At 45.0% G+C, this 107,759-nt stretch overlaps 5 protein-coding genes and 1 long non-coding RNA gene across 12 annotated transcripts in view; 4 read left to right on the top strand and 2 right to left on the bottom strand.

Moving 5' to 3' along the window:
• Positions 1–2,076: 2,076 nt before the first annotated feature.
• Positions 2,077–10,396, bottom strand: ZC2HC1C (zinc finger C2HC-type containing 1C). 2 transcript variants are annotated; one of them, XM_043556651.1, is made up of 3 exons: positions 10,288–10,396; positions 8,078–9,422; positions 2,077–2,646 (listed from the first exon to the last, which is right to left on the bottom strand). In XM_043556651.1, exons 2-3 carry the CDS (start codon positions 9,401–9,403, stop codon positions 2,383–2,385), a joined length of 1,590 nt encoding a protein of 529 aa, XP_043412586.1. In that variant the 5' UTR covers positions 9,404–9,422; positions 10,288–10,396; the 3' UTR covers positions 2,077–2,382. The 2 variants fall into 2 exon arrangements, with proteins under 2 accessions (XP_043412586.1, XP_043412587.1); XM_043556652.1 differs by lacking the exon at positions 10,288–10,396 and having other exon boundaries at positions 2,077–2,457; positions 2,563–2,646; positions 8,078–9,624.
• Positions 10,397–10,583: 187 nt separating this feature from the next.
• ACYP1 (acylphosphatase 1) lies at positions 10,584–23,485 on the top strand. Of its 3 annotated transcripts, none has more exons than XM_043556653.1 (3): positions 10,584–10,834; positions 16,224–16,321; positions 23,071–23,485. In XM_043556653.1, exons 1-3 carry the CDS (start codon positions 10,672–10,674, stop codon positions 23,284–23,286), a joined length of 477 nt encoding a protein of 158 aa, XP_043412588.1. In that variant the 5' UTR covers positions 10,584–10,671; the 3' UTR covers positions 23,287–23,485. The 3 variants fall into 3 exon arrangements, with proteins under 3 accessions (XP_043412588.1, XP_043412590.1, XP_043412589.1); XM_043556655.1 differs by lacking the exon at positions 10,584–10,834 and adding an exon at positions 12,620–12,715; XM_043556654.1 differs by lacking the exon at positions 10,584–10,834 and adding an exon at positions 15,677–15,803.
• Positions 23,486–24,487: 1,002 nt separating this feature from the next.
• On the top strand, positions 24,488–52,633 carry MLH3 (mutL homolog 3). 2 transcript variants are annotated; one of them, XM_043556648.1, is made up of 13 exons: positions 24,488–25,208; positions 26,490–29,845; positions 33,061–33,159; positions 33,849–33,934; positions 34,689–34,793; positions 36,171–36,243; positions 41,609–41,680; positions 42,991–43,102; positions 44,102–44,261; positions 49,703–49,726; positions 49,837–49,915; positions 51,135–51,286; positions 52,263–52,633. In XM_043556648.1, exons 2-13 carry the CDS (start codon positions 26,554–26,556, stop codon positions 52,383–52,385), a joined length of 4,377 nt encoding a protein of 1,458 aa, XP_043412583.1. In that variant the 5' UTR covers positions 24,488–25,208; positions 26,490–26,553; the 3' UTR covers positions 52,386–52,633. The 2 variants fall into 2 exon arrangements, with proteins under 2 accessions (XP_043412583.1, XP_043412585.1); XM_043556650.1 differs by lacking the exon at positions 33,061–33,159 and having other exon boundaries at positions 24,502–25,208.
• Positions 52,634–60,293: 7,660 nt separating this feature from the next.
• Positions 60,294–67,234, bottom strand: EIF2B2 (eukaryotic translation initiation factor 2B subunit beta). The gene is made up of 8 exons (XM_043556647.1): positions 66,942–67,234; positions 66,703–66,823; positions 66,427–66,575; positions 65,395–65,558; positions 64,647–64,742; positions 63,510–63,647; positions 62,214–62,280; positions 60,294–60,959 (listed from the first exon to the last, which is right to left on the bottom strand). The coding sequence occupies exons 1-8, from the start codon at positions 67,102–67,104 to the stop codon at positions 60,802–60,804; spliced, it is 1,056 nt and encodes a 351-aa protein (XP_043412582.1). The 5' UTR covers positions 67,105–67,234; the 3' UTR covers positions 60,294–60,801.
• A 66-nt stretch (positions 67,235–67,300) lies between these two features.
• LOC122469339 lies at positions 67,301–96,518 on the top strand. The gene is made up of 4 exons (XR_006293438.1): positions 67,301–67,380; positions 69,777–69,852; positions 94,244–94,409; positions 96,412–96,518. It is a non-coding gene; the product is annotated as an uncharacterized LOC122469339 (long non-coding RNA).
• Positions 96,519–107,137: 10,619 nt separating this feature from the next.
• The window catches only part of PGF (placental growth factor), a 12,647-nt gene continuing 12,025 nt past the window's right edge, over positions 107,138–107,759 (top strand). Inside the window, exon 1 of one of the 3 annotated variants that reach the window (XM_043556644.1) lies at positions 107,138–107,580. In XM_043556644.1, coding sequence (XP_043412579.1) covers positions 107,506–107,580 — 75 coding nt within the window. In that variant the 5' untranslated portion in view covers positions 107,138–107,505. The remainder of the gene's footprint in view (positions 107,581–107,759) is intronic. The other 2 variants (XM_043556645.1, XM_043556646.1) reach the window with 2 other exon arrangements.

Genomic DNA, 107,759 nt, shown 5'->3' with positions numbered 1-107,759 from the left:
AACTTCTGGCTTTTCAAGAGATTCTCCATATCCCAATTTTTATTTTTATTTATTTTTAATTTTTTTTTTTTTAACATTTATTTTTGAGAGAGAGAGAGCCAGAGCACGAACAGGGGAGGAGCAGAGAGAGGGAGACACAGAATCTGAAGCTGGCTGTAGGCTCTGAGTTGTCAGCACAGAGCCCGACATGGGGCTTGAACCCACAAACCATGAGATCATGACCTAAGTCGTAGTTGGACACAGAACCGACTGAGTCACCCAGGTGCCCCTCCATATCCCAATTTTGAAATGTCAATCCAGTTTTAGTTCCGTACCAGCCAAATAAAACACATCTGTAGGACAAAGCAGTCCATAAGCTACCACTTTGCGGCCTTGGCCACAGCTCATTCTTGCCATCTATTGCTTTTACCATCAAGTGTGAAACTTACAATTTGTACCTCACTAGGCCTGCCTGGGGAATGAATGTATATATCGGTTTAAATATCCACTGTGTGAGGGTTCTTCAAGTGGCCAACCTAAAGCTCCATTATGTGATCCCTCTTTGCAACAATTAGGAAGAACATAAAGCAATTTAATATGTACTGTTTTTTAAGTATATAAATTTTTTTCAGCTTCACAGCTAAAATTTTAAGTTCATATTTCATGTTGGTCTGATCTGTTAGCCCAATCAGCAGAAGCTACAGAGGAAATGGAACAAGAGTGAGTGGCCATTTATTGTTTAGTAAAATATAGCTTTATTGTCTGCCCAGTCACATTGGCCCAGGTCAGGTTGGGTGTTTTTTTTTTTCCAGTATTTTTTTTAATGTTTATTTATTTTTGAGAGAGAGAGAGAGAGTGAGGCGGGGGGGGGGGGGGGCAGAGAGAGAGGGAGACAGAGAATCCAAAGCAGGCTCCAGGCTCTGAGCTGTCAGCACAGAGCCCGACACGGGGCTCGAACTCATGGACTGTGAGATCATGACCCGAGCTGAAGTCGGACGCTTAACCGACTGAGCCACCCAGGCACCCCATTCTTTTTCTTTTCTTTTAAGTTTATTTATTTTTGAGAAAGTATGAACGGAGAAGGGGCAGAGGGAGAGGCGGACAGAGGATCCGAAGCAGGCTCCAGGCTCTGAGCTGTCATCACAGAGCCCGATGTCGGTCTTGAACCCGCAAACCGTGAGATCGTGACCTGAGCCGAAGTGGGATGCTCAACTGACTGTGCCACTGAGGCACCCCTCTAATATTTGAAACTAACAACTTGAGTGATGGTCTCAGGACCATAATCAGATCAGTTATTTCAGATCTGTCGTGCAATCTTCATCCTATCTGAACTGATACTACCCCTGACAGGCATTACCTTATCACTTCTCCCATTTGACCAATCTAGGACTTCCTCTTTTTATTATTTAATTTTAATCTCCAAACCCCATTTATTGAAGGTCTAATTATGAAGGTTACTTGCAGTATGCACAGTTCTGCACAGGGAAAATTAAAAAGATCTGGTGTCTTTTTCATCTGTTTACTTGCTAAGATAGCTGTTTACTGTGGTGTAATGGAGAGGGACGTGTGCCACGGGAATGTCTCAGCTTGCTTTGATGGTAGATTTTGTTCTCATTTTAAAAAGCCATACAAGCAAACTGATTTCAAAGCAGAATGCTAGCAGTGGCTGAAACTGAAGTTTCTTCATTTTTTTTTTTTTGACATGAAATCCATTAGAAAAGAACAACTACTGAGACATACAGGGTGCTCCCCCCCGCCCCCTTACCCTGTAAAGCACATAAAGATGAGTTTCCCTTTATTACACAGTAACCACAGGAGGATTTAGGATATACTGGCACCCTAACCTTACCGACTTGTATTAGCTTTTGGCAGGACCATGCATCAGGGAGGTCAAGGATAAATTTCCATTTGCCTTACGGCAAAATCGTATTATCTTTCATAAGATACCACCTGGGTGATCATGATCCTCTGACCCAACTCAATGTAATGAACCAACTTCCTGCAAGAGAAGAGTTAACTGGAACCACAGACATACATGCAGAGGCAGTGGCAAGAAGGCAGAGCGAATGCAGGCACTTAACCAGCACACATCACGAGTCGGGCTTGCAAGAACAGAGCTTTAATGTAGCCCGCTCGCCTCTCGAGTGTCTTCAGCCCTCCTCCGTTCTTAGGGCAATAACAAGGCACTCCAGCCTGAGCTGGTAATTTAGTGGGAAGCTGAGGCTTCCTTTTGCCTCCTGCTGCTTAGCAAAGGGTCTCTCCTCACTGATTGAAGCTCTGCAGGCAGATGGGGGAGGTATAAAACTTTTAGTTCTGTTTTCCATCAAATTATTCTACTCCCATTGACTGCTGAAGAGAAGCAGAGCCTTCTGAATTATCAAGGAGGCTTCCACTGTTGTCCGCTCAACTGGGATGCTTCCTTGGAGGTGGAGGCCGGTTCTTGATGGTCTTACACTTGGGAATGTGCCGCTCAGCCACCTTGGGGGCAAAGTGGCGACTACAGTGAGGACACTGAATATGATCTGGATTTTCTGCAGGCAGGATAGGAGGCAAGTCTGAGGGGTTTCCACCTTTGGCAATTACCTGCTGGACTTCTCGAGCCTGACGGAGGGTACAGATGAAAGACTCATGCTTCTGTCTCCAGTTGCTCTTCCGAGGAGGTTCAGCCTGTAAGTAGGAGGAAGGCTGATCATTCAACTTGGAGTTTACCTCATCTCCTGAGTCGTCATCAGAAAGACAGCAAGGAAATGTAAAGGGTGTTCACCCATAAGGTCAAAGAGAACAGGAAAGGGCAGCAGAGCTGACTTGCCAGAGTGGAGGCACTTAAGCTAAGGGCCTGCCAAGGAGGATAGTACTGGGAGGCTCGGTGCTCACGAGAATGTGCATGGCAAGAATAAACTGGGTCCCGGGGCCCCTCTGCCATCTTGCACAACCAAGTTTCCATCACTTCCAGCACCCTCACAGGAGAACAGGGCTTTATTCTCTGGAGAAACTGAACCAGACAGGTTTCGGACTCAGGAAGTCCAGGCACAGTAGCGAACAGGGTTAATATTGAGACTGAGAATTGGGATTAAGTGCAAGTATACATGACAAATGATGGAACTGTCGGTCTGTTTCCCCCACTCTGCTCCCAGGATATCAAACACATTGGCACCCTTGTAGGAGACAAGAGTTCTCTGGATGCACCAAGCAGTTGAGAGAAAAGCCATTAGATGCTGACCCTGAGTGACCCCAATGCAAAGGTTCACTATTTGATAACCCTAATATGAACAAGCCTCACTTATATATGAATGGACAGCCTAGGATCACCAGATATTTGAGTAAAGCTCTAACAGGAGAGAAACAAAAACAAGTACATGAACTCGTTCCTCCTCCCTCAGGAAATAGCAACAAAGCAGGTAAAAGAAAACTTAACAACCAGAGAACCAGAAGGAGCTATTATAAATTAAAACTATGATATGGGAATGCAAGCTGTTGCAGCCACTCTGGAAAAGAGTATGGAGGTTCCTCAAAAAACTAAAAACAGAACTACCCTACGACCCAGCAATTGCACTGCTAGGCATTTATCCAGGGGATACAGGTGTGCTGTTTCGAAGGGACACATGCACCCCCATGTTTATAGCAGCACTATCAACAATAGCCAAAGTATGGAAAGAGCCCAAATGTCCATCGATGGATGAATGGATAAAGAAGATGTGGTATATATATACAATGGAGTATCACTTGGCAATCAAAAAGAATGAAATCTTGCCATTTGCAACTACGTGGATGGAACTGGAGGGTATTATGCTAAGTGAAGTTAGTCAGAGAAAGACAAAAATCATATGACTTCACTCATATGAGGACTTTAAGAAACAAAACAGATGAACATAAGGGAAGGGAAACAAAAATAATATAAAAACAGGGAGGGAGACAAAACAGAAGAGACTCATACATATGGAGAATAAACTGAGGGTTACTGGAAGGGTTGGGGGGGGGGGGGCTAAATGGGTAAGGGGCATTAAGGAATCTACTCCAGAAATCATTGTTTCACTATATGCTAACTAATTTGGATGTAAATTTTAAAAAATCAAAAAATAAAAAAAAAACTGTGATAGCTAAAAATAAAAACAGAAATGTAAAATACTGTCATGAAAATTACTCCAAATGAGAAAAAAGATCAAGATAGAAAGTAGATAAGATTACAAAATTAAAAAGCCAATCCAAGAAATCCAACACCTGACCAATAGGAGTTTCAAAAAGAACAGAAAAAGCACAAGGAGGAAATTATTAAAGAAATAATAACAATAAACATTCCTAGAATTAAGGTGACTGCTCACGAAATTGAAATGGCCTACCAAGTATCCAACACAATCATGGTGAAATTTCAGAATTTCAGAATAGAGAATCCTGTAAGCTTTTGGAAAAAGAGAAACACCAAAAGAGGTTTCATATTGGGCAGCGGAAGCAAAACAGCATCAGATTTCTCAAAAGTAACATCGGAGGCTAAAAGCTAGTGGAAAAAAATGCCTTAGAAGTTCAAATAGAAATTCATTTTCTACCTAGAATTCTATACCTGGCCAAGTCATCCATCAAATATAATGCTATCATATAGATATTTTCATTAATTCCGAGACAAAAAAAACATGCCTCCCAAGCACATTTCTTGAAAGCTTCAGCAACGCAAAAAGTAAGGCAAGAGAAGGAAGACATAAGAAGCTGGAAATGGGACCCAACACATAAAAGGAACAAATAGAAATCCTAAAACAATAGGTCTGCATCAGGTCTAGAGAATAACCAGTCCAGACTGGTACAGGAGGAAAAAGAGTGGTGGGAGGGAGGTTTCCAAAATTAAAAAAAAAAAAAAAATCAAATTGATGGATTATAAGAGGTGTTTGAACATTTACAAAAACATTAACAGGTGTCTGACATCAGATGGATCATTTAGGGGAAAAAACTAGAGACCGGTATGCAAGAAAGCAAGCAAATGAAAACATGAGTCAACTACTAATTCCAGGTGCGTGTGGGCAGAGGCAGAATTTGTTCACTGTTGAGTGAACAACATTTATGTGGTTATTATAATGGAAAAGCTGATCACTGGTTTAATGCAAAATTGTGATTCCACTACAATGGAAGGAGAAGGGAAAGAGAAAAGTAAGAAGAGAGGAGATGTGAGAGAAAGCTTTACCCACAGCACTCATAAGAGGAAGTCAACAGATGATGTGTAAAATGGGTTAATCAAGAAAATAAGCATATTGAGAAATATGGAAATACATATCGAAGAAGTCATCTTTCAGAACTGAAGGCTGCTGCTGGGGGCCAGGTTAGGATGGAGGGGTGAAGCAGGATTCTGCTTATCTACCTTATACGTCACTCAGTACATGATTTTTAAAATGTATTCAAGTATGATTTAGATTAATGTAAAATTAATTCTTCAGGGGCGCCTGGGTGGCGCAGTCGGTTAAGCGTCCGACTTCAGCCAGGTCACGATCTCGCGGTCCGGGAGTTCGAGCCCCGCGTCAGGCTCTGGGCTGATGGCTCGGAGCCTGGAGCCTGTTTCCGATTCTGTGTCTCCCTCTCTCTCTGCCCCTCCCCCGTTCATGCTCTGTCTCTCTCTGTCCCAAAAATAAATAAACGTTGAAAAAAAAATTTTTTTTTTATTTTTATTTTTTTTTATTTTTTTTTTTTAAATTTTTTTTTTTCAAAAATAAATAAACGTTGAAAAAAAATTTTTTTTTATTTTTATTTTTTTTTATTTTTTTTTAAATTTTTTTTTTTTCAAAAATAAATAAACGTTGAAAAAAAAATTTTTTTTTTATTTTTATTTTTTTTATTTTTTTTTTTTTTAAATTTTTTTTTTTTTCAACGTTTATTTATTTTTGGGACAGAGAGAGACAGAGCATGAGCGGGGGAGGGGCAGAGAGAGAGGGAGACACAGAATCGGAAACAGGCTCCAGGCTCCGAGCCATCAGCCCAGAGCCTGACGCGGGGCTCGAACTCCCGGACCGCGAGATCGTGACCTGGCTGAAGTCGGACGCTTAACCGACTGCGCCACCCAGGCGCCCCAAAAATTTTTTTTTTAAATTAATTCTTCAGAAGAAAGAAGGCAAGTAGCCGCTTGGTGATCTGACATCATTAATGATGAATAACAGGAAGAGAGATTATCAAAGGAAAAGGATCCTTCAGGAGAGAGTCTTACTGAATGAAACAGACAAGAAGACAAGAGAATCTGAGTGTTAGAGATGGAATCCAGGAACTTTAAAGAGAATTGAATTAGGGAGAAGTTCCTCAACCATATGATAGTTACACTGAATTCATCATATTGAAATTTTATTCAGTTAACACTCATCAATCACAAAGCACAAAGATGTTGGCCTTGTGCTCAAATGCTTAAGGTCCAGTGGAGAGACTGGAGAGTCTCCAGACTGGAGACTGGAAGTTATGGGAACATTAAAGGACACAAGGAAAATCACCTACTCTCACGAGTACACTAGACGAGTAAGAGGGAGGCACAAACCACTCAGCTTCCAAAGGCATAAAGCTTTCGAATAAGACTTGGGACATTCCAAGGAGCGGAGCGCATCTCAATCTAGACCCTTTCTGCTTTGGTGTCCTCAGTGCAACATACTGCCCCAAATGAGTTTCCACAAAGCTAGGGGGTCTGATCTCAGAAACTCAATTCTTTTGCTTCACTCCTAATGTATTTAGGAATTTAAGAAACACAAGATTCTTTTAGGTGCTGGCCAGAAATAACCGCTCTAGTGGGACAGAGAAGACCCCAGTGGGTTATTGGGTTGACCAGAAAGAAAACAGGAAAGAGCAGGAAAACTGGTGATCATATCATTATCTGCAAGAGCAAAATTTTGGAAACTGGACCTCAGGCAGATTATCTCTGAACCCAGAAGGGCCTTTCTTGTGGTGATCTTCCAAATAGTACTGAAAGAAATAACTACAAATGACTTCTCCTAACAGCCACCACGTAAGTTTGAGTTGTCAAAGGCCCCAGCAATATGCATGGAAACTGTAAAGGGCTTACGGACAAGACGTGCTAGTGCAGCAAAGGGAGTGTTGAAAAGAAATGAAAACAGAATATGCTCTCATATTTTTTTTAGAAAAGTAGAGTTGGATGGAGCTTTGAGGTCATGTGGTCTAGGCTTTCCCAAACTTTGATCATTTGCCTACCACTTTCATTTTATTCCCCTTACTATAGATTACTTCATATTTTTCTTTTAAGTTCATGATTCCTAGATACCACGGGCTTCATATGATGTTATATTTTTCTAACGCACACTAAAATTACTAAAATAAAAAGCGTTTGCCAGCACGCCACACTTTGGCAAACACTCATTGAAAAACCAAGGGGCATAACCTTGGTGGCGTAGTGGACTGATCCATGAGACAGACAATCTTCTCCAGATCTGACTGTCCAGATGTGCCTGTGAGGTACCCCTAACCTTACCACGGAAGCGTCTCATGGTTTTTTTACAACCTAGTTTTTCTGTAGTTGGAATGTTAACCAAAAGTGCAAACTTAATTGTGTTTTATATACTTACTAAGAAGGTATATCAAAATTGAGCTAATCTTGAAAAAGTAGATATGGTTATAGGAGTTAGTAACAAATCCTAATCTTGGGAGGTGGCAGAACATACATTGCAAGGAGCAAGGAATTCTCTCGGGGCGGGGGGCGGGGGGTTGAACAGCTGCATGGTTTTTCTTTATATTTTTCCCATCTTTTACATTTTCTGTAGTAAACATTTATTACTTTTATAATCAATAGGACATAATATTTTTTAAGTCTAGATTTTGAAGTCATTCCAACCCAGATTTATAGGCTGACTCAGCCATTTAAAGCCTTTTGTGATCTCAAGTAAGTAAAATTCTCTGAGACTTGATTCTTGAATTGATAAAATAAGAGACAGTGAAACCCCCAAAGGGTTGTGGTGGGGGTCTTATGAAAAGCTCCCATCACAGTGCCTGGCACGCAGTTGTAATCAATAAATGTTCATTCTCACTCTCTCCCTATATGACACATGAACTTTTTCTAAAGAAAACTGATATAACAGTCCCTTTACAATGATCCCCACTCAAAGTCAAATCCATAAGGCCCTGCCCTTGTTACCTGGACTGAGGCTGATCCCTTCCAGTTCAAGAACTGCTCTAGTTCTGTGCCCTTGGCCCGGGCCTTGGAGGAGTCAAACACTTTCCTCTTGGAACTCTGCATCCTGCTGCAGGCGTTGGAGTGTCTCTCCAGTCTGAGCAACAGGAACTTGCGTCCACAATGGCTACATTCGCCAAGTTCTGGCTCCTCGGTAGAACAGCTGGAAACTGAGGAGTCTGGTGCCCTAGACAGACTAGAATTGCTGTTGGATCCCCGTGAAGCACGGCCTGGCACTCCTGAAGACTGAGAGAACTCTTTTGGTGGCCCTGAGACTAAGTCTCGGATTTTGTTATTGCTTGCCACCAGTCTTTCCCTTTTGAGCTTCTGTATTCCATAATCAGAGAACTGGAGTGGACTAGAATTTTCTTGAGGCCATCCTCTAGTTTCATCCTCTCCCCTGTGTCTGCTGAAGACCTCCTCAGCCCCCAGTTCTGGGGAGAAGGTAGATTTGTATGTGGTGTTGCTATTACCTTTAACTCTCCTCCTGGGGAGTGTCATTCTCTGTAGCTCTCTTTTTTCATTTTCCTTAGCCTGTTCCTTTTCTTTCTGGATCCTTCTGAGTTCCTCCTCTGTCTTCTTCAGCTTTTCCCTTAGGAGGGTCTCTTTTCTTCGGATTTCCTCCCGTAAGCTCTCCCCTGCAGCTTCTAGTCTTTGGATCTGCAGCCATTCAGTCCTGTTGGGATATGCCACGGCCCTCTCCTCCTGTGTGGCAGCAACAGCACAAACCCCAGATGAATTCTCCCAGTTCCTTGAACCAACGCTGCTGTATGGAAACCCTCTTGGTTCAGGGGGTCTTGGAGAGACATTCTGGTCCCCATCAATGGCAGCCTCACTCGTACTATGAGACTTCCTGTGGAACACAGGTTTCAGTGGGTATGCCCGGTCCACCCCAACTCGCTTCTTTGTAAAGGGGATGAATTCCTGGTTATCTGCTTTGGGATACCAGGACTGAGGATCTGATGAGTAAAACAAACCCTTTCCTTGGCCCTGGGGACTGCTTCTGGAATCCTGCTGGCTGATTCCAACACACTGGGGATAGGAGTAGCTCCAAGCTTTGCTGTACGTGTTCCATTTGGAGGGAGTGTAGAGATTCTCCGGCATCAGCTCTTTGCTGCTCAAAAGCTTCTGCTGGAAATTGTTCCTCGGGTGCCCCATTGAGGACCGCTGAGGAGAGTCACCTTTTTCACAGGGCTCTTGCTTAGCTGAGAGGAGCCCTGGAGCTTCCGCTTTATTATATGGGAGCATAACGCCCACAGGCAGATGTGGCGCCAACTGGAGACCAGCCATTCAGGGACTGGACTGAAGCCTAGGAGAGATTTAAACCAGATATCTGTAAGGAGTTTGTCTGAGGTTCACCCCAGCTGCTAAAGTAAACTTTCCACATTTGTCCTACCTACATATTCTCTTGAACTTCTTAGGAACAGTGGTGTTGGGTATGCCAGAGCTTTCCTCCAATAAGCATTTGGTGAATGCTTATTATTTCCTGTGGGTACTTAACTAGGTCCTGAGAATAGAAAAACGAACGTGACACGGGTGTTCCTGCCACCTAGCTTTATTCCAGTACCAGCCTCTGCCATACACAGTGATGCTCCTGCCATACGCAGTATGGATGGGCGGAAAGATTTAATGGCAAGAGCTATCGAATTGAAAGTCAAGGTTTAGGCCTGTGACACAGCACAAGCAGCTTCCCCTTGCCGGCTCGGTTCTTCACCCATAAACTGAACGTTTCGCTCAGTTACATGACTGGCATTTAGGGACCTTAGGACTCTGAATCCAGCCCTATCATTTCACAGGTGAGTAAACTAAGGCCCAGAGGTAAGTGACTGGCACAAGAGAGCTCTCAGGGCTTGGCTCTTGCTGGCACCGTGCTTGACTCCAAACACAGAGGCCGCTCAGGGCCTGCAGCAGGTGCCTGGCTGCCAAACTCTCACCCAAGAAGTCCCGGCGGTACGGACGGCGGAAGGTCTGTAACCTGAGAGCTGGGGGCCACCTGACCTGGCCGCTGCAGCTTTTAGATCCGGAATGCCGAAGTCACGCTCTGTGTTACGAGGTCAGCCGGGGCGCCCCCACCGGGGATTCCGCTGTGGGAACAAGCCCTCGCTCTTCTGTCCATGGAGCCCTTGGGGGGGGTCGAGGCGCTGACCCCATGTCTGTCCCCCCCTTCCGCGTACCTGAGTCACTGGCGACCGTTCCTGCTCAGGGGAAGCTGGCACCAGGACTTAGTTTTCCAGACCAGACCCCCCACCTCAACCGACCGCCGCGCAGGCGCTCTCAGGTGGCCTCTGTTATTCCCGTTGCCTGGAGACGGGAGCGCGTGCGCGCCCCGCCCCCTTCTCTAGCCGCGAACGCAGCCCGGCCAGCGCGCGCAGGCGCAGTCCGCATGCGGTCGGGAGCCGCCCGCGGGGGGAGGGGGGGTGTGGTCAGTTTGAGTGTCACTTGACCCGGTGTCCCGCCAACTCTGCAGCTCTGTCCCGCCCTGCCCTTGGGGAACGGGAGAGGGGGCGGGAGAGGCTCTTCTGGGGCTCCATCAAAGAACTTGTATTTTTCTGAGAACGATGCTCCCAGACCCTGGGGTGTGCCCTTCTCTGGCAAAAGACAGAGCCCCTAGATGGGCCTTGGAGTCGTTCTGCCGCAGGATTCCGGTGTCCGCCCACTTAGCGGGAGTGGGCCTGCTGATAGCCTTTCTTAGCACGCTCGGCTGCTTTGTACGGGCCCCAGGTATGGCTGTCCATCTGTGCTTTTCTTCCCCACTAGTGTGGAACTTGCGGTCAAATTTTAGCAACTTGGCTAGGTTTTGCTACCCAGTATCTCTCCGAGGTAGTTTTTGTAGCCAAGCTAATTATTTTGATATAATGTTTTACTCTCACGTGGTAACTCTGGCCGTCTCTTTGTGGGGCCCAACAGTGACTCAGCCAAGTGTAATGATAATAAAGTGAACTACCAGATCGAAAATAATCTGTATAACTTGGTTTCAACACTAAATGGCATTCTATAACTTGTTAACATTAGAAGAGCGTTTATTTGTCTTCATGCTTCAGTTCATTTGTGTAAGCTGTTTGAAACAGGCAGTTTACTTTTTTCCTGTAACTACTCAAAAGATTAATGCACATGGGAAATAAAATGGACAGCAGTAGTCGGTGTTAATGCTTCAACATGTCATATTACAGCTTTATATGTTTCAGAGAAATTCCTTGGTGGGCCCTCCAGGGCAGTCCTTTCTGATTCCTTCTTTTCTTTTCTAGCTGATTCTACTGCTTTCTCTACATACGCAGTTTCAGACGTTTCCCGCTACTCCGACGGTCCCAATTATCTCAGCATCTGGCCTGCCTGTCATCAACTCCTACAGCTCCCCTCCAATCTGCCAGAATTTCCCAGGGTGCCCCCCTCCATCTTGCATTCCTTCCCTCTTGTTTCTGAGGGAAAAGAATCTTGCTCTTCGCATGAGTTCTGTTGAATTTGTCCCTTCCGGTGCCCTCCAGGAATTGCCTCCATCACTTTATCCCTCCATCTTGTTTACCTCAAGTTGTATCTACCCCCACACTCCTTCTCTTTGGTTTTAACATATGTTTAACTTTCCCCTGCAAAACGAACCTCACTTCCCGTGACCTGCTGCTTCTCATCTTAGGTTCCCCTTCATTTCTCCTCTTCTCCACAAGACTTCTTAATAGATAGCTGTGCATTTGCGGTCCCCACTCTCTCATCTGCCCTCACTGTCCAGCCCGTTGTGGTCTGGCTTCCACCATTTCCATTTTCTTCAACTGCCAGGCTGCCAGTGACTTCCCGATAGCCAAAGACAAAAGCTATTTCTTCAGCCTATTCATCTGCCATCATTGATTTTTCCCTCGCTTGGAACTCTCTTCTCACTTGCTCTGGTGTCTTCTTGGTTTCTTCTTTCATGCGTTTCCTCCATCTTCTTCCAGGTCTCTGACATTTATGTCGTTTCCTCGCCTGCCTCCCAAATTTGGTGTTCTCCAAAGCCCTCTGGTTTCTCATATATATGCAGTTCCAGAAATTCTCTTCCTTAATGATTTCAACCAAATGCTGACATTTCTGGTCTCACCTATGTTTAAATGATATCCACCTTAACACTCTCTCCTTAGTTACAGACTCAAATTTCCAACAGCCCGTGTATCACCTTCGCATGAGCGTTCCTCAGGAACCTCAAACTCGGTATGACAGAAAACAAACTCATGACCATCTCCCCATTTCCCCATCTACTTCTTGTCCGGGGTTCTCCTTCATGCTGATAGCGTGTCGTCTTCCACTCCTTCCCTTTGGTCACCCCGTCTGTTGAACTAGTCAGCAGGTTCTGTTGAATTTATTCTGCAATGTCTCATAACATGACTGTTTCTTTCTTGTTTGGTTGGTTGTTTTGTACATTTATTTATTTATTTTGAGAGAGAGTGTGTGCGCGCGCAGCAGAGAAAGGGGGGGAGCGAAAGAATGCCAAACAGGCTCAAACAGCGCAGAACCCAATGCAGGGCTCAAACTCACGAACCATGAGATCGCGACCTGAGCCGAAACCTAGAGTCGGTTGCTAAACCAAACGAGCCGTCCTGGCGCCCCTGTGACTGTTCCTTTGTATTTCTACTGCCCTTGGTGAGTTCTTCCTCAGTTTTCATTCAGACAGCATCACTCTCCTAACTGCTATTCTTGCTTGCAACATCTGTTCCCAAAGCTCATTTTTTATGCTGCTGCCAGAGCAGTTAACCCTACTACCTCCAACCCCCATCATTCTCCTACCTAGTGGCTTCTTCTTTACCTATATCTTTACTTATACCTTTTTTTTATCTTTCCCCTTCAAGTTGGAACACATAATTTAACGTGGTTTTTGGATCTGCCAGATGAGGTCCAGTCTACCTTTCCAGCCCTGCCTCTCCAGAGTCTAGCCCAGTGGATAGCACCCCTGGCTGAGCTTTAGGACTCCCTGGAAAGCGATTTCTGGGGTGAGACCTGGGTATTGGTATTTTGAAAAGCTTCCCCCAATGTCGTATTGTTCAGCCAGGGTTGAGAACCCCTGGTCCAGCCACACCTGACTACTTGCACTCCCCGCCCCCCCCCCCACTTTCTTATCTCAGCAGTACTAACTTGCCTCAAGTTCCAGGCACTGGAAGGTGGGAGAGCGTAACATTTCTGGGAGTGGGCTCTGTACTCAGACTGCTGGAAGTAAATCCCAGCTCTGTCACTTACTGGTCGTGGTTGTGTAACCTTGGATGATGTGCTGCTTCCTCCAAGAACACTTTCCCAATCTTCCCAGTCAAAATGAATCTTTTTGCTCTTTTGAACTTTCAGATATCTTCTGTCCTTATGGCAGGACAGGGCTGACTCATGATGAGCTCTCAGTGGATGGTCGTGGAATTGATGAGCATGTTGTACACTTTATTTGCATGCATATTCATCCCTTATACTAAATAAACCCTTAAAAATTTTTTTAAGTGTTTTATTTATTATTTTTGAGAGTGAGAGTGCGAGAGGGGGAGGGACAGAGAGAGAGGGGAATAGAAGATCTGAAGTGGGCTCTGTGCTGACAGCAGCAAGCCCAATGCGGGGCCCAAACTCACAGACTGTGAGATCATGACCTGAACTGATGTCAGACATTCAACCAACTGAGCCACTCAGGCACCCCCTAAATAAATTCTTTGAGGAAAAAATTATATATCATTCATTTTTGCATATTTCTTTGTATATTCTACGTATGTCCCATATGTAGTAGACAATAGTTGTTTTTTTTGTTTTTTTGTTTTTTTTAATTCTATAGAGAAACTAGTTTTTTGTTTTGTTTTGCTTTGGGATTTTTTTGTCTTTTTTTTTTTTTAATGAATTTTTCAGGGGCGCCTGGGTGGCTCCGTCAGTTAAGCGTCCAACTTCAGCTCAGGTCATGACCTCGCAGCTTATGAGTTCGAGCCTCACATTGGGCTCTGTGCTGACAGCTCAGAGCCTGGAGCCTGCTTCAGATTTTGTGTCTCCCTCTCTCTCTCTGCCCCTCTCCTGCTTGTTCTCTCTCTCTCTCTCTCTCTCTCAAAAATAAACATTAAAAATGAATTTTAGAGAAAGAAATAACATCAGTCAGGCACTCTGTTTAGCATTATTTTCAAATATTTCCAAGTATAACATTCAATCCTGCTTCCCACCCCACCTTCACCCCCACTAAGGTTATATGATTCCTCAGGATCTGGATCCTCACTTTTCAGTGGGGGAACAAGCAAAATGGTTAATCTTTATGACTTCTGTTGCAAATCCACCTCACCTCGCCAAGTCTGCCTTCCTGGAATAATCACATATGGAGTCTTATATTATGAAAGGATGTAATGTATACAAGCAATCCAAAGAGGAACAATAAACACCACAGTTTTCCTTCACACGCATTCTTAATCATAAGGATAGCTGTATTCAAATGCCTGCAAGATGACTGTACTTTTAACAATCATCAGCCACGACCCCCTTGACAATTCCCTTTTCTGGAAAGAAATTCATGCATTGTGGTCATTTGGCTTAGATTGATTGATTCAATTGTGATTCCAGGGCCATGGGTTATTTTGCTTGTGTTTGTGATTGGTTGATTTAGATAAGCATTATTTGGAGTTTTCATAGTAAGATAGAATTTCATGGGCAGCTTCCAGAAGCACAGAAGGAAAAATAACTGCCATTGGGACCTCTCTATTCACTTATCTCCCTTGCTACCAATTCCAGACTTGGGCATGGCCCAAAATTTGAAGAGAACTGAAAGAAAAAGGGCAGAAAGGTACCAGGCGTACCTCAGAGACATCATGGGCTCTGTTCCAGATCACTGCAATAAAGTGAAGCTTGCGATAAAGTGAATCAAAGAGAAATATAACTTTTATATGCATTGCTTTCCCAGTGTATTATATTGTAGTCTATTAAGTATGCAACTGCATTATGTCTTTAAAAAGTGCCCATACCTTAATTTGAAAGATACTTTGCTAAAAAATGCTAACCATTATCTGAGCTTTCAGTGAGTCATAATCACTGATCATAGATCACCATAACAAATATGATAATGATTAAAAAGTTTGATGTATCGTGAGAATTACCAAAGGGTAACTCAGAGACACAAAGTGAGCAAATGCTGCTGGAAAAAAAAAAAAAAAAAATGATGCTGTTAGACTTAATCAATGCAGGATTGCCAATGTGTCCTATTCAATTTATTTGTTTATGGTATTTAATGTCTATCATCTATCTCTCACTTCCAAAATTTAAGTTCCTCCCGACCAGTGATCCTTTTTGTCCGCTAATGTAGGTCAACCACTTAGAAATGTGCCTGGGACACAGAACGCTTTCAGTAAATATTCACTGAGTGAGTAAATTTATCTCAAGTGCTTCTTCACGTGTGTCTTTCTCCCCACGAGAAAAATGAGAAAAGGGGTGCGCTTAGACACCGAGGTGGGGGGAGGCCTGCGTCTGTAGAATGAGAGCTAAGACTCTGGACAGATCCCGGACCCAAGGTTTACCGGCGCTCCCAGACTAGCCCGATGGAAATCCCGCCTTCTGGGCGGGCCCTGGACCGAGGGCGCCGTTTCTGATTGGTCACACGAGGTGATGGGCATGGGAGACAGCGAAGGAGGAGCCGTTCTCTAGGCTTCCGGGCGCCGAGGTTACTGGACTGTGGGAACCGTTGGGGTGCGGGTCGCCGGTGTAGTCCCTTGCGCCTGACAAGAGGACGTGGAGGGTGAGCCTGGGACAGGGCCCCGTGGCGTGCTCATAGTTTGATTACCCCTAAAATGTTGGTAGGAGGTGATTCTGGTGGCCGAGGGGACCAGGTCCGTGGGAAGAGGAAGGGATGGAGAGGGAGCCAGGTGAGAGATGGGTTTAGGAAGGTAGTTGGATAAGCAGGTAATTGCCCCAACAGGGGCCTCTGTGGCATTTGTGACCCGAAGCTCTTTGGCCTGGGTGATTTCATGTCACTTACGATATCCGCGCTTGCACGTATTCGCTTCTGTGCTCTGAAGTTCGAGGATCATTATGTCAGGGAGAGGTCGCAGGGGTTACAGATGGAGACGTGTGGGTATGGCCCTTTCTTCTTCAGGATTTGGGGTCCTGGAATAAGATACCGAGCCCTTTACTTTTCTGCTTTTCTGGTCCCTGACAGGTATGAGCATGAACATGGCAGAAGGGGACACCCTGATATCAGTGGATTATGAGATTTTTGGGAAGGTCCAAGGGGTGTTTTTCCGCAAATACACTCAGGTATGTGGCCTACAAGCTTTGGGGACATAGCTAGGCTATGTGTATGGGAACAAGAGACAGTGTTCCTAACAAATGTGTTTTGGGAGACACTGGCTGTCTGGTAGCCGCATGGTATGTCGTAGAGCAATGGGTATGAAAATGCTTTGTAGTGAGTGAAATACAATGTAAATGGCAGAATCATCTGCTGTTACTATCGGTCTTTCCTGACAATGGTACCAGAGTACCTAAACACTTATTAATGAGCGTCTCTCTTCCCCAGGGGAATCGCGGGCTTTCCCAGTTCTCCCTGTTGTGGCCTCATCAAACGAGATCACAATTCTTGTAGGAAAGCTAACATTGGTCAGATGGCATTTAGATGAAACTGTTGATAAATTATGCAATTTATGTAATTGTTTCCTCTGCAGCTGCTGCATTTTCTTCAGACCTCTTTTATTTCTTCCATCTACCCCATTCCCCCACTTGATTCCTTCCTACTCATTATGGCTTTGAAAGAAGAGTTACCTTTTCAAGCTAAAGCTTTTCTAATAAAAATACCTTATGTATCCCGGGGTAAGTAATGGTAACATTGAACGTGGAGTCTAGTATTCCTACGAGAGTAATAGAGAGTAATTGTGGACACGAACAAACCATTGACAGCCAGACTCTACCTCTGCCTTAATGTCACTCACCTACCCTCAACTTGCACACACCGCTGCAATCTCAGTTTGCTTTCTGTCTCTGTAAGAGGATATCAGGCCTTCCCACTGTATTGCCAACCCCAAAGATAATGAGTTAAGACTGAAGAACAAGAAGTGTCACAGTCCTGGTACTGTGGGACAGAAAATTCAATCCTGCATCTTCGAAATATGAATGGTATATGTCATATCTCCTTTTCCCATCACTTGCAAATCAGTTCCCCCTGTTTCATACTCATACATGAAGTGCTTGTTGAAAAAGAGAACTGCTGAAAAGTTAAAGCAAGAGCTATGTTCCAATTAGCTTTGGTACCAAGTATGCAGTGTAAATTCCTGTGTCTTAGTAAATTGAGGTGATAGCGTCAAAGATTAAAGTTGTCGAGGGAAAGGACCCGGCAGTATTATAGCCCATCTTTCTCTACTGTCCCCTCACCCCTTATGTCAGTGCCATGCTGTCTTGATTATTGTAGCTTTGAAGTAAATTTTGAAATTGGGATGTGTGAGTCCTTCAGATTTATTCTTCCTTTTCAGGATTATTTTTGTCTATTCTGGGTCCTTTATGTTTCCATGTGAATCTTACAATTAATTTGTCAATTTCTACAAGAAGGCAGCTGGGATTTTAATAGAGACTGCTTAAAATCTGTAGATCATGGGGCGCCTGGGTGGCTCAGTTGATTAAGTGTCTGACTTCGGCTCAGGTCATGATCTCTCAGTTCGTGGGTTCAAGCCCTGCATTGGGCTCTGTGCTGACAGCTCAGAACCTGCTTCAGATTCTGTGTTTCCCTCTCTCTGTGCCCCTACCCTGCTTGCACTCTATCTCTCATTCTCTCAAAAATAAATAAGCATTTAAAAAAATTTCTAAAAATCTGTAGATCAATTTAGGAAGTATTGTCATCTTAACAATATTGCCTTCCATTTTTGAGCATGGGATGTCTTTCCATTTATTTACATCTTCTTTAATTTCTTTCAACAATATTTTATAGTTGTCCATAAGTAAATCTGGTACTTCTTTTGTTAAATTTAGTCCTAAGAAATGTATTATATTCGGGGCCCCTGGGTGGCTCGGTCGGTTGAGCGGCCGACTTCGGCTCAGGTCATGATCTCACGGTCCGTGAGTTCGAGCCCCGCGTCGGGCTCTGTGCCGACAGCTCAGAGCCTGGAGCCTGTTTCGGATTCTGTGTCTCCCTCTCTCTGACCCTTTCCCGTTCATGCTCTGTCTCTCTCTGTCTCAAAAATAAATAAACGTTAAAAAAAATTTTTTTAATAAAAAAAAAAGAAATGTATTATATTCAATGCTATTATAAATGGAACTGTTCCCTTAGTTTCATTTTTCATTGTTCGTTGACAGTGTATAGAAATACAATTGATTTTTGCATATTCATCTTATATCCTGCAATCTTGTGAACCTGTTTACTAGTTCTAATTTGTGTGTGTGAGTTTATCCCCTAAGATTTTTCTGTATATGAGATATGTCATCTGTGAGTAAAGGTAGTTTCACATCTTCCTTTCCACTTTGAATGCCTTTTATTTCTTCTTCCCTGCCCTGGCTAGAACCTCCAGTATAATATTAAGTAGATGTGGCAAGGGCCACTTGTCTTGTTCCTGATCACAGGAGAAAGTGTTGAACCTCCCACTATTAGTTATGATGTTAGCTGTGGGTTTTTCACAGATGCCTTTTTATTAGGTTGAGGATGTTCCCTTCTATTCCGAGTTTGAGTGTTCAATTTTGTCAAATGCTTTTCCTTCATCTATGACATGATCATCTGGTTTCATCCGGTTTCTGTTTTATTTGCTAATATGGTATGTTACATTGTTTTATTAATATCATGCTTATAATTAATATGATTTTTTAAGCTATAGTGTATTGATTTTTCTATGTTGAACCAACCTTGCATTGCTAGGATAAACCCCAATTTTTCTTTGGTGTGCCATCCTTTTTATATGTTGCTGTATTTGGTTTGTTCATGTTTTGTTGAGTTTTGCATCCATATTCACAAGTAATATTAGCTTAGAGTTTTGGGTTTTGTTTTTTTTTTTCTTGTGATGTCTTTGCCCAGTTTTGATGCGAGGGTAATACTGGCTTAATAGAATGATTTGGGAAGAGTTTTTTTTTCTTTTGTTTTGTGGAAGAATTTGTGAAGGGTTGGTGAAAGAGTCTTCTTTAAACATTTGCTATAATTCACCTCTGAAGCCATTTAGTCCTGGGCTTTTCTTTGTGGGAAGTTTTAAATTACTAAGTCAGTCTCTTTATTTAGTACAGGTCTATTCAGATTGTCTATTTCTTCTTGAGCCAGTTTCAGTAGTTTGAGTCTTTCTAAGAATCTTCCCTTTTCATCTAAGTTATGTAATTTGTTGCTACCCAATTGTTTATGGTATTCCCTTATAGTCCTTTTTATTTTGGTAAGCTTGATGGTGATGTCCCCTCTTTAATTACTGATTTTAGTAATTTGAGCCTTCTCTCTCTTTTTCTTTATCAGTCTAGCTAAAGGTTTGGCAATTTTTGTTGATCTTTCTAAAGAACCAACTTTTTGTTTCAGTGATTTTTCTCTTTTTTTCCATTCTCTATTTTATTAGCCCCTACTCTAATCTTTATTATTTTTATCTTTCTGCTTGTTTTGAATTTTGGCTTGATCTTCGTTTTCTAGTTTCCTAAGATGGCAGTCTAGGTTATTGATCTGAAAGGACTTTCTGTTTATTTATTTATTTACATTTATTTATTTTTGAGAGACAGAGCATGAGCAGGGGAGGGGCAGAGAGAGAGGGAGACACAGAATCGGAAGCAGGCTCCAGGTTCCGAGCTGTCAGCACAGAGCCCGGCGCGGGGCTCAAACCCACAAACCGCTAGATCATGACCTGAGCCGAAGTCGGACGCTCAACTGACCGAGCCACCCAGGTGCCCCTGCAAGGACTTTCTTTTTAGATGGAGACTGGAGTTGGTGATTATATTCCTTAAAATAACGTTTTCAGAATATGGTTATGAGGAAGAATTAGCTTCCTGTAATTTTCTTAGGAACAAATACTGTTCATTTATTTAGATAGATATTCAAAACTGAACATGATTCAGCAACATTATGCTATCACTTAAAAATATACTATCATTTAAAAATAAGAACAGAATAGGGGAACCTAGGTAGCTCAGTCGGTTAAGCGTCCAACTCTTGATAGAAGCTCAGGTTGTGATCTTACTTCTGTGAGATCAAGCCCTATGTTGGGCTCTGTGGTAAGCAGAGCCTGCTTGGGATTCTCTCCCCCCGCCCTTTCTTTTTTATTTTTATTTATTTATTTTTTTAAAACGTTTATTTTATTTTTTTGAGACAGAGAGAGACAGAGCATGAATGGGGGAGGGTCAGAGAGAGGGAGACACAGAATCTGAAACAGGATCCAGGCTCTGAGCTGTCAGCACAGAGCCCGGTGTGGGGCTCGAACTCACGGACCGTGAGATCATGACCTGAGCTGAAGTCGGCCGCTTAACTGACTGAGCCACCCAGGTGCCCCATCTCTCTTTCTTTTTTAAAAAAGGTTTTTAAGTATGTATGTATTTATAGTGTATTTATTTTGAGAGAGAGAGAGAAAGCGCACACACAAAAGCCAGGGAGAGAGAAAGAGAAAATCCCAGGCAGGCTCTGAGCTGTCAGTACAGAGCCCAACACAGGGCTTGATCCCACAAACGGTGAGATCATAACTTGAGTGGAAATCAAGAGTCAGATGCTCAACCAACTGAGCCACCCAGGTGCCCCTCCCTCTCTCTCTCTGACTCTCCCTTGTTTTCTCTCTCAAAATAAATAAATAGACTTTAAAAATAAAAATAAGAACAGGGGCACATGGGTGGCTCAGTTGGTTAAGCATCCAACTCTTGGTTTTGGCTCAGGTCATGATCTCAGGCTTTTGTGGGTTCAAGCCCTGTGTTGGGCTCTGCACTGACAGCCTGCTTGGGATTCTCTCTCTCTTCCTCCCTCTCTGTCCCTCCCCCACTTGTGCTGTCTCTGCCTCTCTCAAAACAAATAAATACATTTTTGAAAAAATAAAAATAGGGGCGCCTGGGTGGCTTGGTCGGTTAAGCGTCCGACTTCGGCTCAGGTCATGATCTCACGGTCCGTGAGTTCGAGCCCCGCGTCGGGCTCTGTGCTGACAGCTCAGAGCCCGGAGCCTGTTTCAGATTCTGTGTCTCCCTCTCTCTCTGCCCCTCCCCTGTTCATGCTCTGTCTCTCTCTGTCTCAAAAATAAATAAACGTCAAAAAAAAAATTGAAAAAATAAAAATTAAAAAAAAATAAGAACAGAATCAAATGCACAAATAAAACCTACACGAAACTCCTATAGGAAATTCCCATTCTCAACACCAATCAAAGTTGGGAGTGTTTTTTTCCGCTCTCAGGAGTTCAGATAAATCACATTGCAATTTAAAGGTTATTGTGACTTTATAAACTCCTGCTCAAAACTTAATATAATCATTATTATATCTAGTTACCATATAAGGTAACTTCTAAGATCTAAGGATATCGGACCCTCCTAGGTTAATTTGAAGCAGAAGAGTGCAATTGTTATACAAAGTCAATTGGATGTAGTCCTTCCTTGAAATCCATTCTCTGTGTTTTTGTTCTTTTTTTTTTTTTTTTTAATGCCACCATTTTGGCACTTAATGCGTGCTGTAGGTATCTTCTATTTTTCTTCATTCCTTAATTTTCTCTGTATCCCTTAAATTGGTTACTTATTTGACGGCAGCCTCTTTGTTCATCATACAAACATGTCTTTGCTTTGAACATAACTGATATGATAGATACTTAAGTTTCTCATCAAACATGGTTTTGCCGTGCATAATATTTTCTTTGGCCTACTGCAGCAATTTCCCATATTTATTAGGTCACTACTCTGGGCATTTGGGCACGCAGTCATGTTAACTCCCATTTTCTTTTGTAACCCAATTCCTTCCATTTACATAGGTTACTTTAACAATAAATTTTATAATATCTCTGCTTGCAAATTTATCAAAAAAAAAAATTACCTGTAAACATTGCTACCTTTCCCAGTTTTTCAGTCATTCCACAGTTTAATGACTTAAAGGAAAGAACACTGGAAAGGCTAAGAGAAAAGCAACTACAATGATTAGATGGTATTCATAAACTTATTCAATTTAAAGGTGCTGTGATTATTTAGACAGAAGAAAAGAAAATCAAATAAAAACCTAATAGTTATATAGTCTCATGAAACTTTGATGTTCAGAGGCTAATCACTATATGATTTTTCCTGCCCTAGGAGGAGGATAGAAAGTGGGCTTTGGATGTAACATAAAGACTTTGGGTTAGACAGTTTTTCTATAGTGAGAACACAGGAATGAGTTGCCCAGGAAATAATGATTTAAGCAAAAATTTTTTTTTTTTAATGTTTATTTATTTTTGAGACAGAGAGAGACAGAGCATGAACAGGGGAGGGGCAGAGAGAGAGGGAGACACAGAATCTGAAACAGGCTCCGGGCTCTGAGCTGTCAGCACAGAGCCCGACGCGGGGCTCGAACTCACGGACCGTGAGATCATGACCTGAGCCGAAGTCGGACGCTTAACCGACCGAGCCACCCAGGCGCCCCGATTTTTAAAGATATAATGGACACTCGTTCATCTGGATTTGTTTAGGTGTGGTCCTGGCTAAAGACAAAGAGAAGGATCAGATAACTTCATGCTTTTTCTGTTTAATATACCCACCAGATTCTTGATTAGGAGAAAGGAAAATGAGCAAGCTACAGCCCAGTATCCTAACAACAATCAGCCTTAGGGAATCATTTTGAAAGCATCTGACTTGCTTTAGTACTTAAGTCTTTAGTACGTAACCAAACTGATTACATAATGAAAATTTCTAGTGCCTGGGTTTTATAGGGTAGAAGAAGGAAATGGCGTCAAGTGGCCAACTCCTCATGTTAAGGTCAATGAGATTCTCCTTGCTGTAGTTCTGTTTTGACTGTTCTGGACAATATCAAATTAGTTTCAGTGGCTTGATTCTAGGCCAAGATTCTGGCAACAGATTGTAGTCGCACTGTTTTCAATCTCACTGGATTTTTCTCTCTCTCATATTTTTCTTTCCCTTAGGCTGAGGGTAAAAAGCTGGGATTGGTTGGCTGGGTCCAGAACACTGACCAGGGCACAGTGCAAGGACAATTGCAAGGTCCCATCTCTAAAGTGCGTCATATGCAGGAATGGCTTGAGACAAGAGGAAGTCCCAAATCACATATCGATAGAGCAAACTTCAGGAATGAGAAAGTCATCGTAAAGTTGGATTACTCAGATTTCCAGATTGTGAAATAATGGCCCGAATTTAAATTTTCTAAGATAAACTCACTGGTTTTGTTTTTATTGTTAATATAGAACTATTCTGTGTTCAGTATTAGAATTTGTCAGTAAGTTATGTTAGTATCAGATATTTGGATATCACTGTATATGTATGATAGAAGGATGACAACTACCTATTCACAATTCTAATAAATAAAAACACATTAGAACCTTCTGTGTAGGGTACTTTCTTTGGTGAACTTCATTTTGGGCAAAATAAGAGGTATTTACTCAGCAAACATCTATGGGAAGAGAGTTTTGATGTAATTTAAAGAGAGCTGAAAGAAAAAGAAATTACTTTGAATCATTTTAAAAAATTGTTTTCATGAAGTTTTCTTCAGGAAATTGTACACCTGTTAAGGCTAGCTGTTTAAATGGCATTTTGGACTAATTACTTTTACTTTTCTGGAGTTCCCGCTGTCATTCCTCTCCTCTGGGCAAGGATTTCATATAAAGCAATGTTATGGGATAAATTATGTCACCCTATCCCAAATTCATATGTTTAAGTCCTAACCTCAAAATGTGACTATCTGGAGATAGAGTCTTTCAAGAGGTACTCAAGGTTAAATGAGGACATTAGAGTAAGCCCCAATCCAATATGCCCCAGTGTCCTTAAAAAAAAAAGGAAATTGGACACAGACATGTACGTGCACTGAGGAAAGAACATGTGACGACAGAGGGAGAAGACTGCCACCTACAAGCCAAGAAGAGAGGTCTCAGAAGAAATCAACCTGTCAACACCTTGATCTCAGCCTTCTGGCCTCCAGAACTGAGACAAAATAAACTTCTATTGTTTAAGCCCCTCGATCTGTGGCATTTTGTTATGGCAGCCCTACAAGCAATACTCAGGATTTTGCCTCATCATCCAGCCCTTCACATGTGTCGATTAGTCTCGGTCAGTCATTTAACAGGTGGATCGCAAATGCCTACTGAGTTTAACATGTTCATCATAAATTACAATTTTTGGAAATACTAGATTGCTCTGAAAACGAGACAGCAAAAACTGAGGATTGGTTAGTCATTCCCCAAATATCGGGATCCCTGGGTGGCTCAGTAGGTTGAGTGTCAGACTTAGGCTCAAGGTCATGATCTTGCAGTTCACAGGTTCGAGCCTGCCATCGGGCTTGCTGCTGTTGGCCCATAGCCTGCTTTGGATCTTCTGTCCCCCTCTCTCTGCCCCTGCCCCGCTTGTGCTGGCTCGCTCTCTCTCAAAACTAAATCACCATTAAAAAAAAGAATTCCCCAAACATCTATTCTCACAGGGTTCTTAACGTTCTTATTCAGTTTGAAAATAAGCTGCAGTGGCATTAGGAACACAAAGAAAAAGTCAATGAAAGGAGTCTCGGGGTCCTCATCCGTACATTAAGAGGGTGGAGCTAGTTTCTCAGTGTTTTCCAGCTCTGAAATGCTGTAATTCTGTAAGATGGAAGGGTGTGGATTTATTCACCCATCGAGTGCCTCACCGTCCAGGCACTGTTTTTGGCCAGCGGGATACAGCAGTAAAGAGAATAGATAAAATCCCTGCCTTCAAATAGTTTGCATTACAGTGAGGGAAGACATAAACACAAATAAAATATAATTGAATTAAATGGTAGTAGGTGCAAAGGAGGAAAGGGGGGAAGGAAAACGACAGAAACAGAGAAAACTGCCTGAAACGGCTTTTCACACCATGCGAAAGGGGGATAAGGATTGAGAACTAGGGGTACCAGTGTGAAGAGACCCCGCCTAGTCTCCCAGTCAGACAACAGCTGGTACGCACGCGCATTTGGGTGTCACCGACGAAAGCGCGTTCCCAGAAGCGCATGCTCGTGGCGCGTGCGCGAGCCTCGCGAGCGAACGTGCGCGTGCCCGGCGTCCGAGGCGGTGGGTAACTGGAAGTTGGTGAAGCGCGGTTCGAGGTGACTTGGGGGAAAAGCACGCGTCGAAAGGATGATTCCGGGAGCCCTTCTAATAGCGGAAAGGCCGTGGCGACCGCCGCGAGCGTTTCTCGGACCCGGCTGTGCAGGGGCTCCGGGAGGCCTCTTGCGTCGGGCGGCAGGGGTTCGGCCTGCGAGTTGGGGGAGGGGACGGGGTGGAGCCTGAGCCTGGGGGGCCCGCGGCGGCTGTCCTGTCCCCCCCGCCCCCGACCCGGAGCTCTCGCAGCTCGAAACCCGGGACGAATCATCCCCTTTGACTGTGGCCCTGAAAAGACTGGGTTGTAAAAGGAAATCGTGAAGTTGAGTAGTCTCAGAATACCTCTCATTTGCTGCCGGCTGCAAAGTTCCTTATATAAAAAACATCAGCTCTGCGATTATAACTGTGATGTCCGGGCTTGAAGAACTAGCCCTACCACCTTCGAGAGGTCCAGCCCGTGCTGCTCTCTCCCCTATGAAGGGAGACCTTTAATGGCACTATAATCTTCATATTTTTTACCTGAAGGGAAAACTTAAAATCAAGTTCAGATAGCCCCTGACCATCACTATTATTGTGAAGGTAGTTTGTAGCCGCCATCTGTAAATACCCAAAGAGTGGTAATACAGGGACCTTCTGAAAACTTTTTGTGAAAGTAATATGTGGACAAGATCTAAAAATCAAATGATACAGAAGAGTTCATAATGAAAATTCCTGCCTTATCGTTTTGCATTCCCGGTCTTTTTCCCCGGAGACAACATTTAACCAAGAATAATAATCTCTTGACCCCCATCTCTTCTTGATACAAAGATTTGATTTTTAAAATTTCTTCTGTCTTAACCGTTCATTACAAGTTTTTACTAAAAGTCATGGTTATTGTGTAATGTATAAATATTATGAAACTAGCTTGGACATTTTTTTTCATGAATTTCTAGCTGAATTTAATTTAGACATCTGTTTTTGGTGAAGTGATTAGAATTGTGAACACTGTCTTATGGGTCAACTTCAAGCGTGATTATGATTTCACTTTAGGGCATGTGGGATTTAGAAAGGAGCAGTGAAAATTATGAAATTGCGAATGCTGCTTTGGATATTAAATCCATTGCACTAAACATGAGCTGTGTGATCTGTGTAGAGATCAAAGCTATAATTTGTTTTGTTTTTTACAGTGTGGTTTAATAAGAGATTTAATTTACCTCAAATGGCATTTCTCCATTATGCTTGAGAGCAATGGATAATGCTCCGTAGCTCTGAGGGTTTGATTGTGTGTGTGTGTTTTCCTCCCATAGGCGATTATTTCCGGTCAGCGAAGGAAGCCAGTGCCTGGCCTTCTTAACCAGCTTTCTACCTGCCATGATCAAGTGCTTGTCAGTTGAAGTACAAGCCAGATTGCGTTCTGGTTTGGCTATATGCTCCTTAGGCCAGTGTGTTGAGGAACTTGCCCTCAATAGCATTGATGCTGAAGCAAAATGTGTGGCTGTCAGGGTGAATATGGAGACTTTCCAAGTTCAAGTGATAGACAATGGATTTGGGATGGGGAGGGATGATATAGACAAGGTGGGAAATCGTTATTTCACTAGTAAATGCAACTCGCTACAGGACTTGGAGAATCCCAGGTTTTATGGTTTCCGAGGGGAGGCCTTGGCAAGTATAGCTGACATGGCCAGTGCTGTGGAAATTTCATCCAAGAAAAACAAGACAATGAAAACTTTTGTGAAACTGTTTCAGAATGGAAAAGCCCTGAAAACTTGTGAAGCTGACCTGACTAGACCAAGTGCCGGGACAACAGTAACAGTATATAATCTATTTTACCAGTTACCTGTAAGGAGGAAATGCATGGATCCTAGACTGGAGTTTGAGAAGGTCAGGCAGAGGATAGAAGCTCTTTCGCTCATGCACCCTTCCATTTCTTTCTCTTTGAGGAATGATGTTTCTGGTTCCATGGTTCTTCAACTTCCTAAAACCAAAGACATATGTTCCCGATTTTGTCAAATTTATGGACTGGGTAAGTCCCAAAAATTAAGAGAAATAAAATTTAAATACAAGGAGTTTGAGCTCAGCGGCTATATCAGCTCTGAAGCACATTACAATAAGAATATGCAATTTTTGTTTGTGAACAAAAGACTGGTTTTAAGGACAAAGTTGCATAAATTCATTGACTTTTTATTGAGGAAAGAAAGTATTATATGCAAGCCAAAGAATGGTTCTGCCACTAGACAAATGAATTCAAGTCCTCGGCATCGGTCTAACCCAGAACTCCATGGGATATATGTAATCAATGTGCAGTGTCAGTTCTGTGAATATGATGTGTGCCTGGAGCCAGCAAAAACGCTGATTGAATTTCAGAACTGGGATACTATTTTGGTTTGCATTCAGGAAGGAGTGAAAATGTTTTTAAAGAAAGAAAAACTATTTGTGGAATTATCAGGTGAGGACATTAAAGAATTTAGTGAAGATAACGATTTTAGTTTATTTAGTGCTACTCTTCAGAAGCACGTGTCTTCTGATGAGAAGGGTGACCAGGTCAGTTTCCAAGAAGCATGTAATAGTATTTTGGATTCCTATGAAATGTTTAATTTTCAATCAAAAGCTGTGAAAAGAAAAGCTACTGTAGAAAACAGAAGAAACACACAGAATTCTAGAGATTCTGAAGCTACCAGAAAAAACACAAATGATTCATTCTTGTACATTTGTGAATCAGATGGCCCAGGCCATGGTAAAGTGACAGAGTCATCTTTACAAAACAAAGATAGCTCTTGCTCAGAATCAAGGATCTTACAACAACAGACAGCTGAAGCATCAGAATGGGGAGAAAATGGGAAACATAAAAAACTTTGCTTAGAACGTAACTCTTCAGAAAGTCCATGTGGAACCAGTTCAGAAATGTTTGTAAACCCTTTTCAGACATCATACTGCTTTGAGAAGAATAGAGAAGATCTAGAAATACAGAAAGCAAGTGCTATTGTTAATGGCATGGCTGCCAGTATCCTGAAAAATAATGGAGTTCAGAATCAATTAGAGAGATTTAAGGACGCTACCAAAATGGGATCCCAACCTCTGCCTTTTGAGACAACGTTATTGAGAGTACGTGGTGCTCAGAGAGAGGAAGAGAAAGAAAAACAACCTAGTAATTGTGGAAGAGTAAACATTTTTAGTTATGGACAAGTTAAATTATGCTCCACTGGCTTTATAACTCATGTGGTACAAAATGAGCAAACTAAATCAACTGAAAGAGAACATTTACTTAAAAACTGTATTCAACCTGGTCCCGTGAGTGCCAGAGAAACATTTGTAAACAGAGCATGCCATTCAGTTGAGACTCCAAACATCGAAGATCCAACCAGCACTTTAAGTAGAGACTTTGCTCAACTGTCTGACAAGAAATTGCGCAGAACAAATACAAGTTATGGGCTAGAGAACAAACCTATAGCAACTTGTGAAAACATTGCTGTTTCTCAGGAAGGTACTAAAGAATCACACATGGATTGCTTATTACTTGACACATCCTCTTCCCCTTGGTGTAGATATGTTTCAAATGGCAGTAAGAAAATAGATAAATTGATTGGTTTCTCCAAACCCATAGCCCGTAAGAAGCTAAGCTTAAGGTCACAACTGGGATCTTTAGAGAAGTTTAAGAGGCAATATGGGAAGGTTAAAAGTCCTCTGAATACAGAGGTGGAAGAAAATAATAATTCTGAAATCTCTACCAATCTCGGTCCTCAAGTTGAATCTGACATTCCATGGAAAGAGAAGAATCACTTAGACAACTCAGGCATTTGTAAAATCACTGCTATGAAACATAATGATTCAAATAATAATTGTCTGCCAGTAAGTCACATCTTTTACTCAAAGAAGTTTCCATTCTCTAGTGAAGAAGATTGTTTGGAACAACAGACTCCTTGCTTAAGAGAAAGTCCTGTAACTCTAAAGGAATTATCTGATTTTAACAGAAAACCTTTGGATGCCAAGCAGTCTCCCAAATCTTTAGCCTCTAAATTATCCAGAATGAAAGGTTCCGAAAGAGAGACTCAAGCATTGGAAATGATGAGTCATTTTAATGAACTTCCACAATCAGATTCTAGTAGGAAAGACCATGACTTGTGCAGTGGGTTAATCCTGGATTCTTGCAAGTTATTTAAAAATGAGTATAAAAAAACAGACAGTGGCATCATTCCAGAGTTGGACTCTGTCACACAGGATAATCCCTTCAATAAAGATAGTAAAACATATTCTAACAACAACACAACAGGGAACTCCGTGATACCAGAAACTCCTTTGGTATTACCCCATAGTCATTCTAAAGTCATCAGTGAAGATACGGATGTTCTTATAGCTTCAGACCCACAGACAGGAAGTCCTGACTCTCCCAGTAAAATGTTAATGAGTCACATAGAAGATGGCACAGCTGACAGAAAAGGAACTGGTTTTCAGAGTGAAGAATCTATAGCAAGAACTTGTTCTGAAAATGAAGAGTCAAACACATGTTCTTTGGATTGGCAGCAGCATTTTGATGTAGCCCTGGGAAGAATGGTTTACATCAACAAAATAACTGGACTGAGTACATTCATTGCTCCTACTGAGGATGTTCAGACTGCTTGTACTAAAGACCTGACAACTGTAGCTGTGGATGTCCTCCTTGAGAATGGTAAGTATATATATATATATAGTGCTCAATACTATACTATAGTATAGTATACTATACTCTATATATATATATATATATATATATATATATATATATATATATATAGTGCTCACTGGCATGGAATGCTTTTGAAAGTGGTAATAATGGCCAAAGAGTAAGATAATCATTGTCCAAAGAGATTATCTCAGCTGATAGATCATATTCAAGTTTAATTATAAAACATGTGTTTTATGGTATATAAAGATTCTCTAGGTCCAATACTATTTACATCTAGAAATACAATGAAAGACATAATAGAATGGAAGTGTTTGTATATGGATGTGTGGATGTGTGGATGTGTAGGAGGGTGAGACCATTTTTCATGAAAATGGCACTATTAATAGTTGAGAAGATCCACAGTGCTTCCCTAGCCTCCTTTCTTCTCTCTCCCAAACATAAAACTCTCCTAGAAATTTGTCTTTAAAGATACCTGCAATGCCAGTGTGATATTTTTCTGGAAGTTGCTCTCTGCAGCTCTCAGGTGAAAAACCAGAATGATCCTGTAATCATCCTGGGTTTCCCCAGAAGTCTGTGGCTCAGTACAGTACTATATTTTTGAACTGTTTTTGTGCTTTTAGAAAAAAGGACTTGACCATAAATTTTTTGGAATGTAGGTTAAGTGTGTATTTTCCCAACTATACTTTTCAGACATGGTTTATTATAATACATATGCTAATCCATTTGATCTGTTTATGCTATAAGTAGCCGTTATTCAGGAAGACAGTAATGTGGCTTTGAAATCATACCACAAGGCTACATCAGAGCCTAGATTGGGACTCTTGAGTTCTCATGTCTCAGTCAACATTAAAAGTGACATTGTTTTGGCAGTGTGTTGAGAGCCAGATGTTGGGAGATGGTAAAACTGATTTCCATCTGGCTATAATCTTGGTTTCGCATCAGGAGGATAAACATTAAATGTGCATCCATATTAAAAGTCTTGAATGTTGCAAAAGAATGTAAACTGTATGAATGTAATTGTAAATTGACTTGTAATGCTCCTTAGCATGAATATCTCTAGTAGGAGGCTCTGATTTATCTAAGGTTAAATAAGGCCTTTATTTTTCAGTGGTTTCCAGTTTTTTCCTCATGAAAAAATAATCACTGTAGTAACTTTCAAAGTTTTAAGTAGGAGAACTGTCTTTCAGCACTGCTCCCGAGACTCTCAGGTGGCTCTTAAAGACATACGTGATTTTCAGTTGACGTAGTTTTATGTCCTGTTTTATACTGACTGCTTATCGGAAGTAAACCGAAAGCACTGGCACCTCATCTTCCTGAAATGCAACTGCTTTTAAATGGAAACAAAAAAGGCCGAGATTACATTAACCTGAGATGGTTGCTGCTGAACCAAAGCGGGAACGTCAGCTGCCGCACACAACATGAACATCTGCTTCCGTTGAGCCGATCTAGATATTTAAAACACTTCAACCTATTTAACTTTCTGCATTAGCAAGTCTTGTAGCAAGTCTCTGAAGTGTCCTGTTAACTCAATTCCATAAGAAAAATGAAAATAAAAAAGTATGTTGGGTATAGAAACGAGTTTCACGGAAAGATGGCTCCCCCATTCACACTGCATGTCACACCTTCTGTAAAGGGCTAACGTGCGGTAGGGCGTTGGGACACTGCTGAACCATACAGAAAAACGTTACTTAGGATGAATTGTTAAGAGGCAAATTAAATTGTACACAAGAGAGTATCTATACAGGTAATTTTAAGGAGTGGTGTAAGTCTCCAAGCCTTGGCAGTTTTTTTCTTTAAAATGCCTTTAATTCTGGGGTGCCTGGGTGGCTCAGTCAGTTAAGCATCTCACCTGGGCTCAGGTCATGATCTCACTGTTCTTGAGTTCCAGCCCCCGGTGGGGCTCTGTGCTGACAGCTCAGAGCCTGGAGCCTGCTTCCGATTCAGTGTTTCTATCTCTGCCCCTCCCCGGCTCGTGCTCTGTCTCTCTCTGCCTCTCAAAAATAATATATAAAAACATTAAAAAAAATTTTTTTTGAAGGAAGAAACATTAATTAAAAAAAATTAAAATGCCTCTAATTCTGTCCTTTCTATTACCAATAACACAACCTAATTTCACCTTACCCTTTCATTTTATTCTGAATTCATCTCTCCAGTTCTTGTCCAATGGATTTATTGTTTTGAAATAATAGTTCCATCATGTTTTGGCCCCTATTCAAAAACTGTCAAATGCAGGCGGTGTTTCTAAAACTCAATCATCCTTCAGAGAGGACGGCAGAATTTAGGCCAGATATTACTGGACTTTGGAGTTTATTTTTTAAATGTATGTTTTTTTTATTTTTGAGAGAGAGAGAGAGAGAGAGAGCAGAGAGGGATAGAGAGAGAGAAGAGGAGAGAATCCCAGGCAGGCTCCATGCTATCAGCACCGAGCCCGATGTGGGGCTTGAACTCACAAACCGTGAGATCACAACCTGAGCTGAAATCAAAAGTCTGATGCCTTACTGACTGAGCCACCCAGGCACCCCTGGACTTTGAAGTTTAAATTGAGAACTTTTCATTCATTTATCTGTTCATGTATTCATTCATTTATTGTTCACACTGCTAGGTTGCAGGTTCACTGGCTTGGCTTTCAGGAGTTCACAATCAATTAGGGAAGACAGCTATGTAAATGTAATATCAGATAAATGTTATAATAGCAACACATTTTGAGTATAAGAGACATAAACCTGGGGACTCGTGAAGGTTGAACCAAGTAGTGAAGGCTAACAATTAAGTACCAGTATATGTCAAATACCAGCTATGTCAACCGCGACACTTGACATTTTGGACTCATAACTCTTTGTCGTAGGGTTCGTCCTATACATGTAGAATATTTGGCAGTCCCTAGCCTCTATCTCTGCTAGATACCAGTAGCACCCTTTACCCAGGTTGTGACAACCACATGTTGCCAAATGTCTCTCATACAAAACTGTGCCCATTGAGAATCAGTCATCTGTTTTAGTGCTCATTCTGTCTGGTATATATGGATAACGGGACTAAGCATTAATGTAGGTTCCTAAATTAGCAGCATAACTCATTAAAGAACTCTGACTCTCAATCTCGTGTTTAGTAGTCTGCCTCAGGTCTCAACTCCATTTGTGCAGAAAGATTTTAATGTAATTTGATTTTTTAATAATTTATATTTTCAGTTCAAATGTCTAGGTTTTCTTTTTTACATTTAGGATCTCAGTACAAGTGTCATCCTTTTAGAAGCGACCTTGTTCTTCCCTTCCTTCCTAGAGCTCGGGAAGAGAGGACTGTGATGAGACAGAATAACAGAGGTAGGGGCAAAAACAGAGGTTGCCGGGACATCTAGTACATACTGTACCACCTAACTAAAAAAATTTTTTTAAAAAGCAGGGTTGTGTTATTAAGCTTGATCAGGGCCAGCTGTGCCTTCCTGGAACCAGTAATTCCCCACGGTCCTATTTAACAGCAGAACTAAGTAATTCAGTGCATGCATTTAGATCAGAAATTACTTTTCCAGACTTGAAGTCAATACTGGGTGATTATGCACAGTCTGTGGTGTCTTGTGATTGAGAGAATATCTCTTATTTTTAAAGATTGGAGTTGCACTCCGTATTGTAGTAGTTTTATGTAAGCAAAATCCTTATTTTCAAAAAAAAGCTACAGATTCTTTGTTTCTAAAAATAGGTAAGGTATATTTTTATCTAAAGGAAGTGAGACTACTAATTTGAACCAGTTTCTTCTGGATTTGTATTCTGAAATATCTCTTGAAAATAGTTTGGAGAAAAAGCTATAATGCCAAAAGATACAGTCATCAACTCTAACTTAAAAAGTAACAGATCAGAACAATTTAGAGATCCAGCAAACACTAAACTTTTGTAGAATATTGGGACAATATGTCTGATCTTTGATCTTGCCGCTGCACCACAGCAAACGGGAGTGCCACTCACCTTTTTTTTCTGCGGCTCTCGATGCCAACTCGATCTGTTTCCTTTTGCCTTAGATGCTGTGGATGATACTGTTGGTAGAGAATCACTTCAGTCTTTGTTCTCAGAGTGGGAAAATCCAGTATTTGCCCGTTATCCAGAGGTGGGTCTGTAGCAAATTTTCTTTGCTTGTTATTTTAAAATTTGTACTTCATTTAAGCTGGATATGAGCATGAATGGCTATATTAATTTTTAATTACAAGCGGAAAGTGGGCATGTTTCCAAATAATTTATTTGGAAATACTATTTAATATAGAGAGGAGAAATCAGAATCCATAGAATTTGGGAGCTCAGACATTCTGGATTAAACATGTGTAGTCAGTGTGTGATGAGTTGAATGTGTTTACCACTCTTAGAAACCCTATCTTGCAGCTTTGGCAGGGTATTTAGGGTGGTGATAATTAAAACAAAACAAAACAAAACAAAAAGCACTGTTACATCATCAGATAAAACAGCGAGTCTTCTACTGGAGGAACAATTCATCATTGGACGTGAGTGTATGTGTTCTCAGTGGGTTATCACAGAAGGTACTTTGTGTGTTGTGATAAAGGTGTAGAATAAATGAGCACTTGATTACTGATTTTTCAGTTAAGATGTGTTTAAGGACTTGATCATGGAACATAAACGAATTGTTATTCTGAAACAACATTGGTTTTTGTTAGTAATTTGTTTATACCCCAAAATTATTATTTAAGACTAATAATTCACAGAGCTTTTTGAATTTCTCTAAGGTCCCTGAATTCAACCCACTTCTAATAGGTTCTGTGGAAATGATAAAGCAGTTTGGGATCTTTGGTAAAACAGTTCTGCACATATAAAGAATTAAAAATTTAAATGATGTTTGTGCTGCTTTCTAGGTTGCTGTTGATGTAAGCAGTGGCCAGGCCAAAAGCCTTGCGGTTAAAATTCACAATGTCTTATATCCTTATCGTTTCACCAAAGAAATGATTCATTCAATGCAGGTAAGAGATTGACTTTGAAATCTCATAAAAATGTATATAAGACCTAAGCTGGACTAACTCTTGTGAAATTGGATTTATTTAATGATCTAGACCCCCTTGGTCAAGGCACGTGTGTTTTTTTAAATCTTACTAGAACTTTTATTATCAGAAGAAAAAGCAGGGACCAATTTTAATTACAAAGGAAAAAATGTCCTCAGTAGTGTGAGCAGGTTGGAGGGATGAATTAAGGATTGAGGCTCACAGTTTCAAGGATTATATATTGACTTTGTATTTTGACAATAATTTATAAATCAACTAAATCCTGTACAGACATTGTCCTTAAATGTACAACAGTGCCCCTTTGTAAATGACCCTCTATTGTGTGAGGCGACAAATGACATGGCTTAGGAGACTCCAGATTGAGGAGCAGTCTTAACAAAAGGGACCCCTTGTCTCATCTGCTTTGCTAGTTTGCCCTCTCCCTACACCACTCAGGCTGTCTTCATCTCCTTATTTTCAGTATGGAAACAAATTAGGAGGTTAGATAGATCTAGGCAAACCCCTCACATGGCACTGACCTGGTACCAGAGCAAAGCAAGCTCTTGATCACCCGAAGTGGGGCATGAGCTCACCTGATGTGGGACTCGAAGTCACGAACCGTGAGATCATGACCTGAGCTGAAGTCAGATGCTTAATGACTGAGCTGCTTAGGCGCTGAAACAACAGTTTTAGTTAAACAATAGGGACCGAGGCAGGGAAGTGCAATGAGAACCTTGTCTGTACCTGGACAGAGAGGAGTCCCCAAGGGTTAAAGCTCCTGGTGGCTATTAACTTACTACTTTTAAGGGATTAGACCCTCTGAAATGGTTTTCCTTACCTTTGCAAAATGCAAAATTTATTTCAGCCCCATTTGTTAGCAGTCTCTGGTCATGAGTAGGGGAGGAGCAGAGAGAGAGGGAAACACAGAATCTGAAGCAGGCCCCAGGCTCTGGGCTGACAGCACAGAGCCCCACGCAGGGCTCGACCTCACGAGTCATGAGATCATGACCTGAGCCGAAGTCGGATACTTAACCGACCAAGCCACTCGGGCACCCCAAGCCACTCAGGCGCCTCTGGTCATAGTTACCTATGAGTAAGAGTCCTGTCGGGAGAATCTCAGGTGTGCTCTGTAGAGTTTTGTTGCTTGCGTGTCCTTTTTAGAATCCTTAGCCTGTAGTCTCCTTCCTTTTATGCCTTCCGATAGCTCTGCTTATTTTTTTAATCCTTCCTTACCATAGTCTTAGATATGAAGATTGTAATGCAAATAACTTAATTAAGTGCAGTTTTATCTCTTTGTATACAGATGAGGCTTTGTTAACTTTTATTTAGTGTTGTACCACTTATTTGAATATATGGCAGGTTCTGCAGCAAGTGGATAACAAGTTTATTGCCTGTTTAATGAGCACCAAGACTGAAGAGAATGGTGAGGCAGGTAAGAATGGAGTTTAGCCTTGATTAATAACCAGCTGGTCTCCTAATAGCCTCCTTTTAAGTTTTTTTTTTAGTGTTTATTTATTTTGAGAGAGAGCATGTGTGTGTGCAAGCGTAAGCAGGGGAGGGGCAGAGAGGGAAAGAATCCCAAGCTAACAGCACAGAGCCCAGTGTGGGGCTGGAACTCACAACCATGAGATCATGACCTGAGCCGAAATCAAGAGTGGGACGCTTAACCGACTGAAACACGCAAGCACTTCTTAAGATATTTTTAATATATAATATAGTTGCAATGATTTGGACAGATTAAAGCCAATTGGGAAAACCAATCTAAATTTATATGAAAGAACATTGTTTTTTTGTTTTGTTTTTTGTTTTTGAGGGGGGGGGTCACAAGTGAGTGATGGCCAGACGGAGAGGGGGCGGAGAGAGAGAGAGACTATCCCATGAGGGGCAGAGAGAGAAAGAGAAAAGCTGGGCTCACCCAGAGTGGGGCTCATGCTCACCTGAAGCGGGGCTCAAGCTCACCCGAATAAGCGGGGCTCGTGCTCACCCAAAGTGGGGCTTGTGCTCACCCAAAGCAGAGCTCACCTGAAGTAGGGCATGAACTCACCTGATGTGAGACTAGAACTCAGGAACCGTGAAGTTACGACCTGAGCCGAAGTCAGATGCTTAAGGACTGAGCTACCCAGGCATTGAAACAACAGTTTTAATGTGCATTAGTTTTGTATACATATACAGAGACATATGTATGTAAGATACATTTCAAACTATTAATAGTTGCCTTTGGAGTGACAATGAGAGTGGGCAAAGGGGAAATTTCATCTTTTATTCTTTAAAATATGTTATATTGTTTGACTTTTTGATGTTTCACATATTCCCTTTGTAATAATAGAAAGTTCATATAATGAACCCTGCTTAAGTTTATCAAGAATTCCATACAATATCTCGGTGACCTACTTTAATAAAGCAATAATAGTTTGTAAACAATAACATTAACTCATCCAACAAGCATTGATTGACTGCCTGTTGCATGCCAGAGACTGTACTAGGCCCTAGCCCGTAATGGTGGCAAAAAATTCACATGTAAGAGAAAGAGATAAGGACATAAACGTTAAAGTTTTAATTCTAGCTAACATTACGGGAGAAACAAGATGCTGTAAGAAACTGTACAGAGAGATTTGAATTAGGGAGGTCTGGAAAGGTTTTTTTTTTGGTAAAGTGAGGATGAGTATGAGCATTTAACTAAGTAAAGAAGGGAGGGAGGAGTATTCTGGGCTGAGGGAATGACATACACAATTTGTGTTTCCTCTCCTTGAGTGAGGCCAAGTACAGCTGGAGTGAGAGTGCAGAGATGAGGCCAGAGAAGTAGGTCAAAGCCAGATCTTAAGTGCCAGTTACAAGCTTTGTATTTGTCCCGACACCAATTGGAAACAACGGGAAGCTTTCTGTTTTCTTTTTTTATTGTTTTTACAGTGGCACATGTCACATTCCATTTGTACTTTGAAAATATTGCTCTGGTTGCAGTGTGGAGAATGGATTGGGGGTGGGGTGGAGTCCCAGTACCTGCAAAAAGATTGGTAGGAAGGATATTTCAGTATCTAAAAATGATAGTTGGTGAAGCCTAGCGAGTGCATTGGGAGGATATGTAGGAGAGAAAGTCAGCAGGGTTTAGTGATGCATTGGCGATGGGAAGGGAGATCAAAGATGACTCCTGATTTTCTGACCTCTGTAACTGAGTGGATGATGTCCCCGGACCAGGTGACAGAGATCACAAGGAGAGCCTTAGAAATCTGTGACATGGAAGAGAAGGACTGAAGGAGGGTGAGGGTGAAAGAAGACTTGTTTTTGTTTTTGTTTTTTTTCCAATCGGAAGACTATTGAGCACATTTATGAGGCATGCGTGATAGTGCAGGTGGCTGAGAGCCCTGAGCACCAGTGGAGGGTTTGGGCCCAGACCAGTAGACCTGCAGGCGAATGCTTCTAAAGTTTGAAAGCAGCTTATTCTCTTTGTATTTCAAAATATTCCCTTTTACCTTGCTTACATTGTAGATTTATTTAGTAAATGTCATAATAGGTCAGAATTGTCATAAATATGGATTCAGTGAAAGTCAAATTCTAGTAGTTTGTTTTGGAAAAATGAATAGATTTTTTTTCTAAGGTTTTGATGACCTAGAATTCTTTGTTGTTTAATACCAAAATCTCTACTAATGGCACCTAGGATGGGGTTACTAAGAAAATCTAAAGAAGAGAAAATACATTACAGTATTGTACTGGTCTTTTTTAATGTTTTATTTATTTTTGAGACAGAGACAGAGCATGAGTGGGGAGGGGCAGAGAGAGAGGGAGACACAGAATCTGAAGCAAGTGCCAAGCTCCGAGCTGTCAGCACAGAGCCCGACGTGGGGCTCGAACTCACGAACTGTGAGATCATGACCTGAGGTGAAGTTGGACTCTTAACCAACAGAGTCACCCAAGCATCCCAGTACTGTACTGTATTTATCGAAAAAAATGTACATATAAGTGGACCTGTGCCATTCACACCCATGTCGTTCAATAGTCAACTTTAGTCAGATGCCACCAGAGAGTACTCTTAGATAAATACATTTTTTAAATAAAAATGTAAGTGCTTTTACTGTCACTCATTAGTACTAAAAGCAACCTGTTCCTATAATCGACTTATTTTAATATGTGCACATAATTTTGTAATTGACAAATATATTACTGTTTTAAAACATTTTTTTTTTTTTTTTAAGTAGGCTTCACACTGAGCACAGCACCCAACACAGGGCTTGAACTCATGACCCTGAAATCAAAGCCTGAGCTGAGATCAGCCGGACACTTAGAGAACTGAGCCCCCCAGGAGCCCCTATTTACTGTTTTTAAATTAAGGTGAAATTAATGCCATATATTGGCATTTTGTATTGCATGTTTCCACCTATGATAAAATACAGTTGTTCAGTTATGATACCCCAAAGAAAAGGATTCGTTCATTTATTCTGTAAATATTTGAGTACCTATTATGTGCCTGGTACCATTATATATGCTGGGAGTACAACAGATAAAATTCCTTGACCTTGACACCTGGGTGGCTCAGTCGGTTGAACGTCCAACTCTTGATTTCAGCTTAGGTCATGATTCCAGGGTTGTGGGCTTGAGCCCTGCATTGGGCTCCACACTGAGCATGGCACCTGCTTAAGATTCTCCCTCTCTCTCTCTGTCTCTCTCTTTGTCTCTCTGTCTTCTGCCCCTCTCCCCTGCTCATACTCTCTCTCTAAAATAAAGAAATAAATGAAAATAAATAAAGGGAAAAAAGAATCCCTTGCCCTTATGGAACTTCTATTGTGTTAGAATATCAAAAATACAGCTTCTGATGTGATTAAATTACTTTCATATATTCTGCTTCATTCAAGGAATAGAAAATGTTGTGAGCCCTATGTAGACTATGAATCATTCTGCCACCATCACATACAGGATTGATTTCTTAGGGTTCCTGACTCTTGGTATTCACAATGACTCCAATTTCAAGTTTGAGGTTACTCCCTCACAATTTATTATTTATTCCATTGTTTTGCCCAATACAGGATGTTCAGTATTCATCACAACCAGCTGCAACTCCTCCTATCCTCAAAGGAATTTAAAATTCAATATTTTGGGGCCTATTCCTGTGGTTGAACATACTGTCAGAAAAATTAGTTCCTTTTTTTTCCTGAAGTCTTAAGCTCTCATGCCATGAATTTGATGGTGTCATAAAAACATTATATCCTTTAGTAGAAATGGAAAAAACAGGTATTATCTATTTTGATCAAATTCAGGAGGAGAGCTTTTATTTCAAAACAACTGATAGCAATAGACCTCAACGTTTGGACTAAATTAATAAAATGACAAGATAAAAAGATGTACTAATGTAATTGAGAATCAGTCCTCCTGTCAACGAGAAAGGGATTTCCCTGTAGGTTTGGTTTTTTGGGTCAGGACATTCTGCCTTCTTTCTTGTACTTGAGAGTCCAAAGCCTTTCTACTCAAATGCGTGGTCTGTAAATAGCATCAGTTGGGAGTTTGTTAAAATTGCAGAATCTCGTGTGTCATCTGTAACCTACTGAATCAGAATCTGCACTTTAATAAGATCCACAGGCGACCTGTATGCCCATCAAAGTTTGAGAAACCTGGGTCTAAAACAAGGCAAGCTGTGGCTGTGGGTCAAATCCAACCATCACCTGCTTTTGTGCACCCAGGGAGATAAGAATGGTTTTTATAGTTCTAAATGATTGAAAAAGCAAAAGAAGAATATTATTTCTTGACACATTAAAATTATATGAAATTAATATTTCAGTATCCATAAATAAAGTTTTATTGGAACACAGCTACAATGTTCACGTACTGTCTATGGCTGCTTTGGTTCAAAAGGAACAGTGAGTAGTTGTGACAAACTATATGTCCTAAAAAGCCTAAAATATTTACTCTCTGGCCCTTCACAGAAAAATTTGCTGACCTCTGATCTAAAGTAGACTAGATCTGGGGTACCTGGGTGGCTCAGTTGGTTAAGCACCCGACCTCGGCTGAGGCCATGATCTCTCCATTCCCGAGTTGAGCCCTGCGTTGGGCTCTGTGCTGACAGTTGGGAGCCTGGACTCTGTTTCAGATTCTGTGTCTCTCTCTCTCTCTCTCTGCCCCTACCCCACTTGTACTTTGTCTCTCTCTCTCTCAAAAATAAATACATATTAAAAAAAGAAAAACTTATTTTAAATGGACTGCATCTGGCCCGCACCTTTTTAATATGTAAATGGTTGGTGAGAAAAGTTTAAATTGGCCAGGAGCAGCCTGTCTTTAAAAAAAATTCTAATTACACTTAAATTTAAAATACATAATTATTATATAATGTAAATCAACAAATTGAATTTATATGTTTGGTTATAATGTTTCTTAAAGTGAATCACATCTGTCATTTGTTAAAAGTGTACTCTCTGGAAATAAAAAGTGTACTAGAATTACATTCTCTGTGGGCTCCAGAGTAGCTTGCAAATCAAAGTCAGCTGATTTTGATAATGTGTTTAAGGCCCTTCATTGTATCAACCTGAATTAATAAAGCAAAATCAGTATTTAAACATTAGGAATATAGGGCTTTAACCTTGTTTTGTAAATGAAATACCAATGTATTCAAAAGTTTCTCATTAGGGATAAATTTATAGTTTTCCCCATAATTTCAATTTTTTAAGAAATGAAAGATACATACTAAGTATGTATGTCTTTCTTATGCTTATGTCATTAGCTAGTTTGAATTAACCTTTTTTTCCCTCCACACAACATGATTATTTTAATCTTGATCTGAGAATTTGATACTCCAGTAATCCTTGCTCGTGTTCTAGGTGGAAACCTGCTAGTCTTAGTGGATCAGCATGCCGCCCATGAGCGTGTCCGTTTAGAGCAGCTGATTGTTGGTAAGGATCTGTTTGGAACTAGAAAATATGTGAAACTGCCCTGCACAATTAGTATACTGAAAGAGTTTTTCTAACTGTGGCTGTCATGAGGAAAGATGAATTGTATGTTTAAAAAAAGTAATCTGAAGCCTTCTGGTTTGGCTTCTTGTTTAACTGAAAGAATATAGTGATTCACTTTACGGATTCAAATTTGGTGGTCTTACATGGCCAAAGACATATTTGCCATACATTTGTCATCAACCCTAAGGGTTGGGTACCTAAGGATTAGGCTACTTTATCGTGACATCCATCACAAAGATACGCCCCTCTGTGTGCCCATATGATCTTGGTATACCTTCTTCACAGTTTGTCAGGCAGAGACCACCACCAACTCAGAAGGCCCAATATATTGTTTGTACTTTAAAATTTGTTTGGGAATAGGTGGTATGAGTTCAAGTCTGAAAGGTACAAAATGGAATATGATCAAGTCTCCTTTTTACCCTTGTTCCCCATCCCACCTAGTTTCTCTCCCCAGAGACAACCAGTATCACTAATTTGTTATATGTTTTTCCAAAGCCAATATGTGTTTTTTGCTGTGCAGCGTTGGTGGTATAGTGGTGAGCATAGCTGCCTTCCAAAGCCAATATGTGCTTTTTAATCTTTGCTACGCTCTTTTCTTATCATGAGGCAGTGTTCTCCAAGTGGTAAAATCCCAGGAAAATCTTTACCCCTGTGGTCAAATAGTGGAAAACTATGTCAGAGAGGTAGGTGAGGACCTAAGGAGATAGTTCATGGGCTAGAATGGCAATGATATTACTTCCATGTTCACTTTTCCGTATGAAATGAAGACCTAATTGTTGAGAAAGATATGGTAAAAGCAGTGTTAGAAAAACTGGCTATAGGCTTGAGACCATTCATTTGAGAACAGTACTGACAAATTCTCTTCAGAGACTGGGAAACCTTTCTGAAGGAATGGGAAACTTTCTTGAACCACAGGATTGTATAGTAAACCAATTTTATTTCTTAAGTAATCAACATTATTCACCCCATTATTAAAATCACATTTATTGACTATCTACAGGAACATTGCATTGTTCATTTGAATGTAAGACTGAAGTCTTTTACCTCTTACTTTGGAAATACCGCTGAAATGAATAAATGGTCTGGATACTTACTCGTTTGACTGTAATAATGGAAACTCAAAGCCTAAACCGGTTTGAACACACTGCTGAGCACAATAATAGTTAACATGGCTGTGCCTTCTCATGCTCTTTTTGAAGTCTAGAAGACTTCATTTCCTACTCTGAACCCGTTCGTTTCTTTTCCAATAGATTCCTATGAGAAGCAACAGCCCCAAGGCTCTGGTCGGAAAAAATTACTGTCTTCCATTGTAAGCCCTCCACTAGAGATAACAGTGACAGAAGAACAAAGCAGACTCTTACGGTTAGTACTACCATGAGGACGTGATATCTAGAGTATAAACTCTCACAGTAATTCTGCGCAGTACAGGCATACCCGTTGTTCCTTTTTTCAGATGAGACCCTGAGGCCAAGAGAGGTTACATGACTTGTTCAAGGTCATAACAACTCTTGAATGGTGTAGCAGGCTTTCAGATGCGGGTCTTCTGACTTCAAATGCTGTTCTTTCCACTATATCACAGCTGTTGAGTATAGGATAGAGTTTCCTTGATAATTTTTTCCAGCAGTTGGCTTAGAATCCTCTTACCATTTCTTGGAAAAGTCCGTGTTTATGCTGTGCTGTTTCTGAAAGCAAAGTTACTGCAGTAATTGCTTCCATTCTGCTTTGCCTCGGTGCATTCTAGATTCTTAGTTTTCATTACCATAATCATACTGGGAAGAAAGTAAAACACTGGGCCGCAGGGAAGGGGCAAATCATATGGTGAGTCATAAGATAGGACGTTTTCCCACTTTTGGGTGGCACAAATTATTGGAAATAAAGAATTGTCTCTGAATTCATGTCAGGTTTGGGAATATGCTACTGCCAATAAATCTTTTTCCCTGGGGCATGATGTGTAGTAGAGGCAGATCCATTTATTTACATCCAGTTAATCAGGACTTCTCAGTTCCTAGGGCTGTAAATTACCTCCCTGCTTTAATGCTGATTCAAAACATTCTCAGCCCTTCTATTTGTGCCAAACTCCTTGAAGTGCCAGCAGTGAGAAGTTAGCAGTTCCTCGGTGAAGAATAAAAACTTAGGAACAAGACTTAGAAACAAATTGATTCTCTTAATGGAAAAGAGAAAAAAAATGAAAGTTACTGTAATTCAAACAGGAAATTTGATAATAAAATCCTAAACAAATGTATGAGAAAAGCAGTACAATTTTTAAAATTTGTGGCATCTTGTGAGAAACCCTCCAGTGCTTGGGACTGGTGCTGAAATGCGAATGAAGTAATAGTTTTGTAATTGAGGCTCTCTCTTTAGGTGCTACCACAAAAATCTGGAAGATCTGGGCCTTGAAATTATATTTCCAGACAATAGTGATTCTCTGGTCCTTGTAGGAAAAGTACCACTCTGTTTTGTACAAAGAGAAGCCAATGAACTTCGAAGAGGAAGATCTCCTGTGACCAAGAGTATTGTGGAGGTAAGACTGCTTCAGATGTTGAGGAAATTGCTAACTGAGGGTAACCTCCTGTTTTCTTTAGAAATTCTGTGTTCATCTTTCATCCAGCAAGTATCAATACCTGCTGTGTACCAGGTGCTAGAAATTAAAAGATGAATTAGCTCAAGGTGAAGAAGGACATCTAAATAATTACAAATACAATGAAATTTGGCCAGTTAGAGGGATGTTCAAAGTGCTATGGAAATACAAAATGATTACTATGCCCAGGGGGATGGAGTTCAAGGAAACTGTCACAGAAAAGCTAATTTTTGCCTTAGGAAAAATCTGGTAGAACAGTAGGAGCCTGCCGAGTGCAGAAGAGAGAAGAAGGGCGTTCTAGACAGAACAACAGCTATCAGAGACTTGGAGCAGATCCTGTGTTTAGGGAACTACCAGTATATATGGCTCGAATTAAGATATATACGTAGTGGTGAGCTCGATGAGGCTAGATAGGTCATCAATACAAAGTCATAAAGGAATTTAGCATATTCTGCTGAGTAGTTTTCATTTCACCCTCTACATTTGTGTTTTGGTAAACGTCTGGAAAACTGCTTTTGGGATATGACATTGGAGGTGTTGAAGAGAACTAGAACTTCTTTACTTATGTGTTTTGCTTTTTTTTTTTTTTAACGACAGTTTATTTTGTCTTTGTTGCCTTTTCTTTGCTCCTTTCTGTTTTTCTATTAGAGTTTTCTTTATTTCTCCTTGTTGTCCTCTGCTAGTGTAGAAGTTACATATTCCATGGTCACCTGGATGGCTCAGCCGGTTAAGCATCCAACTTTGGCTTAGGTCATGACCTCATGGCTTTGTGAGTTCGAGCCCCGCATCGGGCTCTGTGCTGACAGCTCAGAGCCTGGAGCCTGCTTTGGATTCTGTGTGTCTCTCTCTCACTGCCCCTTCCCCACTCGTGCTCTGTCTCTGTCTCTCAAAAATGAATAAATGTTAAAAAAAATTTTCTTTAAGTTGTTACGTATTCCATTTGTATTACTTCAGATTAGCCTTGAATTTTAGCCTTAACAAAGTTTAAGGTAATTTGCTTCTCTATTCTCTTCCTAAACTGTACAAAAGCCTTACAACCCTTTATCTTCCAGCATTCCCCTCCCATCTTCCATGTTGTTGCTCAGTATTTTAACTTGACCTTTTTTTTTTTAATTTTTTGTTTTAATGTTTATTTTTAAGAGAGAGAGAGACAGAGTGTGGGCAGGGGAGGGGCAGAGAGAGAGGGAGACACAGAATCCAAAGCAGGCTCCAGGCTCTGAGCTTCAGCACAGAGCCTAACGTGGGGCTCGAACTCACGGACCACAAGATCATGACCTGAACCTAAGTTGGACTGAGCCACCCAGGCACTCCAACTCGACCTGTTTTAATCTCCCTGGTAGTCATTAATTTTATAGAGTCAATGTTTATTTAGATTAATGAAAATATTTACCAGTCTTTGTTCAGTGTTGCTCCTTTCATCCGATTATTCATTCTGTGTTCAGCTTTCTTTTTGCTGAAAGCTTTTAAATATTCTTTTATTAAGAGCCCGTAAATGATAAACCATCTTTGAAAATGTCTTTATTTTGCCTTCACAATTGCATGATTGTCGAGCTAAGCAGGGAATTCCCACATTGTCAGTCATCCCTCAGTGTTTTGAGAACTTTGACGTTCTCTATGCCATTGAAGTCCATTGTCAATGTAGTTATCATTACTTTGTAGGTAATCTGATTTTCTCTCTGGTGGCTTTTAAGATTTTCTCTGTCTTTGGTGTTCTGCAGTTTCCCTATGATGTATCTTTGTTTTCATTTCCTTCTTCAGATTCATCATGCTTCTTCCACTTGGAAAATGTACAGTTATTGTCACTTCAAGCACTGCTCTTCTGCCATTCGCTCTCGTTTCCTAGAAGTCCTGTCAGATGTCTACCGGACCTACCTTTTTAACTTCTCTGTCGTATTTCCCATTGTTTTACCCCTTTGTGATACATTATCTTCCAGTGAGTTGAATTCTCTCTTCACCTGCTGTTTAACCAGATGTTAACCTGATCCACTGAGCTTTTTATTTCCATGACTACATGTTTTACATCCAGAATATCGGTTAGGTTTTTTCTCATATCTGTCTGTTCTTTTTTTCATGGTGTCCTATTTAATTCATTGTGGTTTCTACTCCTTATTCATCTCTAACTCTTTCTGTTTGGAGCACAGGTAAATCCACATGAAGTAAGTCTACAATTTTCCCAGAAGTCTGAGTTACTTTAGTCATATCTAAAAACAAAAATTAGGGGCGCCTGGGTGGCGCAGTCGGTTAAGCATCCGACTTCAGCCAGGTCATGATCTCGCGGTCCGTGAGTTCGAACCTCGTGTCGGGCTCTGGGCTGATGGCTCAGAGCCTGGAGCCTGTTTCCGATTCTGTGTCTCCCTCTCTCTCTGCCCCTCCCCCATTCATGCTCTGTCTCTCTCTGTCCCAAAAATAAATAAACGTTGAAAAAAAAAATAAAATAAAAAAATAAAAATAAAAATTAGAAGATAGATTTAGTAGATAAATTGTATGCTACATTGATATGGGAAATGTTTGAGGCAGGGAGCACAGTTGAGAAGCTATTGATTGCACTGGTTCAAATAGGAAAGGATGAGGACCTAAGTCAACAGCATTGGGAATTGAAAGGAGAGACATATTTGAAACATAAGTTGGAAAGTAGAACTAAGAGGACTTGGTGAACAATAATAGAAAGTATAAAAGGGATTAAAGGAGAAAAGATAAGATAGGATTCTGAAGGTTCTAGCGTGGATGACTGGAAGGATGGTAATGCCATCAACAGAAAAAGGAAGTAGAGGAGGAGGGGTATACCTGCCTGGGGAGTTAGATTATGAGCCTGGGTTTAGATGCATTGAATGTGCCATCACATGGGGATGTCTAGTGGATAGGCAGGCTTACACATCTGTGCTTGGGAGAGAAACCTGGGCTGTATGTATGTTTGAGGTAGTTAATAGTATATATATTTTTATAACACCAGAAGCTGGAGAAGAGCCTAGAGGAAGTGTGACTGCCTAGGAAGAATATGAAGAATAAAAAGAGAGGAGAGCAAAGGGTGGAGTTGGTGGCACACCAGCATTCAGGGTGCATATATTTTGGCAGCGGTCTGGAAAGCTGCTGCTGAAAAGAAGAAATTGTAAAGGATGATTGAAAATATTTAGTCAGAGAGAGGAAGAAAATCAGGAAAAAGTAATATTACTAAAACCAATGAAAGTTTTAAGCAAGAAGGGAATGGTCAGCAATAGCCATCAAGCCTGAAAAGTTGGATCTGGCTATCATGAGGACGGTGTTCCATGGTGGCGTCTGCTCCTAGGGGTGGGGGCGGGGGCGCCCAACGCAGGTTGCTATGGGTCAGGGAGGGAGTGGAGGGAGAAGAGGTAGAGCTAGGTAGCCTGCTCTTTCAAGAGTCTTCAGAAGAAGAGAGAGAGGGTGAGAGCTAAAGGTGGTCTGCAGTGTGGGGCAGGACACGGGGTAGAAGAAAGATTTTGGTGTGTTTTCAGATGGGAGAGACTTAAGCATGTCTGTAGGCTAAGAGTGAGAAGACATTTGAGAGGGAAAGGCAGTTAATAGTGCCAGTGCTTGGACCATCATGAGTTTGGCCCTTCCAGAATTGCTCTCTGATCAGACAGCCTTTGCTTTGCTTTCAGCAGTGCTCTTTTTCCCAACACAGCCTTTTTTTCTCCAGGGCTCCTCCTCCAAACTGTCTTAAATCCAAAAGATAAAATCTGTTAGAATCTTTTATTGTAATTCAATCCCTAAGTATTTAAGCAGAAAATTATAATAACAACTTTTCCCAAAGAGACTTCAAAGACTGCTGGTAAGGAGTTTACTTCAAATTGAAATACAGCTTATGGCTTCAGAAAATCTTGACTATGTTAAGTCACACTGCTCAGAAGAGATTTGTTAATTCTGGAAGAAGCTGGAACAGTTTTGGTATCTTGAAAAGGAGTAGCTACTTGGATCCTGACAGTTGAAAGATCACAAATATTTTCTATAAAGTTCTGTCCTTTAGCCTGATGAGTGCGCCTTTTTAATATTAAGTTATCTGGTATTAATTGAACCATTGAAATGTGACATGAACAGAGATACGATCTTTCTCCCCTTCACCAGGGTTAAAAAATGATGTGTCACAAGTCCCAGATGACCAAGCACAACAGAGAATGGCAAAGAGGTTAGGTTTGATCTCTGTCCACACTAAGCTTTTTAATGGGTCAGGTATTATGAAACATCTTTCTGTGTAGGTTTGTTTGGGAATGTATGCAGCTTTTTAAAAATATATGGTATCTACCACCCAGTGCTTGGTAACTGTGCTCATTTGTAAGCATGGTGGACTAGGGTGTCTTTGAGGAAAGGGGAGAATTTTCTGAGTCTGGTTTAACAAGAAGATCTACCATTCTGTAATCCTAGGAAGGTGATTTATACATAGCCAATTCTAGGAGTAAAAAAATCTTGGGTTTTCTTATAAAGAAATTATTAAATGTGCTGTATCTCAAAACAGTTTTTTTTTTTAGCTCCAGAGGTTAAACAAATTGGTAGCATGAAAAATAGCGTCTGCTTTAAATTTCTCCGAAGTCCTTTTGTAAATATTAACATCTGCAGGGATAACTATTGAAAAGGCTACTTGAGGGACAGAAATATACTAGTGAGGAGAAACTCAACAAAATGCCCCCCAAAATAAGCTTTTCGAGCCCGAATGGAATTGTCAAAAAAAAAAAAAAAAAATGCTGTGGGAACTAAAGTGACTACTTATGTTTACTATATCTCTAAGCGAATGTCCCACTCAGTGCTCCATTGTGTTGATGATTGTTGTGTATTTATTCCGTTTGTGTGTAGCATTACACTTGCTCTGGCTAAGATCATAAATACACGCAGCCTCTTAGTGAAAAGCCTCCCTGAGAGTTAGACTCTGGAATCATCAAAGCTGCTCTCAGCAGTTACATAACTTCATGAGTTATGAGCTGTCTCTGGAGGAAGCTTCAGTAGCTAAATATATTCTCTCTTCAGTAGGAGTTCTATTAAATTGTCTTGGTATTTCATATTCAGAGTGCCTCACAACAAATAAATTATTTGCACCTAAGTGCTATATTGCTGGAACTCTCTCCTTTATGAGGTGTATTTTTTTTTAAATATTCCTTTATTTATTTTGAGAGAAAGAGAGAGAAGAGAGAGAGAGAAGGAGGAGGAGGGGCTGAGAGAGAGGGGGAGAGAGAGAATCCCAAGCAGGCTTCATGCTGTCAGCGCTGAACCGGACACAGGGCTCAATCCCACCACCACAAGATCATGACCTGAGCCAAAATCAAGAGTCAGACACTCAACTGACTGAGCCACCCAGGCACCCCAGGAAGTGTATTTTTAAACTATAAAAGAAGAGTTACAACAGTGGATTAATGCCTGTTTTCCTTTCTGTTTTGTAGGAATTTATTCGAGAACAAGTGGAGGTAAGCCTCTTATTTTGGGGTTTCACACAGAGGCACCACTCACAAAAGGCTCTATTGTCGCATTTCCTTTTCCCTTCATTTTCTTAATGAAGAATGTGTTTATGCATTAGCTACTCCAGACCACAGGAGGCATCCAAGGGACTTTGCCACTGACTGTCCAGAAGGTGTTGGCATCCCAAGCTTGCCACGGTAAGACTCAGCACACCAGATAATGAGTGCTTCTGTATGCTAAGCCCCGGCAGGAGTACAGAAGTTATGAAAGAGATAGAAGGCACATTTACTACTCACTTCTTGGAGGGTACAGTTTATTATTTATTTTTTAAAGTTTATTTATTTTGAGAGAGAGAGCGCGAGCTGTCAGTGTGGAGCCCGACATGGGGCTCAGTTTCACAAACCGTGAGATCATGACCTGATCCAAAATCAAGAGTCAGACGCTTGACTGACTCAGCCACCCAGGCGCCCCATGGAGGGTACAGTTTAGATCAAGAAACTGAATACACTAAGAGTGAACACTAAAAAATTGCTTTTACAAAGCAAAACACCAACACATACATTTGACCATAATTCAGACTGACACGGATGAGTGGAGCGGTAACTCATAGAGGAGATGCATTGTAAGTCAAGCCTTGAACAAACTGAGGGACATGGATTCATAGGATGGAAGAGAAGGTTTGCCACAAGGGGTAGAAATAGCCTATGCACAGATCGGAAGGCAGAAAGAAATTAGTTATATGAGGAGCAGCAAAGGATACCAAGAAATTAGGCTGGTAAAAAAGAATAGAAGCCTACAACAAAAATTTATAATTATTGTATAATTATTTGTTTCATGTTTGTCTCGCCTGTTGGACCCACTGGATCATAAGCCCCCTAAAGGCAGAGACCATCTGTCTCATTCACTGCCTGACATAGCTCCTGCTGCACAAAGTACATACTTACAAATATTTGTTGACCGAGTGAATTAATGTATCGATGTCTGCATAAAGGCAAGAAGATTATTATGGAAATAGAAAAAAGCAAATAAAATGGACATTGTGGGAAAAACAACAAGTAGAGATCTTTGTGATAGACTGGCTAAAAGATGATCTCGATTTTACAATCTGTAAGAAGTAAGCAAAATGTTGCCCTTGTCTCTTTGAGAAAAACTCTGAAAGCAGAATCCCAACAAGTGAAGGAATGCCTCCCCTAGGGATTAGAAAGACCATGAGTCCATAAGGAAGAGCTGAGACACAGGTGCATCATGAACCCTTAGATTCATCCACGTGTCGATAAGTGCCAATTTCAAGTAGTAGTGGTCACATGAAAGAAGCCTAAGACACATTTTACTTTTCCCAGATATCTGGCACTGGCCCAGGGTCGGCACTGTTTTCCTACTATACACACCATAACCTTGTTTCTGTCTTTCGTGTAGGGGCCATCAAGTTTAATGATGGCCTGAGCCCGGAGGAGAGCTATCGCCTTATTGAAGCCCTGTCGTGGTGCCAGCTGCCATTCCAGTGTGCTCACGGGAGACCTTCTATGCTGCCGCTGGCTGACATAGACCACTTGGAGCAGGAAAAGCAGGTACAGTAATGACTAACAGGAGAAGAGGAGCAAGGTTTATCTTCTCTTTCTTCTCCCGCTCCTATCAGCCAAATGTAACCTGTCTTAATCCTTTCCAAAATACCCGAGTTTTGAAAAGTATGCATTGAAAGTTTATTTATATAAAATCTCACCACTTCATCTTCTAGCTCAAATTCATCATGGAGCTCAGGCTGCACTGTCAGATTACACACGTGATGCCTTTGTATTTTTTAAGCTTAACACATGTACGGACTGATGTATCCTGGACATCTGTTGCCTACTAGCTCTAGGTTTGATAGGATGTAGAAGGTCTCTCTGGGGCTACAGAAAGTTGGTAGAAACACAGCAAATTTACTGCTAACAAATACAACCTGAACAGCCAGTTTCTTGATGGTGACTTTGCTGGAAATGGTAGCCATTTCTAAGGATCTCTAGAGTTATGATTTGGGGATCATCCGGCAGGAAACCAAGCTTAGGAGATTTTCACATTATGGTTTGGCCTTGATTACTCAGCAGTCCAGGAACAATGATGTGGATAATGCAATAAAGACACAGAGTGGTTTAAATTAAAGACATTTTCTGTTCTTGTTATAATCTTAAATGAAACAGAACACAAAAGCATAATAGGAATGTCCGTGTTGCTGCTTTCCAAAATCTTTTCTTTTGCTTGCCTTTCCTTGTAAGGGCTATAAAGTCTTTACTTGCATGGAGTTTTCTGATGCATCCAATAGGCTTTACTCCGTTAAAATCTTACTGTTTCATAGGACAATGAAAACAAACTTATGTCCTCATTCCTGAAGAGATGGGAGTCTAGACTTAAAGTTGGCAGTCCCGCTTATCCTAAGGAAATCTCTAATCTTTTCTGAATCCAGAAATTAGAAATCAGAACAGATTGGAATAGCCGTAATTAGGAAATTATTATTTGGTACTTGGCTTTTCAAGCTGCATATGGGAGTTATTCTCTTTCTTCCCACAGATTAAACCCAATCTTGCTAAACTTCGCAAAATGGCCCAGGCCTGGCATCTCTTTGGAAAAGCGGAAAGATGTGAAACAGGGCAAAGCCAGAGGGCATCCATGCCTCCTTGTGAGCCACCGTGAGAACAGAATTATTGATCTGTAAGGAGCCAAAGGGATGCTAACTGCCTCTGAGCAGATAGCATGGGCTGTAGGTACCAGCAGAGTCTGAGGCCACCAGTGTCTCCAAGCAACGTGATCAATCAGTCTTGAGCAGATGATCCCTCCAAACTAAAGACAGTTCATTCATCTGCAGCTGTGGACTCAGGAGGTTGCCCTATGATATCTACTTTTTATAACTTATATAAAGATAAAATTTAATGACTAATTGATTCATTTGTGGGTTTGGTTTTGTTTTGTTTTGGTGGCGGGAGGTGGGAGGAGGGGTTGCTTGGTTTTGGCTTTGCAATTTTTTCCAGCCTCATAGTTTGCATTGATGTAATTTACCTATGCTGAACTCCCTGGGATCCATTCTGCCTTCCTAGACAGCCCATAGCCCCGCTCCATTGGTCCCCTCCCACTCCCGTCTTCTTGATCTCTCACTGCTGCTGCTGTAATTTACATGCTAAATCTCAGACTTAAAGAGTTCTCTACACTCAATAAAAAATGTCCCCTGTAGTCTTCCATCAGGCCTATAGTTAGATTATTTTAGGGATTAAAAAACTATTGATAAAAGAGAAACAAGGACAGGGGCACCTGGTGGCTCAGCCGGTTAAGCGTCCAACTTCGGGTCAGGTCATGATCTCTCAGTTCGTGAGTTCGAGCCCCGAGTCGGGCTCTGCTGACAGCTCAGAGCCTGGAGCCTGCTTCGGATTCTGTGTCTCCCTCTCTCTCTGCCCCTCGCCTGCTCACACTCTGTCTCTGTCTTGCAAAAATAAATAAAACATTAAAAAAAAAGAGAGAGGGAGAGAAACAAGGACAAGGATAGAATAGAGACAATTAAACTCCTGTCCTGGTTGGTTGTCTTCTTTCCCCTGCAAGATCTCATTCAGCATCTGATATTGTTCATACTCCAACTGGGAAAATGGTGAAAGTACTAGGACTTGTAAAACTATGATTTTTTTTTGGTACTTTAAAAGTGTCTCTTTATGTGAGAGCAAGTTTCATATCAAAATGCAGAATTTATTCTTTCAACCTAACCAGACCTGTTCTCTACAGTTTTTCAGGAGACAACAGTTCTTTTGATCCCTTTCAAATTATATCTTAGTTTTATTACAGTATGCCTATCTAATGGCCTCATAATTTCATTTGGGACCAGGACTGATCTTTGTGGTAAATGCTTATTATGCCATCCTTAATCTGTATTTCCTCTACCTTTTTAGAATGTTTGATTTCTGGTTAATAAGACTCAATAGACTAAAGGTTTATAGAAAGACAAAAAGAAAAGCAAAAAACCCCAGCTGGTAATGTTTGTTGCAACTGGGATCCCATACAATGAGAAAGACGTTACAGTGAGAATTTCCACTTTTGTATTTTGCAGCCTGCTGAAACTGGCCTTTGTATCAATGGAATGATTTTTCTCATTTTTTAATACAGGAAACACATTTGTACTCATGGAAGAAAACTTTGTTTGCCAGCAGCCCTGCAGTGAATCTTACAGGAGCAATGAAGTATTGCATTCATTAGTGTGTGTCTCAGAGAAGGTTCAGGAAAAGCCTTCACTGGTTTTCAAGGGGATCCTTGTAGAATTACGTAATTGGAACTCTGAAGAATAGGCACCACTGTCTAAAAATGGCCTTTATTCTTCTTAATACATATAAGCGGTTTCATAGACTGGGAGACATGACCTTCAAAAGGAGGGTGTTTTCAGGGGATTTGCAAGGCTGTCAGGGTCTCTGCCTCCAGGCCCAGTGGGGTGTTGTGGCCTCTGGACCTCTGCCTCCACTCTCCAGAGCTATACGGAGGCCAGCTGTCCTGGGAGTTTAAAATATTTTTCAGGTTAGACCAATTTGTGGGATTAAAAAAAGTGTTAATGATACTTCTTATATTAGGATGAGGTGCAGTTTCAAAATGTTTTGCTACAATCTCAGACCACCATTTTTTTGAGAATAGCAGAGATTAGAAAAAGTTCTCCATAAATAATGTAATAATCTTCCTGGCTAGCCTGACTCAAGCAATGGAAGAGATAATTATCCTTTTTCATAATTTATAAACTCAGTTGCATGCATCAACATAAAACCAACCTATTAGCCAAAAATACCTAACATTACATTTGTTGCCTGTTTGGATTTTGTTTTGTTCTGTTTGTTTTTAACTTTACTTGCCATAGAGTAAAAACAGACTTAATTTTCTAACACATGAGAGTAGTCATTAACACCTTTGTGGTGCTTTAAGGTTTACAACATGATTTTTGCATGTCTTACTTGAATTTTCTTGGCAACCCACCAGATAAGATGGTGTTATGCTCCCCAGTTTACAAAGGCTGAAATATATTAAGTGATTTGTCTAAGATCACACAGGTACTAAGTGGCAGACTAATGGTAAACAAGTTTTCTGGCTCCAGTCACGAGAATGAATGTTACCATTTACTAAGGGCCTACTATATATACCCAATGTTTTGTGTACCTTATTACTAGCCTTACGACAGTTCTGTTAGCAAGGTAATGTCTCTTTTTTTTTTTTAAGTTTTATTTATTTATTTGAGAGAGAGAGCCAGCGAGAGCGTCAGTAGGGGAGGGACAGAGAGAGAGGGAAAAAGAGAATCCCAAGCAGGCTGTGTCCAGTCAGCAGAGTGGGGCATGAACTCACGAACCAAACTGTGAGATCATGACCTGAGCCCAAACCAAGAGTCAGACGCTTAACTGACTGAGCCGCCCAGGCGCCCCGCCGATGTCTCTTTAACAGTGAGACTGCTAAGCCTCAGAGATGTTACCCCATTTGCTAAAAGAGCCAGAATTCAGACCCAGATCTGGGTGGCTTCACGTTGCACACTCCTTCCCATTGTTACCCTGTGCTTGCCATATATTTTTAATTTATTAGGGACTTACCAGTTTGTAAACTTAGTGGTTCAACTTTATTAGATTCCGGTTAGTGGAGACTTCACTAACTTCAGAGTAAAAAAAAAAGATACGATGTGCGATGAAGCCATTCTAGAGAGTGCCTTTTTGGGGAACGTTCATCACAATTATATTTGAAATAAGGGTGCATGTCTTTAAGAAGCTTAGCTTTAGTCAGGACAAGGAAACTGATGATGGAATGTGGTAACTTCCTCTAGTTTAGAGGTCACTGAGTTATAGCTATGTCGTCTTTACTGGGATACGAGGAGATGACAGTTCTGTCAGAAATAAAATCTATAGATGATAATAGGGGCTAGACTCAGAAAAGCTTAAAGCAAAGCTTAGAGTGTAGGCTAGAAGGGAGGGAAGAGACAGGGGAGAGGGCTAGGGAAAGGTCCAGAACCTAGCTGGTGATCTGGAACCCATGAGCAGCTGAGAATGGAGAGGTTCAAGCAATCACACATCAGAGTGAGGCAAAGAAAAGGTCAGACACAAATGAACAGATGGGATCTGAACCTAACAGTGGAAAAAAACAAGGCGGCCAACACAGGGGCAGAGCAGGAGGGGGCCCAAGACCAAGTTCTAGAGACGTGTAGGGGCCTGAGGAGCCATGCCAAGCGAGAATAGATGCAGTGGTCAGCTCCTAGAGAGCGCGGACAACTGTGCCTGGATGAAGCTTTAAGTGGGAGCCAGTGGTAGCAAGTCCAGATGAAGGGAAGAGCAGTTTCTGGCACAAAGAGTCAGACTCGTTCTACCTGTTTTCCATCTGAAGTGCCACCCGGTTCCATCAGAACCTTTACGAAAGCAGGCTACCAAGGAGAACTGACTGCTGCGTTTGCTGTTACCTGTCCTGCCTTTTCACACTTTCTCAACTGAAGTTGCTTATCAGCACTGAGATAGCAACAAGGTGGACTCAGAAAAGAAGGACGTCTGGGAAACCAAAAATCTAGATTATCTCACCAAACAAACCCTTGCTTCTCTTTCTCCATTTATTCATCACTCAGTAACTCAGGCATATAAAGAAAAAAAGAGGCTATCCTATGGCTTAGGATCTTTCAGACCCTTGGGTCATTGTCATCCCGTGCCCATTTGTCAGAGAGCACCCTGTGCTTTGAAACATAAAGTTCAGGCAACCTGATCAAAGTCTGGAGGATCCAAGCGTCTTACGTACCTGAATCTATGGAGCTTACTGGAGCCCGTAAGCTAGCATCCCCCAGGTAGCAATCTGAAGAAGCTAATTTGGCCTGACTTCACCCTCACAACTTGCCTGACTAAACAACTTGTTCTTATTTACCACAAAAGTAAGGCATATGCAGTGGTGGTTGCCACCCACCCCTACCCTGGCCAAAAAAAAAAAAAAAAAAGATGGTTTGGAGTTGGAGTTAGCTACTGCTATATTAGTGTATCGTTATTATTCAAGGTATTTTATCACCTCTCTTTTATAGTAAACTGCAGAGTTTTGCATAGAAGTTACGAATTTTAGGAATCTTGTCAAGCTTTTAAGCAGCTTCCTTCTTCTCTAGGCAGGTCTTAATTCTAAATGTAACATGTCTGAAAAAACACTACTGAAAGTCTCCTCTTCAGCTTGGTATTTAATATAAACATCAAGCAGTCACTGTTGCCAGTGTGGTTAGGCTCAAAGGCTGCCCTCCATTGTGTGAGTATTGTGCAGAAGACTGAAAGCTTAGACTATAAGCTCTTTATTAATAATAATTGCTTAGCCATTGCACAATAACCTGGAACAGCTGTTGGGTGAATGAAAGAATAATTCAAAGCAAAGTAGGCCAGATAGAAAACACTTCCAAACCACATTTCAGAATAGGTCCTTTGTGTCAACTAGGTGCATGTCTGCAGAGGGAGTTTTTGCGAGGACAGGTGGATAGTATGGGGCCTTTACGATAATTACGTCACCATCTGGTACCGTATAGCAAAAACAGTTCTGATGTCCTGAGTTCTACATATGTTATAGAATCACGTAGCCCGATGATGGAGCCACAGGACTGGCAGCCTTCGTTAACCCAGAGACTGAGCCAACAGATTGCCTTGAGAAATGGTTGTGAAGCACATCTGTGAAACGTATGATCCTACCCATACCCGCATCTATTTCTTTGAGGTATCACTTTACACTTAAGTTTTCCTTGGTAGAGTGTTTTTCAGAGACTTCTGAGGCTAAATTAGGAATTTCTGTTCCTGATTTGAGTTCCAAGAATTGTGCCTCTCCTGCCCTCCGCCTAAATTGGAAGATATAAACCGTGGGAAAAGTGTCTTTACAAACTGTATTAAGTTATCTAACTTGATTTATTTGGCGTATTCAGGAGGACTTTCACATCCATGGAATCCTCTTTCTATTAATTCTTTTCAAGCTACAGCTACGAGTTTTTGTCCTTAGCTTCCGGGTCCTGCTGGCAAAGGCAGACAGACACAAAGGCCGAGAGGTAGGAAGTTGACATGGGGCTTGTCTCTCCCTGTTCAGATAGGGTTCTCCCCTTTCCAATATTTACTCCTCCTCCAGTCAAAGAGAGGAGAGAGAGAAATAGAAAAATGAGGCATATAAATAGCTTTGTGGGAGTTGCTTAATTGAGGTCCTAAAGAGCCCAAAGAGCATGCATTGGTGCAGTTCTTCTGTCCCAGGCACTTTAAAAGTTGACCAAAACTACCCTTGGAACCTTCATCCATCTCACTTATGCCTGGGAAGAATGTGGGTGCTAATTTTAGAGCCAGAGACTAGGACGCACAAAGGACAAGTATCATAAAGCATTTTTAGACCAGAAACAGATTTAAGTTCCTTGACTCACTCCTTTTACTCCAGACCACACAGTTGTATGTACCCAAGTGGATTGCTGTTAGAATTGGTGCCTTCAGAGGAGACAATTGCTCGTAATTGGTAGCTATAAGCCACTTCACTGAGAAAGCACGGGGTCTTAGATGCTTTAAGGAAAAGAATTGACAGACTGAGGCCTGAGTGAGTCAGCCTCTTCTGAGTCAGAGCTTTTAGGCCGGTCTTTCAGACTAAACTCTTCAATCTTGTTTTCTCCCTCTTTCAGGGAAGAGCCCTAAGGCAAAGATCTATCTCAAGTTGATGCAGAGGCCTTCCCCTCATAACCTACCTCTGGCCAGTGTTTACCAAAGTGTGGTTATCAAATCACCTGTTCAGATCCCTTAGGGTGCTTGTTAAACATGCAGACTCCTGGTGCTCCCTCCCTCCACCCCACAGACAGTGCCGCAGGAGACAGGAAGCTGGCCTGGGACCAACATCTCAGGGGGTTCCGCGGTATGCTCAAGTCTGCCCGGGACCTCTGCTCTGGGCCAGTGGTTCCCAAACATGGCGGATCATCTGGATTACCTGGAGAGACTTTCTGAAAAGGTAAGTACTAAAGTAGGGCACACAAAAAATGGAAATAATGTATGAACCTACTAAAAATTAGAAGATATCCTCCAGCTTGCCACTGTTTGGTAGTATTCCTCCAGACTTTTATCCTATTGCATGTACATGTTGTTTTGTTTTTTTTTTTAATTTTTTTTTAACGTTTATTTTTGAGACAGAGAGAGACAGAGCATGAACGGGGGACGGGCAGAGAGAGAGGGAGACACAATCGGAAGCAGGCTCCAGGCTCTGAGCCATCAGCCCAGAACCTGACGCGGGGCTCGAACTCACGGACCATGAGATCGTGACCTGAGCTGAAGTCGGCCGCTTAACCGACTGAGCCACCCAGGCGCCCCCATATTGTTTTGTTTTAATGAAGTAAAAGGTCATATTATGCATACTGCTCGGCAGCTTGACTTTTCCCCAGCTTGTCTTTAATTAACATTAAATGGACTTCCTTCCGTATCTGTCCCATTCTTTTAACACAAGGCTCACGGATCAAATGCCTCTAGGGGTCAGGCAGATAACATGAGTTACACGGACCGGGGAGGAACTGCAGAAAAGGAGGTTTTCCATTTAATGGGAGTCAGAAGCTGCTCAAGTGTAGCCAACTGCTGCCATTTGGGAACATGGGCGCAAAATTGCCAAAGCTGCGGAGTTTCCAAGAGAAGCAAGAACTCCGAATTTTAGTATGTGATCTTCACATTTTTATTATTCTATTTTATTTTCACGTTTTTATTTATTTTTTAAAAATTTTTTAACATTTATTTATTGTTGAGAGACAGAGACAGAGTATGAGCAGGGGAGGGGCAGAGAGAGGGGGAAACACAAAATCTGAAGCAGGTTCCAGGCTCTGAGCTGTCAGCACAGAGCCTGATGTGGGGCTCGAAGTCACCAACGGCGAGATCGTGCCCTGAGCCTAAGTTGGCCGCTTAACCGACTGAGCCACCCAGGAGCCCCTATTTTCACATTTTTAATTATTGGTAACTAATTCAAATTAAATACAGGGCGAGCCAGCCAAAATGTCCTTAACCCAAACACTGCCCTTAAGCCACTCTTTTGAAACTTCTTCTGCAGTGTATACATAATGTTCCACAGTATGTCATGTTTAAAAACCTTCCTTGTTTTTAATTAACAGAATACAAAATGCTATTGCTGGACACTTAGGCTGTGACATTACAGCTGCTACAGTGATAGGTATTCTTCTCTATATCTCCATGTGCTTGTACAAATAATTTGAGAAATGCACGTTCAGAATTGCTCTCGAAAGGTACCAGCTTACAATCCTATTAACAGTACATGAGAGGGTCCTTTTCTGGGAAGCTTTAAGCGGATTCCCAGGTGCCATCCCGGAGATCAGATGTAGTAGGTCCGGGATAGAACCCAAGATAGTACATTTTCTTAAGCTCCCCGATGATTCGGAGAGGTTTTGGAGCCACTCTCTTAGATTACTAACAAGTTGTTTGGGACCACTGCCAGTGAATTAGTAAGGAAACTGTAAATACTTTCATTTGCATTTCTGTCTTAGCCGGTTCCCTCTAATTACAGCCCTCTATCAAAGCACAAAAAGGGCTCTGCTGCTGCTGCTGTTTCAGGCAGTTCAGAGCAGAACAATAAATAAACCAACTCAGGAATCTTCAAGCAGCTTTTATTGGCACAGCCCAGGAAAAGGTGTGGTAGCCATTTCTGGGCAAAAACCTATATCCCATTAAGGTCTTCAGTGTTATGTTTAACGCCCCACTGAACCAGAAAGTTTAAGTTCCTAAAACAGACTCCCCAGGTCTCTAAGAGGTTCCAAAGAACAAATTTTTACAGTAAACTCTGTGCCCAGCGTGGGAACAGAGCTCATAACCCCAGCATCAAGAGTCGCACGCTCTACCGACGGCCAGCCAGGCGCCCCAAGAGGCTACAAAATTAATAGGTCAAGGCCCGCTGCTGCTGTTAAGATCAGAAAGGCAAGAGACAGACCTGAATGTGTGTCCTTGTTATGGGATGCCTAAAAAGGCAGGAAACGGTATTAAGTTTTTTAGGTTGGCTCCAGTTCACTCCCCATTACAAGGACTTGATTTTCAGCAGTCGCACTGAAGTCCCTCTCCATTCCATATCTGGCTAAGCCGCTTCTGCTTAGAATGAATGGTGGTCATAGGACATGATCATCAGGATGGTAGAGTTCACTCATCAAGCGGTAGATGTAGGAAGGCGCGTTCCCACCAATGTTGGAGATGAAGAGGGTAATGAGCTCTGGGGGGACGTAGTCAAACACGGGGCAGTGAATGCCGACCTTCTCCAGAATGTCCCCTGAAAGGCAATCAATCACACATGCTAAAGATAAAACTGAGGATCCTGCTCTAATAACCAGGTAGCATATAGATTCTAGGCTCAATAATGCAGGCATACTCGCTACCCCTCGGGAAGCTGCAGCAGAGTGCAAACCAGAAGAGAGGACTTCAGACCATACCACTCCCTGCTTAAAACTCTCCAATGCCTTTGCATAGCCCTTAGAACAGAATTCCAGCTTGGGATAGCAGCCCTCAAGATCTAGCCCCTCCCCACTGCACTACACTAATTGTAATTCATCCCACTCTCCCTCGTGCTAGTTCCTCTCCAGCCATAATGGCCATCTGGTTCCAACTGGCTAAGCAGGGACCTAACTCAGGCCCTTTGCACCAATGCCTGGAAGACTCTTTCCTTGATCTTCACACGGTGGGATCTATTCATTCTGGACTCAGCTGAAATGTCCCCTCGTTAAGACCCTCCCCAAACTAACATAGTCTCCAACCACCTTCCAATCACATCATCCTTCTTTGTTCTCTTCCCAAAACATCTCATGACCTGACATTTTGTTGTCTATCTTCTGCAACAGAACGTAAGGTCTGTGGGAGCAGGACCTATTTGTTGTTCATTTTTACATCCCTAGTTGCTAGCTTAGTGCTGGATACATAGTGGATACATACATAAAATAATTCTTGAAAGAACAAATGTGTGAATGAATGAAGTTATTCAACTTCTAAGAAGAACTGTAGCCCAAGCACTTGCTTTGCTCTCAGATGGTGTTTAAGGCCATGTGATGTTGATAAGGTGGCAGGCTCACTGACCACAGCTGCTACATTCAGAAGTCACAGAAAAGGACCCCAACGCACAAAGATTACAGGCAAGTTTTATAGTAGGAACATTTTGGAGCCTACTTCCTTTGCCATTCACGTCACCAAAATAACTCCCTACAGCAACTGAAAAACAAGTCTATTTTCCCATTCGGTTGTTGCCTCTGTCAAGCAATGTGCAAAGCCAAACTCAAGTCAATGCTGGGTGATCCAACCCACCAGGACCCCAATACTCCGTTGAATATATTAGTCCCAGAACAAAATGATCGGGTCCCCATGCACTCTAAGACACTAAAGAGAAGTCTCCACAAGAAGTATGATAAAAAACACAACCTGGCAGCATTCACCCCTGACTGACTACCAAAACAAAAGCAAAAGGACCCAAACACACATGTGCATGTACACACACACACACACACACACACACACACACACACACACCCTTCTGTACCTTCTGTGAAAGGCAGAACTTCTTCAGGGGCCACAAACTTGTGAAATGAATCTTCTTCATTGGGGAACTAGATAAGGAAAAAAAAAAAAAAAGAGTGAGACAGACCTAGCAAATTCTACTTCTAGGTACATACCCAAGGGAAATAAAAATCTTATGTCCACAAAGAAGCTTGCACACAAATGCTTCCAGGACCATTATTCACTAAAACCAAAGGCTGAACAACCCAACTACCCAAGGGGTGAATGGATAAATAAACTGTGGTATATCCATGCAAGAGAGTATCATTCAGCCACAGAAAGAAACAAAGAGCTGTGCTATAGCTAGGAACCTTGAAAACATCATGCGAAGTGAAAGATGTCAAGAACAAAAGGCACACATTGTATGATTTCTTTTATATGAAATATCCAAAACAGGCAAAGCCACAGAGACAGAAAACAGATTAGTGATTCCTAGGAGATGGGGAGAGGAGGCAACAGGGAGTGATTATGTAACGGGTACAGAGTGTTTTGCCGGGATGATGAAGGTCTGAAACCAGAGAGTGGTAGTTGCACAATGTTGTGAATGTAGTAAGTGCCCCTGAACTGTACATTTAAAACTGGCTAATTGTATGTTATGTGAAATTCACCTCAATTTAAAAAAGAGACCTACAAATAGCTTCTATTGCTAATGAAATAACTCTTCATTTTGTAATACTGTTTGTATTCAAGCTACAGAGGAACGTCCCTCCAACTATGACAAATAAAACCGATTCTATCTTCCTAGTTTCAACTTGTTTGGCATTTTCAGAAATGGTCAGGGTGATGGGGAATGGTGGCAGTGGAAACAAAGGGCCTTCTCCAACTATGTACTACCCTGACCTTACAATTTTGACTTTTCAAAGCTGACAAGTTATACTATCAATTTTTGGGGGGGCGCCTGGGGGACTCAGTTGAGTGTCCGATTCTTGATTTCAGCTCAGGTCACGATCTCACAGTTGGTGAGTTTGAGCCCCACATCTGGCTCTGCACTTTCAGCCTGGGATTCTCTCCCTCTCTCTCTGCCCCTCCCCTGCTCGCACACGTGCTCTCTCTCTCTCAAAATAAATGAACATTAAAAAAAAAGGAATTAAAAAAAAAAAAAACTATCAATTTTTTTCCTGGTTCAAGGCTTTTGTGGCTTTTTCCAGCCTCTACTGGGTCTAATCCACTTAGTAAACACAGATAAAGAGAAGCCCCAGAGTGAGCAGGTTGAAGGCCTGGAGATCAAGCCTACACTTTGGCTTCCTTCTTTCTGTTGGCTACAGACAGACAGACGTACCTGTGGGGAAAGCTTGAACATGGGAGCACAAACGATGAGCGGGGTGGAATGGTGTTTTGCTGCCAGTGCTAGAGTGTGAGTTCCTGTCACGGCTCTCAGGGCACCATTGGCCAGGATGGTCTTTGTGCCAATGATCACCTTTGGAACAGGAAGCAAAATGTGAGTCATCCTAGAGATACAACCTTAAATAGCCCATTGGGCACAATAGGCTGAATGCCCAGGCCTCCCTCTTGACATCGTGAGGGTCACACAGCCGTAAAGGAAAAGGACTTTACGTAAAGGAAAAGGATTCTAGACTAAGGACCATGAGTTCTAGCTCAAAAGTGGCTTCCCAAAGAATGAATATAGTCTGTGACCGGAAGCTGTACCACCTCCTGCTCGTAGCCCTGTCTTCTAGGATCTCTATGTCACAGCTCCTGAGAAGCCAGAAGCCTTTCTATTCATCACCCCACTGCCAAGCTCTCTGCTCAGAAAGCAGGGACCCTCTACCCAATCCCTAGCTGCTGCCACGCTTAGCTTAGCCCTATTTCATTCTCTTCAATGCTTTCACCAAAAAGAAACTACTCTGAGGTGCCCGGCTGGCTCAGTTGTAGAGCATGTAGATCATGACTCTTGATCTTGGGGTTGTTAGTTCGAGCCCCACACTGGGTGCAGAGATTGTTTTAAAAAATAAAATCTTTTGGGACGCCTGGGTGGCTCAGTTGGTTGAGCGTCTGACTTCAGCTCAGGTCATAATCTCACAGTCCATGAGTTCAAGCCCTGTGTCGGGCTCTGTGCTGACAGCTCAGAGCCTGGAGCCTGCTTTAGATTCTGTGTCTCCCTCTCTCTCTCTGCCCCACCCCTGCTCATGCTCTGTCTCTGTCTCAAAAATAAATAAAAACATTAAAAAAAAATTAAAATAAATAAAATCTTTAAAACAAACAAACACAACAAAAAGAAGCTACTCTAAGTGAGGAACAATGATACAGACAGAAGAAAAAGAAATTCAGTTAATATATTAAAAAGGCCCAAATATGTACTTTCAAAAGGTGTTAGAAACTTTCTTTCCTCATAGATATTATAGGAGATAGGGAGGAAAAAATCAGTATTTTAGAAGTACAGTCTTCATGAATTTAATATAAGTCCAAATATACCCACCTTGTTGACTCTTGACATAACAGCAAAAATGGCGGCATCAGTCATGACAGTTGTCTCAATACCTGCTTTGGACAAATTGACTGCCATCTCGTGACCCTGCAATAGGACAGAAAGGCTGACATTATGAGAGAGAGTGAGAGAGAGTGGAAGGCATCTCCAATGGAACTGGATCTGGAGAATTCTGTGATACTGAGCACAGCCGACACACAACTGCCTCCAGATAACTCCTTTTTCTGCCCGTGGTCGGTATTCTCTGGTACACTGCAGGGAAGCCCAGGAGAAGCTAATAAATGTTGAGTTCTCCACAGGAGCATTAGAGCAGCCACAAAACTGGAAATACTGCTCTCGTGTATAATTGGGCAGAGCTGACAGGATAGGTCCTGGCTCGTTCCTTTACAACATCCTGCATCCTTACCTAGTTCCTTCTGAAAGACCTATTATTTACGTAGGGATGGAGTGCGGTCAGGCCAAGCATCAGTCATCCCCAAGGTAATTTACCCTATTTTGATTCCCAAAAGAACCAATATATTTCTTTTCTTGAACCCAGCATTTCACCGAAGCCTCCCAAACCAATGTTGAAGAGTGTCGACAGGATGAACAACTTGAAAATTCCCTTAATGTTTTATTTTACTTTATCTTCTCAACGTCTTGCTTATCAATTCAAAGATAGCACGGAGCCCATCTATCACTTCTTGATTCCCTCCTCAGTTTTCATTTTTCTTAGCAACTCCAGAAGCCCCCCCCCTACCTGACAGAAAGGAGCACATTCTGCCACAATGACATGGAACTTCCTCTTTCGGGCCGCCTCTTTGAGGAAGGCTTCTACTGTTCGGGAGAAGCCAATGGTCATGATCACCTCATTGGAGTGGATGTGCTCCAGAGCCTGGGCTGCAATGTTCTCTGTTGTCCCTTCTGCAAGAACAGTCAGTTTTGCAAGGAAAACATGAAACCACCGTGCTACAACGTGAAAGAGACAGGTGCCCACCTAGTGGACCCTGGTAACACAAGGTAAATGGACTTAATATGAAGGTCACTTCTTCTTAAAAGCCCCATTCCTCTGGGATCTTCTACCTCCTAAGTTCTCAGTCTACCCTCTTTCCCGGTAGAACCCCCAACTCATCCACTTAACCCCCCAACCCTGCCCGGCCACAACACCAGCTCCTTAAAATTGATTTTGAAGACACTGAATTCAGGCAAAAAAAAAAAAAAAAAAAAAAAAAAAGGTCCAATTGGGGAAATCATAAAATGCTGAGCGTGGGGTAAACAGTTTTCCCCCTAAAGGGACTCCTCCTCCAAAAGGTGGCCACAACACCTCCACCTGAGGAGGCCACAGAAGAAAAAAGGGGAGCAATTTGGAAGCAGCAGCTCCAGATACACAGACCCAGCTTCTTCCTTCCTTGGGGAATTCTGATTGTAATGAATATCTGCAGATCTCCCAGGTCACAAAGACAAGGGGAATGGAGGTGGTGCGTGTGTGCATAAAAATTCAAGAAGTTTAGTGAAGTCTACCACCTGTGGTTTTAGGGAGTTCATCTTTAAAATGAAAATAAAGCTCTGTCCTAACAGCTTCTGCAGCAATCTATAAAGGGCTGGTCTGTAAAGAAATGTAGGGAGGGTTATCTTAGTCCTGCTCCAAACCTTCCTCTTAGTCAGGATGGAGGACAAAGCTGAGAACAGCATAACTGGCGATCTCCCATCTCTGCTGATGAACAACTTTCAGGGTCTTCTCTTCCTTCATCTGCCTGTAACCTGTCCTGACACCCGGGATCAGGACTCTTACCCAGTTCCACAAGCAGCTCATTAATTGCCTCGATGATGTTGGACTGGAGTTGGGCGTAATGGAAGCTGAAATCCTCGCTCAGGCCTTCGGATGTCAAGAGTTTGTGCAAAGACTCCTGCTGATCGCTCTCATCGCTGCGTCCATGGAGTCTACGGAGGCAACAAGACGCAAAGAGTGAGGTGGGCTGAGGTGTACTCTTTGAAGCAACAGGGCCTGCTCACCACTAAAGGCTCCAAGCAAAGGGCGGAGCTCGTGCAAAAAGGCCCACGTCCTGACCTGCCATACTCCTCCCGGATGATCCTGAGCACTCTCCGCACCATGTTGCCCACCGTGGTCTCTGAGGGCTGCGCGGCTGTCATCCTCTGGCCCTCTCGGCGAATCAGTTCCATCAGCTCTCCTGCAGTCCGAGGAACAGAGCGTGAGAGGGCACGAGCACGATGAGGCCTGGGCGACTTTCCACCTGGGGATCGGGAACGGATAGTGACGAGGGACGCGACAGAATAGACCTGCCTCACCTGCATTGCTCCAGCGGTGGTCCGTAATGATCCGGCGCAGCAGCCCCAGGGTCTCCCGAGCCATGTCCTCGGAGCTGCGCCGCCCGCCGCCCCGCTTCAGGGCCTCCACGAAACTCTCGATGCTCTCGTACAACTCCGAGCCATTGGCTGCGGCTCCCGGCATCTCGAAAAGAGCCGCCTCGCCGGCGAAATCCGCACCTGTACAACCTCGATCGTTGCACTTCCGGGGCGGGTGAAGTCGGCTTCCGCTCCGCGAGGAAAACTCGGGCTTCACGGTCCGCAGGCCACGCCCCTCCGTGCCACAGCCCACCCCTTCCATCTGCCTGAGCCAATCAGAGACTAGGAACTCGAGTGGCTCATTTACGGCGGAGCGTCCGCGAGCCTCCGAGGCTGGAGGAACGGAAGTGGCCGTTCGCAGCTCCTACGAAGTTGGACAGAGGTGAGCTGGGAGGCCCCGCGAGGGTGGCTAGTTCTGTTGCTATGGAAACAGCTGGTCTCGGCGCTCCCACTCCCCCCAACGACCCGAGGCTGTGCTGTGAAAGTTGCCATCCGCCCTCCCTCCTGATCCCTAAGCTCCAGTGACCACCAGCTGTTCTGACTCGCGCTGAGAGTGCGCGTCCGGGACCCGCTACACCTAGGGCAGACGCTCTATTATAATGCTGTTACACTGCATAAAACTGGTTCGTTTGCACCTGTGTCTAATAGATTCAGCTCCCTGAGAGCAGGGACCGTACCTTTTTTACCTTTGCATTCCCATCGCCTCACACACTTATTGTGAGGCAGGGGTCAGGGATGAAGAGACCGAATACTCACCAACAAGGAGGTTCAAAGTGGGAGCTTTATATGGGAGCAAAGATGATGTCCTTCCAGATAGGCTAGAGAGTATAACATAATACCAAGAGCTATTATTGACTTCAAGTTTACTATGTGTTGGGCACTGTGTGTGAATTATCTACTGCAGTCTGTGAGGTAGGTCCTCTTATACGCATTTTACAGGATAGAAAACGGCCACAAAATTCAAGCAGTTGGTAAGGGGACGCATTCATGTTCAAATCTACCGACTATCTGAATCTAAAGTCTGTGTGTCATGAGAATCTCTGTTTCCTTAAGATAAGTTCTTAGGATCTCTGGGCAAACTCATTTTCTTAAGACATTTGTTACATTTGACATATTGCCATCCAAAAAGATACATCAATACCAAAATCAGACAAAGAGAGTACAAGAAAACTACAGACCAGTATCCCTCACAAACACCGATGCAAAATCTGTAACAAAATATTAACAAATCAAATCCAGCAATGAATAACAAGATTAATAATTACCAAATAGAATTTAAACCCGGGATGCAAAGCTCTTTTAATGTTTGAAAATTAATCATTATTTAACAACCATATTAACATATAAAAAGTGAAACCACCTGATCAGATCTTTTGATGCAAGAAGCATTTGACAAAATCCGACAGCTATTGAATTAAAAAAAAAAAAAAACCTCAGAGAACTAGGAATAGAAGGGAACTTCTTCAACTTGCTAAAGAATATCCACAAGAGCCTACACTTAACATCACACTTTAAGGTGAAAGACTGCTTTCTTTCTAAGATCAGAAACAAGGCAAGGATGTCCACTCTCACAACTCCTATTTAATATTATAGTCAAAGTTCTAGGCAGTGCAGTAAGGTAAGAGAAAGAAAGTTTAAAAACATACAGACTAGAGAGAAAACTGCCCCTATTCACAGAAGACATCATTGTCCACACAGAAAATCCAAATAATCAACAATGACCAAAAAAAACCCAAGAGTGAATAAGTGAATTTAGCAAGGATGTAAGGTCAACACACAAAAATGAATCTTGTTTCTATATACTAGCAATGAATAATTAGAAACCAAAATTGAAACACCATAACTCCCAAAAGCCATAATATATTTGTCAATTTTATTTGTGTTAAGTTTAAAATTTTTTTCTTAACGTTTATTTATTTTTGAGACAGAAAGAGACGGAGCATGAACAGGGGAGGGGCAGAGAGAGAGGGAGACACAGAATCTGAAACGGGCTCCAGGCTCTGAGCTGTCAGCACAGAGCCCGACGCGGGGCTCGAACTCACGGACCGTGAGATCGTGACCTGAGCTGAAGTCGGACGCTTAACTGACTCAGCCACCCAGGCACCCCTATTTGTGTTAAGTTTAAACTGTCCTAAAAATTGTACCAATTTACATGCTTGTTATCACTTATCATGATATCACTTATCATGATCTGGCCAATTTTGGATATTGTCGTTCTTTATTTTTCCAGGCATCAAGCCATTAAAAAATAAGGCATATACTATTGTATACATACAAAAGAATATATGTTGTGTGTTATATATGTGTGTGTGTGTATATGTATGTATATATGAAACTACCATGCTACAACACAGACATGATAAAGCATGTCTAAATATATATATATATATGCAAGTTATGAAGCATGACAAAATGAACATGCATGAACTCATGTCCCAAATTAAAAACTAAAATTCTTTTTTTTAATTTTTTAAATGTTTTACTTATTTTGAGACAGAGAGAGACAGAGCATGAGCAGGGGAGGGGCAAAGAGAGGGGGAGACACAGAATCCAAAGCAGGCTCCAGGCTCCGAGCTGTCAGCACAGAGCCGGACGTCGGGCTCAAACTCACGGAGTGTGAGATCATGACCTGAGCTGAAGTCAGACGCTTAACCAACTGAGCCACCCAAGTGCCCCCAAAACTAAAATTCTTAAATATAAGTAGAATGGTGGTTTTCAGGGGTGGGATGGGGGCATAAGTTATTATTTAATGGGTACAGAATTTTGGTTTTACAACAGGAAAACAGTTCTAGAGATGGATGGTGGAGGATGGATGTACATTAATGCCACTGAGATGCACACTTAAAGGACTTAGGTAAATTTTATGTTTCCTGTATTTTAACCACAATTTTAAAAAGTATGTGACATATATTTTTTAAAAATCCTCAAACACTGCCTATGCCATGTCGACGATGTGTGTACTCTTACCCCGTTTCTCTGTCTTCTCCCATACCCAAGGATAACCACTGAATTTTGACTGGTATTGCTTTGTTTTATTTAAAAAATGTATTGCGGGGCGCCTGGGTGGCGCAGTCGGTTGAGCGTCCGACTTCAGCCAGGTCACGATCTCGCGGTCTGTGAGTTCGAGCCCCACGTCCGGCTCTGGGCTGATGGCTCAGAGCCTGGAGCCTGTTTCCGATTCTGTGTCTCCCTCTCTCTCTGCCCCTCCCCCGTTCATGCTCTGTCTCTCTCTGTCCCAAAAATAAATAAACATTGAAAAAAAATTTAAAAAAATAAATAAATAAAAAATGTATTGTAGGGGCGCCTGGGTGGCGCAGTCGGTTAAGCGTCCGACTTCAGCCAGGTCACGATCTCGCGGTCCGTGAGTTCGAGCCCCGCGTCAGGCTCTGGGCTGATGGCTCAGAGCCTGGAGCCTGTTTCCGACTCTGTGTCTCCCTCTCTCTCTCTGCCCCTCCCCCATTCGTGCTCTGTCTCTCTCTGTCCCCAAAATAAATAAACGTTGAAAAAAAAAATGAAAAAAAATGTATATTTATAATCCCTAAACAACATATTGTTTAGTTCAGCCTGATTTTAACTTTTTTGCAGATGACATTATAATGTAATTTTCTACAACTTGCTCTTTTCACTTGATACGACATTCCTAAAATGGATGTAGTTACATGTATCTGTAGTTCTTTCATTAGCAACGCTGCCTAGTATCCCATCATGTGACCATACCGTAATCTATGTATTCGTTTTCTTTCAACAGATATTTGGGGTGTTTCCAGGCTTTTTTAGGGGAGTGAGAGACTATAAACTATAAATATTCTTGTGTATGTTTTGGCCTGCAAGTGGAACAGCTAGAGCATAGACTGTGTGAATATTCAACTTTACAAATAGCGCTAGTCTTCCAAAGTGGTTAAATCAATGAATGCTCGGGGCGCCTGGGTGGCTCAGTTGGTAGAGCATGCAACTCTTGATCTTGGGGATGTACATTCGAGCCCCATGTTGGGTGTAGAGATTACTAAAAAATAAAAGCTTAAAAGACAAAATCTTCAGGGCGCCTGGGTGGCTCAGTCGGTTGAGCGACCCACTTCGGCTCAGGTCATGATCTCATGGTTTGTGAGTTCGAGCCCCGCCTCAGGCTCAGTGCTGACACCTCAGAGCCTGGAGCCTGTTTCAGATTCTGTGTCTCCCTCTCTGTCTGCCCCTCCCCCGCTCATGCTCTGTCTGTCTCTCTCTGTCTCAGAAATAAATAAACATTAAAAAAATATTTTTTTTAATAAAAAAAAAATCAATGAATGCTCTCTCCAGTAGGGAGAGTTCCAACTGATCTACCTTATTAGCAACACTTGGTACTACCAGTTATTTTATTTGGGGAGAATCAGGTGGATATAAAAGGATGCATCATTATGATCTTAATTTGTTTTCCTGATTACCAATGAGGTTGTTCATTTTTTCATATGTTTCTTGGCCGTGTATTTTTCTTTCCCCTTTGTGAAATACCTGTTTGTGTCTCTTGCCAACTTTCTTTTTTTTTCTTTTTTTTAAATTTTTTTTTTAACGTTTTTATTTATTTTTGAGACAGAGAGAGACAGAGCATGAATGGGGGAGGGGCAGAGAGAGAAGGAGACACAGAATCGGAAGCAGGCTCCAGGCTCTGAGCCGTCAGCCCAGAGCCCGACACGGGGCTCGAACTCACGGACCGTGAGATCGTGACCTGAGCCGAAGTCGGATGCTTAACCAACCGACCGAGCCACCCAGGCGCCCCTCTTGCCTACTTTCTTAAAAATCTTTTTAAAATGGACTTGTAGGAGTTTCTTATATATTTTGAATACTCATCTTTTTCAGTTATTTGTTTTATAAATATCTTCTCTCAGTTCATGGCTTGTTGTTTCACTCACTTTGTGATGTCTTTCAATAGAGTTCTCAATTTTAAATATGGTCAAATGCATCAACCTTGTCTTAGGTAGTAATGCTTTTCATATTTTGTTTTAAAACTCCTTCCCTGGGGTGCCTGGGTGGCTCAGTCGCTTGAGCATTCAACTCTTGATTTTGGCTCAGGTCATGATCTCATGGTTTGTGAGATCAAGCCCCGTGTTGGGCTCTGTGCTGACAGTGCAGAGGCTGCTTGGGATTCCCACCCCACCCCCCCCCCCCCCCCCCCCCCGGCCTCTCCCCTACTTGCTTGCTCTCTCTCTCAAAAAACAAAACAAAACAAAAACCCTTCCCTGATTTAAAGGCTTGAAGATGATCTCTTACTTTTTTTCTTCTAAATAAGTTAAAATTTTAGATTTACATGTAAGTTTTGGGAGTGCCTGGGTGGCTTAGACAGATGAGGGTCTGACTTTTGATTTTGGCTTAGGTCGTGATCTCAAAGTTCATGAGATAGAGCCCCTCATCAGGCTCTTCACTGACAGCACAGACCCTGCTTGGGATTCTGTCTCTCTCCCTCTCTGCCTCTCTCTCAAAATAAATAAATATTTTAAAAAAGGATTTACACATAAGTTTTCTATGTAAGGAGTAAGGTGGGAATCCAATTTTATTTTCTTTTTCCATTCTTTTTCCCTTGATTTTCAATGCTACCACTCTAATATATCAAGTATCTATAATGTGTGAGTCTGTTTGAGGGCTTTGTATTTTGTTCCATTGCTAAATTTGCATATCCCTGACCTAATATCACATTTTTGTCTTATTTTATAAAAACTCCTGGAGTGCCTGGGTGGCTCAGTCGGTTAAGCGTCCGACTTCGGCTCAGGTCATGATCTCACGGTCTGTGAGTTTGAGCCCCGCGTCGGGCTCTGTGCTGACAGCTCAGAGCCTGGAGCCCATTTCAGATTCTGTGTCTCCCTCTCTCTCTGCCCCTCCCCTGTTCATGCTCTGTCTCTCTCTGTCTCAAAAATAAATAAACATTAAAAAAAAAATTGTAAAAAAAAAAAAAGTCTTGCTCTCTGGTAAGAAAAATTCCCTTGCAATATTTCTTTCTTTAAAAGGTTCTTAACTAGTTTTAAGTCTTTGCTCTTTCATATATATTTTAGAAACAATTTGTCTATTCCTCAAAAAAAAAAAAAAAGCAACCTCTAATGATTTTGCATGGAATTACTTTGAAAATCTAAATTAATTTGAGGAGAATTGGCATCTTTAAGATACTGAGTCTTCCTATCTATGGATATGGTATATGTCTTCATTTATTTAGGTCTTCTTTAATGTTGTTTAGTAAAATTTTATAATTTTCTCCATATATGACTTGCACATCTTATGTAAGATTATTCCTAGGTACATTGAATTTTTACTGTTGTAGATGATTATCATTCTTTTTCATCATTGTGAAATGGATAGAGAAAATACAAAACTCCTTTTAGTTTGCATTTCTTTGCTCATTAATATAGATGAACATTTTTTTCATGTTTCAATGCATATGATTTGCCCATTTTTCTAATATGATACATGACAGACATTCTGGTTGTCTACCTGACATCCATTTCTTTCTTCTTGTTTGTTAAAAGGCCTGATTTTCTTTGGTTTCTATCCACAGGGAAAGTGGTTTTAGCTTATGAGTAAATCCTGATTGGCCTAAGCCAATCATGGCAATTCCATTCTTTTTCTTCCTCTCTCTTTCCTTCTTTCTTTCTTTCTTTCTTTCTTTCTTTCTTTCTTTCTTTCTTTCTTCCTTCCTTCCTTCCTTCCTTCCTTCCTTCCTTCCTTCCTTCCATAGGTTGGTGCCGGGTAACCCATTTTCTAGCCAGCAGAATATGAGGGAGATCTGTTTGGGACTCCCTGGAAAGGTTTCTTTGTTTTTAAGTAACGGAGAAGACTCCTTAGTCTCTTTAGTCTCTGATTGTCTGAAATATGATGCCTAGAATTACTGCAGCTATCTTAAATGACCATGAAGTCTCAAGAATGAAGATTAAGTTAACATGCCAAGATGTCAGAACAGAAGAACAGGAAGAACCTAAGGTCTTAAAAATATCAACACTTAATGGATAATTTACATATATAAACTCTTGTCATCCTTTCAGCAGTACTATGAGATAGATACTACTAATATAACCATTTTCAAAACAGGAATCTGAGGCATAAATAGGATAAGTAACTTGCTTAGTGTCACACACCCAGTAAGTGGAAGAGTTGAGATGTTAATCCAACAGTATAGCTTCAGTGCTTATCCTGTTAGTCTATGTACTATGGTGCCTTTTATTAAAGTTGTTGTGTGAAATCGACAAATCCAGAAGTTGCCCTAACTTTAGACTTCTTATTATAGGAAATGGTACATTTCTCTATAAAATTTTGAATGGAGTTTTCTGTCACTTACAGCCCAAAGCATCTTGATATTGGGTATTTAATCTTTTTCTGGTTAGTTTGTAAGGTGTGTTTATACATTAAAGATTCCAATCATTTGTAATTTGTGTTGCAATATTAGTAGTTTTAAAAACTTTGCCCAATTCTCACATATTTCTGTGGGATTTTATTTTATCTTATTTATTCTTTTATTTTTTTTTTAACGTTTATTTATTTTTGAGACAGAGAGAGACAGAGCATGAATGAGAGGGGGTCAGAGAGAGAGAGGGAGACACAGAATCTGAAACAGGCTCCAGGCTCTGAGCTGTCAGCACAGAGCCCCACGCGGGGCTCGAACTCACGGACCGCGAGATCATGACCTGAGCCAAAGTCGGACGCTTAACTGACTGAGCCACCCAGGCGCCCCTCTTTCTGTGGGATTTTAAATTGAAACAGCTTTCAGTAGGACAATTTGGAAAAAAAAAAAAACGTAGCAAAAGACTTTAAAATGTTCATTCATGCTTTTTAAATTGGTATGTTTAAGTCTAGAAATTTATCCTAGGGAGGTAATCAGAAATAGGCCCAAAGATTTATCCACAATAACACTTTTTACTTTATTATTTATAACATAAAATTCAGAAATATTCCTAAATAGCCAAAATTTAAAAATTGGTTTGGAAATTATGTATTGCCATACATGTTTTAGAAGAATATTTAATGACATAAGAAATACTTAATGATAAGAATTATTGACAACATATTGTTAAGTTTAAAAAGTAGGGTTCCTACAGTCAGTCTGGAAGATAGTTTGGCAATTCCTTTCAAAACTAAAAATGGATTTATAATACAACCCAGCAATTGCACTCTTGGTCATTCATCCCAGAGAAATGAGCACTCGTATCTAAATAGCATGAATGTTCATAGTAGCTTTATTCATAATAGCCAAAAACTAGAAACTTCCTAAATGTCCTTCCATTAGTTAGTGTTTTAACAAACTGGGGCAAATCCATAGCATGGGATATGGTTTGGCAATAAAAAGGAATAAACTATTGATATCTCCAACAACTTAAATGAAACTCAAGGAACTTACGCTGAGTGAAAAAAGCCAATCTCAAAAGTGTACATAAAGCATAATCCGTTTATGTAGCACTCGTGGAATAACATATATAGAGAGATGAAGAATGGATTAGTAATTGCCAGGGGTTAGAGTTGGGTGGGGGCATGGGATGGCGGTAGCTATGAAGGAGTGACACAAAGGATAGTACAGTTGAGTCTCTTCATCTTGTGGGGATGATTATGCAAGGCTACACATGATAACATTTCATAGAGCTACACACACACACACACACACACACACACGAGTGCGTGTGTAACTGGTGAAATTGATTATATCAATGTCAATATTTTGGTTTTGATCCAGTACCATAGTTGTGTGAGTTGTTACCATCAGAGGAGGCAGGGGGAAGGGTGCACATGGGACTTTGGTGTACATTCCTTTCAGTCTCCTATGAAATCGCCAATTATCTTGAAATAAATAGTTTAACAAAAACTTTATACACCAGGATTTATAAAATAAAAATATCTGTTTAAAAGAAGATTATAGGGGCGCCTGGGTGGCTCAGTCGGTTAAGCGGCCAACTTCGGCTCAGGTCGTGATCTCGCGGTCCATGAGTTCGAGCCCCGCGTCGGGCTCTGTGCTGACAGCTCGGAGCCTGGAGCCTGCTTTGGATTCTGTGTCTCCCTCTCTCTCTGCCCCTTCCCCCATTCGTGCTCTGTCTCTCTCTGCCTTTCAAAAATGAATAAATGTTAAAAAATAAAAAAATTTTAAAAAAAGCTTATAATGGGGTTCCTGGGTGGCTCAGTCGGTTGAATGTCTGATTTCAGCTCAGGTTCATGATCTCCCCATTCGTGGGTTTGAGCCCCGCATCTGACTCTGTGCTGACAGCTCAGAGCCTGGAGCCTGCTTCAGATTCTGTGTCTCCCTCTCTCTCTCTCTCTCTCTGCCCCACCCCTGCTCACATTCTGTCTCTGTCTCTCTCAAAAATAAACATTAAAAAAGAATTTTTTTAAGAAAATTATAATAATGGGGCACCTGGGTGGCTCAGTTGAGCATCCAACTCTTGATTTCAGTTCAGGTCATGATTTCACAGTTTGTGGGTTGGAGCTCCACATGGGGCTCCACGCTGACAGTGCAGGACCTGCTTGGGACTGGCTCTCTCTCTCTCTCTCTCTCTCTCTCTCTTCCTCTGTCTCTGCCCCTCCCCTGCTCATGCTCCTCTCTCTTTCTGTCAAAATAAATAAATAAACTTAAAAAAAAGAAAAATTATAATAAAAAATTATCAAAAAATAACTAAAAGTGGTGCCTGGCTGACTCATTTGGTACAGCATGTGACTCTTGATCTCAGGGTCGTGAGTTCAAGGCCCACATTGGACATGGAGCCTATTTTAAAATAAATAAATAAAAATAAATTTGAAAAAAAGAAAAGAAAATTGTAAGGGCACCTGGCTGACTCAGTGGAGCACACGACTCTTCATCTTGGGGTTGTGAGTTCTAGCCCTACATTGGGTGTAGAGATTGTTTAAAAATAAAATCTTTAAAAGAAAATTATAAAGGATTATGTTACATTGCTCTAATTATTAAATGACTCAGTGCTAAAATATAATTTTTCAAAAAAAGCAAAACGCAAAAGTAGTGTATTTGGTAGGCTCTCAATTTCACTTAAAAATATTTATATGTTAGGTGCGCCTGGGTGGCTGACCAGCTCAGGTCATGATCTCATGGTTCACGAGTTTGAGCCCCACATGGGGCTCTGTGCTGACAGCTCAGAGCCTGGAGCCTGCTTCGGATTCTTTGTGTGTGTGTCTCTCTCTCTGCCCCTCCCCCGCTAGTGCTCTGTCTCTGTCTCTCTGTCTCTCAAAATTAACCGTTAAAATTTTAAAAAAATATTTGTATGTTATTCATATATATATATATATATATATATATATATATACACACACACACATACGCACACCTATATATACACACATACGTACATTATATATTTGTATATATACATATATGTGTATACATACATACAGGTATGGGGGTGTGTGTGGATATATGTGTGACATATACCAAGATATTAACTGTGGCTCTCTCTGGACAGTATAACTACAGGTTTATTAGAGACCCCTAATTGCCTCACAAACCACCAATCTATAGTAGTAGAGTTTTGGCTCTGCAAATAGCTACCCAGAATAAAGACTACATCTCCTGGTCTCCCCAGCAGGTAGATGCGGCCATGTGACCGCATTCTTACTGATGAGGGAGCATAAGGCAAGCTGAGGACAAAGCACAAGCTAAGAACACCCCCCACCCCCCACCCCAGGTGGGATACGTGTGATATTCCTCGGACATGAAAGGGAAAGAAAACCAATGGTTAACTGATAAAAGTCACAGTCATCCAGGACAGGAGTCTCCATCAGTTTACAAATATCTTAGTAAATTACAAAAAAACAAAAACAAAAACAAAAAGCAATCTTATCAATAGCCTAATCTCCGGAACTCCCTACAGCCTTCATATTAATGCTTTGCTACTTTACTGGAGGGAAAAACAACTTTAGTTTGACAATAGCTAGGCCTTCAGTAATCTGTGAGTCTTCTTTAGCATATGAAAATCCCTTTAAGAAACTTTCCCTTGACTTTACCTCTCCTAACCCCATAGTATACAACCAGTCACTCTTTACAACCCCAGTGCAGCTCTTTCTGCCCACAGGTCCTGTCCCCACGCTTTAATAAGATCACCTTCTTGCACCAAAGACGTCTCCAAGAATTCTTTCTTGGCCATTGGCTCTGAACCCCACCATCACCCCAAAACCCGGTCATTACCGTGGGGCTGGTGTGGAAGCGTTGTGTCGCTGCTTCTGAGAACCTTGCCTGGGAGATAGCTGGCCTGTGTCCCTTGGCCTCTTTATCCCTTTCTCTTTCTGGCTACTTTTCTGCTCTGCAGCCTAGATAATGAGGATTCAGGCCACGCTGCAGGCATGGCAGAGTAGTGAGCTGGAAGGGGCCTGGGCACCCTGAGGCCTCTGTGGAGCAAAACTATCATACCAGCCTGGACTTTTGAACTTCATGTAGCAGCAAGCAAAATAAACTTCAGTCTTATCTGAGCCACTGTTATCTTGAGGTTTCCATCATTCGTAGTCACACCCAATCCTAACAAACACAAGAGTGGTTTTCATGTTCATTTGTGTTCTGTATTTTCCAAAATTTCTACAGTAAACACCTCCCATTTGTAATCAGAAAAAAAGTTATTTGTAAGAAAAATAAATCCTTCATCAGGCCCATTCTCTCAACCAGGAATATGACTGTGTTCACCAGATCTTCTAGATTTTTCCAGAGCGTCCCAATTTCAAATATTCTGGCTAATTGCCTGCAGAATTATCAAATCATAGTTTCTGAGCTTAATTTGGAGAATAGGGTGATTATGATGATAATTCTCAACTGTAGGGAGGGAGGCTGACCAAAATATTTGTGTCTTTCTCCTGTTCTAAAGAATCTCCTTTAGGCCATCAGATCACTTCCTTTTCCTGAAGGGCTTTGACTCAACACTTCGGCATGCGAGTGCACTACTGTTTTTATCCTTTTCTGATTGTTCTGGTGGATAAGTCATGCCTCTACGCAACCTGAGAACAAGTGCTATTGTCAGGGGCACCTGTTGTTTTTGTCTGCCCTGCACCCCCTTTCCTTTGGGAACTCTCCCTCATCTCGTGTCATTCAGGTGGAACTGTCAATCTCAGGGCCTCCTGGCCGCAGAGAAGGCACACCACCCAGGTCTGTGCAGTCACCCCAATTCCATGCCGTCTATTTGCACAAAGCCTTTGAGTCCTTCCCTGGGATTTGCTATATGGACCCCAGAGGAAAGCAGGTTTCTCTCCTTTAGATCATCCGCTATGAGGAGATTGGCTGAGGACTGTTGGTGTCCAACTTTCCTGTTTCATGGAGGAGGATTGTCTGCAGGAGAAAGTCAGGCAACTGCTCCAAGAGAAGTGAACAGAGGCAAGTCCTAGAGTGAGAGAGAAAGGGCAAAAGAGCCGATGATTTGAAATGAACCGATGGAGGCCTGTAGGCCTAGCCATGCTTTAAGGTAGAGCCATCCTTGGACTTCCCAGCAAGTCCCCCTTTGGTTTAACTTTTTCAGTTGCCGGAGGCTTGACTAAGCTTCTCTTTTGTTCTCCAAGGAGCCCAACCCAATTCTCAGACATTATTTGATTGATGCCGCTAAACTAGAAGCTATTCTGGGTCTAAATGTAGATTTATATTTTAGTGGAATCCGGCTGTGTTCATGAGATTCCCTCCCACTTGAACTGGTCAGTTGCTAGGAATCTAGAGGAAAATTCTAATGACAAACACAGATAATGGTACCAGGGCATGTGATTAGAAAAAAAAAAATAGTACCCTATTGTTATTAGGACCGTGTATTAACACTTGGTCTTCATGGGGCAACATATACAGTATATGACGAATATTTGTTGAACATCTTTTCATACCAAACACCAGACTGCATATTGGAAGATAGCCCCTGTACTAGGGGAAACTCAATAATAAAACAGCATCATCCTTTAAACTTAGAGGATTGTGCCTTTTATTTATTTTTTTAAGTTTATTTATTTTGAGAGAGAGAGAGCGCGAGTGGGGAAGGGGCGGAGAGAGAGAGAATCCCAAGCAGGCTCTGTCCTGTGAGCTTCGTGCCAGATGTGGGGCTCCATCCCATAAACAGTGAGATAATGATCTGAGCCAAAGACAAGAGTCAGACGCTTAACTGAGTGAGTCACCCAGGTGCCCCAGAAGGAGGGTTTTGCCTGTTAAGATTTTCATATTCCTGGGGTGCCTGGGTGGCTCAGTCGGTTAAGTGCCTGACTTCAGATCAAGTCATGATCTCAGGGTTCGTGGGTTCGAGCCCCGTGTCTGGCTCTGTGCTGTCAGCCCAGAGCCTGAAGCCTGCTTCAGATTCTGTGTCTCCTTCACTTTCTGCCTCCTCCCCTGCTCGTGCTCAAAATGAATAAACATTTTTAAAAATTTAAAGATTTTCGTACTCCTTCTCCCCTTTGGTCTCTAAAGAGCCCTGTGAAGTGAGCTGGTTCCGATCAAGCGATCAGTTATACCACAATCGATAGGTCTGTCATTAGTGAGAATAGTACTGAGCACATAGGTAGACAAAACAAATAGTCTGTGATTCCGGAAAAAAAATGTGGAGACTAATGCCCACTGGCTAGTTGTCCTTTCATGTTATGTTAAACCATTTAGAAGCTTGGGCTTGGGGACGCCTGGTGGCTCAGTTGGTTGAGCATCCAACTCTTGATTTTGGCTCAGGTCATGATCTCACAGTCATGAGATCGAACCCCAAGTTGGGCTCTGTGCTGGGTGTGGAATTTGCTTAAGTTCTCTCTCCCTCCCTCCCTCAGCTCTTCCCCCACCCTCCCTGAATGAATGAATGAATGAATGCATGCACGTTTGGGCTTGGAAGTCATATGAATCTCAGTTCAGATCACAGGTCCGCCCCTCCCAAGCTGGGTTATCGTGTCTGTCAGTGGAGATGATAAGAACAATGACATCTGATGAATGGTAGTGATCTTAAAGATTTAGAGACACTTTGCCACTACTGATCTTTAAAGTAGTAGGTCTGGATTACCATTACCTAAAAATTTTGAGAGAATTTTTTTAAATCTCCCTAAAAGGTGATTCTAATGTACTTAATACAGATCTGGTTGTATTTTAAAGACCAGATAATCCAAATAAAAATAACACCAGCTTTTATTTCTATAACTCCTCTCTTTCAAGAGTAAATGAGTTATTGTAACTACCTGAGAGCATTTCAGAACAGCAACAGACCTTATATGAGGCTACATCCCAGTCAGGAAGCCTGGACCCTCAATCTGACAGCTTCCTGCCGCTTCTTGGTGCATAAGTGACACACAGTGACTAACCTACAGACAGAGGATGCTGGTGGCTTTGAGAAGCCAGAGGCTCACCCTCTTCCATCTGGATCCTCTCCTTGCCTGAAATAGTTTCTATCCCTGGTTTGATGCCTGTGGCCCACAACATCCTTAACAACAGACAGTCATTGTCTAACTTCAGAGGGTAGTTTGCTTAACTGGTTCCTAACCAGAGTGGAAAAAGAAAAGGGGACTCCTCAAGTGTGCCGTCTACGTTGGGCAGAGTGCCATGGGTCAGAAGAACTAAGCTGACCATTGAGATCAGAAAGTTCTTTCCAGTCTCAGCTAATTTCATTTTTGGGGGCTTGTGTATTGAGCATTACAGTGTCTTCCCCTTAATAAGCATTTACATTGTGCCAGAAACTATATATGTTGCATCTAAACCTTCCACCACTAGTGGAGGAAGCCAAGGCTTGGAGAGGTTAAGGAACATGTCCAGTCATACAGCTAGTGGGACAGAGCTGAGGTTCTAGCCCGGGTTTATCTGTCTCTGGAGACCTCCCAGTGCCTCCTAATGCCACACCGCCCACACCCCTCATATTAGAGTGGCAGGAGTGGCCTTTAGGTGTCAAAAAGGCACTGGGCTTCCAACAGCCTCTGAGGCCCCTTAGGTTCTTAGGGATATGAGCCCTGTGTCATTGCTCTGTCACGTGAGTAAGGAGCCAATGGATGAGGCTGGAGTGGGTGCTGAGAAAGCTGAGTAGCAGGCCTCTGAGAGCTGTACCCCAGCCTTGCTGGGGTGCCCAGCCCATACCTGGAATGGCCCTGATAAGTTCCAGATATGCCCACCAGTCCCTCTGCCCTGAAGGGAAGACTGCATGGAAAACTCCCAGGGCTCCCAGTCCCTAGCCTGGGTGGATGGCTCCATAGAGCCCAGTGGCCAGTTGCACCCCGTGGGAAAGCCTTGGCCCTGGCCTGCCTGGGAGCCACGGTGGTGCCGCCTCCTGCCCACGGCTTGGCTCGGCTTGGTTCAGCGGGTTCCCAAGTGGCTTGACTTCCTCCCCCCTACCTCTCCCCACCCCGCAGTCCCCAAGGAGCCAGGGAGGCCACTGGCAGAGTTGGCTCTCAGGCCCCCAGGCCCTCAGGCCTCCCCAAGCCCCTTCTCCTCACACCTGGGAGTCAGGTTTCCCCAGGGATCAGGAGGGGACCCTCCAACCTCCCGAGAGCACCCCTGCCCCAAGGTCTCTTTGGGACTGGCAGGCCCCATCCCCACTCCTTCCGCTGCACACTGAGGCTCCACTCTGGGCTGCAATAACAGGGCTTGGGGTATGGGCTGTTGTTTTTGCAGCTGGGCTGGGGCGGAGCGGCAGCGGGAAGGCGGCAAGGGTACTGACCGTCTGAGAAAGCCCCGAGCCCGAATTCCCACTAGAGCTGGGACGGCCCCTTCAGGCTAGTCAGTGCGCCATGCCTGCGGAGAGGCCCCGAGGCAAGGCTGGAGGGGTGGGGGTGGGGGGGGCGGGAGACAGAGAATTAGGCCAGCCAGCAGGGGAGCGAGAACTTGGGCGGACCCCAAGCCTTCTCTGAGCCAGCCCTCCCCCCAGCACGCTGTGCTTCTCCCCTGTGTCCAGCTGCAGCTGGACCGAACCTCTCCCCCTCCCCACCCCCGCACATCTGGGAGATGCTGAAGCAAGCTTCCTTAAAACAAACAACAAACAAAACAAAATATCTCATTTACTAGGGGCAAATGTTGGAAACTAAAAAGAACAAAGGTCACCCATAATCCCTTCACTCAAAAATACTCATTAAGAACATTTGATGTATTTCTCTATGACCTCTTTTTTTTTATTGTGATAAAATGTACATAACATTTATCATTTTTATCATTTTTAAGTGTACAGTTCAGCAGTGTTAAGTACATTCTCATTCTTGTACAACCGTCACCATCTCCAGAACTTTTTATCTCCCCAAACTGAAACTTTGTGCCCATTAAAAAATCACTGTCCGTCCTCCCCAGGCCCTGGCAAGCACCCTTCTACTTTCTGTCTCTAGGTGTTTGACTCTTTTCTAGGGGCCTCATGTAAGGTGGAACCATACAATCTTTGTACATTTCTGTCTGGCATATTTCACTTAACATAATGTCTTCAGGGCTTGTCCATGTTGTAGCAGGTGCCAGAATTCATCCCTTTTTAAGGCAGCATAATATGCCCTTTTATATTATATATATATATATATATATATATAATTTATATATATATATATAATTTATATATATATAAGTAATTCTTATATATTACACATATAATTATGTTATATATGTATATATATATATATATATCAAATTTTGTGTATGTGCTCAGAACATATTTTTTCACATAATTAAGGTTATACTTTGTCAGCAGTTAGATATCCTGATTTTTTTTACTCAGATGTTGCCACGTCATTAAAAATTTTCCCTAAACCTAATCTTTAGTGCTTACTCTTTAATTCCCTGTGTGCATAGGTATAGCATAATAGATTTATCCAGTCTCCAACCATTGGCTACTGAAGTATCTTCTTTGTTTGTTTGCTATTATAAGTGACACTGAGAGGGGTTCCTGGGTGTCTCAGTCGGTTGTAGGCGTCCAACTTCGGCTCAGGTCATGATCTTGTGGCTCATGAGTTCGAGCCCCGCGTCAGTGTCTGTGCTGACAGCTGGGAGCGTGGAGCCTGCTTTGGATTGTGTGCCTGTCTCTCTCTCTGCCGCTCATGCTGTCTCTGTCTCTCTCTCTCTCTCTCAAAAATAAGTGAACATTAAAAAAAAAAATCTAAAAGCATAAAAAATAAAAATAAATGACGCTGAGAAAAACCACCTCTGTAGAGATTTGTATAGACCCTCCTGCAGCTCTGAGTTCTGGCATTTCAGATTAGTTCCTAAGGGAGAGTCCCAGACGTGGAATTGCTCATCAAGGTGATCAACACTCCCCTGTCTTCTTGACAACTCTCACCCCAGACTTGTCAGAAAAACGCCTGTCGCTTCTCCCACAAACAATGTAGGAAATCCAGAGCCTTTTCCTTCGTTCACCACACGTTCAGATTTCTGAGCGTTCTGGTACCTGGCACTGAGCAACCAAGATGCGTGTGCTATGCCTCCGTGTTCCCTGGGGAAAGGTGAGGCCCTCCAAACAGCGGTTCTAGGTACCCAACCACCTTCAGATGCCTTCTGAGACTGCTCTGCCCTGGCAGGCTGGCCTGTGCCGTTGAGGCGGCAAGTTCTTGATGGCCACGGGCAGAGTGGCTCGGGAGAGAGCCAGCCTGGGCTTCAGTCTCCTCAGGGAGATGGCAGCACAGAACCAGCCTGGGAGCAAAGAAGTGACTAGTGGGATAGCGGGGCAGAGTCTCTATCCTAGGTGTGATCCAGGCTGGGCCTGGACAACTCTGCAGACTCCTGAGTGACTGCTCAGCCGACCCCATGCGGACAGATAGCTGCATTTATGGTCGCTTTACCGGGGCTTACTGCAGGCTAGCCCCAAAGGCCCTAGTAAGGTTCCAGTAAAGCTAGGTTCCTCTATTGTGGCCACTTTACTGGCAAGGCAACTGAGTTCCACAGCCATTTGGTACCTTGCTCGAGGCATACAGCTGTGTGTAGTAGAGCTGGGATTTGTAGTCGGGCATCTCGAACCCTAGGCTATCCCTATTTCTTGCTTCTCCTTCCTCACAGGGGCTCTGCTGGCATCCCAGGGCTGGGGAGGAGAAAGGAAAGAGCTGCAGACCAGTGACGGATGGTCTGTGGGGAGGGGGTTGGCTCCCCTCTCTGCTCAGCCTCGCTAAATCCTAAACCAGAGACCCCTGGCCACTGGGATTGAGGAGTGCTTCATGCCCCCAAGGGGACCTGGCTGGGGCAGAGACGGGGGCAACCAGAGAGTGGGTGGCTGGAGACTGCACTGCACACAAAGAGCCTGATTGTGTTACAGACTCTGCTCTTTGGGAAAGTAAGTATCACGAAGTCGTCTTGTTTTGGACAATCTGGTGTCCCAGAAATCCGAGCCAAAGAAAACATGGACAGAGGAACAGGAGCCAAAAATGCCGAAGCCCACAGGTGAAGCCGGCCCTTCCGGGGTTGAGGACGGGAGCTCCCATGGGTTCCCAAGCTGGTGCCAATGTCTGGAGCAACCTCCTTGCTCATGGCTCCCTGGGGGCCAGGCCCTGGACTGGGGAAATTCTTCCACAGACAGATGGGAAGAAGAGATCAGGGGAGATCAGAGCCCCCTGCGGACCGGCAGGCCTGGGAGCCTGGATGCAGAGGGGCCTCACCACATCCAGGAAGCCCTGGGAGCCTCGGAGATCCACAAATTCTGTGGGCTCTGTGCCCGAGCCTGAGGAACATGCATTGAGATGAGCCAGGTTGGGGGCTGGCCAGGCCTCTGGTGTCAGAGCACCCTACAAGGCAAGGGAAGGCAGCTCAGTGGGAACCCAGGCAGGGAGGGGTGATCTTTTTTTTCCGGAACAGGATTCCCTGTGGGGCACAGAGCAGAAGTCTGTGGGCTGCAGAGTCTGGGACGTGCCTGTTGGACTGGGCTGGGGTCAAGAGGGCTGCCCACTGGCCTGGCCTCGTCAGCCAAAGCCAACACAGGAAATGCCAAGCAGACCTCAACATCCGGGCACCTAATTTGCTCTGGCTGGCAGGGAGCGCCGCCTCCCCAGCTCGGGCCGCGCGGGCAGCACCGGCGGGCGGCGGGGAGGGAGCGGTGGCCTCGGGTGCTCAGGGGATGCGCTGTCCCCGCGCCGTCCTCGCCGGCCCTCGGCGGCGGCCGCGGGGCAAGAGGAGCCGGGCAAACACTCGGGAAGCCAGCCAGCAGCGCGAGGAGCCAGGCGTTACCCTGGACGGCGGCCACCGGCTTGTTGCTGGGATCCAGTTTCCCGCTCCTGCTCCTCCGAGAGGAGAGCTGCAAGGGGTCAGCCCCTCCGCCAAGCCCCAGGAAGGAGCCTGGTGGGCAGACGGTTGTTAACGCCGCCGCCGCCGCCCGGGTGATTAGCTGCTGTAATGGGCCCGCGGAGGAGCCGGGGAGGGAACAGCGTGTGCGGCAGCCGCTCGCGCTGATCCGATTAGTTGGTGAATTGACACTCAATCCTCCTTAGTGATTTCCTTTCTGCGCCCCCGCCGGCCAGGGCCAGAACCGTGGGGGTGGCGTGGGTGGTGGGCAGAGAGGAGACTCCGGCCTTCTCCAGACACCAGCTTGGGGGGGGGGGGGGTGTGGGGCGGAGGGTCTGCACTCCGGCTGGATGCCGCCTGCGCGCCGCTAAGAACCACTCGGCAGCCTCTCAGTGACTGATGGGCCAGCCTCGGGTGAAGGGATGGGCTCTGCTCTTGCCAGTAGGGACCCTCTCTCCCATATGCCCAGTGGCTCTGGTGCAGTGGAGCCTGGGAGGTGCAGTCTGTTCTCTGGGGCCCAGCATGGGGCCTGGCACAGAGCAGGTTTGCCAAGGAGATTGGCAGCGTGAGTGGATCAGTCTTCCCCAGTTGGCCTGACTGCCTTGTGGGAGAATCTCTGTGATTCCTTCCAAGGCCTGGGTGGCCCTTGTGGGAGCATTTTTCCAGACAGTCTCGGGAATGGCGAGCTCTCCAAAGGCCATCCGGTCCATTCCCCTGCCTCTAGGCAGCATCCCTTAAGCCTTCTCCGAGGGGCAGCTGTGCTACACTTCGGCCAAGTTCCCCTTTTCGGCATTAGTGTGTGTGCATGCACGTGGGTGCGCACATGCATGCGTGTGCCCGGGTGTAAAGAACCCATGCCTGCCCAGAAGGAACACTAGATGTTTTCTTCCTTTGCCCATCCTCTGTGTTCTCTCAGCTTCCAGCGTTCCCTCCCCTGGAGGTCCCAGGCAGGGGGGAGGAAGGCTAGGTGTCTGGCATGGAGGCTTCTGGGTCACAACATTTTCAGAGCTGGTCTTATTTATACTTCAGGCTGGACTGGCCTCCCACCTGCCTGTCCCCTCAGCTGTCTTCCTAGAGGGTCCCTAAGCCCTGTGACTACGAGCCGGTTCTGGTTGCTCAGGGTCTGGGCTGCGGAAAGGGGTGCCTCCCTCCCCGCACTGGTGAACATGCTGGAATGGTAGCCGGTGGCAGCAGGGGAATACAGGACAGTAGTCCTGGAGGGAGAACACAGGCCTGTCCGGTCAGCATCAGCAGGCAGGGGCAGTGGCCAGCACCCACCAGTGGTGTTAGGCAAGAAATGCCCCCTGAGGCCAGGGGAGGAATGTGTCGCAGGCACTTTAGGGGCTGAAATGCCATCTTTCCTTCCCTCTTGATAGGTTTGGTTTGAAAACCCCTCCACTACCTGCTAACCAGCCCTGTCCAGCCCAGGCCTCTAGGGCCCCAGAGCCACAGAAGACCCTGAGGGATCCTGGGAGACACTGGAGAAGGGGTGCCACTGCATCCAAGCAGATCCTGTGCCCACTCCTAGCCCACTGCTTCCTTCTCATTCCCAGGCTCTCTCTCCCACCCCAGCCCTCACTTAGGGGTTTTCCAGCCTCTCTGCTCCATCATATCCACCCGCTGCAGGGAAGAGGCTGGAAGCTGTGACAGAATGAGAACAAGGCCTGGCTCTGCAGTCTGGGACAGCCATTAAACCTTTCTGAACCTCAGTGTTCTCATCTTTAAAATGGGAGTGAGGAATACCCACATTCTACTTACTGCCTTGGAAGGATATCAATGATGCATTGTTGAGTGAAAACAGCAGGATGTGGTGCAGAATGCAGTGAAGATGGTCTGGAAGGAGATCCCATAAATTGTTGACAGAAGGTACCCCTGGAGTATGAGAGTAGCCAGGGAGAGGGCAGATAATGGGTGAGGGGGGGGAGGAGAATTTTCACTTTTACTTAATATACTGTGATACCGCTTGAATCTTATTTCAGCAAGTGTGGGCCTCTTTTGTAATTAAAAAAAAAGAAAGTAAGGGTTCTGTCTTAAAGGGCTATTGCTAGTTTTCAGTGTGAATTTGTTGAGTGAGTGAATGAATGAATGAATGAATGAGTGTACATCTAGCTCAGGACATGCTTCTCTTTTCCCCTCTGAGCCGAGACTCAGGCTCTCCCTCCCTGCTTAGCCACGTTCTTACCCTGAAGGAGTTAAAACAGCAGCATTTCCAAAGCAGTGTAGAGGGGATCCAGAAGCCCCGTGAGGCCTGGGTGGGATGTGCGGAGGGGAGGGAGGCAGCAACCCTTGCTCCTCCTCAGTCCCCAGCCCCCTCAGGCCACTAGGGCCAGCCCACTCTGCTCGGCTCAGGACCTGCTTCCAATTACCCATGAAATCTGAGCTGGAAGAGACCTATTAAAGTCCCATTTAGTTTGATCCCTCTAGGGGCCAGGGATCTTTTCCGGCGACATTCCCCTCCTTGTCCGACTGGGACTCCAAGCCCTTTGGATGTTATCTCCTCCTGGGTCAGTATGTTGACAACTCCAGCTGTGACCCAGGCCACCCTGGAGCCTGAGCTGATCTAGGCCTGTTGTGGTTGAGGGGCCCCCAAACCCAGCTCTCTTCCTACCTTAGGGCCCTGTGAGATAGCAGGGCAGCACAGCAGGACCGGCCTACCTGCAGCCAGAGCCTGGGCCAGCCTGCACCCCTCTTTCCAGGCCGTTCTGCAGGTGGCCCTATGGCTCCTGGGCCTACCTGTTCAGCCCACAGGAAGCCCTTACTAGTAGGGCCATCTTTCACATGTTCCCAGTTGTGCCTGGTACAAGGTCCCATGTTTCATAACACAGGTTACATAAGAGATAATAAATAACGGTGATTAATGACCTCCTCCCCTCATCCCTGGGCTCGCCTTGGCCAGACCTCCCAGGGAAGGCACAGGAGCTCTAGGAGGAGGAGGAGGAGGAGGAGGAGGAGGAGGAGGGGAGCCCAGGGTGTGTCGGGGGGAGTCATTCACCCTCCCCGCCCCATTCTCCCTAAGCACCTCTACATGTCCTCTTCCATGGCCACTCCCTGGGGAGCCAGAGGAGGCCACCAGGAAAAGCAAGGCTGGGACCCCAAAGTCCCTGAAGAAGGGGGGCCTCCAGCCCTGAGGCAGCGGCCCCAGAGCTCTTCTGACCTCAGCCAGGGTACACTGTCACATCCAGTTGGCCTTGGCTCCCTGAGGACCACCCGGTGAGGGATCGGTGAGGGATCGTGCCCACCGAGGCCTGCTGTCTCCCTGCACCCACCTCAGCACCCCTCCCAGTTTGAGCCTCTAATTGCCTTTCCACTGGGTGGGAGGCCCAGGGCTGCACTCCAAAGACTGGGCGGGACTGGGCTGGGCCTTTGGGGGTGGTCTGCTGGGAGAATTCTGGAGCAGCAGGGAGGGAGTGAGGAAGCCACTTTGGGGCCAGGGCTGGGGCAGCCACTTGGAGGTGAGAGGAGAGCAGCAGGAAATGAGGGATAAGAAGGTTCCGGAGGAGGGAAGGATCTTGGGAGCAGTGCACGGAAGTACGCCTGACTAATTTCTCTCCCCAGATGCCCCTCTGGGCCCCCTCAGAGCTACAGAGGACAGAGCCACGAGAGTGGAGAGGGGCACTTCTAAAGGTCATCCAGGCCAGTCTCTCACCTCTGACCCCCTCCACCAGCCCTGTGGGTGGATGTGGATCCTGTTGTGGGATCCATCTGTTTGAGGACACAGATTTTGTGGTCTTTGTCAGTGAAGGACACTCCTTCCTTGGGTCTAGCCTAAGCTTCCTCGCTGCACTTTAAGCCTTTATATCCTTGTTCAGTCTAAAGTGAGTTCACACTAACCTGTTGCTTTGTTTTTTCAAAGTTTAGTCCCCTGAGGAAGGAGGACCATAGACCTGGCATTCTGTGGGTACTCTGGCCTTGTCACCATCCCCTCTGCCAGGGCCCAGCGTAGGCAGCCCCTCACAGGCCTAGGGTGTGGGCTCTTGTTGCCTGGGGACCAGAACAGAACCATTATCTCTTGCTGGACCCCTCCTGAGCCCTCCTAGTTCCGGTTACCAGCTCAGTGGGGGACAGGGGATACTGAGGCGTGGGGACCAGGGGCCAGGTCACCACGGAGCCAGACCCCCGACACTCAACAGCTGCTCACTGCCACAGCCTAGTGACCTCACAGGAATTCTGCATTTATCTCCGTCAAAAGTTAGGATGTCACATACAGCCCCTCCTCGTGCCCCTGGAGGTTGGGAGGTGCATGGAAGGGAGACTGACCCGGCCTTGGCCTTCCCCAGTAACCTGGGCTGGGCAGAAGAAAGTGTAGCAGGACACGTACACCCAGTGCACAGACAGATTTGCCTGCATGTGCAAGCACACACCTTCAACATACACAACCCCCCCGTATAGGTTCACGTGTGCTCACGTGCTTTGGCACACGGGGCCCATGTGCATTCACAAGTTCACTCAGACATGACGCACCTGCTCCCACGCATGGAGAGGCATATTCATTCCCACACATTTCTTTTTTTTTTTTTTTAATTTTTTTTTTTTAACGTTTATTTATTTTCGGGACAGAGAGAGACAGCATGAACAGGGGAGGGGCAGAGAGAGAGGGAGACACAGAATCGGAAGCAGGCTCTAGGCTCCGAGCCATCAGCCCAGAGCCTGACGCGGGGCCCGAACTCATGGACCATGAGAGCGTGACCTGAGCTGAAGTCGGATGCTTAACCGACTGAGCCACCCAGGCACCCCTCGTTCCCACACATTTCTAAGCACACACACAGCTCCCTGTGCATATGCTTGCTGATATCTGCCCATGAACATACATGTATTCATCCACACACAATGACATACTCATTTGCACTGACACAGACATTAATGGGAGGTTGTCAGCCGCTGCTTGGTTCAAATTATAGAACATATGATGCAGGTTGTGCAAAAGCCATTGGCTCTGGAGATCGGGGAGGGGGCAGAAGACGAACCCTGGGCCCCCCTTATGCCCTTTCAAGAGCCACCAGCCTCCCAGGGCCATGAGACGCAAGGGTGGGTAGAATTTCAGTATGTGAGTGGTGGTGTGTGTTCTAAAGAGAGGGGATGGCCTGAGCAGGGGGAGTAGAGAGGGGCGGGTTCAGACCAAGTTTGGGGAAGGCTAGGGAACCACTTGACTAGAGCAGAGGGTTCTCTGGCACAGGCTAGGGGATTGATGAAGCCCAAAAGGGCAAAAGGCCTTTTCACAGTGGGGAGCCATGGAAAATGTTTGAGCAGGACACCATCAAGACCAGAAGCTTTTTTTTTTTTTTTTTTTTTCCCCTTTGGGAAGTGTCATTCACTCAGTGCTCTGTGCCTCATTAGCAGGAGACACAGGAAACAGTGATTCTGCCTGGAACAGATGGGGAGGAGCACGAGCTTCACATCTGACACGGGCCTCAAAGGATGGGTAGGAATTGTTTAGACAAGGAGGGACAGGAAGAAGGACCAAAGCTGAACCTGGCAGCCAGGGGAAGGAGGACTGAGTTACTAGTCACGTGTGCCCTGTCGAGCCAAACAAAGGTTGTCTCAAGGAGCTGAACACAGCGTCTATGCCAGAATCAGGAGCGCAGGCAGCTATGACCAAGCCCACCAGGACGATCAAAAAGAGGCGAGCAAACAGTGCCAGATGCTTCCTGGGACGGGCTGACCTGACCCTGGCAAGCAGGGGACCTGGTCTGAAGAAGCGAGGGCCGTTAGGGTGAGGAGAAAGAAGGAAGTTTCAGAGTCAGCTGGCTGGCCTTCCAGAGGGACCCATGCAGGGCTCAGAGGCACCCAGATAAAGAAGGGGTGGAGGTATGGAGACCACCTGGCCCTAATCCCTGTCACATCCCCTCACTGGGAAACCTAACTAAAGACTGCCTGTCCAGCCTCCACCCACCCACGACCCCACCATCCTGCTGAGATTTGTCACTGAAGGACCCAGCATTCCAGATTCCAGCCCCGCCACGGTCCCATTGCCAACCTCCATCTCTTCGGAGCGGGAAACACCACATCCCAGCTGTCTGTCCCAAATCCACCTGGAGGCCAGCCAGCTTGGCTGAAGCCCAACTTAGGCCAGACCCTGGAGACGCTGCCGGGAAGAGGCCAGGACTAGAAGGAAGCGGCTGAGCCAAAGTCGGACCCCTTTCTGGGCCCTACCCTGTAGGATTCCCCCCGGCACACCCATGGGCTTGCCTATTGCCACATACTGAGTGACTGGTCCCCTGGACTGCAGACTCTAGGCCTTTCTGTGCAGTTCCGAAGAGATACAGGTTGCCATGACAGCCGGTGGTTGGATTCCACCCTGATTGCCAAAGGCCTGGAGGCCTGGCTTTGGGCCCCACTCGGGATAGAAGTGAATCTGTTGAGAACCCAGAATCCTATCGTGCAGACTTGAAAGCTTGTCAACAGGCTTGCGCAGAGACCCTCACTCTGAGAACAACTTCCTCCTTCTTCCCCCGCCCTCCCATCCTCAGCAGCCCAAGGCTCCCAACAGCAGCAGCGGCTCTCAGTGCAGGGTTGCGGGGGGCACCATCACCACTGCAGAAGAAGAAAGGTGTGGTGGGGGGGGCCACGGCTGCTGCCCCCTCCCTGGTTCACCCTCTCATCCTCCAGACACCAGCCCCACTGGCTCCCCAGCCTCCCGAAAGGAGACCTCCTTTCTCCCTTCCCTTCTGCTTTATTCTCCACTCATTCAGCTCCCACCCAGGAGACACTTTTCTGCTGCCCATGGCAAGTGGGTGCCACGATTTGTTTGCCACGTTCCATGCGAATTCCCTCTTTGTCCCTTTTGCGGACCAGAGAGAGGAGACAGAGAAACCCAGAGTCAGGGCAGGATAGAGAGAGTCAGAGGACACAGCATCTGAGAGACAGTCCCCAAGGACACCTGGGGGGTGGGGGCGGGATAGAGGCACATAAGAGGATGGTGAGACCGAGGCCCAGGGGACTCTGAGCAGTGCCACACGAGGAACAGCTCAGGTGCTCCTGCAGGGACCGAGATCCTGGAAGGGTCACCTGGTAGGCCGTGTCAGGGGCGAGTTAAGGGTGTGATTTTGCAGTCAGAGACGTGGGGGTGCCTCTTACATGCTGTGTGACCTAAAGCAAGTGCCTTCACGTCTCTGTGTTTGGGTTTCCTCAGGGAAAAAGGGCCTACGGCTGTACCTGCTATTCTTGTGAGACACAAATAAGAGCTCCTGGCACCTAATAAGCAAACTCTAGGTTAGGCTATTATTACTCTTATTTTCAGAGCTTTGGTTTCCCTTTTTGTCAGAGGGAGATAATAATACAGATGCACCCCAGCGGCGGTGGGGAGTGAGTGGTGCATTCGGTAGATATCGTCGACGAGGGGGTCCCGCTCCTGGCTCGCCTGCCCCAGGCCGGGGTCCACCCCAGATCCCAGCCCTGCACCTCGCTCTGCCGCCGAGGCCCCTGGGGCAGGCCCCGTGCCCAATCAGGCAACAGGTGGCAGGGCCGGCAGAGCACAGGTGCAGCCTTGCAGGGGATGTGGGGGGTGGTCCCGCCTGTTTCCTCCCCACGCACCGCTTCCCCCAGCTGCTGGCTGGGCCGGCCGTGCCTGGGAGGAAAGCTGGGTGGAGGGAGGTAGCAAACACAGCCACGTGCAGCCCTGCAGCCGGGGCTGAGTAAGCCTGGCTTCCTGCAGCCACCGTCAGCAGCTTTAGCAACAGTGGCCAGTGGGCGGCTCACAATGCCTGCTGGGGCAGGAGCTCTGCTACCGGGCAGGGTCACTTCCCTGAATTGTCCTCACCACCGGCTCCCCCCCACCCACCCCCAGCACATCTGTCCAGCCTGCCCGCTTGCCTGCTTGGGGAACCATGGAATGCCCAGCTGGAACCTGACTCCACCATCCTGGGTGGCAGCCAGCATCCAGGCCTTGCTAGGCCGGGGGGGGGGGGGGGGGGGGGGGAGGGGGCTTAGCCGGGCACTTGCTCTGGGGCTCGGACACAGCATGAGGCTGGGGCCCGCAGAAGAGCCAGGCTGGGTCCGAGTTGGGCCCACGCCCACCGTACCCTCCAACAGGCAGCAAACATGAGTGTCCGCTCTGTGCGGGGCTCGGCACAAGGACCGGGCTCAGGCCACCCTCTCCGCAGCCCTCAGTGGCAATGTCTCTCCCTATCTTGGTGGGAGTAACCCGCTGTCTGACCTTGCGCAGGCCCTGCGACCTCTACCTGAGCTTTCTCAGCCAGCGGACGTCCAGCCGGCAGAAATGCAAATGGCCAGTACTCGTATGGAAAAATGTTCAAATTGACGGCCTAGTAACAAGGAAACATATCCGGAGCCAACCCTGAAATACTACTTTCACAGAACCGATGGCAGAGGTAAAAGACCGGTAATACGGAAGTTGCCAGGGGGTAGGGATCTCTTCACTCTTGGGCATTGCAGGGAACAGTGTGAGCTGGAACAGTCCTTCTGTAGGACAACTTGATGACGATAAGCATCAAAAGTCCTTGACCTAGAAATTCTACTCCTAGGAATTTAAGAGACCTGACCAACAGATATGTATAAAGATGCTCACTGTAGCATTGTTAATAACAGCGCAAACATTACATATAACCTAAATGCCCGATTATAGGTAGATTTGAAAAGAAAATTTTAGCCACGTGGTTGCAAGTATCCCCTGGGGATACGATCATTAAAAATGACACCAAGTAGTAGCACTCTCAAACTTGACACATTTTTTTTTTTTTTTTGACAGAGAGAGAGTGTGAGCACACATGGGGAAGGGGCAGAGGGGGAGAGAGAGAGAGGGAAAGACAGAGAGGGAGAGAGGGAGAGAGGGAATCCCAAGCAGGCTCCACGCTCAGTGCAGAGCCCCACAGGGGCTGGATCCCACAACCGTGAGATCATGACCTGAGCCAAAATCAAGAGTCAGACACTTAACTGACGGAGCCACCCAGGTGTCCCCGGCACTCTCAAACTTTAAGAGACATAAGAATTGCCTGGGGATCTTGTTAAAATGAAGATTCTGATTCAACAAGTCTAACATCAGATCTAAAACCCCCCATTTCTAGCAAGCTCCCAGGTGATGCTAATGCTGCTGGACCCATAGAATTTTCACTGCTGGATAGGAAAAGCCATCACTAAAATATGATAGAATGGAGAAAAGCATGCGACCAAACAATAAGATGCCCTTTTTATAAGAAAAAAAGATATATGAGGGGCACCTGAGTGGTTCTGTCAGTTAAGTGTCCGACTTCAGCTCAGGTCATGATCTCAGTTCATGAGTTCGAGTCCCACATCAGGCTCTGTGCTGACACGCGCAGGGCCTGCTTGGGATTGTCTCCCTCTCTCTCTGCCCTTCCCCCCACTTGTGCACACACATGCTCTCTCTCTCTCTCTCTCTCAAAATAAATAAACTTAAAATATGTGTGCCTTGAAAAAACCTAGAGGGATATACAACAAAATATTAATAGGGGTTTTTATGAATGATGAGGTTCGGTGATTTTTATTTTCATCTTTATGCTAATTCATACTTTCTACAATGAATTTATATTATTTAATGAAAACAAAGTGACTGTGCAGCTAGGCCACACCCCGAACCTGAGAGGTGAGTCTCGCGGGAAGGGGAAGCATTGCTGAGACCAGTTAGAAGTGTTTCCCTCGGTGCAAGAACCAGCCCTGAACCGGAAAGGCCTGGCCAGGAGTTCTTTGGACTCGGCCATGAAGAGGGGGCAAAGTTAGGGGGACCCCAGGTGGTAGGCTAGCAGATGAGCCCTACATGTGGAAGCAGGCACAGGCCAGGAACCGAGGCCACCAGGACCCTGACAGTGGAACACAAACGTCTCAGGCTCTTGCACTGACCAACTCCTGTTCCCTCGGTGTTTGTGGCCCTTTTGTCCTCCCTTCCTCGGAGCACCCACTGGAACCAACAGGGTGGGAGCAGTGGGAGTCAGGAAGTGAGACACCCCTAAGGGAAGGCGAACCTAGTTTCGAGGGCCGAAATCAGAATCCCGAGATGGCTCCTCAGAAGCTCTTCTCCCAGGACCAACCTCCACGGAACTGGGTTTTCTTTGATGGGGAACAGGTCTTCTGCACAAAGGATGCTGCATTCACCTATCGAGGGACGGAGAATGCTCTAGAGAGGACTGTTAGGTGTCTGCTCAGTATTTTGTGCGGTAACCTGCTGGATGTGCTTAGGTAGGCCCTGCGACTTAGTCTACTGAGCTTTCTCAGTCATAACAGAGAGGAAAGTTACCTGGGGTCTTGTGGGCCTCCCAAGACAGCAAGCTTCAAAGTCTTAAAAAAAAAAAAATTCTCTTTTCACGTTGTAAAAGGATATACCAAAGCTGAGAAGCCCACCTATCCTTTGTCCTCTTTTAGAGAGAAGATGACACAACCCTTCCACATTGCCCCGTGGGGTCCACCCCCCCAGACATCCTACCTGCCCCGACCACAGGCGCTAGAAGTTTCGTTTTTCTATGCCACTGGTTCTTTTTTTTTTTTTTTCCAACGTTTATTTATTTTTGGGACAGAGAGAGACAGAGCATGAACAGGGGAGGGGCAGAGAGAGGGAGACACAGAATCGGAAACAGGCTCCAGGCTCTGAGCCATCAGCCCAGAGCCCGACGCGGGGCTCGAACTCACGGACCGCGAGATCGTGACCTGGCTGAAGTCGGACGCTTAACCGACTGCGCCACCCAGGCGCCCCTCCACTGGTTCTTAAAGTATGAACAGCATATGAGATGACTTGGGTATGTTTTTTGTTTTTTTTTTAACTTTTCATGTATGTATTTATTTTGAGAGAGAGAGAGAGTGCGCGTGCAGGGGAGGGGCAGAGAGAGAAGGGGAGAGGGAATCCCAAGCAGGCTCCATGCTGCCAGCGCAGAGCCCGACACGGGGCTCGAACCCACGAACTGTGAGATCATGACCTGAGCCGACATCAGGAGTTGGTCACCTAACCGACTGAGCCACCCAGGTGCCCCAATTTGGGGCATGTTTGTGATCATTTCGGCTAGTCTTTAATAACATTGAAATCATGGAGTGAGAAAATTATCTGCCTTCCAATCCTCCTGATGAGTCAAGGAGAAAGCCTCAGTTAGGGGCTAATGTGTCTCTCATACCTCATAAACAAAAAGAGAGCAGGCCCCAGGCTCAGAATCCTCACCAGCAACAACCACCTAGAGTTTAATTGATTTTTACAGTTACCTTCCTAAGGTAGTGCTATGACGTTTCCTTTAAAGCTAGTTCCTTTTTAAGATGAATCAGTATACACAAACAAATAAACAACAGTGTAGGTGATATTTGGATATGGCGAGCATCAGGAATGTGCCATCTTCCCCCTGGAGAGAGGCGGGGAGTGGTCCCTCGGATGGACTCTTCTGAGGAACCCCCAACCCCGACCCCCAACTGCAGCTTACATCAGCTCTGGGTCTTAGGGGCGACGCCTTAGCTTTTCTTCCTAATCTTGCTGGTTTTGAGTGTGTCAGGGGCCAAGGGTGTGCCTTAGGCCCCGGTACCCAGCAGGGGGCCTGGAACAGGGTAGGTGGCATTCAAAGAGTGCTGAAAGGCCTGAGGTCAGAGGTCAGGGCTGAGAAACCAAGTTTGGTCCAGGTCCCTTTCCAGCTACGTGGCCCCAGACAACTCAGTTCCATCTCCTTACTGGATGCCTCACAGGGGTGTTTTCAGCCCACTAAGTATATGAAAGGGGGCTGGAATCACCAAATCTCTATAAGGGATCATGAATTTTATTACTGGTCAAAGTACAAATCCAGTGTCACTGAAGACTGAGTGTAGATACTGAGAAGTGAAGACAAGATAGGACGAAAAGAAGGGGCGGTGAGATGGGGTGGGACGCAGGGGAGCTGGGAGGCGGGATGCCCAGGACCATGCTTTTCCTTCACAAACTGATCTAGGTTTGGGAGGACCTGGAAACCACCCGCTGTGACTTCAGGCATAGCACCACGCCCCCCAGCCTGCCCCCGAGGCTCCCCAGCAACGTCTAGCACAGAAAGCCCGGTCTTTGGAGTCACGTAACTAGTGTTCAAGTTCCAGCCCAGCCACTCGCTAGCTGGGTGACCTGAGATAAGTTAATCTGTTTGTGGCTTATCATTCTCCTCCACTAAAAAGGGGCCGGTGCTAACTCTCAGGGCTGTTGTGAGGATGGAATGAGGTCAGACGTGTGCATGTGAGATTGCCACATAGTAACTGCTCAGTAAGTGTAGGTTCTCAGGCGCTCCTGCAGGTTCCTGGCAGAGAGATAGGGAAGTGATTCAAGGTATGTGAGGTCATCTTGGAGCATTTGATTAGCACTTGAGGAGAAGTGGACTCCCTGAAGGTTTCCTGACCTAAAGCTAGAGCTGGCAAGGTGGAGAGTGCAGTTGTAGATGTCTGCCTCTAGCCCAACTGCCCCTCTGCTCCTGCCCCTTACATTTTACTCAAGGCAGGAGGCAGTGCTGGCCCTTAGGGCCCCCAGGGCTATAGACTCAAAGCCCCTGTTCTTCTCCAAGACGAGGGGAGCTGGGGGCAGAGGAGGATCTTTGGAGAAGCAGCCAAATGGTCTTTGACTCACAGAAGAGCCTGGGGCCCAAAGGGCCAGCTGGAGGTCCACTGTCTGTCTGTTGAAGGCTCTGCTAGACTTTCTGTCTCCTCCACCCCTGGGAATCCAACCATAAGAGGAACTAATCTGGCTCCCCTCTGCACCCCTCGCCCCCAACAGTTTCCTTCCTGTGCTCTCTGGGGGAAGATGAGCGCTGGGAAGGGAGGGATGTGGCTGGTGAGGCGGGTCCAGCTCAGCTGGGCCACATCTGTATCCTTAACAGTGGCCTCCCCATTCCTGCTTCAAACTGCAGGGGAATGGGAGAGCCCCAGTTCTCCCCAGGAAACAGTGATATGACTCACTCCCCAGGATAAGCCATGGAAGAATGCAGCCTTTTTTCTATAAAACTCATGTAGAACTGTGGAACTCATTTTTTTTCCACCTTTATAAGGCAAACTGTGGAGCAGCACATATGTTAACAGAAAACTCCAAAACCAACTGTGACTTGAGTGAGACAGAAGTTTATTCACCTCTTTCATAAAATAATTCTGAATATAAGCAAGCCGGGGCTGGTATAGTGACCCTGAAAATTTTTAGGGATCCAGTGTCCTTCCAACTCATCTTCCTGGTCCAAGATGACTGCACACGCTCCTACCATCATAGTTGAGTCCCAGGCAAAAACTTGGCAGATAGAAATGCTTCTCTCTTTAAAGAGACTTCCCAGAGGTCAAACCCAATGCTTCCGCTTATTCCCAGAACCCTAAGATGCCCTGAGGGGCAGAGATTGGCCAGAATTAAGTCATCGGGCCATAGCCTGCTGTAAAGAAAGCTTGGATAGCTTTCTTTTATCTGGGTAGCACTGGGTAGCACTGTCCTGTCCCATCTCCTCCCATAGCCACTACCCGGTTCAGGCTACTTTCCGTTCCGTGATGACCACAGACCTAGTCTTCCTGCCTCCAGGCCAAACCCACCACCTGCCCAGAGTTTTTCTACAAAATACACATCTGGCCATTTCACTCTCCTGCTCAAGAACTTTCAGTGGCTCCCTGGAGCCCTTGGAATAAACTACGAACTCTGCCTTCAAAACACTTCACAATCTGATCTCAGTCTTCCCTTCCAGATCTTGCTGATCTCCAGACACAGTCCCTCCCCTCCCTTGCACACAGTCCAGCCCCCCCCCCCCAGATTCCTCGATGGCCCTCAAATAATTCATACCTCAGCAAATAATCCATACCTCCCCTTAACTGCAATGCTCCTTTGGCCTTTCGATTCCTGATAAATTTCCATCTATCCTGTAAGACGCCGAATAAGCATTACCTTCTCTATGCAAAGCCTTTCTTGCCCCTCTGTGGACCTCCTGGGAATTTTCTGGGACATTCTCTTTCAGAAGCCTGAAAGTCCTCGAGAGGATAGGCCATCTAAGATTTAGAGCTGCTCACCTGCCTATGACCGTGAGTCATGGCAGACGCTTTGTAGGGTTTTGTTTGCACAGACTTGGTATGGTTTAAGACAACATTAAACCCTTCCCGCTGGATTAGAAGCTCCTCGAGGGCCACCACCTTGGTGGCCCCACCACTGAGCCCAGGGACTGGCACTGAGTAGGGCTGAATGCGCAAAGAACCCAAAGAAGATGCAGCTCCTTCTCTCCCCCGTCGTTAGCTCGAGTCCTGCTGCTTCACCGGCTGGCCCCCACGACAACCTGACCAGTGGCTAACACTCCCAGAGATGACATTACAAGGGAACAGATATGAGCCGTCACAGGGATCCTCACCCACATCCACGCTGTTCCGATTATGAGACGTTTAGTCTGTACTGTCTCCCCTGGCCTTTTGACCCACAACAGAGACGGTGTGATTCCTGACAGAAACAGAACCCCTTCTCCGCCCCGGGGTCCTCCGCATCAGTGTGAGCACCGAGCAAAGACTCCAGGCCTCTTCCCCAAGAAGCCCCAGGGCCCTGGTTCTAGGCTCCATATCTCTTCCCCTTTCACAGAATCTTCCAGTTTCCGGGGTGAATGCCTTCCCTGAGGGAAAGGATGGCCAGGATTCTCAGGCCAGGGAGATCCAATATTTATCTCGATTCTCCACCGGCAGCCCACACACACGCCACACACGCCAGCATCACCTTCCCCACCCTTTACGTTCCCAGAGCACTTTGCACCTTGATTCTGGGTTTTCAGATGCTCATTCATAATCATCTGTGATTGTCTATGAACGAGACTCACCTCCGCCTCCTAATGTTAAGTGATACAGAGAAGGGGCCCGATGGTGGTGGATGCCCTCTTCTCTCCCATCCTCTCCCAGGATTCCCACTCAATGGAGAAGGAGGACCCTGAGGTTAGCTCCATTCCTTGGAGGGCAGAAGAATAATCTAGAAGACTTATCTCAATCTAGAAGAATAATCTAAAAGCCTCCTCTGGGATGGTTTTCCTGCTATCTATGGTGACCGTATCCTGGTGATCATGGTGAGGTCAGCTTGCAACTTGGTGGGGGGTGATCTGGCTTCCCTCTTTCCCCTTTCTGCAGGAAATGATCAGAGCTGAATTTGTTGAGCACATACGGTGTCCCCAGGCCCTGTGCTACGTGACGGACTTCCACTTTCTCATTTAAACCACACAATCAGCCTTTGAGTTGGAGTTAGCAAGCCGAAAAGACTAGCCTAAGGTCACGTAGTGAGGGAGAAGCAGACTCTGTCCCCCGCACAACACCGCCTTCTTGAACAGCCTCAGCTGGTCCTCGTCCATCCCTCTCCCTTCTGGGGCTTGCTCGCTGAAAGAATTCACTCTCTCAAAGTTCACGTCCTCGCCTGAAACGTGAGAGCCGCAATACTTCCCTCAAAGGTGCCTGTGAGATTCCCTTATATTCAGCATGTCAGGCACAGAGCCCGGCGCACAGGAGGTACCCACCCCCCCCCCCCGCCCCCGCCCGCCATCGTCCCGCAGGCCTCCCCGTTGGGGTGGGGGAGGAGAAGGGTGACCCGCCATCGCCATCGCCAACCACCCAGCTGTCGCAGAGGCGGGACAGCCCCGAGCTGTCGGCTCCCTGAGCTCCTGTTCCACATCACAGCCGATTAGTTACAAATAGCTTCCTCTCCTCCCGTATCACTTACACAACAGAGAGAAAGAGGCGATTGTTCCTGAGGAGGAAGGTCTCCCAGGCTCCTCTCACCAGGGCAACTGAGAGACGCATGGTGGGGGGAAGAAGAGGGGCAGGAGGAGAAGCAGGGCGTAGTCACAGGAGAGGAGGACGTGGAGGGTCCCCGCAGTTGGGGAGGGACTGCTGGACGTCCACCCTGGTGGACAGTGTGTAGGCAGGGGACCAAGGCTTAGCAAGGCTCCTGAGCTGGGAGGGCAGGGGAGGGAGGCAGCTCTGGCAGCCGCTCGTGAGCCCGATTCCTCGACATCAGCCTGCCCAGTGGCCCCAGTTGGGGAGGGGCTGCCCCCCTCGTTGGGTAGCCGCAGCACAGCAGGTGCCCGGCCTCTGGATTTCTCGAGAGCTTTGGACACCACCGGGATCTGAACAAATGCCCTCCCTCAAAGCAGCCGTGACTGGCCAGCCCTCCAGCCCCTCTGGTTTCAATAAAGCCCAATCTGGGACTCAGCGTCAGAGAGGCTGCTGAACACGAGGTGCTGGCTGTGGCCCCAGAGCCTCCCTTTGCCCTTGGTGGTCCTTGACTCTGCTGTCACCGCTAAGCTAGGTCCCTCCGTTAAAGGCGAAGGCCGAGCACGCACAGAGGACCCCTTTGTCATCCTCTTAGCGCAGCTGAGACCAGCTGGCATTTTCACAAAGGGCTTTACTAAATACTAAGGGAGAACAAAAGGGAAATAATTACAGAAAACACGAAAAACCCAGCCCTGGCTGCCAAGTGCCCAAAGTACAGGTTTCCGATCCTTTGGTGACGACGCGTCGCCCCAAAGGCCTGGGACGAGGCGGCGGGCACCTTGCCTGGCTTCCCTTGTTCGCAGCCCTCGTGGCGGGTGCCATCTTGTTTCCCGCCCCTGGGAACCGCTGGATCACCCGTGGGCTCTGCTTTGGTCTCCTTTCCAACTTGACCCCACCCCAGGCCCCCCACTGGGTTCTGGTCTCTGGCCAGAAGCATGAGCCTTGTCCCCCGGGGGCTGGCGGGGCTGTGGTGACCAACCCAGGGCGTGATTACATAGTCATGGGAGGTTGTCCTCCCACACTTAACCCCTACCAGAGAGGCCCACCCAAGTTGTATGGAGCATGGGGTCTAGGAGGGCTGCCTCTGAAGACTGAAGGACAATTGGGTAAGGAATGGGCAGACTTGGGACGTCTTCCCTGTAGGGAGAGGAGAGAGTGCTTGGAGGATTGATCCAACTCAACAAACATTACGTGTGCCAGGCACTGGACAACGTGCTGGCAATCCAAGGGTGAACAGGTGTCTGCCTTCTCAGACCTACAGTCTGAGGAAAGACGGACAAGCAGCTGGGCAGGGATGAGACTATGAGCCGGGTGCTGTGACGGAGAGGCAATTCAAGGTGCTGGGGAGACCTGGATGGGGAGGGCCTCACCCAGTGGCCGGCAAGGCTAACAAGCCTGCCTGAAGAAGTGCATGGAGATGGGGCGCCTGGGTGGCTTAGTCAGCTAAGCATCTGACTCTTGGCTTCAGCTCGGGTCATGATCTCATGGTGTGTGAGTTCAAGCCCCACGCGGGGCTCCGTGCTGCTGATGCAGAGCCTGCTTGGGATTCTCTCTCCCTCTCTTTCTGCCCCTCCCTTCCACTCTCTCTCTCTCTCTCTTAAAATAAATAAATAAACTTAAGAAGAAAAAGTGCATGGAGAGAAGGAAAGGGGCTCAGTGTTAAGGCCGAGGTGGGCCCACAGGAGACCCTAGCCCAGGGGGTAGGAGGAGAAGGCAGACGAAACTGACCAAGCAGCTTCCTGCTGGTGACCTTGGCTAGTTGGTGGCTACAGCTTGTCCGGCCTATAAAATGGAAAGGCCCTCGGCCCAAGCTGCCGGCTGCTGCTGTCCCCGCCAGCCAGGAAAGGGGAGATTCTAGTCCTTGGAGATGCTACTTCTCACCCACCTGTGCCACAGCCAGGTCTGGGGCTCAGGGACAAGGTCACAGGGAGTGCGCTTACCTCGTGCCACCTGAGACAGATGCTGAATTGTCATCAAGGGAGTAGGAAAAGTCACAGTTGGGAAATAGTTCAGAGGATCAAGACAATGAAAAGGCTAGGCCAAAATGGGAAAATGAGTCAGGAAGCTGAAAGGCAGGAAATTGGGATGGGTCGAGGCAGGTGTTTTCAGGCTAAAACCATGACTAATGCAAGGTGTGGGAAGCCCGGTGTGCTGGGACGGCCTTGGGAGGAAGGGGCCGGCCTGGCAGCCTGGTGTGCGGGACTAGAACCCACAGCTTCTCAGGGTGACTATTGTCATGGCCCAGACCCTGTGTTTACCTATATTTGTCTGACTCCCTGCAACAGGGTCGGCTCCAGGCCTGGGGTGAGGGCTGCTCCCTGCCACACATCGTCAACCTTGCAGAGTCTGTCAAGCACCCACTCTGCTCCAGCAAGGGGAAGCCTCCGAAAAACGTTCAAGACACGGGCCCTACCTTCCAGGTAGGTAATCAGGTTGGCACAGAAAGCTTATGCCCGCTGGACAGAACTTGGAGAAAGACTTAGGCTGACCCTCACCTTGCTGCTCTCTTAGTAGCTAAATGGCTATGGGGAAATCACTTCAGCTCCCCGCCTCTCCATCTTCCCATATTCTAAATGGGAATCACGAAAACCAGCTCCCAGTGTTGTGGTGGCATTCAGCCGAGCTGAAGTGGCTCAAGCGCCAGGCACAGCGCTTGGCCCATAGTAAGTGCTCACTGAACACCATTTCTTTCCCGGCAACGACGCGTGATTGCGGTGATAACCAGTTCCCTGTGGAGTTTCGAGCATTGGTTCTGCCGGTGGGTCTACTCAGAAGGCCTTGATGACAGCTGGGGCCCGATCGCCTGGATGGTGATGGGGAGAATACAGGGCACGGGAGGCGGGGGAAGGAGTGAGCACACATTCACGCGGACAAGCCAGTCCCTCCATCATCCTGCTCCTCTGCAATTGGCAGAAGCAGAAAATTCTTTATTTTCTATCTGTCTCATGTCTGTGATGGCAAAGACCCTGCCCTGTAACAGGAGTGTTTTCGTATCTCTAGTAAGAATCCAAAGTTGAATCAGAAGTCAGGCTGTTAGTCCTGACTTGCGACAGGAGCATTATTCCCACTTGGGATGGAGGAGGCAGTGGGGGGGGGGGGGGGCGCGCTCTGAGAAGTACCGGAAGTCACTTTAGGTTATAGGGCTGGTAAGGACAGGGGCCGTGATCCAGGGGAGCAGAGCCACCAGCACGCCCACCCCAGACTGGATGTGAGCAAGAGTGAGCTTCTGTCTAACCCATGAAAATGTTGGGTCTCGCTGCTTTCGACCCCCAGCCTACCGTAGCTAATTCATCTCACAACCCAAGAAGCCAGGTTTAGAAGGGTGTGGTCCCCAGTTTAGTGACAAAAACAAAAAACAAAACACAAAACACAGGCACACTTGTGGGAACCACAGACATGGTCCAGGCATTCCGTTCACTCAAGAGTGTAGGAGGGTACAGCATCCCCAGCTGTCTGTACCTGTCCCTCATGAACCGAAGCCTTGAGGGAACCCCTGCGCCACCCCCAGCACCTGGGCCAGCGCCTAAAGTATAGTAGGACTGAAGCAATATGTGTCAAATGAAAGAATGAATGAATACAAACACATGCACATAAATAACATATGCATCCCTACACACACATTTACAGGCAAATATGCCCAATGCGTAAGTGCTGAAAACATTCAGTTATAGACAGCCATATACAATACAGATATTTAAATATACACACTCGTGCACAGCACATGCTTGTGCCCACGTACACAAATCCAAATCCAAAATAAGAAACACACATAAACACATGTGCTATGCCCACACAGACATTATGGACAAACATATATGATCCAGGCATGCACGGATCTGCTCACCCCCATACACATGCACAGCAATGCCCAGACACCCTCCACCGTGACCCTGGGCCCAGGAAGGAGTCTGTCAGCTCCATGAATCCTACCTAACATGTTGGAGCTCGTCAGAAAGTTCCTTGCGGCCCCCGCTTAGCTGGCGGATGACTGGCCCCTGGCTCTTGGACCTCCGGGCTTGGCCAGGCAGGGAGGCAATATCTCCGGCAGCCCTGCGTGGGTGGGCAGGCAGGCAATGGACACAGAGGTCACTGGGGTGAGAGCTGGGGCTGCCCTGGCCTCTCTGCTCCTGGCTGGAATGTGAGCAGTAGGGGCTGCCCCCCAGGCCTCTCCCCTCCCACAGTGCCCACCAGCCCCAGGCCCAGGCCAATCCCTGAATCCCGTCAGGTTCTTGCAGCCAGGGAGCTGTGCATGGAGAGTGGTGGGGTGATGAACGCTCAAGGACCATGGCAGGGCGCACACAAATGCACAGAGATGCACAGTCATACACAGAAGCCGGTCCGGATATTTATCCACACGCAAAGACACAGGCAGGCATACAAATTCCCAATCCTACTGAAAGGCACATTCAGACACTTCCAAACACACCTGGAGACACAGAAGAGACACGTACACACACGTAATCTCTCAAGCATGCAGAGATATGAGAGACCAGACCCACACACAAGCCGCACTCGGACATACATAACGGCAGACATACGCACGCAGACCACATGGACCCAAAGCACATGTGGATCTCCACAGTCACGCACCACTGCCCACGCGTGCACACACAGACGCACACAGATCCCTAGAGGCAGACCCCTGCTGAGTCGGAGATTTCCGTCTCCTGGGATCGGGAGGAAATGCTGCACTAGGCCACTCTCAAACCACATGTAGCGGCCTGAGAAAACTGCCTTCCCACAGGAGGAAACAGCGCTGGACCCTCAGCCAGGTGCCCGCAGCTGGGCTGCCCTACTGTCTGAGTGCCTGACCAGGAGGATGGTGCCTAGGGTGCAGAGACAGTTCTGGAGTCACGTTGCTTGCATTTTGTTTCAAAACACACGCGCGCACACTTTTCAAGAGTGCATGTACATGCACGACGTATACCGGCAGGGGCACTCTGGGAACTTCAGTTTCTTCATCTACAAAATGGGGTTAACAAGCCTTTCGCCCCCGGGGATTGTGGGGACGGCATAGGTGGCACTGTAAAAGGCCAGACCAAACTGCTGCCTTCCTAGGGGTCTGGAGTTGCAGGCTCTTCCGGGGCCGCGACAGTCAGGAGCCTCGCTGGCAAATGTTGCGCTCCACTACCTGGATGCCCGCACCCACGCCAGCCCAGAGGAGCGGGAGCGCAGCCGCCGGCCCCTCTCGGGGTCGGCCCTGGGTGCCGCCTGGGTCACGGGCGTCCCGCGGGAAGCTGCGGGCTGGGCGGCGGCGGGGCGAGAGAGGCCGCCGCGGGGGCGCCCCTTCCGCGCACTGCGGACCGGGCGCTCCCGGGTCCGCGCGGCCGCAGCGGCAGCCACCCGAGGGGGCCGCTCCCAGGCCTCGTCGACGGTGGGCGGGGCTGGCCTGTGGCCCCGCCCCTCTCACGGCCCTTGAAACCCAGTCGCCAACAGGCTGCAGTCCCAGAAGGGAGCTGCTGTCTGAGGAGGAGGCTGCCTCTCCACTGGCCTCCACGAGAGGCCCTGGGGTCGCGCTGGGCGCCCGAAGGGACCTCCCCAGGGACCCGTCTGCCCCACACCGCCCCGCCCCGCCCGGCGCTCCGCATCAGGTGCCCCAGCCCCAGCCCTACCTGCGGACTTCACTTCAGGCTCCCGGGGCTTCCAGAGGATGCTCGGGCCACCTGCGGTGACCTCGCAGCAGCAGTGAGGTCCTCTCCTCCTGTGCCAGGGGCTCCCCCAGGGGGCCGAGCATGGTGGTTTTCCCTTGGAACCTCCTGGCTTGGGACGTCTGAGAAGATGCCTGCCATGAGGCTGTTCACTTGCTTCCTGCAGCTCCTGGCTGGGCTGGCACTGCCCGCTGTGCCCCCCCAGGTAAGACCTATCCCAGCCCCGGCCTGGCCCCCCCCCCTTATCTTCCCAGCCGCCAGCACTGGGGGCAGGGGCTCTGAAATCACAGATCCACTCTGGGAGCCGCACCTCCATGGATGTCCACACACTTCCCAGGAGCCAGGCTGGACCACATCTTCTGGGAGAAGACCTCAGGCTGGGCT

Source organism: Prionailurus bengalensis, chromosome B3, assembly GCF_016509475.1.
Source record: "Prionailurus bengalensis isolate Pbe53 chromosome B3, Fcat_Pben_1.1_paternal_pri, whole genome shotgun sequence".
Taxonomy (NCBI): Eukaryota; Metazoa; Chordata; class Mammalia; order Carnivora; family Felidae; genus Prionailurus; species Prionailurus bengalensis.
This window is presented reverse-complemented; position numbering and strand designations above follow the sequence as displayed.

Bases quoted from the DNA above. Each gene is read 5' to 3' on its own strand.
- ZC2HC1C (XM_043556651.1), bottom strand. From the start codon at position 9,403: ATGGCTGGTCTCCAGTTGGCGCCACATCTGCCTGTGGGCGTTATGCTC. The intron at 2,647-8,077 runs GTAACAAGGGCA...TCCTACTTACAG, and splicing joins AGGGATCAGCCTCAGTCCAG to GCTGAACCTCCTCGGAAGAG.
- MLH3 (XM_043556648.1), top strand. From the start codon at position 26,554: ATGATCAAGTGCTTGTCAGTTGAAGTACAAGCCAGATTGCGTTCTGGT. The intron at 33,160-33,848 runs GTAGGGGCAAAA...CTTTTGCCTTAG, and splicing joins GATGAGACAGAATAACAGAG to ATGCTGTGGATGATACTGTT. The intron at 43,103-44,101 runs GTTAGTACTACC...CTCTCTCTTTAG, and splicing joins GAACAAAGCAGACTCTTACG to GTGCTACCACAAAAATCTGG.
- EIF2B2 (XM_043556647.1), bottom strand. From the start codon at position 67,104: ATGCCGGGAGCCGCAGCCAATGGCTCGGAGTTGTACGAGAGCATCGAG. The intron at 64,743-65,394 runs GTAGGGGGGGGG...GTCCTATTGCAG, and splicing joins AATGTGCTCCTTTCTGTCAG to GGTCACGAGATGGCAGTCAA. The intron at 60,960-62,213 runs GTACAGAAGGGT...ATTGCCTTTCAG, and splicing joins AGTTCTGCCTTTCACAGAAG to GGGACATTCTGGAGAAGGTC.
- ACYP1 (XM_043556653.1), top strand. From the start codon at position 10,672: ATGCTCCCAGACCCTGGGGTGTGCCCTTCTCTGGCAAAAGACAGAGCC. The intron at 10,835-16,223 runs GTATGGCTGTCC...GGTCCCTGACAG, and splicing joins CTGCTTTGTACGGGCCCCAG to GTATGAGCATGAACATGGCA. The intron at 16,322-23,070 runs GTATGTGGCCTA...TCTTTCCCTTAG, and splicing joins TTTTCCGCAAATACACTCAG to GCTGAGGGTAAAAAGCTGGG.